We start from the raw sequence: 126,573 nt of genomic DNA, 5'->3' as shown, positions 1-126,573 counted from the left end.
AGATTACCCAGGTGTATCAGCGCTGCATGGCCCACAGGACAGGAACAAGAAGGAGAGAATGTTCTGAAGTTCTATCCTGTACTTACAGTGATGACTTTTGTAAACTCCTTTTACGGGGTATTAGAAGGAGAAGATTAGCACACGGGAAGCTCAAACCTAAAGTTCACATCCATATATGCCAGAGTCAGTCGATTCATCAAGAGCTGATTATCATCGGCCTTTTACATAAGAACATAAGAAATAGAAGCAGGAGTAGGCCATATGGCCCCTGGAGCCTGCTCCACCATTTAATACAATCATGGCTGAACTGATTATAGACTCAGGTCCACTTTCCTGCCCGCTCCCCATAACCCCTTATTGCTTAAGAAACTGCCTACCGCTGTCTTAAATTTATTGAATGTCCCAGCTTCCACAGTTCTCTGAGGCAGCGAATTCCACAGATTTACAACCCTGAGAGAAGAAATTTCTCCTCATCTCAGTTTTAAATGGGCGCCCCCTTATTCTAAGATTATGCTATCAGTGGAAACATCCTCTCTGCATCCACCTTGTCAAGCCCCCTCATAATCATAGACGTTTCGATAAGATCACCTCTCATTCTTCTGAATTCCAATGAGTATAGGCCCATTCTACTCAACCTTTCCTCGTAAGTCAACAACCTCATCTCCAGAATCAACCTAGTGAACCTTCTCTGAACTGCCTCCAAAGCAAGTATATCCTTTTGTAAATACGGAAACCAAGGCAGTATTCCAGGTGTGGCCTCACCAATACCCTGTAAAACTGTAGCAAGACTTCCCTGCTTTTATACTCCATCCCCTTTGCAATAAAGACCAAGATACCATCAGCCTTCCTGATCACTTGCTGTACCTGAATATTAAACTTTTGTGTTTCATGCACAAATACCCCCAGGTCCCGCTGTACTGCAGTACTTTGCAATTTTTCTCCATTTAAATAATAACTTGCTCTTTGATTTTTTTTGCCAAAGTGCATGACCTCACACTTTCCAACATTATACTCCATCTGCCAAATTTTTGCCCACTCACTTAGCCTGTCTGTGTCGTTTTGCAGGTATTTTGTGTCCTCCTCACACATTGCTTTTTAATCCCATCTTTGCATCGTCAGCAAACTTGGCTATGTTATACTCGGTCCTTTCTTCCAAGTTGTTAATATAGATTGTAAATAGTTGGGGTCCCAGCAGCACACCACTAGTTACTGATTGCCAACCCAAGAATGAACCATTTATCCCGACTCTCTGTTTTCTGTTAGCCAATCCTTTATCCATGCTCATCTATTAGCCCCAACCCTGTGAACTTTTTATCTTGCGCAGTAACCTTTTATGTGGCACCTTGTCAAATGCTTTCTGGAAGTCCAAATACATCACATCCATTGGTTCTCTTTTATCCACCATGTTCGTTACATTCTCAAAGAATTCCAGCAAATTTGTCAAACATGACTTCCCCTTCATAAATCCATGCTGACTCTGCCTGACCGAATTATGCTTTTCCAAATATTCTGCTACTGCTTCTTTAATAATGGACTCCCAATCATAGATGTTAGGCTAACTGGTCTAGTTTCCTGCTTTTTTCTGCCTCCTCTTTAAATAGGGGCGTTACATTTACCATTTTCCAATCTGCTGGGACCTCCCAGAATCCAGGGAATTTTGTGAAATTATAACCAATGTATCCACTACCCCTGCCGTTACTTCTCTTAAGACCATAGGACGCAAGCCATCAGGTCCGGGGGATTTACCCGCCTTTAGTCCTGTTATCTTACTTCTTAGTAATTGTGATCAGTTCCTCCCCCGCTATATTCCCTCGACTGTCCACTGTTGGAATATTGCTCGTGTCCTCTACCATAAAGACTAATACAAAATATTTGTTTAGAGTTTCTGCCATCTCCATGTTCCCCATTACTAATTCCCATTCTCGTCCTCTGAGGGATCAACATTTACTTTAGCCATCTTTTCCTTTTTATATACCTGTAGAAACTCTTGCTATCTGTTTTTATATTTTGTGCTAGTTTACTTTCATAGTCTATCTTCCCTCTCTTAATGATTTTTTAGTCATTCTTTGCTGGTTTTTAAAAGCTTCCCAATCTTCTGTCCTCCCACTTGTTTTGGCCACTTTGTATGCCCTTGTTTTTAATTGGATACCATCCTTTACTTCTTTAGTTAGCCACGGATGGCTATCTTTTCTTTTACAGCCTCAATGGAACTGGAACTGGATTGCAGTGGAACTTTCAGGAGAATATTAAAGTTGGGCACCACAGAAATTGTTACAATCTGAGCGTCACCATCAGGGCAACCTATTCCCGGGGCCATTCATTCATCGTGGGCCACCCTGACCTGCGAGAGGACAGCACCGCAGGTCGGGAGGATAAAAGATCAGCGAGGGTCCTGGAACACCGTGGGTCATCCCAACCTGCGAGAGGATATATTCTCATCCATTCCATGTACTGCTTTCATCTGCATAGTGCTACATGTAACATGATTCGTGATCGGTATTGAAATGTATCCTGGAATGTAATGTAAACCTGTTATTATCTGCTCCATGTAATACCCTTATTTGTACAGTACTACATGTAACGTGATTTATGGATTGTACTAAACTGTAGCTTGAAATGAAATGCACGCTAGTGCATCGTATGGAACTGCTATCAGCATCCAAATGAATTGTATGGAATTGCTGACCGCAAGGTATTGAACGATTTTCCAATGTATTGTGAAAATTTTATATGAATAAAGTATATTTTTGAAGAAAAAAAACCCACCACGGGTCAGGAGGATAAAAGGGCATACCACTGCAGCTTCCAGAGTGAACTACTACAAGTGTGCGACGGCTTTGAGGTGGGCGACTGGATGACATCATCAAAACCCAGGTCGCAGTTTGGAGCGTGGGCAGGAACATCGGCGGGGTGCAGGTACAGCGGAGAAGCGGGAAGGTCGGGGCGGATGAGCGGTGAGAGATTGTGGCAGAGGAACGGTGAGAGATCATGGTGGAGGTGTGGCAAATGTTTTTGTGGCGGAGGAACGGTGAGAAATCGTGGCGGAGGTGCGGTGAATGCGGGTACGGGGCCCAGAAGAGCAGAGAGCCCTGGGGCAGCACGGGCCTGCCCACACTGTGCGTGCACTCGGTCCTTGCAGCAGAGCAGGTCTCCTGCTGTCCTGGTTAACCCTTGCCGCTGGATAAAGGCCGAGCTCTGTCAATCCTGTGTGGTGGCTGGTGTGCGACGGTCACGACACGTTAAAACAATCCAGGCACAGGCATCTTCCACCCTTCAATTGGAGTTCAGGACTGGAATATCGGCTCCTTCATTGAAACATTTGCAAACCCATGTGGAAGCAAGTCATCCTGGTTCCAGGGACCGCCGATGATGATGAAGACCATTGTCGGGGAGGTTGCGGGTATTCCCGGGACTCCGTAGATATCGTGGGAGGCCGATTAGGTCGGTGACAATTGCAGATCCGCCCCGGAATAGACAAAACAACCTGTGACCCTCCTGTGAAGCGCCTGGGGACCTTTTACTGCTTTAAAGGCGCAATATAAAGACAAGTTGTTGTTGTTGTCCCGCCAATCCCTCTTTTTTTTCATAGGCAGTCCCTCGGAATCGATGAAGACTTGCTTCCACTCCTAAAATATGAGCTCTTTAGTGGTTGAACAGTCCAATACGAGAGCCACAGACCCTGTCACAGGTGGGACAGATATTCGTCGGAGGAAGGGGTGGATGGCACTGATTTACCACATGCTCCTTCCGCTGCCTGCGCCTGACCTCTTCACGCTCGCAGCGTTGAGATTCGAGAAGCTCAACGCCCTCCCGGATTCACTTCCTCCACTTAGGGTGGTCTTTGGCCGGGGTCTCCCAGGTGTCGGTGGGGATGTTGCACTTTATCAGGGAGGCTTTGAGGGTGTCCCTTGTAACATTTCCTCTGCCCACCTTTGGCTCGTTTGCCGTGACGGAGTTCCGAGTAGAGCACTTGCTTTGGGAGTCTCGTGTCTGGGGGCATGCGGACAATGTGGCCCACCAGCGGAGCTGGTCGAGTGTGGTCAGTGCTTCAATGTTGGCCTGGTCCAGGACGCTAACGTTGGTGCGTCTGTCCTCCCAGGGGATGTGTAGGATCTTGCGGAGACATCGTTGGTGGTATTTCTCCAGCGACTTGAGCTGTCTGCTGTACATGGCCCCTGTTTCTGAGCCATACAGGAGGGCGGGTATTACTACAGCCCTGTAGACCATGAGCTCGGTGGTAGGTTTGAGGGCCTGCTCTTCGAACAATCTTTTCCTCAGGTGGCCGAAGGCTGCAATGGGGGCGGTGTTGGATCTGGTGGTCAATGCCGGCCCTTGTTGATAAGAGGCTCCCGAGGTTTGGGGAATGGTCCCCGGCCGGTGTCCAGGGCCCACGCCGTGGACCTTGCTGACTGGGGGGCGGGGCGGGACGGGACAATGCTGTGCGGCCCGGCCCGGGGGGAACAGGCTGCTGGAGGACCTTTGCCTGACGGAGGTTTAGTGTAAGGCCCGAGCTCTGGGAGCTTCAGTAAATACGTCACAATGTCCTGAAGTCACCGCCCGTTAAACATTCAACATTCAGACCCTGCAGAGATACCTTTACGTCGAGCCCCCTCCTAGGTGGTGCGCTCTGGCGAGGTATTTCTTCCGCCAGCAGCTCGACCTCAATTATGACACGCAGCTCCTGTTTGTGAACTTGGGGGGTGCCAGGACCGCCCTCCTGGAGCTGCCTGTCTTTTACAGGGAACTCATCAGGGTCTGGAACAAAGTCTCCACCAAGCGCAGCTCTCCGCCGGCTGGAGTGGCGGCCGTCCTGCAGGAACCGCTGCTCGGGAATCCGTACCTCCACGGCCGAGGCTTTATGTGGCGGTCGGAAGAGAGGGCTGTGGCTGGTGAGGTGACCAGGGTCAGGGACCTGCTCGATGGCGGAGGAGCGGGCTGGATGGCGCCAGACACGCTGGCGCGGCGCCTAAATTCTGCCAACGTCCGCCACGCGGCCGATGCCATCGAGTCGCTAAAAACAGCTCTGGGCCCTGACTCCGTTAGGTGCATCGAGGAGGCTCAAGCACGTGGGGAGATCCCTTCCGAACTGACCCCCGTCCGGACGGAATTCCTCATCGGCGCCAAACCCCGGAACCTCCCTCGGGGACCGGCGCCTCACAACTTGAGCCGCCTCGGGGAAATCCCCTCCGTGCCTTTCAGTTCCGCGCGGAGGGGTTTCCTGTACGGGCTGCTCCTGCACACCCTCAACTTTGCCATCCTCGCCGGCCGTCCGGACACGCCATGGCGTACCATCTTGCCGTCCGGAGGAGGCGGGGGTCCCCGATGGAGGGCACTCTACGCAGGGGTCCTCCCACTATTCATCGGGGACTTGGCCTGGAGGGTGGTGCATGGAGCAGTGCCGTGCAACAAATTTTTAAGCCGGTTCACGGACTCCCAGGCCGCCTGCAATTTCTGCGGTCTGGAGGAGTCCGTGTTCCATGTTTTTATGGAGTGCACAAGGTTGCAGCCCCTGTTCCACTATTTGAAGGGGCTGCTCCTGAAATTCTGGCTGCACTTCAGTCCCACTCTCCTGATCTTTGGGCACCCTGTGCGGAGGGGAGCGGGTAGGTCCGAAGGCCTCCTCGTAGGACTGCTCCTGGGCACGGCCAAGGGTGCCATCAGCCGGTCCAGGCAGCGGGCGGTCGAGGGGGTCGTTCAACCTGACTGCCTGCCTCTCTTCCGCTCTTACATCCGGTCCAGGGTGTCCTTGGAGATGGAGCACGCGGTGTCCACCGGTACGCTCGCGGCCTTCCGCGAGAGGTGGGCACCGGAGGGACTGGAGTGCATCATCACGCCCGGCAACCAAATTTTAATTTGATTTTACGTTTTAAAGTTTAATTTGTTTTAATTGCCGGTGCTTTTAGTGTCCCCCTCTCCTTTTATAGGGGGCACTGGAAAAAGGAAAAATTTGATTTTAGTGCCCAAAAAAAAAACCACAAAAAAACCCCCCAAAAAAAAAAAAAAAAGGGCCTTGTAAATGTCTTGTGTGTGTCATCCAGGTCGGGTGGCACGGATACATGTTTTATGTTTTCGCAGGTAAACTCAAAAAGAGTTTTTTTTTCAACATTTAAACCCAACCGCCAAGCTCCGAGCGCAAGCCTCGCGAAAACCACATCAGCCTCCCGGCGGCGCTGATTGGCCAGGGGCGGGGCTCTCCGGGGGAAGGGGATTGGCCAGAGCACCTGTCACTCACAGTGAGGGAGGCGCGTTTCCGGGGCGGGGCTCTCATGATGGAAGGGGATTGGCCACAGTGCCTCTCACTCAGGGTGAGGGAGGCGGGCTTCCGGGGCGGGGTTCTCCCGGGAGAAGCGGATTGGCCGGAGCGCCTGTCACCCAGAGTGAGGGAGGCGGGTTTCCGGGGCGGGCCCGGGCCTCAGTGGGATTCGGAGCTCAGGCAGTGTGTTTGAGCTGGGCGCCAGTGACGCAGCGCTGGGTCCTTCTGTCGGTGAGTTGGAGCCGGTGGGAGCGGCTGAGGGCGGCCGTCCTGGTTTTATAATCCAGGGGGGTGGGGATGGGGAACGTGAGGGCCGGGGTATGGGTGGAGGATGGGAGGCGAGGGCTGGGGTAAGGGGGAGATGGCCGGGGTAAGGGGGGAGATGGGGAACGTGAGGGCCGGGGTATGGGTGGAGGATGGGAGGCGAGGGCTGGGGTAAGGGGGGCCGGGGGATGGGGAGGTGAGGGCCGGGGGATGGGGAGGTGAGGGCCGGGGTAAGGGGGGGATGGGAGGTGAGGGCCGGGGTAAGGGGGGTGAGGGCTGGGGTAAGGAGGGATCGGAGGCGAGGGCTGGGGTTAGGTGGGGGATGGGAGGTGAGGGCTGGGATTGAGGAGGAGAGGGGATGTGTTTGCTCCGGTGTGTACTACATATAATGTGTTGAATTTTGTTGTGGATTGTTAGAGGGGAAAGTCATTGAAATAGTGTTTGCAATGACAGGGTCTGCTGCCCAGTGAGTGAGCCACAGGCCTGGCTGCTGGGTACAGGATGTGCTGCAGAGGGGACAGATCTAATATTTAATCTATTGGAAGGTAATGCACCTAATTACATACCTGGCAAGTCTGTTATTTGGAGTGGGCACCATATAGCGGATCATTTTTAAATTAACAAACCTCAGCCGTGCCTTCAGCTGCCTGGGCCCTGAGCTCTGGATTCTCTCCCAAAGCCTCTCTGCCTCTCTACCCCTCTCCTTTAAAGCGCTCCTTAAAACCGACCTCTTTTAGCAGCTTTTGGTCACCTGTCTTAATATCTCCTCACGTGGCTCAGTGTTGACACCAATTTAAGGTGATTCGATAAAGAAGCGGGGTGAAATGAAACTTTTTTTTTAAACACAACGAGTTGTTGTGATCTGGAACTACTTTTGAAGTGTACTTGTGATTGTAAGGTAGGAAACGTGACCGTCAATCTGCACACAACAAGATCCCACAAACAGCGACCAAATAATATGTTTTTGTTGATGTTGGTTGAGAGATAAATATTGGCCAGGGCATTGTGGATAACTTCCCCTGCTCTTCAAAATAGTGCCATGAAATCTTTTACATCCACCTGAGGGGGTAGACGGGGGCTCAGTTTAAGAGTTCATCCGAAAGACGGCACCTCCGACAGTGCATTGCTCCCTCAGCACTGCATTGGTGTGTCAGCCTAGATTTTGTGAGCAAGGTTCTGGAGCAGGACTTAAACCCATAACCTTTGGAGTCTTAAAAAAACCCAAATTGGTAATACATAAAAATAGACAGGAGGAGTTGGGGACAAGTCTTGGTGCAATTATCTCCCTCCTGTCACACTATATGAAGGCACAGTTTTAAGAGGATGACTTCTTTACCCAGAGAGTGTTGAGAATGTAGAATTCGCTGCCGCATGCAGTTGTTGAGGCGAATAGCATAGATGCAATTAAGGGGAAACTAGGTTCTTTATTATTCTTTATTGTCATCCTTTATTATCAGGGTCCCACACCCCCCACCCACCTTAACATTCGAGACTGCTCCCCCGTTCAGTAAGATCATGGTTAATCTTCGGCCTTAACTCTACTTTCCCGCCCAATCCCCATATCCCTCGATTCCCCAAAAATCTATCGATCTCAGCCTTAGATATACTCAGAGACTCAGCATCCATAGCCTTTTGGGTTAGAGAATTCCAAAGATTCAAATCCCCCTCAGCGAAGAAATTCCTCCTCATCTCAGTCTTAAATGACTGACCACTTATCCTGAGACTATGTCCCCTAGTTCTAGACACTCCATACAGGGGAAATAACCTCTCAGCATCTACGCTGCCAGTCCCCCTCAGAATCTTGTGTTTCAATGAGAATACCTCTCTTTCTTCTTCACTCCAGAGAGTATGGGCCCAATGTACATTGGGAAGGGGGAGAGGAAGGGGGATGGGATGAGGACGGGGAATGGTGAGGCGGAGGAGGGATGGAAATAATCCCCATAATATAATGGAGAGTAATCTTAGTCATAGGTTAAAGACAATCTGTGTGCAGGATCTTCTGTTTTTGTGAGGAGGGCTGTCATCTATTGTAAGGTGTGTATGTGTGTGCTTAAATTAGACTTGTAGTGTGAAGAATCTGCTCATAGCCGGAGTATGGGTAAGAAATGATGGAGTCAGCAACGACAGGAAATGATGCTGTATCAGGACTTATCTCAGTCACACACTGTCGCTGACTTGTGTCTGACAGTTTCTAACAGAGGACATGTCATGTTGCAATAATGGGGTGTGTTAATCCCGTAGAAAGAAAGTCTATATCGTGTTTTTCACAAGCTCAGGACATCCCAAAGTGCTTGACAGCCAATGAAGTACTTTTGAAGCGTAGTCAGTGTTGTAAAGTAGGAAACGCAGCAGCCAATTTGTGCACAGCAAGATCCCACAAACAGCAATGTGACAATGACCAGCTCATCTGTTTTAGTGATGTTGGTTGAAGGATAAATATTGACCCAGGATGTTGGGGAGAACTCCCCTGCTCTCCTTCCCAGTAGGAAACTTGGTGTTGCCTGACTTTGCATTTTATTTAAATTTCAGGATATCTTGTGAGCTGGAGGAGGGCAGGAATCTTACTGTGAACCTAATGTTGTTGAAGTATAGAAAGCTCAGTGCTTCTGTTCGTAGTTCAGCTGATTCTGCATGTCTTAACTCAGTATGTCCCGGCTCAGTGTGATTGGGACAGTCATGCCACATACTCTGTGCTGATGCAAAGCAGTTTGAGATTGATGGCGAGGGGAGATGTGCAGAGTTACTCTGAAGATCAATAGTTTCCATTGACTGTGGGCCAGGAGAGAGTTTGACTCCACTCCAGCTTTGTATCAACTGCAACCATTATGAAGTGAGGTTAAAACAGTTGGTCCAGCTAAGAATTTATTTTAAAATTCACATTTAATCCTTCTAATTTTAACAGAGCCCGACTCTGCTGTCAGCACCTAGAATCATAGAAACACAAAGCACAGGAGGAAGCCATTCGCCCCATCGTGCCTGTGCTGGCTCTTTGAAAGAGCTGTCCCATTAGTCTCACTCCCCTGCTCTTGCCCCAGAGCCCTGTGAATGTCTCCTAGTCAACAATTTATCCAATTCTTGATTGAATCTGCTTCCACCACCCTTTCAGGCAGGGCACTCCAGATCACCATAACTCGCTGTGTAAAAATGTATCCCCTCATTTACCCCCTGAACTCACTGCCTCAGAGAGCTGTGGAAGCTGGGACATTGAATACATTTAAGACAGAAATAGACAGTTCCTTAAACGATAAAGGAATAAGGGGTTATGGGGAGCGGGCAGGGAGGTGGACCCGAGTCCATGATCAGATCAGCCATGATCATATTAAATGGTGGGGTAGGTTCAAGAGGCCATATCTCCTGCTCCTATTTCTTATGTTATACCAGACAAGAGTACATGTAAATATTATTCATATGGACTTCAAATAAGAAGATAAATGAGATGGAAGCATGTAATGTCTGATGCAGGACTTAATGCAATTATCAAATAATAATCACGACTATTGTAAAAGCAATCGACCAATCTATTCAATTCATTCGTAAGAAAAACTGATCTAAATAATTAACCTGTTAACCTGTGGGTTCTTTCATGGCATAAAACTGGAAAATTAATGCACAAGGTTATTCACAACTGATTTTACACAGGCTGTACGGCACAGAAACAGGCCTTTCGGCACAACTAGTCTGTGCTAGGGTTTATGCTCCACTTGCGCCTCCTCCTGTCTTTCCTCATCTAAATCTAACAACGTAACCCTCTGTTCCCTTCTCCCTCTTATGCTTGTCCTGATATTAATATCGCATTTCTGGTATCGTCCTTGTAAATCTTCTCTGCTCCCTCTCCAGTGCCTCTATATCCTTTTTATAATCTGCATGCAGTACTCTGCAAATATGGTCTAACCAAGGTTTGATACAGGTTCAGCATAACTGCCCTACTTTTCAATTCTGTCCCTCTAGAAATAAAGCCTAGTGCTTGGTTTGCTTTTTTTATGGCTTTGCTAACTTGTGGCACAACTTTTAGTGATTGGTGTATCTGCACTCCAAGATCCCTTTGTTCCTCTACCCCACCCAGACTTGCACCTTCCAAGTAATAAGTGACCTTCCTATTCTGTCTTGCAGCCAGCTTGCATCCCATTTTGCTACTTGTCCCCTGACTCTCTATTGTCTGACCTTATTCATTGGTCTATTATGGGGTACCTTATCGAAGCTCTTTCAAAAATCTAGATAAATTATACCGACTCCATTACCATTGTCTACTCTCTCTGTTTTGAAGTAGTAATATTTAATAAGTTTGGTCAAGCAGGGTTTTCCTTTCTTTGAAATCCATGCTGACTAGTCATTATTATACTTTTTGTTTCTAGACGTTCTATTTTCTCCTTTAGTAGGGATTCCATTATTTTTCCTACCACCGATGTTAAGCTGACTAGTCTGTGATTATCGAGACATGTTCTATTCTCCTCCTTAAATATAGGTACTCCGTTAGCTGTTCGCCAGTCCTCTGGCAATACACCTTTTTCTGAAGAATTATTAAATATGTGCAGTAATGCGTCTGATATCTCTTCCTTAGATTCTTTCAAATACGTGGATGCAGGGGTTTTATCCTGAGTTTGATTAGTTTATTTAATGTATCCCCTTTCTTTATTTTAAATGCACTTCTCATTACTCATGTCATGTCCACCTGTTCTATCTAAATGCCAAAGCGAAATAATGATTTAATATTTCTGCCATCTTGCTATTATTACTTGTGGCCTAGCCTGTCTATCCTTTAATGGCCCTATTCCGATCCAACCTTCCTTTTCCAGTACCTTCCTGTAAAATATTTGATTTTGTTTTATGTTCCTTGATAATTTCATTTCATATTTCCTCTTTGCCTTCCTAATTTTTTTTTTTTACTTCTCTCTTGACCCCCTTGTATTCTCCCTTATGCCCTACCCTGTTGTTTATCCACTTAATGTATGCTTCTTTCCTTACTCTCAATTGGTCAAATCACTTTCGATCACCTGATGCCCCAAATCCTTTCCACCATCGACAAGGTACAAGTCAGAAATGTGATGGAATACTCTCCATGTACCTGGATGAGTGCAGCTCCAGCACTACTCAAGATGCTCGACACCATTCAGGACAAAGCAGCCGCTTGATTGGCACCCCACCCACCACCTTCATCATTCACTCCCTTCACCACTTTCGCACTGGGAGAGAGGAACTATCACTAAAGTAGTAGTACTCGGTAAAATAATGGGACTAAAGGCAGACAAGTCCCTTGGACCTGATGGCTTGCAATGTGGGGTCCTAAAAGAAGTGGCTGCAGAGATAGTGGAGGCATTGGTTGTAATCTACCAAAATTCCCTGGATTCTGGGGAGGTCCCAACGGATTGGAAAACCACAAATGTAACTCCCTATTTAAAAAAGGAGGCAGACAAAAAGCAGGAAATATAGACCAGTTAGCCTAACATCTGTCGTTCGGAAAATGCTGGAGTCCATTATTAAGCAAGCAGTAGCAGGACATTTGGAAAAGCATAATTCAATCAAGCAGAGTCAGCATGGGTTTATGAAAGGGAAATCATGTTTGACAAATTTGCTGGTGTTCTTTGAGGATGTAACGAGCAGGATGGATAAGGGGGAACCAGTGTATTTGGATTTCCAGAAGGCATTTGATAATATGCCACATAAGAGGTTACTGCACAAGATAGAAGTTCCCGGGGTTATCATGGATTGAGGATTGGCTCATGAACAGAAAACAGAGAGTCGAAATAAATGGATCATTTTCCGGTTGGCAAATGGTAACTAGTGGGGTGCTGCAGGGATCGGTGCTGGGGCCTCAACTATTTACAATCTATGTTAATGACTTGGATGAAGGGACTGAATGTAATGTAGCCAATTTGCTGATGATTCAAAAAGGATGGGAGAGCAAATTGTGAGGAGGACACAAGAAATCTGCAAAGAGATATAGACAGGCTGAGTGAGTGGGCAAACATTTAGCAGGTGGAATACAATGTGGCACAATGTGAGGTTGTCCACTTTGGCAGAAAAAATAGAAAAGCACATTGCAATTTTTCTCCATTTAAATTGTAGAGTGCTGCAGTACAGAGGGACCTGGAGGTCCTTGTGCATGAAACGCAAAGTTAGTATGCAGGTACAGCAAGTGATCAGGAAGGCAAATGGAATGTTGGTCTTTATTGCAAGGGGGATAGAGTATAAAAGCAGAGAAGTCCTGCTACAACTGTACAGGGTATTGGTGAGGCCACACCTGGAATACTGCGTACAGTTTTGGGCTTCGTATTTAAGGATATACTTACATTGGAGGCTGTTCAGTGAAGGCTCACTAGGTTGATTCTGGAGATGAGCAGGTTGACTTATGAAGGTAGGTTGAGTAGGTTGGGCCTATACCCATTGGAGCTTAGAAGAATGAGAGGTGATCTTATTGAAACATATGATATGAAGGGGGCTTGACAAGGTGGATGCAGAGAGGATATTTCCATTCATAGGGGAAACTAAAATTAGGGGTCATAGTCTTAGAATAAGGGGCCGCCCATTTAAAACTGAGATCAGCAGGAATTTCTTCTGAGGGTTTTAAATCTGTGGAATTCTCCGTCCCAGAGAGCTGTGGAGACGGAGTCATTAAATAACATTAAGGCGGAGATAGACAGATTTTTGAGTGATAAGGGAGTAAAAGGTTATGGGGAGCGGGCAGGGAAGTGGAGCTGAGTCCATGATCAGATCAGCCATGATCTTATTGAATGGTGGAGCAGGCTCCAGGAGCCAGGTGGCTGACTCCTGCTCCTATTTCTTATTTTATGTTCTTAATTGGAGACCCTGTCCATTTTATTGATGTCTACATCAAAATGTGAGCCAGTGGGTTTTGAGCCCCAGAGCCTTGTGTCCACTAAGAGCAATAAAGGCCCCCAGCCTCCCCTGAACAAGGGACTGCACAAAGTCGTGCGCTGTAGCTCAAGTCCCGCCCCTCAGGCTCCCCGATTGTTGGTTGGAGAACACGCCGGCTCGCTGCTCCAGGCCGCTCCACTTGCTCCCCATTGGTCAGAAGCTCCCGTCAATCAGGCCGTTGTCGCGTGACACATGTCCTTCGAGCGCGCTCCGCCAAACTGGTGGAAACTGGTCTCGGGACCTGGATGTGCAGACTCTCGGGTTTGGATTTCCCTTTATTCTCTCCCCATCAAGAAGGAAAAAATGTTGGAGATGATGTAATGGGTTTGAATTTCAGCATGGGGAGTTGGGATAGTGTGTGTGACAGGGATTTACAGCTGTGGGGACACCAGAGAGGAATGTGTGTACCATAGAAACTAGAATTGACTGTTCTGAATTTCTATCCTGTCCTCAGTGATGACTTTTGTAAACTCCTTTTATAGGGGATTAGAAAGGGAAGATTTGTAGATGGGAAACTCACCAAACATCACCAAGATCTGACAGTCACTTGATCCACCGCAACATGAATATCATCGGTCTTTGAATGTGGAAAGAGAAATGTTTGTCTGTTGTCTGTGGGAAAAGCGTGAGACGATTAAAAGTGGCAGTAAGGAATGCAAAATTCCTAAGGCGCTTTACCCGCTGCCCGAAACACCAACAACAACCTCAAAAAACACACTCAGATTTGTCAAGTACAATTTCCCCTTCATAAATCCGTGTTGATTCTGCCCAGTCCTGTTATTACTTCCGAAGTGCCCTGTTACCACGTGCTTAATAATAGATTCCAGCATTTGCTCTACGACTGATTTCATGGCTACTGGTACGGCACGGCTTAGATACAGAGTAAATCTCACTCCATCCTGTCCCAAACAATACCAGGGTTGATACAGAGCAAATCTCAGTCTACAATATCCCAAATACTCCCAGGGCATGTACAGCATGGGTTAGATACAGAGTAAAGCTCCCTCTACACTGTCCCATCAAACACTCCCCGGGCAGGTACAGTACAGGTTAGACACAGTATATCTTCCTCTACCCTGCCTTAAATACTCCCAGGGCACGTACAACACGGGTCAGATACAGAGCAATCGCCACCCATGACTAGACCACAGCCACTGACTGCTTAACCAGAAGGCAATGCAGGTCAGCGAGCACAGGGGTGATGGGTGAGCTTGACTTGTTGCGAGTTAGGGCATGGGCAGCCGAGTTTTGGATCAACTCTAGTTTATGTCGGGTAGAATGTGGGAGGAGTGCGTTAGAATCGTCATGTCCAGAGATGACAAAGGCATGGATGAGGGCTTCAGCCGTGGCTGACCTGAGGCAAGAGTGTAGACGGGCGATGTTTCAGAGGTGAATTAAGCAATCTTAGTTATGCTGCGCATAGGATATGTGGTCAAAAACTAATTTTGGGGTTAAGTATGACACCAAGGTTGCGACTAGTCTGGTTGAGCATCAGACAGAAGTTGGGGAGAGGGATGGAGTCGGTGGCTCAGGAACGGAGCTTGTGACAATGACAATTACAAATATTAAAATATTTCACAGGCTATCACGTGCAAAATGTGTGAATGAGTTTTTAAAATGAAATCTGTTCCAAAAATGGGTTAACTGATACAGAAAGTAACGGATTTCAAATATTATGCAAGACAGTCCAATAAAGGGATGGTTCAAAAGATTTCAGCTGAGTTTACAGTGAGGCACTGCAGTTAAGTCCACTACAACTACAAGTCATGTACTCAAATGGAACAAGTTTGAGGTTTGATATGATAGAAGGCGAACTAGGTGAGAAGTGATATGTTAGAGTAAGAAAAAGCACTAAAATGGAACAGTCAGTAACAGAAAATCAACTACTCTCCTCTGATCACGGAGAAACATAGAAAATAGATGCAGGAGTAGTCCATTCGGTCCTTTTGAGCCTGCACCACCATTCAATAAGATCATGGATGATCATTCACCTCAGTACCCCTTTCCTGCTTTCTCTCCATACCCTTTGATCCCTTTAGCCGCAAGGGCCATATCTAACTCCCTCTTGATTATATCCAATGAACTGGCATCAACAACTCTCTGTGGCAAAGAATTCCACAGGTTAGCAACTCTCTGAATGAAGAAGTTTCTCCTCAGCTCAGTCCTAAGTGGCTTACCCCTTATCCTTAGATTATGTCCCCTGGGGTCCCAGGAATGAGCCTTGCAGCATCCCACGAGTCACTGCCTGCCATTCTGGAAAGGACCCATTAATCCTGAGTCTCTACTTCCTGTCTGACAATCAGTTCTCTATCCACGTCAGTACATTGCCCCCAATACCATGTGATTTAATTTTGCACACAAATGTCTTGTGTGGGACCTTGTCAAAAGCCTTTTGAAAGTCCAAATACACCACATTCACTGGTTCTCCCTTGTCCACTCTACTAGTTACAACCTCAAAAAATTCTAGAAGATTTCTCAAGCATGATTTCCCTTTCATAAATCCATGCTGACTTGGACCAATCCTGTCACTGCTTTCCAAATGCTCTATCTTTAATAATTGATTACAACATTTTCCCCACTACTGATGTCAGGCCAACCGGTCTATAATTCCCTGTTTTCTCTCTCCATTCTTTTTTTTTAAAGTGGTGTTACATTAGCTACCCTCCAGTCCATAGGAACTGATCCAGAGTCGATAGACTGTTGGAAAATGATCACCAATGCATCCACTATTTCTCGTGCACTTCCTTAATTACTCTGGTATGCAGACTATCAGGCCCCGGGGATTTATCGGCCTTCAATCCCATCAATTTCCCTAACACAATTGCCCACCTAATAAAGATTTCCTTCCGTTCCTCCTTCTCACAAGATCCTCTGTCAGCTGGTATTTCCAGAAGGTTATTTGTGTCTTCCTTCGTGAAGACAGAACCAAAGTGTTTGTTCAACTGGTCTGCCATTTCTTTGTTCCCCATTATAAATTCACCTGAATCTGACTGCAAGGGAACCTACGTTTGTCTTCACTAATCTTTTTCTGCTCACATATCTATAGAAGCTTTTGCAGTCAGTGTTTATGTTCCCAGGAAGCTTCCACTTATACTCTAGTTTCCCCCTCCTAATTTAACACTTTATCCTCCTCTGCTGAATTCTAAATTTCTCCCAGTCCTCAGGTTTGTTTTTTTTGGCAAATTTATATGCCTCTTCCTTGGATTTAACACAATCCTTAATTTCCCTTGTTAGCCACGGTTGAGCCACCTTCCCCGTTTTATTTTTACTGCAGACAGGGATGTACAATTGTTGAAGTTCATCCATATGATCGTTAAATGTTTGCCATTGCCTATCCACCGTCAATCCTTTAAGTATCATTCACCAGTCTATTCTAGCCAATTCACGTTTCATACCATCGAAGTTACCTTTTCTTAAGTTCAGGACCCTAGTCTCTGAATTAACTGTGTTACTCTCCATCTTGATAAAGAATTGCACCATATTATGGTCACTCTTCCCCAAGGGCCCTCGCACAACAAGATTGCTAATTAGTCCTTTCTCATTACACATCACCCAGTCGAGGATGGCCAGCCTTTAGTTCGTTCCTCAATATATTAGTCTAGAAAACTATCTGTAATACACTCCAGGAAATCCTCCTCCACCATATTGCTACCAGTTTGATTAGTCCAATCTATATGTAGATTAAAGTCGCCCATGATAACTGCTGTACCTTTATTGCACGCATCCCTAATTTCTTGTTTGATGCTGTCCCCGACCTCACTTCTACTGTTTGATAGTCTGTTCACAACTCCCACTTGCATTTTCTGCCCTTTGGTATTCCGCAGCTCCACCCATACAGATTCGACATCATCCAAACTAATGTCCTTCCTTACGATTGCGTTAATTTCCTCTTCTACCACCAACGCTACCCCACCTCCATTTCCTTTCTGTCTATCCTTCCTGAATGCTGAATATCCCTGGATGTTGAGTTCCCAGCTTTGGTCACCCTGGAGCCATGTCTCCGTGATGCCAATTATATCATATTTGTTAATTGCTGCCTTTGCAGTTAATTCGTCCACCTTATTATGAATACTCCTCGCATTGAGGCGCAGAGCCTTCAAGCTTGTATTTTTAACACACTTTGCCCCTTTAGAATTGTGCTGCAATGTGGCCTTTTTTGATTTTTGCCTTGGGTTTCTCTGTCCTCCACTTTTACTTTTCTTATTCTCTTTTGCTTCAAATATTCGACACAGTGTTTGAAACAACGCTGATTTATTCCATATTTATACACAATATTAATCCCTAGCTCATATATAGGGATTATTAAGATCATCAGAAACAAACAATAACTGCCAGAATGAACATGGTTCAGTGCCCAATGCAATCACAGTAAATCCTGCTCCAGCCACAAATTCAGGGTGGCAATGGCAGCGCTTTTGGCCAGCAAGGCAAAAAACAAAAAGGGCCACTGAATGTAAAGGGGCTGCAGGAGGGATCAAAACTAAAAATCATGGTTTAAAAACTAGTATTAAAACACTCTACCTAAATGCACGCAGCATTCAAAATAAAGTAAATGAGTTGATGGCACAAATCATTACAAATGGGTATGATTTGGTGGCCATTACAGAAACGTGGTTGCAGGGTGGCCAAGACTGGGAATTAAACAAACAGGGGTATCTGACGATTCGAAAAGATAGACAAGAAGGGAAAGGAGGTGGGGTAGCTCTGTTAATAAAGGATGATGTCAGGGCAGTTGTGAGAGACGATATTGGCTCCAATGAACAAAATGTTGAATCATTGTGGGTGGAGATTAGAGATAGTAAGGGGAAAAAGTCACTGGTGGGCGTAGTTTATAGGCCCCCAAATAATAACTTCACATTGGGGCGAGCAATAATCAAGGGAATAATGGAGGCATGTGAACAAGGAACAGCAGTAATCATGGGGGATTTTAACCTACATATCGATTGGTCAAATCAAATCGCACGGGGTAGCCTGGAGGAGGAACTCATAGAATGCATACGGGATTGTTTCTTAGAACAGTATGTTACAGAACCAACAAGGGAGCAAGCTATCTTAGATCTGGTCCTGTGTAATGAGACAGGAATAATAAACGATCTCCTAGTAAAAGATCCTCTCGGAATGAGTGATCACTGTATGGTTGAATTTGTATTACAGATTGAGGGTGAAGAAGTAGTGTCTCAAACGAGCGTACTATGCTTAAACAAAGGGGACTACAGTGGGATGAGGGCAGAGTTGGCTAAAGTAGACTGGAAACACAGACTAAACGGTGGCACAATTGGGGAACAGTGGAGGACTTTTAAGGAGCTCTTTCATAGTGCTCAACAAAATTATATTCCAGTGAAAAAGAAGGGTGGTAAGAGAAGGGATAACCAAGGAAATTAAGGAGAGTATCAAATTAAAAACCAATGTGTATAAGGTGGCCAAGATTAGTGGCAAAATAGAAGATTGGGAAAATTTTAAACGACAGCAAAGAATACTAAGAAAGCAATAAAGAAAGGAACGATAGATTATGAAGGTAAACTTGCGCAAAACATAAAAACGGATAGTAAAAGCTTTTACAGATATATAAAACGGAAAAGAGTGACTAAAGTTAATGTTGGTACCTTAGAAGATGAGAAGGGGGATTTAATAATGGGAAATGTGGAAATGGCTGAGACCTTAAACAGTTATTTTGCTTCGGTCTTCACAGTGGAAGACACAGAAACCATGCCAGAAATTGCTGGTCACGGGAATGTGGGAAGGGAGGACCTTGAGACTATCACTAGGGGGGTAGTGCTGGACAGGCTAATGGGACTCAAGGTAGACAAATCCCCTGGTCCTGATGAAATGCATCCCAGGGTATTAAAAGAAATGGTGGAAGTTATAGCAGATGCATTCGTTGTAATCTACCAAAATTCTCTGGACTCTGGGGAGGTACCAGCGGATTGGAAAGCAGCTAATGTAACGCCTCTGTTTTTAAAAAAAGGGGGCCGACAAAAGGCAGGTAACTATAGACCGGTTAGTTTAACATCTGCAGTGGGGAAAATGCTTGAAAGTATCATTAAGGAAGAAATAGCGGGACATCTAGATAGGAATAGTGCAATCAAGCAGACGCAGCATGGATTCATGAAGGGGAAATCATGTTTAACTAATTTACTGGAATTCTTTGAGGATATAATGAGCATGGTGGTAGAGGTGTACCGATGGATGTGGTGTATTTAGATTTTCAAAAGGCATTCGATAAGGTGCCACACAAAAGGTTACTGCAGAAGGTAAAGGTACGCGGAGTCAGTGGAAATGTTTTACCATGGATAAAGAATTGGCTGGCTAACAGAAAGCAGAGAGTCGGGATAAATGGGTCCTTTTCGGGTTGGAAGTCGGTGGTTAGTGGTGTGCCACAGGGATCGGTGCTGGGACCACAACTGTTTAAAATATACATAGATGACCTGGAAGAGGGGACAGTGTAGTGTAACAAAATTTGCAGATGACACAAAGATTAGTGGGAAAGCGGGTTGTGTGGAGGACAGAGAGGCTGCAAAGAGATTTAGATAGGTTAAGCAAATGGGCTAAGTTTTGGCAGATGGAATACAATGTCGGAAAGTGTGAGGTCATCCACCTTAGGAAAAAAAAACAGTAAAAGGGAATATTATTTGAATGGGGAGAAATTACAACATGCTGCGGTGCAGCGAGACCTGGGGGTCCTTGTGCATGAATCCCAAAAAGTTCATTTGCAGATGCAACAGGTAATCAGGAAGGCGAATGGAATGTTGGCCTTCATTGCGAGAGGGATGGAGTACAAAAACAGGGAGGTCCTGCTGCAACTGTATAGGGTATTGGTGAGGCCGCACCTGGAGTATTGCGTGCAGTTTTGGTCACATTACTTAAGGAAGGATATACTAGCTTTGGAGGGGGTGCAGAGACGATTCACTCGGCTGATTCTGGAGATGAGGGGGTTACCTTATGATGATAGATTGAGTAGACTGGGTCTTTACTCCTTGGAGTTCAGAAGGATGAGGGGTGATCTTATAGAAACATTTAAAATATTGAAAGGGATAGACAAGATAGAGGCAGAGAGATTGTTTCCACTAGTCGGGGAGACTAGAACTAGGGTGCACAGCCTCAAAATACGGGGGAGCCAATTTAAAACCGAGTTGAGAAGGAATTTCTTCTCCCAGAGGTTGTGAATCTGTGGAATTCTCTGCCCAAGGAAGCAGTTGAGGCTAGCTCATTGAATGTATTCAAGTCACAGATAGATAGATTTTTAACCAATTAGGGAATTAAGGGTATGGGGAGCGGGCGGGTAAGTGGAGCCGAGTCCACGGCCAGATCAGCCATGATCTTGTTGAATGGCGGAGTAGGCCCGAGGGGCGAAATGGCCTACTCCTGTTCCTAATTCTTATGTTCTTATGTTATGTTCTTATGCCCCGTGGGGAGAATGAGCTGCATCCAGACTGCAGGGAGGTCAGTGCGCAGGCGCGGATCCAGGCTGGGGTTTGGCGCATGCGCGGTTCATGTAATGGCGGAAGAGACACGTTTCGCATTGGCTGCTCAGAATTGTCATTTTCAGCGGGTTGGAGGGGAGCAATGGACCAGCGGGGAGCCGGGGAGGCTTCATAAACAACCGGTGCCCATCGCCAGCCCGGAATAATAACCGCAATATCGGCGGTTGCATCTTCGGGGCTTTCTGCCGCTCACAGGCCCAGGCTAACGGCGGCCATCTTAGTAGAGGAAGGCAGGTTCAGCGCTCCACCATCTTGCTTCAGTGAGTAGCACAGCACGTGTGTTGCCATCTTGGTGTAGGAACAAAGTGAATGATGTCAGTGTCTGTTTCCAACCGGGTCCTGGTGGGGAAAGGAATGGCTCAGATATTTTATTCTCAGTCTCCACACCTCGGATTTCTCACCATCTCCCCTAAAGGCGATGCTCAGTTCTGAGCTTACGGTTTATGTTTACACAATTATATAAGAACATAAGAAATAGGAGCAGGAGTAGGTCATTTTGCCCTTCGAGGCTACTTTGCCATTCAATAAGATTATGGCTGGCCTGATCATAGACTCAGCTCCACTTCCCTGCCCGCTCTCCATAACCCTTTACTCCCTTATCACTCAAAAATCTGTCTATCTCCACCTTAAATTATTCAATGACCCAGCCTTCACAGCTCTCTGGGGCAGAGAATTCCACAGATTTACAACTCCCTGAGAGAAGAAATTCCTCCTCATCTGAGTTTTAAATGGGCGGCCCCTTATTTTAAGGTGATGTCCTCTAGTTTTAGTTTCCCCTATGAGTGGAAATATCCTCTCTGCATCCACCTTGTCGAGCCCTCTCATTATCATTAAGTTTCAATAAGATCACCTCTCATTCTTCTGAACTCCAATGTGTATAGGCCCAACCTACTCAACCTATCTTCATAAGTCAACCCCCTCATCTGAATCAATCTCTGAAATGCCTCCAATGCAAGTATATCCTTCCTTAAATACGGAGATCAAAACTGTACACAGCACTCCAGGTGTGGCCTCACCAGTACCCTGTACAGTTGTAGCAAGACTTCCCTGTTTTTGTACTCTATCCCCCTTGCAATAAAGGCCAACATTCCATTTGCCTTCCTGATTACTTGCTGTACCTGCATACAAACTTTTTGTGTTTTCATGCACAAGGACCCCCAGGTCTCTCTCTAATGTAGCTCTTTTCAATTTTTCTCCATTTAAATTATAATTTGCTTTTCTATTATTTCTGCCAAAGTGGATAACCTTACATTTTCCCACATAATACTCCATCTGCCAAACGTTTGGCCACTCACTTAACCTGTCTATATTCCTTTGTGTCCTCACAATTTTTGTATCAACAGCAAACTTGGCCCCTTCATCCAAGTCATTAATATAGATTGTAAATAGTTGAGGACCCAGCACCGATTCCTACGCCACTCCACTAGTCATGTTTGCCAACTGGAAAATGACCCATTTATCCCGACTCTCTGTTTTCTGTTTCGTCAATCCTCTATCCATGCTAATATATTACCCCCAACCCTGTGAGCTTTTATCTTGTGCAGTAACCTCTTCTGTGGCACCTTATCGAATGCCTTCTGGAAATCCTAACACACCACATCCACTGCTTCCCCCTTATCCACCCTGCTCATTACATCCTCAAAGAACTCCAGCAAATTTGTCAAACATGATTTCCCTTTCATAAAACCATGCTGAATCTGCTTGATTGAATCATGCTTTTCCAAATGTCCTGCTACTGCTTCCTTAATAATGGACTGCAGCATTTCCCAATGAGAGATGTTAGGTTAACTGGTATATAGTGTCCTGCTTTTTGTCTGCCTCCTTTTTCAAATAGGGGTGTTACATTTGCGATTTTCCAACCTGTTGGGACTGCCCTAGAATCCAGGAAATTTTGGTAGATTAAACATAGAAACATAGAAATTAGATGCAGGAGCAGGCCATTCGGCCCTTCGAGCCTGCACCGACATTCAATAAGATCATGGCTGATCATTGAATCTCAGTATCCCTTTCCTGCTTTCTTTCCATACCCCTTGATCCCTTTGGCCGTAAGGGCCATATCTAACTCCCTGTTGAATATATCTTACGAACTAGCCTCAACAACTTTCTGCAGTAGAGAATTCCACAGGTTAACCACTCTCTGAGTGAAGAAGTTTCTCCTCATCTCGGTCCGAAATGGCTTACCCCATATTCTTAGACTGTGAGCCCTGGTTCTGGAACTCCCCAGGAACATTCTTCCTGCCTCTAACCTGTCCAATCCCGTCAGAATTTTATATGTTTCTCTGAGATGCCCTCTCATTCTTCTAAACTCCAGTGAATAAAGCCCCAGTTGATCCAGTCTCTCCTCATATGTCAGTCCTGCCATCCAGGGAATCAATCTGGTGAACCTTCGTTGTGCTCCCTCAATAGCAAGAACGTCCTTCCCCAGATTAGGAAACCTAAACTGAACACAATATTCCAGGTGTGGCCTTACCAAGGCTCTGTACAACTGCAATAAGACCTCCCTGCTCCGATACTCAAATCCTCTAGCTATGAAGGCCAACATTCCATTTTCCTTCTTCACCGCCTGCTGTACCTGCATGGCAAACTTCAATGACTGATGTACCATGACATAAGAACATAAGAATTAGGAACAGGAGTAGGCCATCTAGCCCCTCGAGCCTGCTCCGCCATTCAATAAGATCATGGCTGATCTGGTCGTGGACTCAGCTCCACTTACCCGCCCTCTCCCCGTAACCCTTAATTCCCTTATTGCTTAAAAATCTATCTATCTTTGACTTGAAAACATTCAATGAGCCAGCCTCAACTGCTCCCTTGGGCAGATAATTCCACAGATTCACAACCCTCTGGGAGAAGAAATTCTTTCTCAACTCGGTTTTAAATTGGCTCCTCCTTATTCTGAGGCTGTGCCCCCTAGTTCTCGTCTCCCCCACCAATGGAAACAACCTCTCTGCCTCTATCTTGTCTATCCCTTTCATGATTTTAAATGTTTCTATAAGATCACCCCTCATCCTTCTGAACTCCAAGGAGTAAAGACCCAGTCTACTCAATCTATCGTCATAAGGTAACCCCCTCATTTCTCGAATCAGCCTAGTGAATCATCTCTGTACCCCTTCCAAAGCTAGTATATCCTTCCTTAAGTAACGTGACCAAAACTGCATGCAGTACTCCAGGTGCGGCCTCACCAATACATTATACAGTTGCAGCAACACCTCCCTGCTTTTGTACTCCATCCCTTTCGCAATGAAGGCCAACATTCCATTTGCCTTCCTGATTACCTGCTGCACCTGCAAACTAACCTTTTGGGATTTTCAGGGGGCACGGTTTAATGTTTTTTGTTTACTCCTAAAAGAGTTTCATGCACAAGGACCCCCAGGTCCCTCTGCACCACAGCATGTTGTAATTTCTCCCCATTCAAATAATATTCCCTTTTATTGTTTTTTTTTCCCCAAGGTGGAAGACCTCACACTTTCCGACATTGTATTCCATCTGCCAAACCTTAGCCCATTCGCTTAACCTATCTAAATCTCCTTGCAGCCTCTTTGTGTCCTCTACACAACCCGCTTTCCCACTAATCTTAGTGTCATCTGCAAATTTTGTTGCACTACACTCTGTCCCCTCCTCCAGGTCATCTATGTATATTGTAAACAGTTGTGGTCCCAGCACTGATCCCTGTGGCACACCACTAACCACTGATTTCCAACCGGAAAAGGACCCATTTATCCCGACTCTCTGCTTTCTGTTCGCCAGCCAATTCTCTATCCATGCTAATACATTTCCTCTGACTCCGCGTACCTTTATCTTTTGCTGTAACCTTTTGTGTGGCACCTTATCGAATGCCTTTTGGAAATCTAAATACACCATATACATCGGTACACCTCTATCCACCATGCTCGTTATATCCTCAAAGAATTCCAGTAAGTTAGTTAAACATGACTTCCCTTTCATGAATCCATGCTGCGTCTGTTTGATTGCACTATTCCTATCCAGATGTCCCGCTATTTCTTCCTTAATGATAGCTTCAAGCATTTTCCCCACTACAGATGTTAAACTAACCGGTCTATAGTTACCTGCCTTTTGCCTGCCCCCTTTTTTAAACAGAGGCGTTACATTAGCTGCTCTCCAATCCGCTGCTCTCCAACACCCAGGTCTCGTTGCACCTCCCCTTTTTCTAATCTGTCACCATTCACATAATAATCTGTTTTTGCCACCAAAGTGGATAACCTCACATTTATCCACATCATACTGCATCTGCCATGCACTTTCCCATTCACCTAACCTGTCCAAGTCACCCTGCAGCCTCTTAGCATCGTCCTCACAGCTCACACCGCCACCCAGCTTAGTGTCAAATGCAAACTTGGAGATATTACATTCAATTCCTTCATCTAAATCATTGATGTATATTGTAAATAGCTGGGGTCCCAGCACTGAACCCTGCGGCACCCCACTGGTCATTGCCTGCCATTCTGAAAAGGACCTGTTTATTTCAACCAATGCATCCACTATCTCTGCAGCCACTTCCCTTAAGACCTTAGGATGCAAGCCATCTGGTCCAGGGGACTTGTCCGCCTTTAATGCCATTATTTTATCTAGTACTACGTCATTAGTAATAGTGATTGTATTACATTCCTCCCTACTATAGCCCCTTGATTATCCACTATTGGGATGTTTTTAGTGTCTTCTACCATGAACGACTCTTAGTATCTGTTTTTATATTTTGTGCTAGTTTACTTTCATAATCTCTCTTCCCTCTCAATCATTTTTTAGTTGTTCTCTGCTGGCTTTTAAACATTTCATAAATCTCTGGCCTCCCATTAGTCTTGGCCACATTGTATGCCTTTGTTTTCAATTTGATACCCTCCCTTATTTCCTTCGTTAGCCACGGATGGTTATCCCTTCTCTCACAGTCTTTCCTTCTCATTGGGATATATTTTTGTTGCAGGTTATGAAATATCTCCTTAAATGTCTGCCACTGTTCATTAACCGTCCCATTCTTTAGTCTATTTTTCCAGTTCACTTTAGCCAACTCTGCCCTCATACCATTGTAGTCTCCTTTATTTAAGCTCAGGACCCTGGTTTGAGAACCAACTTTCTCACCCTCCAACTGAATTTGAAATTCAACCTGTTAGCGCGACCGAAATCCTGGAAGAATCACTCGTCACTCTGGGTTGGTTCCAAACATCACAACGGTCTTTATTACACCGGCGGGGAGAAAGCTCTGGGTTACTTCAGGCACTACTCTCCGCCGAACAAAGAAATTCATCGATATTTATATGTTTTACAACAGTTAATTACAATTACTCAGCCCATGTCGGCTGGACACAATCCTATCATAACGATTATAGATTACAAATCGGTTTCTTTGGGCCCCTAGGAGCTTACTCATGGCCTTGTGATATTCTCCAGACTCCCTTATCTCTACTGTCCTTGAGTTCTGCCTGCGCCTAATCTTCTTATCTTAACACAGTTACAGGAATTCCTTTGTTCAGTATTCTGCTAGGACATTGTCTGGGGTTTGCTGATGAGAGACATTCTGCTGAACTCGCCCTTTTCAGTGTTCCTGTACACGGAACTGCAGTGTCATCAGCTACCCAGAAATTTAGTCAAGCTGGTTAGCTGAATTCCCCTAGTGCTTTGCGGAATCCCTGGCAGCTATTTTATATCTGGCTGCCATTTTACACATACATACATACATACATATATTCAGCAGGTGCCTTTGCCTTTGAAAGCGCCCTACAACAAACCATATTATGGTCACTCATTCCTCTTTTACTACGAGATCATTTATTAATCCTGCCACATTAAACAGTACTAGATCTAAGATAGCCTGATCCCTAGTTGGTTCCGCAATGTACTGTTCAAGGAAACTATCCCGGATACACTCTATGAACACCTCCTCAAGACAACCCTGGCCAATTTGCTTTGTCCAATCAACATGAAGTTTAAAATCACCCAAAATTATTGCCGTTCCTTCATTGCAAGCCTCCATTATTTCTTGATTGATACTCCGTCCAACAGTGCAGCTACTGTTCGGGGGCGTATAGATTACGGCCACCAGCGACTTTTTCCCTTTATTATTCCTTATCTCCACCCAAACTGATTCAATATCTTGATCCTCTGAGCATATATCTTTTCTCACGAACGCACTGATCCCATCCTTTATTAACAGAACTACCCCACCTCCTTTTCCTTTCTGTCTGTCCTTCCGAATTGTCAAATACCCCTGAATATTGTGTTCCCAGTCCTGGTCACCTTGCAACCATGTCTTTGTAACGGCTATCAAATCATACCCATTTGTATCTATTTGTGCCGTCAATTCATCTATTTTGTTACGAATGTTATGTGCATTTAAACAGCTTTTAAATTTGTTTTTTTACCCTTTTTTCCTGCTTTTTTCCTCTGTCCTTCAAACTTACTTTCTACATTTTTGCTTTCTAATTCCAGCTTTACTACCCTCCTGACTGAATCTATTTTCAGGTTCCCATCCCCCTGCCAAGCTGGTTTAATCCCTCCCCAACAGCACTAGCAACTGCCCCTGCGAGGATATTGGTCCCGGCTCTGTTGAGGTGCAACCCATCCGGTTTGTACATGTCCCACCTCCCCCAGCAGCGATCCCAATGCGTCAGGAATCTAAAGCCCTCCCTCCTGCACCATCTCTCCAGTCACAGTCATCTCTGCTCTATCCTCCTATTTCTGTACTCACTAGCTCGTGGCACCGGGAGTAATTTTACATATTACCCTAGATCATGTCACTGTTTATAATTACACTAGACCCTGTCTCTGTTTATATTACACTAGACCCTGTCTCTCTTTATATTACACTAGACCCTGTCCCTGTTTATATTACACTAGACCCTGTCCCTGTTTATATTACACTAGACCCTGTCCCTGTTTATATTACACTAGACCCTGTCCCTGTTTATATTACACTAGACCCTGTCCCTGTTTATATTACACTAGACCCTGTCCCTGTTTATATTACACTAGACCCTGTCCCTGTTTAGATTACACTAGACCCTGTCCCTGTTTAGATTACCTTAGACAGTATCGCTGTTGATAAATAGAAGTATAGAGTACAAAAGTGTGGATATTATGATGAACCTGTGCAAAGCACTAGTTCGGCCACAACTGGAGTATTATACCCAATTATGAGCAACACACTTTGTGAATAATGTGAAGGCCTTAGAGAGGGTGCAGAAAAGATTTATGAGAATGATTCCAGGGATGAGGGACTTCAGTTACCTGGACAGACTGAAGAAGCTGGGGTTGCAAGGGGGTTAGAGTATAAAAGCAGAGAAGTCCTGCTACAACTGTACAGGGTATTGATGAGGACATAACTGGAGTACTGCGTTGAGTTTTGGTCTCCGTATTTAATTAAGGAAGGATATACTTTCATTGGAGGCTATTCAGAGAAGGTTCACTAGGTTGATTCCCGAGATGAGGGGGTTGACTTCTGAAGAATGGTTGAGTAGTTTGGGCCTGTACATATTGGAGTTCAGAAGAATGAGAGGTGATCTTATTGAAACATAAAAGATACTGAGGGGGCTTGACAAGGTGGATGCAGAGAGGATGTTTCCACTCATGGGGGAATCTAGAACTAGGGGGCATAGTTTCAGAATAAGGGGTTGCCCATTTAAAACTGAGATGAGGGGGAATTTCTTCTCGAGTGTTGTAAATCTGTGGAATTCTCTGCCCGAGAGAGCTGTGGAGGGCTGTGTCATTGAATATACTTAAGGCGGAGATAGACAGATTTTTGAGCGATATGGGAGTGAAGGGTTATGTGGAGTGGGCAGGGAAGTGGAGCCGAGTCCATGATCAGATCAGCCATGATCTTATTGAATGGTCGAGGACCAGAGGACACAGATTTAAGGTAATGGGCAAAAGAACCAAAGGCGACACAAGAACAACCGTTTTGCGTAGCGAGTGGTTAATATCTGTAATGCACGGCCTGAAAGGGTGGTGGAGGCAGACTCAATCACGGTTTTCAAAAAGGAGTTGGATAAGTGCCTGAAAGAAAAACAGTTGCAGGGCTGTGAGGTAAGGGCGGGGGAGTGGGACTAGCTGAGGTGCTCTTGCAGAGAGCTGGCATTGGCTCGACAGGCCGAATGGTCTACTTCCATGCTGTAACCATTCTCTGATTCTATGGTTCTAACTCTATCAGCATAAGCCTCTTCCCTTCTCCCTCATATGCTGATCTTAAGTGCATCAATACTGGAAACACAGAGCGACCAATCCAGAGCTGCTCTGTATCAGGGTGGGCACTGGAAGTCGCTCCCTGGCCTCCTGTGTGGGTCTGTTTGTTGCATCAGTTTGAATTGGAGTGGTAGGGGCTGGGGGGCAGGAGGTGGGGGGGGAGAAGCTGCTGGGTTTAACCCCAGTACCTCTGAGCCCAGTCGGGCCCAACAATTTCCGATGAGAGACTGTCGATGACGGTGGATTCTAGGGGAGATTAGGTTGTGAAACAGACACCATCCGCACAATGTAAAAGAGTATTGGTTTAGGAACAAGTATTTCTGTAGAGGCTTTCAATGTACAGATTTGTTTTAATCTATTCTTGGGATGTGGGTGTCGCTAGTAAGGCCAGAATATATTTCTAATTTCCATTTGCCCCTTGACAAGGTGATGGTGGGCCTTCTTCTCGAACCGCTGCAGTCCGTGTGGTGACGGTCCTCCCACAATGCTGTTAGGTGAGGAGTTCCAGGACTTTCACCCAGTGACGATGTAGGAACAGTGATATATGCCCAAGTCAGGATGTTGGGAGACTTGGAGGGGAAATTGGAGGTGAAGGATTTCCCAAGCACCTGGTGCCTTGGTCCATCTAGGTGGGAGAGGTTGTGGGTTTGCGAGGTTCTGTTAAAGTTTTGGTCGACTTGCAAATGTATAAAGTCCCTCCCTTTCACCCCGCCCACCTCTCCCTCCTCCCATAGAGGTCAGAGTCTTGTGTTGGCCCATACCGGGTGGTGGGTTCCCGTTCCTGAAAGACATTAGTGACTAGTTGGGTTATTACCACAATCCGACAGCTGTCATGGTCACTTTTTTTCTGCTGACGGCCGCACAAATAACCAAGTTCATTTAGCTCAATTTCACAACCTTCCTTTGTGTTTTTGTGGCTTTTCTCTCACCTAACCTTTTTCCTGTTTGAAATTCACTTTACAAGGTATTAAACAGGGAGGATTTGTCGACCGGAGGCTCAAACCAAACATCACATTAAGATCTGACGGTCACTCGAATCATCGGGATCTGAATATCATCGGCCTTTGACCATGGAAGCAAAAAGCACTGTTCACAGCGGGGAGAAACAGTTCACGCGCTCTGTGTGTGGACAAGGCTTCAGCCGATCATCCAACCTGGAGAGACACAAGTGCAGTCACACTGGGGAGAAACTGTGTAAATGTGGGGATTTTGGGAAACGTTTCAAATACCCATCCCAGCTGGAAACACATCGGCAAGGTCACACTGGGGAGAGGCCATTCACCTGCTCCGATTGTGGGAAGAGATTCACTCAGTCATCCACCCTGCTGATACACCAGCGAGTTCACACTGGGGAGAGGCCGTTCACCTGCTCCGATTGTGGGAAGGGATTCACTCAGTTATCCAACCTGCTGATACACCAGCGAGTTCACACTGGGGAGAGGCCGTTCACTTGCTCTGAATGTGGGAAGGGATTCACTCTGTCATCCACCCTGCTGAGGCACCAGCGAGTTCACACTGGGGAGAGGCCATTCACCTGCTCTGAGTGTGGGAAGGGATTCACTCAGTCATCCACCCTGCTGGAACACAAGCAAGTTCACACTGGGGAGAGGCCATTCACCTGCTCCGATTGTGGGAAGGGATTCACTCAGTCATCCGACCTGCTGATACACCAGCGAGTTCACACTGGGGAGAGGCCATTCACCTGCTCTGAATGTGGGAAGGGATTCACTCGGTCATCCAGCCTGCTGAGGCACCAGCGAATTCACGCTGGGGAGAGGCCGTTCACCTGCTCTGAATGTGGGAAGGGATTCAGTCAGTCATCCACCCTGCTGATACACCAGCGAGTTCACACTGGGGAGAGGCCATTCACCTGCTCTGAGTGTGGGAAGGGATTCACTCAGTCATCCACCCTGCTGAGGCACCAGCGAGTTCACACTGGGGAGAGGCCGTTCACCTGCTCAGAGTGTGGGAAGGGATTCACTCGGTCATCCCACCTGCTGACACACCGACGAGTTCACAAGTGACTGCAGGATTTGTCCTCTGCTGTTATTGCTGCTATTAATCACATCCTGGACTGAATCGTGTTTATTCTGACAGTTGGGGTTTGTTTCCGCTGATGTTAATAACTCTATGACTGGGCTGGACTTTAATATTTGGGATACAGACAAATAAATTAGTGTTACTTTCAATACATTCATGTGGATTTTTGTCTTTCCCACCCGAGTGTTTAGCATCACCTGGTTGGAGCTCAGAGAGGACAATCTGGGGGGAGGATTGTATGGGGAGAGAACTTCCTCCTGGACATAGTCCTTCAGGGTCACACTGAGAGGGGCAAACGGCACTTTGGTCTTTCTCGTCTCTCTTCACTGACAGCAAAGTCACCGTGCGGGTTAATCTTGACTGTGTAAGGTGCATAGAAACATAGAAAATAGGTGCAGGGGTAGGCCATTCGGCCCTTCGAGCCTGCACCACCATTCAATAAGATCATGGCTGATCATTCACCTCAGTACCCCTTTCCTGCTGTCTCTCCATACCCCTTGATCCCTTTAGCCGTCAAGAACATCTAACTCCCTCTTGAATATATCCAATCCATTGGCATCAACAACTCTCTGCTGCAGGGAATTCCACAGGTTAACAACACTCTGGGGAAGAAGTTTATCCTCATCACAGTCCTAAATGACCTTCCCCTTATCCTAAAACTGTCCCCTGGTTCTGAACTTCCCCAACATCGGGAACATTCTTCCTGCAGCTAACCTGTCCAGTCCCGTCAGAATTTTATATGTTTCTATGAGATCCCCTCTCATTCTTCTAAACTCCAGTGAATATAGGCTCAGTCAATCCAGTCTCTCCTCATATGTCAGTCCTGCCATCCCCTGAATCAATCTGGTGAACCTTCGCTGCACTCCCTCAACAGCAAGAATGTCCTTCCTCAGATTAGGAGACCAAAATGGAACACAATATTCCAGGTGAGGCCTCGCCAAGGCCCTGTACAACTTCATTAAGACCTCTCTGCTCCTATACTCAAATTCCCTAGCTGTGAAGGCCAACATGGGTACTTTTCAGAATGGCAGGCACTGACTAGTGGGGTACTGCAAGGTTCTGTGCTGGGGCCCCAGCTGTTTATATTGTACATTAATGATTTAGACGAGGGGATTAAATGTAGTATCTCCAAATTTGCGGATGACACTAAGTTGGGTGGCACTGTGAGCTGCGAGGAGCATGCTATGAGTCTGCAGAGTGACATGGATAGGTTACGTGAGTGGGCAAATGCATGGCAGATGAAGTACAATGTGCATAAATGTGAGGTTATCCACTTTGGTGGTAAAAACAGAGAGACAGACTATTATCTGAATGGTGACAGATTAGGAAATGGGGAGGTGCAACGAGACCTGGGTGTCATGGTACATCAGTCATTGAAGGTTGGCATGCAGGTACAGCAAGCAGTTAAGAAAGCAAATGGCATGTTGGCCTTCATAGCGAGGGGATTTGAGTACAGGGGCAGGGAGGTGTTGCTACAGTTGTACAGGGCCTTGGTGAGGCCACACCTGGAGTATTGTGTACAGTTTTGGTCTCCTAACTTGAGGAAGGACATTCTTGCTATTGAGGGAGTGCAGTGAAGATTCACCAGACTGATTACCGGGATGGTGGGACTGACCTATCAAGAAAGACTGGATCAACTGGGCTTGTATTCACTGGAGTTCAGAAGAATGAGAGGGGACCTCATAGAAACGTTTAAAATTCTGACAGGTTTAGACAGGTTAGATGCAGGAAGAATGTTCCCGATGTTGGGGAAGTCCAGAACCAGGGGTCACAGTCTTAAGGATAAGGGGTAAGCCATTTAGGACTCAGATGAGGAGAAACTTCTTCACCCAGAGAGTGGTGAACCTGTGGAATTCTCTGCCACAGATAGTTGTTGAGGCCAATTCACTAAATATATTCAAAAAGTAGTTAGATATAGTCCTTACTACTAGGGGGATCAAAGGGTATGGCGAGAAAGCAGGAATGGGGTACTGAAGTTACATGTTCAGCCATGAACTCATTGAATGGCGGTGCAGGCTCGAATGGCCTCTCCTGCACCTATTTTCTGTGTTTCCCCTCTCCCTTCCCCCCTGGGACACTCTCCCTCGGCCCCCTCTCCCCCCCGGGACACACTCCCTCGGCCCCCCCTCCCCCCGGAACACTCTCCCTCAGCCGCCGATCAATTACCGCAATTTTGTATTGCCTTCACCAACCGTCAACATCCGGGGATCTGGGACATGCGCAGAGCGCGCTCAGTGAGTCGATGTGATGCGTCGCTGCTATTGGGTGAAAGCAGCTGATTGACAGAGCGCCCCGCCAATCGTGGCGCGCCACAGCTCCAGGAGCGCCCGGCCCATTCACACAGCCGGAGGCGCTCCCAGTCACGTGGCTTCTGATTTGAATCCTGGGCGAGTCAACTGTTCCAGTGCCTGTGACGTCCGTAACCCAGCAACGCGAGCTGTGTGACGTCGGTAACCTGGCATCAGGAGCGGGCTGTGTGTGTGATATGTCTGTGTACGGGCTATGTGTGTGATATATGTCTGTGTACGTGCTGCGTGTGTGATATGTCTGTGTACAGGCTGTGTGTGATATATGTCTGTGTACAGTTTGTGTGTGTGTGATATATGTCTGTACGGGCCGTGTGTGTGATATATGTCTGAACGGGCTGCGTGTGTGATATACGTCTGTGTACGGGCTGTGTGTGTGTCTGATATATGTCTGTACAGGCTGTGTGTGTGTTTGGGGGATGTCTACCTGTGTGTGTGTGATTATATGTCCGTGCTTATGTGTGTGTCTGTTTGTACGCATGTGGCTATATTTGGCTCTTTGTTTGTATCTGTGTTCCCCCTGCCCCTTTATCTGGATTTTTCTAAATACTATTCAGTACCAATGTGTCTGGGCCAATCACCTCCCCAGAAAGTGCTGAATTGTCACTTTAATCTGGTGCATTCTGATTAATTTGATTCCTTTCTTCATTTGTTCTTCAGATGTGGGCGGCGCTCTCGAGGCCAGCATTTATTGCCCATCCCTAATTGCCCCCGAGAAGGTGAGAGTAAGCTGCCTTCTTGAACTGCTGCAGTCCGTGTGGTGAAGGTGCTCCCACAGTGCTGTTAGGGAGGGAGTTCTAGGATTGTGACCCAGCGACTATGAAGGAACGGCCGATATATTTCCAAGTCAGGATGGTGAGTAACTTGGAGGGGAACTTGCAGGTGATGGTGTTTCCATGCACTTGCTGCCCTTGGCCTTCTCGATGGTAGAGGTCGCGGGTCTGGGATGTGCTGCCAAAGAAGCCTTGGTGAGTTGCTGCAGTGCATCTTGTAGATGGTACACACTGCAGCCACGGTATGCCGGTGGTGGAGGGAGTGAATGTTGAAGGTGGTGGATGCAGGGCCAATCAAGTGGGCTGCTTTGTCCTTAAAAAAGGAGGCAGACAAAAAGCAGGAAACTATAGACCAATTAGCCTAACATCTGTCATTAGGAAAATGCTGGAGTCCGTTATTAAGGAAACAGTAGCAGGACATTTGGAGAAGCATAATACAATCAAGCAGAGTCAGCATGGTTTTATGAAAGGGAACTCTCATTTCACAAATTTGCTGGAGTTCTTTGAGGATGTAACGAGCAGGGTGGATAAGGGGGAACCAGTGGATGTGGTGTATTTGGATTTCTAGAAGGCATTTGACAAGGTGCCACATAACAGGTTACTGCACAAGAAAAATTCATGGGTTTGGGGGTAATATGTTCGCATGGATAGAGGATTGGCTAACTAACAGAAAACAGAGTGGCGGGATAAATGGGTCATTTTCTGTTTGGCAATCCATGACTAGTGGGGTGGCGCAGGGTTCGGTGCTGGGGCCTCAACTATTTGCAATCTATATTAATGACTTGGATGAGAGGACCGAGTGTAATGTCGCCATGTTTCTTGATGATACAAAGATGGGTGGGAAAGTAAATTGTGAGGAGGACACAAACAATCTACAAAGGGATATGGACAGACTAAGTGAGTGGGCAAAAATTTGGCAGATGGAGTATAATGTGGGAAAATGTGAGGTTATCCATTTTGGCAGAAAAAATAGAAAAGCAAATTATAAATTAAATGGAGAAGAATTGCAAAGATCTGCAGTACAGAGGGACTTGGGGGTCCTGGTGCATGAAACACAAAAAGTTAGTATGCAGGTGCAGCAAGCGATCAGGAAGGCAAATGGAATGTTGGCCTTTATTGCAAGGGGGATAAAGCAGAGAAGTGTTGCTACAGCTATACAAGATATTGGTGAGGCCACACCTGGAATACTGCGTGCAGTTTTGGTTTCCATATTTACGAAAATATATACATGCTTTTCAGGCAGTTCAGAGAAGGTTCACTAGGTTGATTCTGGGGATGAGGGGGTTGACCTGAGGAAAGGTTGAGTAGGTTGGGGCTCTACTCATTGGAGTTCAGAAGAATGAGAAGTGATCTTATTGAAATGTACAAGATTATGAGGGGGCTTGACAAGATGGATGCAGAGAGGATGTTTCCACTGATGGGGGAGACCAGAACTAGAGGGATGATCTTAGAATAAGGGGCCGCCCATTTAAAACAGAGATGTGGAAGAATTTCTTCTCTGAGGGTTGTAAATCTGTGGAATTTGCTGCCTCAGAGAACTGTGAAAGCTGGGACATTGAATAAATTTAAAGACAGAAATAGACAGTTTCTTGAGCGATAAGGGGATAAGGAGTTATGGGGAGTGGGCGGGGAAGTGGAGCTGAGTCCATGATCAGATCAGCCATGATCTTATTGAATGGCGGAGCAGGCTCGAGGGGCCATATGGCCTACTCCTGTTTCTATTTATGTTCTTATGAAACATATAAGATAATGAGGGGGCTCAACAAGGTGCATACAGAAAGGATATTTCTACTCATAGGGGAAACTAAAACTGGGGGACATAGTCTCAGAATAAGGGGCTGCCCATTTAAAACTGTGATGAGGGGGAATTTCTTCTGAGGGTTGTAAATCTGTGGAATTCTCTGCCCCAGCGAGCTGTGGAGACTGGGTCATTGAATATATTTAAGGCGGAGATAGACAGATTTTTGAGTGGTAAGGGAGTAAAGGGTTATGGGGAGCGGACAGGGAAGTGGAACTGAGACCATGATCAGATCTGCCATGATTGTGTTAAATGGAGAAGCAGGCTCGATGGGCCAAATGGCCCAATCCTGCTCCTATTTCTGATATTCTTATGGATAGAGGGAGGGCTAACTAACAGAAGACAGAGAGTCAGGATAAATGGTTCATTCTCCGGTTGTCAAACAGTAACTAGTGCGGTGCCGCAGGGATCGGTGCTCGGAACCTGAACTATTGGGACCAAGTGTAATGTAGCTCAGTTTCCTGATGATACAAAGATGGATGGGAATGCAAGTTGTGAGGAGGACACAACGAATCTGCAGAGGGATATTGACAGGCTAAGAGAGTGGGCAAAAATGTTGTAGATGGTGTATAATGTGGGAAAGTGTGAGGTTATCCACTTTGGCAAGAAAAAGAAAAACAAATTATTATTTAAATGGTGCGGTATTACAAAATGCTGCAGTACAGAGGGACCAGGGGGTCCTTGTGCGTAGGAACAGAAGACATAAGAGCAAAAGTAGGCCATACGGCCCCGCGAGCCTGCTCCGCCATTTTGTATGATCATGGTTTATCCGATCAGTTCAGAGAAGCTTCACTGGTTTGATTCCTGAGGTGAAGGGATTGACTTATGAAGAAAGGTTGAGCAGGTTGGGCCTATACTCATTGGAGTTTAGAAGAATCCGAGGTGATCGTATTGAAACATATAAGATACTGAGGGGGTTCGAGAAGGTAGATGCAGAGAGGATGTTTCCTCTCATGGGGAAATCTAGAACGAGGGGACATAGTTTAAGAATAAGGGGTCGCCGATTTAGAACAGAGATGAGGAGAAATTTCTTTTCTCAGAGGGTCATAAATTTTTGGAATTCTCAACCCCAGATATCCAGATTTTTGAGCGATAATGAAGTGAAGGTTTATGGGGAGTGGGCTGGGAAGTGGAGCTGTGCCCAAGATCAGATCAGCCATGATCATATTAAATGGCAGAGCAGTCTCGAGTGGACAGTGGCCTACTCCTCCTATTTCTTATGATTTTTAAAGGGTGAAGTATGGATGCAAACGCAATCAGCATTATTTTTTTGTCTGACCCTCTTCCTGTTGATTAATTGGTGAAATATCCCAAATATTAAACTTCAGCCCAGTTATAGGGGTAATCAATATCAACAGAAAAAAAGCCCAACTATCAGAATGGACATGATTCAGTCTGGGACAACCGCAGAATCTAAACCCTGCAGTCACTTGTGAACTCGTTGGTGTTTCAGCAGGTTGGATAACTCAGTGAATCCCTTCCCACACGGAGCAGGTGAACGGCCTCTCCCCAGTGTGAACTCGCTGGCGTCTCAGCAGCTGGGATGACACAGTGAATCCCTTCCCACACATGGAGCAGATGAACGGCCTCTCCCCAGTGTGAACTCGCTGGTGTGTCAGCAGCTGGGATGACACGGTGAATCCCTTCCCACACTCAGAGCAGGTGAACGGTCTCTCCTCAGTATGACTGTCGATGAACTTCCAGCTCAGATGGGTAATTGAATCCCCTCCCACAGTCCGCACATTCCCATGGGTTCTCCATGGTGTGGGTGTCCTTGTTTCTCTCCATGTTGGACGATTAGTTGAATCCTGGTCCACACACACAACACGTGTATGGTTTCTCCCCGCTGTCAATGATGTGATGTTTTTTCAGGCTGTGTAACTGGTTAAAGCTCTTTCCACAGACAGTACAGTGGAACACTCTCACTTGTGTGTGTGTCTCGGTGCTTTTCCAGTCACACTGATGTTTGAAATCTGTTCCCACAGGCAGAACAAACAAACATTTCTCCTTCCACATTCAAAGGCCGATGATATTCAGGTCCTGAGGAATCGAGTGATTCCGTCAGATCTTGATGTGATGTTTGGTTTGAATTCCCCGTCTGCAAATCCTCCCCTCTTGATACCCTGGAAAAGCAGTTTACAAAATCATTACTGCAAGTACAGGACAGAAATTCAGAACAGACAATTGTAGATTGTATGGAACATTCTTTCCTCTCTTGTTCCTCCAAAGCAGTAAATCCCCGCCCCATACACTCTTCCCCATCCCTGTCCTGAAATTCAAACACATCGCACGTCTGAAGGCAGCTTGTCCTACACTCCCAATTATCATCTCCAACTCTGGCTGGGTTCAGTTCCACACTCACTGGTTCCCCTCCCCTGAAAGTGCTGACTGTGGCTGGGTTCAGTTCTGCACTCACTGGTTCCCCTCCCACTCCAATCGAAGGTGCTGACTCTAGCTGGGTTCAGTTCTACACTCACTGGTTCACCTCCCTCTCCCTCCCCTGAATGTGCTGAGTCTGGCTGGGTTCAGTTCTACACTCGCTCGTCCGGTGAAAAGGGATAGATATTGTTTTGTCACTCATTGTACAATGGGACAGTTTTAAATTGCTTGATTAGGATAGACTAGTCACTTTATCTGTCACTTTCTGGTACTGTGTGTCAGTGTGTGATTGACAGGTGTGTACAGGACAGATGCTGTCACTCTCTGGTACTGTGTGTCAGTGTGTGATTGACAGGTGTGTATAGGACAGATACTGCCACTCACTCTCTGGTCCTGTGTGTCAGTGTGTGATTGACAGGTGTGTATAGGATAGACATTGCCACTCACTCTCTGGTATTATGTGTCAGTGTAGGATTGACAGGTGTGTCTTGGAAATACCTGCCACTCACTTGCTGGTCATACATATCAGTTTGGGAATTTTTGTTGACTATAGGATAGATATCTACCTGTCACTCTCTGTTCCAAAAATAATGTATCTGTTACTTTCTGATAAAGTATGTCAGTGTGGGATTGAGGGAGAATATCGGAAATATACTGTCACTGTCACTCTCTGGTACTGTGTGTCATTTAAGGATTGACTGCTGAATATAGATCAGACACTGTACCTTTCATTCTCTGATATAGCTATCAGTATGCGATATATTTGTTAGCATAGGATAGATATTGCATCTCTCAATCTCTGGTACATTGAGGCAGAGCTGGATTGCCAGGTGAGTTTATTTTAAATAGATATTGCCCCTGTTATTTTCTCATTCTATGTGACAGATTCTGATTGCAGGGTGAGTGTAGGATGTACACTGCCACTTTCAATCTCTAGTGCAGTGTCAGTGTGGGACTGACTGATGATTATAGGATAGATACTGACACTTTCACTCTCTGAACCATTGACAGGTAAATATAGAATGAATATTGTGGGTGCTGGTATGGGAGTGTGGATTTGACTCTGCATCTGTGCCATCTCTGGTATGTGAATGAGGGTTTTACTCTGTCAGTTTCTGATAGGAGAGTGTGGGTTTTATCCTGTACCTGTCAATTTCTGGTAATTGCCTGTGGGTTTCATTCTGTATCTTTCCATTCCTGGTGTGTGTGTGTGTGTTCTGTGCTGTACCTGTCCATCTCTGTTATGTGAATGTGAGGTCTGCTCCATACCCGTCATTCTCCAGTATGTTGGTATTGTTTTACTGTGTACCACCAATTCCTGATTGAAAGTAAAACGAATACTCTAACTGTCAATTTTTGTTATGGAGGTGAGTGTTTACACTGAATCTGTCGGTCTCTGGTAAATGAGTCTGAGTTTCACTCTGTATCTATCTGTCTCTGGTATGCGAGTGTGTCTCCATTTCTATAATGGGAGTCTGGGTTTAATTCTGTATCTGTCAATTTCTGACGTGATTGTGGGCCTTACTCTATAACTGCCAGTTTCTGCTTAATTGAGAGTGGGCTTTCCTTTGTACCTGTCAGTTTCTGTTATGGAAGAGAGGTCTTTACCCTGTACCTGTCAATTACTGGTAAGTGAGTATGGGCATTTCACTATCTGTCAATTTATGTTATGGGAATATGGATTTTAATATGTCAGGCTCTGATATGAGAGTGTGGGTTTTATATTGTATCTCTAAGTCTCTGATATGCGAGTGTGTGTATTATTCTGTACCGGATAGGTTTTGGTGTGTGTGTGGGGGTTTAAGCTGTGCCTCTAAGTTTCTGGTATGTTAGTCCGCATTTAATTTTATCTATTACTCCACGTGGTTTTATGTTTTACACAGTACCTGTCAGTTTCAGGTATGTGAGTGTGGGGTATAATCTGTACCTGACCGGTTCTGGCAAGTGAATGTGGGTGTTTGATGTACCTGTCAGTGTGATCTGTTTCAATGGTGAAACAGCCTCTGATTCTACTGCTCCACGTGGCTGTAAGATTCACAATGTAACTCTGCCACTTCGGATCAATGTGGGACTGACAGCTCCTGCTGCCTGTGACAATAGGATTGAGACCAGTTCTGTGTCTCTGTGGTTTGTGAGTGATGATCTACTTACTTTGTGTGCGAAGGAGCTGTCTGCACTGTTCCTTGTGTTCTGGGTAGAGGAGGAAAGATCACATTTGTTCTGGCTGGTTGAAGAATTTTGCTCTGAGAATAATAAGCCGAGAACATTATTAGTTCTAAGATATGGATGCAGGGGAGAATATGATTTATCTGAGGGAGTGTGTACCTCTCGATCACCAGCAACATGGTTCTGGAGAACTCAGCTCACTGAAAGAATATAACCCATCTTTAAAACATCTTCTCCCACACTCCTCTCCTGGTGCCTGCAATAGATGCACTTTGTGAAACTCCCCACATCCTCACTGTCCAAGAACAACAGACACAGTGAGATTGGAACTGAATCAGGAACATTCACTGCTGATTTCGGGAAAGAAAGCAGCAATGATTTGAAAGCGCAAAGTGGTTTACTTTCTCTCTTACCTTACACTGTCCACACACAGCCCGAGAATGGCTTCTCCCTTCCCCCACCCACTCCATGTTCCGGAACGTTGCTCCACTCTGCCTTTTACACACAGCCCCCGATGGAACTATACCAGGAACGTTCACTACTGGTTTGGAGAGAGAAAGGACCAATGATTGTAAACAGCAGATTCTGCCCATTCTGTCTCCCTTACCCTGGACACACGCTGTCCACACACAGCCCAAGAATGGCCTCTCCCTTCCCCCACTTACACCATGCACTGAGACTGGTTCTTGCTCCATGCTGCCCCTTACACACAACCCCCGACTCCCCCTGAACTCTCCCCGGACCCAGTGCCGATCTCTGAGCCCATCTGTGAACACGATCCCTGAGCGCTGCGCTGCTGTAAGGAGGCTGCTGCTCGCTGCCTTACTCCGGGGCCGCAACGTCTCTGTTCCCAGCTGTTTTAAACCATTTTCTTCTGCTCACTGAGTGAATGGCGATCACAGGCAGGGCTGGGGGAGGGGAGGGAGCATGCGCTCTTCTGCTCACTGGAAAACAAGACGGGACGGAGCTGAACCGCGCATGCATGGGAGAGCTATAGTGATAGAGGATTCGATTGTAAGGGGAATAGATAGGCATTTCTGCGGCAGCAACCGAGACTCCAGGATGGTATGTTGCCTCCCTGGTGCAAGGGTCAAGGATGTCTCGGAGCGGGTGCAGGACATTCTGAAAAAGAAGGGTGAACAGCCGGTTGTCGTGGTGCATATAGGTACCAACGATATACGTAAAAAATGGATGAGATCCTACGAAACGAATTTAGAGAGATAGGAGCTAAATTAAAAAACAGGACCTCAAAAGTAGTAATCTCAGGATTGCTACCAGTGCCACGTGCTAGTCAGAGTAGGAATCGCAGGATAGCTCAGATGAATATGTGGCTTGAGGAGAGGTGTAGAAGGGAGGGATTCAAATTCCTGGACATTGGAACCGGTTCTGGGGGAGTGGGACCAGTACAAACTGGACCGTCTGCACCTGGGCAGCACCGGAACCAATGTCCTCGGGGGAGTGTTTGCTAGTGCTGTTGGGGAAGTGTTAAACTAATATGGCAGGAGAATGGGAAACTTTGCAGGGAGACAGAGGGAAATAAAATGGAGGCAGAAGCAAAAGATAGAAAGAGGAAAAGTAAAAGTGGAGGACAGAGAAACGCAAGGCAAAAAACAAAGCACCACATTTCAGCGAAATTCTAAAGGGGTAAAGTGTGTTTAAAAAGTCAAGCCTGAAGGCTCTGTGCCTCAATGCGAGGAGTATTCGGAATAAGGTGGATGAATTAACTGCATAGATAGCAGTTAACGGATATGATGTAATTGGCATCATGGAGACATGGCTCCAGGGTGACCAAGGCGGGGAACTCAACATCCAGCGGTATTCAACAATTAGGAAGGATAGAAGGAAAGGAAATGGAGGTGGGGTGGCGTTACTGGTTAAAGAGGAAATTAATGCAACAGGAAGGAGGGACATTAGCTTGGATCATGTGGAATCGGTATGGGTGGAGCTGTGGAACACCAAAGGGCAGAAAACGCCAGCGGTAGTTGAGTACAGAGCACCCTATAGTAGTAGTGAGGTTGGGGAAAGCATCAAACAACAAATAAGGGATGTGTGCAATAAAGGTACAGCAGTTATCATGGGCGACTTTAATCTACATATTGATTGGGCTCACCAAACTAGTAGCAATGAGGTGGAGGAGGATTTCCTGGAGTGTATTAGGGATGGTTTTTTCCACCAATATGTCGAGGAACCAACTCGAGAGCTGGCCATCCTAGACTGGGTAATATGTAATGAGAAGGGACTAATTGCCAATCTTGTTGTGCGAGGCCCCTTGGGGAAGAGTGACCATAATATGGTAGAATTCTTTATTAAGATGGAGAGTGACAGTTAATTCAAAAACTAGAGTCCTGAACTTAAGGAAAGGTAACTTCGACGGTATGAGGCATGAATTGGCGAGAATAGACTGGTAAATGATACTTAAAGGGTTGACGGTGGATAGGCAATGGCAAACATTTAAAGATCACATGGATGAACTTCAACAATTGTACATCCCTGTCTGGAGTAAAAATAATACAGGGAAGGTGGCTCAACCGTGGCTAACAAAGGAAATTAAGGATCGTTGTTAAATCCAAGGAAGAGGCATATAAATTGGCCAGAAAAAGCAGCAAACCTGAGGACTGGGAGAAATTTAGAATTCAGCAGAGGAGGACTAAGGGTTCAATTTAGAGGGGGGAAATAGAGTATGAGAGGAAGCTTGCCGGGAACATTAAAACTGACTGCAAAAGCTTCTATAGATATGAGAAGAGAAAAAGATTTATGAAGACAAACATAGGTCCCTTGCAGTCGGATTCAGGTGAATTTATAATGGGCAACAAAGAAATGACAGACCGATTGAACAAATACTTTCGTTCTGTCTTCACGAAGGAAGACACAAATAACCTTCTGGATGTACGAGGGGACCGAGGGTGTAGTAAGAAGGAGGACCTGAAGGATATCCTTATTAGACGGGAAATTGTGTTAGGGAAATTGATGGGATTGAAGGCTGATTAATCCCCGGGGTCCTGATAGTCTATATCCCAGTGTACTTAAGGAAGTGGCCCTAGAAATAGTGGATGCATTGGTGATCATTTTCCAACAGTCTATCGAATCTGGATCAGTTCCCATGGACTGGAGGGTAGCTAATGTAACACCAATTTTTTAAAAAGGAGGGAGAGAGAAAACAAGCAATTATAGACTGGTTACCCTGACATCAGTAGTCGTGAAAATGTTGGAATCAATCAATAAGGATGAAATAGCAGCGCATTGTTAAAGCAGTGACTTGGATTTATGAAAGGGAAATCATGCTTGACGAATCTTCTGGAATTTTTTGAGGATGTAACTAGCAGAGCGGACAAGGAGAACCAGTGGATGTGGTGTATTTGGACTTTCAAAAGGCTTTTGACAAGGTCCCACATTAGAGATTGGTGTGCAAAATCAAAGCACATGGTGTTAGGGGTAATGTACTGATGTGGATAGAGAACTGGTTGGCAGACAGGAAGCAGAGAGTCAGGATAAACGAGTCCTTTTCAGAATGGCAGGCAGTGACTAGTGGAGTGCCACAGGCTCAGTGCTGGGACCCCAGCTCTTTACAATATACATTAATGATTTAGATAAAGGAATTGAGTGTGATATCTCCAAGTTTGCAGATGACACTAAACGGTGCAGGTGTGAGCTGTGAGGAGGACGCTAAGAGACTGCAGGGTGACTTGGACAGGTTAGGTGAGTGGGCAAATGCATGGCAAATGCAGTATAATGTGGAAAAATGTGAGGTTATCCACTTTGGGGGAAAAACACGAAGGCAGAATATGATCTGAATGGCGGCAGATTAGGAAAAGGGGAGGTGCAATGATACCTGGGTGTCATGGTTCATCAGTCATTGAAAGTTGGAATGCTGGTACAGCAGACGGTGAAGAAAGCAAATGGTATGTTGGCCTTCATAGCTAGGGGATTTGAGTATAGGAGCAGGGAGGTCTTACTGCAGTTGTACAGGGCCTTGGTGAGACCACACCTGGAATATTGTGTTCAGTTTTGGTCTCCTAATCTGAGGAAGGACATTCTTGCTATTTAAGGAGCGCAGCGAAGGTTCACCAGACCGATTCCAGGAATGGCTGGACTGACATATGGGGAGAGACTGGATCAACTGGGCTTTTATACATGAGTTTAGAAGGATGAGAGGGGAATTTCATGGAAACGTATAAGATTCTGACGAGACTGGACAGGTTAGATGCGGAAAGAATATTCCCGATGTTGGGAAAGTCCAGAATCAGGGGACACAGTCTTAGGATAAGGGGTAGGCTATTTAGAACTGAGATGAGGAGAAATTTCTTCACTGAGAGTTGTTAACCTGTGGAATTCCCTGCCGCAGAGAGTTGTTGATGACAGTTCATTGGATATATTCAAGAGGGAGTTCGATATGGTCCTTACGGCTAAAGGGATCAAGGGGTATGGAGGGAAAGCAGGAAAGGGTAATGAGGGAATGATCAGCCATGATCTTATTGAATGGTGGTGCAGGCTCGAAGGGCCAAATGGACTCCTCCTACACCTATTTTCTATGTTTCTATGTCTATGTTTCTATGTGCAGTTCTCTGCACTAATTCAAAGTACACTTTTCCCAATTTACTTTTATCAGAATCTGAGCAAAGGAACAGGGCCTGCTGGGGGGGCGTGGTGGGGGGGAAGGACAGATAATTATTAAAGCTGTGAGCCTTTTCCCTTGGAGATGCTCAATTTGGATTCATTCCGTGCAGGGTGTTTCTCTCCACGAGTGTGTCTTCACAAAGCAATCCTGCAGTAACATTGGAGGGATGAGGGAGTAGGAGTGTTTGTTGGGACCGTGCAGGAGTTAATATCTGACAGCAACAGTCCGAGATCAGTTTAATTAGAGTAAAACACTCGGTCACTGAGAGTAATACCGAAGTGGATAATCAAGCAGCTATAGGGAGGGAGGAGCTTAATGCAATCATTATCCCTAATGAAGTAGTACTCGGTAAAATAAGGGGACTAAAGGCAGACAAGTCACCTGGACCTGATGGCTTACATCCTAAGGTCTTAAGAGAAGTGGCTGCAGAGATAGTAGATGCATTGGTTGTAATCTACCAAAATTCTCTGGATTCTGGGGCGGTCCCAGCAGATTGGAAATCCGCAAATGTACCGCCTCTAGTTAAAAAAGGAGGCAGACAAAAAGCAAGAAACTATACACCAGTTTACTAACATCTGTCCTTGGGAAAATGCTGGAGTCCATTATTGAGGAAGCAGTAGTGGGACATTTCGAAAAGCATGATTCAATCAAGCAGAGTCAGCATGGGTTTATGAAAAGGAAATCATGTTGGACAAATTTGCTGGAGATCTTTGAGGATGTAATGAGCAGGGTGGATAAGGGTAAACTAGTGGATGTGGTGTATTTGGAATTCTGAAGGCATTTGATAAGTTGCCTCATAAGAGGTTACTGCACAAGATAAAAGCTCACCGGGTTGGGGGCTGTATATTAGCATGGATAGAGGGTTGGTTAACTAGCAGAAAGCAGAGAGTCGGGATAAATGGGTCATTTTTCGGTTGGCAAATGGTAACTACTGGGGTGCCGCTGGGATTGGTTCTGGGTGCTCAACTATTACAATCTATATTAATGACTTGGATGAAAGGACCAAGTTTAACGTAGCCAAGTTTGCTGATGATACAAAGATGGATGGGAAAGCAAATTGTGAGCACACAAAAAATCTGCAAAGGGATACAGGCAGGCTAAATGAGTGGGCAAAAACTTGGCAGATGTAGTATAATGTGAGGAAATTTGAGGTTATCCACTTTGGCATAAATAATTGGGAAAACAAATTATAATTTAAATGGAGAAAAATTGCCAAGTGCCACAGTACAAAGAGACCTGGGGTCCTTGTGCATAAAACACAAAAATTTAGTATGCAGGTAGAGCAAGGAATCAGGAAGTATAAAAGCAGAAATGTAAGCTACAACTGTACAGGGTATTGGTGAGGCCACACCTGGAGTACTGCGTGTAATTTTAGTCTCCGTATTTAAGGAAGCATATACTTGCATTGGAGGCTATTCAGGGGTTGATTCTGTCGATGAGGGGGTTGTCTTATGAGGATAGGTTGAGAATTTGGACCTATACAAATTGGAGATCAGAAGAATGAGAGGTGATCTTATCAAAACATAAAAGATAACGAGGGGGCTCAACAAGGTGGAAGCAGAGAGGATGTTTTCACGCATAGGGAAATTAAAACTAGGGGATATAGTCTCAGAATAAGGGTCAGCCCAGTTAAACTGAGACGAGGAGAAATTTCTTCACTCAGAGCGTTGTCAATCTATGCAATTCTCTATCAGAGAGCTATGGAGGCTGGGGCATTGAATATATTTAAGGCAGAGATAGACAAATTTTTGAGTGATAAGGGAATAAAGGGTTATGGGAAGTGGAGCTGAGTCCATGATCAGATCAGCCATGATCTTATTGAATGGGGGAGCAGGCTTCAGGGGCCAAATGGCCTTCTCTTTCTTATGTTCTTATGCGATGATAACCCCGGGACTGTTCACGGGGATTCCAACCCTGGGACTGTACATGGGGATTCTAACATTGGGAGTGAACAGCTCTGAGGCTTTCCTGTTGCAATTGTCTGGGACGTAAACCATAAGCTTCGCACTGAGCAGCGCCTTTAGCAGAGATGGTGAGATATCCGAGGTGTTGAGTGAGAATACAATAACTAAGTTGTTGCTTTACCCACGAGGACTGGTTGGAAACAAACACTGACGCACCTCACGTTGCACCGGCACCAAGATGGTCGTGCATGCGCTTTGCTGCTCACTGAATCAAGATGGCGGAGCGCTGACCTTGCCTTCCTGTACAAAGATGGCTGCCGTTATCCTGGGCCTGTGACCGGGAGAAAGCCCGGCAGCTGCAATCCTCGATATTCCGGTTATTATTCCGGGCTTCCGGCGGGGCACCAATTGTTTATGAAGCCTTCCCGGCTACCGCTGGTCCATTACTCACCTCCGCTCCGCTGAAAATGGGCCCTTTTGCGCAGCACCGTGTCTACTCCGCCATCAAACGTACAGCACATGCCCCAAACATAGCCATGTCCCGCGTCTGCGCACTGGGCCCCTATTGTCTGGGTTCGGCACATTCTCCATTGCATGGAATGCTGGGTAAATGCACCACCATTGAAAGGCCACGTTAGTGAATTTGACGAGGATTTACTGTGATTGAAACGCTGCATTAGAGGGAGCAGCGTGCGGCGGCCCGGTCCCGGCCTGCAAGACCATCAGCAGGCAGGGGCCATCAGAGGGAGCAGCGTGCGGTGGCATACCTCTGCAGGAGGGCGGCGGCTGCGAAGTCAGGTCGCTCATTGCAGTGCCAGCAGGAGGTGCGAAGGAGCAAGAGTTTTTAGAAGGTAGTGACCGGGTCCCAGGAAAGGCTCTGGGGCCCAAAAGAGGCGAGGACCCAGGGGCAGCATGGGCCAGCCCACATTGCTAAATGTGTACGCGCTCGGTCCGTGCAGCAGAGCTGTTCTCCAGTCATCTTGGGTAATCCTTGCCACAGGACCAAGACCTAGCTCTGTCAAGTCCGTGTGCTGGCTGGTGTGCAACGGCCACCACATGTCAAAAAAATCCAAGCACAGACATCTTCCACCCTCCAAGATGTATATTGTGATCTGCAATATTAGGTCCTTCATTGAAACACCAGTGAACTCATTTCTTTTTGGCGTGGAAGCAATTCATCCTTCTTTCGAGGGATGATGACTCTAATTGCATTGAGCAATGAACCATGTTCATTCTGGCAGTTAGACTTTGTTTCTGCTGCTCTTAGTAACCCCTATACCTGAGCTGGGGTTTAATGTTCTGTATAAATATTGAATAAATCAGCTTGTTTCAAACACCGTGTTGTAGGGCGCTTTCAAAGGCAAAGACACCTGAATATATGTATGTATGTATGTGTAAAATGGTAGCCAGATATAAAATGGCTGTCAGGGATTCCGCAAAGCACCAAGAGAATTCAGCTAACTCGCATAACTACATTCCTGAGTAGCTGATGACACTGCAGTTCCTTGTACAGGAAACACTGGAAAGGGCGAGCTTAGCAGAATGTCTCTAATCAACAAACCCCAGACACAAGTCCTAGCAAAATACTGAACAAAGGAATTCATGTAACTGGGTTAAGATAAGAAGGACAGCAGAGATAACGGGGTCTGGAGAACATCACGAGGCCATGAGCAAGCCCCAGCTAAACATGAGATGATCACGCCGTTCCCTGGTGCCTGGGGGCCAATTCCATTGGCCCAGAGGAATCGATTTATAATCTATAATCATTATGATTCGATTGTGTCCAGCCGACATGGGCTGAGTAATTGTAATGAAGTGTTGTAAAACATAAATATCGATGAATTTCTTTGTTCGCCAGACAGTAGTGCCTGGATTAACCCAGAGACTTTCTCCCCGCCAGCGCAATAAAAACCGTTTTGATGTTCGAACTGACTCAGAGTGACGAGTGATTCTTCCAGGATTTCATTTTCGCTAACAGTGGCATAGCCGGCAGGATTTTGAAGTCACTGGACGCCCTTGGAAAAACTGGGTGAGTATAGATTTTTAAAAATATAATAAAGGTTTATAATAAAGGGTGCTGAAGGTGGACGCCGGTTGATCGACATGAGGAGACGGTCTAGTATCCCAAACGCCTAGCCTGAGCCTGAATTAAGAGGACTTGGTCCCACGTGATGGCCAGGGTTGAATGGGCAGAGGGAATACACTTAGACCGTAGGATCGTGATACAGAGCGACATTGCCTGGACCCAGTAGTGTAATTTGAAACATAACCTGGGGACCAGGCGGTGCACAGCGCCCAACGAATATCAAATCTGTCAACAGGGTCGGACCAATAGGCAAAACGGTGGTAGGTAGTTTAAGAGACGTAGAGTGCTATCGGGAATTGCTTAAAGTGTTTAAGAATTGTACTTTGACCCTGTTTTAAGAAAGACATTGTAACAGACTTGTGACCCAACAGATAGCTAGGATATGGTCTACTTCAAGTAGCGCTAGGTAGAAAGTGGACCTCTGAGAGCAGATTCCTAATGGTTCTAATCCGACCCAGGAATGGCCAGTGAACAAACAAAACTCGAGTGGGGGCTAGAAGGGTCCCTTACCTGACACCTGGCGGAGAAACAGAAGAAAGTAATAGAAAAGATGACTAAATCAGGTTAGAAACCCCATGACCCACCGGCTGACCAGCGGGAGTGGTGGACGAGGAAAGGAAGAAAAGGCCTGGGACTTGATCCTTCGAGCCCACGTAAAATTAACAGAAAAAGTAAATGAATACATAAGAAATAAAAGGGAGCAAGCGGCTGTTCTGTCCGGACAAACAGTCCTGCCAGCTCTAACAAAGGGTCCAAACGCGCCACCTAGTGAGAATGATATTGACTGGGGATCCTTCGAGGAAGAGGCATATAATTATGCCCAAGAAGAAGGGGATGCGCTACCACCCCCATACACCCCAATAAACCCAGTCAAAGCGGCTCCCATAAAGGTGGAGTACATACCCGGAACCCCAGCAGTACACGCTTCCAAAAATGTGAACGGAGGGGTTCCCTCCAGAGCCGCGCAAATCAGAATGACATACACATCCGGGGATACAATGCAGTTACTAGATAAGCTACCACTCTTAACCCCGCTGGCACAGCAAGGTAGTCTTCTGGCAGAAGCTCAAGGAGATGCAAATTTGCCACCAGCTCCACAACCGAGATATTGCAGGACTAGTCAGAATCAAAATTCCCGAGAAACATTGGGTGCGATTAGATGTGGAGCATCGGTAGGGTACCTGGTATAGGAACATGGCCACCAGCTAACAGAAACAAGATGGTAAATTGCAACATCTTAAAGCGGATGTGACAGAAGTTTTAGGAGAGGTCCCCATAAATTGGAACTCGATAGTAGGGGTGACACAAAGGAAGGACGAAGGGGCGCAAGAATATGGGACTAGAAAATTTGAGGCTTTCATCGCGCATCGCAGCGTGCCAAACCCAAACCGACAGAACCAGCCCTTTATGCAATTATATAAAGACGGATGAAGTCCCGCTCACCAGACAATATTAAAAACAGGATTGGTAGCATTCAATAACTTTGATGATTTAGAGAATTGGGCCACTGCGGTAGATAATCAACAAATGTCCAAAGTGGCAGCCACCATGAAAGCGACCGAAGCATGCTTTAACTGTAATAAACCAAGCCACCGCTGCGCCGAGTGCAGAGCCCCAAAGCGCAACAGCCGCAAGAAGTGCAAGAACTGTGACCGGATAGGCAATGAGATGAAGTACTGTTGGGCAAAGTGAGGTGGAGGACAAGAAAGAAAGGGGCCACAATCGGGACAGAGAAAGGAACAAAATACCAACGAGAAAACCATGGATGACAGCACACTAGGAAACCAGCAGCTGTTAGATATTATACAGCAGCTGACCCGACATTCGATAAGGTGCCACACAAAAGGTTACTGCAGAAGATAAAGGTACGCAGAGTCAGAGGAAATGTATTAGCATGGATAGAGAATTGGCTGGCGAACAGAAAGCAGAGAGTTGGGATAAATGGGTCCTTTTTGGGTTGGAAATTGGTGGTTAGTGGTGTGCCACAGGGATTGGTGCTGGGACCACAACTGTTAACAATATACCTGGAAGAGGGGACAGAGTGTCGTGTAACAAAATTTGCAGATGACACTAAGATTAGTTGGAAAGCGGGTTGTGCAGAGGACACAGAGAGGATACAAAGAGATTTGGATAGATTAAGCGAATGGGCGAAGGTTTGGCAGATGGAATACGTCGGAAAGTGTGAGGTCATGCACCTTGGGGGAAAAAAACAGTAAAAGGGAATATTATTTGAATGGGGAGAAATTACAACATGCTGCGGTGCAGAGGGACCTGGAGGTCCTTGTGCATGAATCCGAAAAAGTTAGTTTGCAGGTGCAGCAGGTAATCAGGAAGGCGAATGGAATGTTGGCCTTCATTGCGAGAGGGATGGAGTACAAAAGCAGGGAGGTCCTGCTGCAACTGTATAGGGTATTGGTAAGGCCGCACCTGGAGTACTGCGTGCAGTTTTGGTCACCTTAAGGAATGATATACTGGCTTTGGAGGGGGTACAGAGACGATTCACTAGGCTGATTCCGGAGATGAGGGGGTTACCTTATGATAGATTGAGTAGACTGGGTCTTTACTCGTTGGAGTTCAGAAGATGAGGGGTGATATAGAAACATTTAAAATAATGAAAGGGATAGACAAGATGGAGGCAGAGAGGTTGTTTCCACTTGTAGGGGAGACTAGAACTAGGGGGCACAGCCACAAAATACAGGGGAGCCAATTTAAAACCGAGTTGAGAAGGAATTTCTTCTCCCAGAGGTTGTGAATCTGTGGAATTCTCTGCCCAAGGAAGCAGTTGAGGCTAGCTCATTGAATGTATTCAAGTCACAGATAGATAGATTTTTAATTAATAAGGGAATTAAGGGTTACGGGGAGAGGGTGGGTAAGTGGAGCTGAGTCCACGGCCAGATCAGCCATGGTCTTATTGAATGGCGGAGCAGGCTCGAGGGGCTAGATGGCCTAGTCCTGTTCCTAATTCTTATGTTCTTATGTAACAGACGAAGCCTCAATGAATCGCATCGGCCCCCGCCCAAGGACCCGATCCCCGCATGTAGATAAATGCATTGTTAGGGGGCCGACAATGCGACATATTAATAGATACTGGGATCGGTGTCCCTGACCAACCTCGATCTGCCGACCACCCGACTATCCAGTACAATCCAGGGAGTGGGGGGAAACAGAACTATTGCGTACCAGAGCGAAACACAATTATTAGAAGTGGACGATATAATACTACCGGCCCAGTTCTGGGTATGCCCAGAGGCTACTATACGAGGGATGGACTTACTCAACGAACTCGGTACAATAATTTAGACAGTGAGAGAGTGGCACAAAGATAAAATCACTGGATAATGGGCCCCAGTGTGAAACGTAGCCACAATAGGTAATGCGGGTGGCCTAGCTAGAGATTGGTCCGAAGATGGGATGTTAGGGTCACTGTGTCAGACCATCCCAGGGGTCTGGGCAAAAAGCAAACAGGACTACGGTCTCATTAATATCACACCAGAGAAAATCATGGGGCCAATGCACCCTCCCTACAAACAATACCCTGTCAAACCCGAACCCCTGCGGGCCACTGAGGAAAATAAGAGAAGCCCTGGTGGAACCCGATGTGGCTGGGTAAAAAGCCTGATGAGAGCTATCGACTAACTAGATTATACGGCTCTGAATAAGGTAACACACAAGGAACACCCCATTGTAGCCAGCCCAGCTATGCTTTTTAACGGTCTAAGTCCGGAGCACAAGATTTTCACAGTTTTAAATATAGCCAATGGATTTTGGTTGCATATACTATGATCTCGACGGGGACTTCTACAGCGCCGTAGTAACTGAAGAGAAAGGGGGAGTGATGAGATCAGTAGCCTATTACTCGACACAGGAGTCCCCGGTAGTAAAGGGACACCATCGATGTGTAGCTGCCCTCGACCGTGCTGCCTGAGCTGCGAGAATATGTGAACCAGTGACAATGTCAGGACAGCTAGTTTTACACACCAAACACACCATAGTGCAATTGTTGAACACTGGGAGATTAAAAACTATCTCCGATATATGTGGAACGGTTTGACCATGTCTGGTAATTTTAAGGCAGGAGCTGTCAGCATACTAACCTTTAATTTTTCATTTGCTTCTTCCTGCTCCGTTTTCCATTTCCCGTCGGGCCACATAGGAGGCGGTGTTACTACCCAAAGACCAGTCCATACGGATAATTAGGGGCATAGAATTTAACCCAGCCAAGGAAAGAATGACCGAGGGCGCGACCCACCAGTGTCAGACAGAAATAGACCAGGAGATTGAAGGAGAAATAGCCGATGAACCCCTGACCGACCCCGATCTAATGCTTTACGTGGATGGATCCCGCTGGTATATTGATGGACAGTTCCGTACTGGATGCGCCGTGGTAGACCAAGATGGTACCACCCTCCTACGGGGAGGATTGGAAGGAATGGTATCCACTCAAGTGGCGGAACTCGTGGCCCTGACAGAAACTCTGAAATTAACAGAAGGAAAGCGTGTAAATGTCTATACCAACAGCCGATACGCGTTTGGGGTATATGACAGCGTGGAGTAGGCGAGGATATGTAACTTCAGGAGGGGGACACATTGAACATGAGAACATAGTACGGGAACTTGTGGAAGCGATTAAACAACCCAGCATGGCAGCCGCGATCAAAATCAAGGCACACCGGAGGGTCGAAAGTAGGCAACGGCAGCGGAATTATGCTAGCGGATCAAGCAGCCCGGAGCGCAGCAGAAGAGGCTGAGCCCCAGAAAATACGAGTAGCCACGGTAGGACCGGACCAGGAGAATTAAACAACCGAAAGGTGCAGGAAGCGAGCAACCCAGAGGAGCGATCCCGATGGGAACACCAAGGGGCAATTATTGAGGAAGACGGAGAGTAGAGGAAGGGTTAGCAGGTAGTCGCCACACCGTCTATCCAGACTGAACTACTCAGACTGCACCATGAGTTGGACCACACCGGGAGGGAGGGGATGTTGAACTGCCTACTCAAAGACTGGTGGTGGACCGGGATAGGGTGAGACGTGGCGAAGCATTGCCAGCGTTGCAATAATCTGCACACAGCATAACCCAGGGAAGCCCATAAAGGTTAAGATGGCGCATCAGCCGTGCCCCAAAGGTCCGTGGGAAAACCTACAGATTGCTTTCACCGGACCTCTACCCAACAGTCGGGGAAAGCGCTACTGCCTGGTAATCATTGATCATGGGTCGAAGCTTTTCCCACCCAGGATTGCGGGGCATCCACCGTGGCACGTATTCTCGTTTTCGACATAATCCCACGATGGGGCGTACCCCTCCAAATCGACTCAGATCAAGGCACCCACTTCATGGGCCAGGTCATGAAGTGGGCGTGCGGTTTATTAGGAATACAACAACGATTCCATATCCCATATCACCCTCAGAGCTCAAGGATGGTAGACCGAAAGAACCGCACCCTCAAGACTGCAATTGCAAAGGCCATAACTGAGACAGGGAAGGGATGGGTGGATGTCCTATCTGCATATTAATGAGCCACCCCCAATTGAACCACCAGTTTAACCCCATTCGAGCTAATGACAGGAGCTCCCTGAAGATATCATAGTGGGTGGGGAGGACATGGAACCCTTATGAGACCGGATTAAACAATATATAAAACAATTAGATTCACAGCTGAAAGAATTACGACAAGAGATGAGGGATCAGCAAGCCATACGGGACCTAGGGACCCAAGACCAGGGGAAGGCTGACCCACGCCTCCCACAGATAGGGGACAAGTATCTAGTACGAGTCACTCCTTGAACAAGCAGGATTTGTCCCAAAATGAATCGGACCCTACGACATCATTTTGAATAGCGATACATGCGCATGCATCGAAATGAAAGGAAAGGGCCGGTGGAAACATTGGTCCCAATTTTTAAAAATATACCAAAGGTAGTACCTATCGATGAGACCGCCTGGTATGCCGCAAAGTATCAGGAGTGCTTAAACAGACTAAATGATGGGATGTTTGGAGGAGTAATGGTGGCATTGATGTTGATTGGAGTTTGGATAATATTGAACTGGGTCATGGAGCGGGCTCAAGCACGGCAGGCTCAAATGCGGAACCCACAACAGCCAAATAGGGACATAAAGTGATAGAGATGATACGAATATAATGAATATGGATAACATAACATATGGATCCCACAGAGTGACCGCGACTCAAGTATACCAGAACTTAATACCTGGTGACAACCTGGCTGTCTGTTTGAAATTTGCAGATGAAACTCATCGAGATGGGACTGCAGCGACTGCTTCAACTCATGATATTGGGAACTTGAGGCCCACACAAGCACTGGATGATACCGACGGATTACAGCACATGCAGGAAGCAAGCGACTAGATGAACTATGGGATTTTGTTTAATTTAACTGATGGAATATGCATCGCAGCAGCCAAGGACTGGAGCAAGGACAGGACTTAATTTAACGCATGGCTGCAAGTACACCCGAATAAGGATGAAGTATGCATGCAATGCTCCAGGGGTACAAGGGGCAGCTGCATTGGGTGAAGGGAGGCCAGTGGGCCCGATAAATGTACCTTTGGAATACTTTCTGTGTCCCCTGCCAAGCCCCAGCCTACAGTTATCTACAGGAGGGGGGGGCGGGGTGGGGGGAGTGTATGGATTTTATGAGGAGGTAGAGGCAGCTGCCGTATCTTTGTATGTATGCTTTTCACTTTCCCCATAAGAACCTCCGCACAGCTGGAAACCTTGCCATGCCCCACAACTACTAAGGGACCGGAAAATGGGATTGGACAGTTCAACGAAGGAGATCTATTGTATGATGATGTTCAACATGAAATTGTGCCTGGTTCTGATCAATTTCTCAGGCATACGAACGCCGGCAAGGAATATGTATGGAATATTGAGTAAAGTTGTAATGCAGCAGGCTGCTGATGCCATGGGTGCCAGTAGATTCCGAGGACAGGAGCCAGTTCATAGGACTAAGAGGGGAATAGTTAGTGATGCTGCTACCCCTTTTAACACCAGAACCTCTATAGTGAACTCGTTGGATATACAAGGGCTAAACGAAAAGGTGGAGCAACTTAAAAGGGTGATGAAAGAACCATTAGAACGGGCAGAGCAGAATCAGGAAGATCAAGCCAAACTAGGAAGAGAGGGTGCAGAAATCCAACTGGATAGAATTTCTGTTCTAGAAGCTCATGCCAAAACAATTAATAGCCTTATCAACAGAGAGAAGGAAGATGCTGGAAAGCTTAGACAGAGACAACTCTGCCACGCTTATGGCTTATGATGGTGGGACAGAGACGACATAACCTCGATCAGATCCAAAGGAAGGAGGTACCAGACTGGATAGACAGCTCACATCTGGCTCAATTGGCCAATCGAAAGGGGACACTGGATAACTACTTTGAAGGGACTAACCAAAGTATACCCAGTGATCCCAGACTGACAAATGGGCAAAGCTGCCGGAGTGAGACTGGTCCTGATGATCCCCATAGTCACACAAGACTCGGGGCCGTTTCCCCTTTATCAGCTGGAAAATATCGGGATCATATAAGAAAACACCTCCCAACAGTACGATCTGACCACAACCTCTGCTGTCTGCAGAAACAACACACTCGAAGGGCTCTCCTTAACGGGATGCAAGCAAAGGGGTGACATCACGGTGTGCCCTCACCTGGTGGGACAAGGAGAACTAGACAAGTGCGGGTTCAATCAAACCGATGGATGCATATTAGAAATAGTACCTGCCCACACACATTTTGCCAGAGCAGGCTACAGAGGCAAGGGGAAGAACTGTGTCTCTACCACGCTCTTATGAGTACAAAGCCTACAGTGCCAGATCTCACAGCCAAACTTTTGCTTTATGCCTCTACAGCCCATTACTGTAGAACAAGGCCGCATTATCCAGATTAGACGCCGAGGTACTGAAATCATTAACGTCACCGATCAGCTCCACGACCAGCTACAGGATTATGACGAGCCAGAGAAGGCCCCTATTCCTTATTTAGCTGAGGTACGAAGGGAACTAAGACTCAGTGTGCCAGTCTGTCAAGCTTTAAAACCAATGACAGACAAAGATTGAAATACTGGAAAAGGATACCGATATAGAGTTACAAAATCAGAGTTGGTAGAGGAAGGTCTGGGACTGGGGATAAATGTAAACCTCCACCCCTGGAGTTGAATAATATCGCACGTACTGGTCGGGGTACAGCTGGTCTTAGCTCTTGCATGGGGTATTATGGCCTGTCGATCCTGCAGGCATTATGCACGATGAAGGAGAATCAGAATCAGAGCTCAAGAAAATAAGGAGACCAGCCTAGCAGAGAGACAGGGGGATTTGAAATATAGCAATTTGATATAAGCAACCGGAACTCCTGAAACCATGTGACTGGCCAGCACGTTGAGACAGGGAGTACCGGGTGGTGCATAAAGACATAAATGGGGTAACAAATTATAGCAAATGTTGTCGGTTAAAGGGGATGAGGATTAGTCCCCTATCGAAAGGGGGGATTGTTGTAGGGCGCTTCCAAAGGCAAAGGCACCTGCAGAATATATGTATGTATGTATGTATGTACAAAATGGCTGCCAGATATAAATTGGCTGCCAAAGATTCTGCAAAGCATTAGGGGAATTCAGCTAACCAGCTTGACTACATTTTGAGGTAGCTGATGACACTGCAGTTCCTTACACAGGAACACTGAAAAGGACGTGCTCAGCTCAATGCCTCAAATCAGCAACCCCAGACAAAATGTCCTAGTAGAATACTGAACAAAGAAATTCCTGTCACTGCATAAGGATAAGGAAGTTAGGCGCAAACAGAACCCAAGGACAATAGAGATAAGGGAGTCTGGCAAACATCACGAGGCCATGAATAAGCCCTTAGCTAAACATAAGATGATCACACAGTCTCCTGGTGCCTGGGGGCCAATTCCATTAGCCCAAAGAAACCGATTTGTAAACTATAATCATTATGATTAGATTGTGTCCAGCCGACATGTGCTGAGTAATTGTAATGCACTGCTGTAAAGCATATACATATCGACAGATTTCTCTGTTCAGCGGAGAGTAGTGCCTGGAGTAACCCAGAGGCTTTGTCCCCACCAGCATAAATAAATCGTTTTGATGTTTGGAACCGACCCGAGTGACAAGTGATACTTCCAGAAACCATTCGCACTAACAGTCCCGTTGGAGAATAAGCCACACCCTGAAGTTTCACAGGAATGGTTCACTGGTTCCACCCATACCAAGGTCACTAACAGTAATGTTAGAGTAGGGACACTACCGGTAATGTTAGATTAGGGTCACCACCAGTAACGTTAGAGTAGAGTCACCACCAGTACTGTTAAGTAGGGTCACCACTAGTAATTTTAGAGTAGGGTCAACACCAGTAATGTTAGAGTAGCTTCACCACCAGCGATGTTACAGTAGGTCACCATCAGTAATGTTAGAATCACAACCAGTAATTTTAGAGTAGCGTCATCTCGAGTAATAGTATAGGGGCACAACGGTAATGTTAAATCCCATTCATAATCACAATACAGAACAATTGGAATTATATATAGCTTTCACTGAAGTAATATGAGGTGCAAGAATCTGATGCAGAATCCAGGAGGGAACTTCCCTTGAGCATAACCTCCCTCTGGGTTTATTTTCCGTTCATTGATTTAATGGACTGAGTTTCATTGACGGAGTTGTACAATTTCCCCAAAGGCCTCCGGCCGCGCTGCAGTGGAAAATCTACCCTTGTTTGTTAAGTGACTGGAACAAACGCCAATTATTGTATAACCTGATTTTCTCAGCGGGGCACCGATTATCCTATAAAGGGCGAGCGTTAACGGATCTCAGAGGAACTACAGTCAGAACAGTGAAGCTGGACAGCAGTCAGATATTCTTCCAAAAATGGTACGGCCAATAATTCTTCAGTTTAGGGACATTTACTATCCTTTCCTCGCAGCATTCGGTGTTCCCGGTAAGTCACTATATCCTGTTACCTAACAGCTTTTGTCAACGTCACTGTTAATGATTGTATTACAGATTCCGAGAATTTCTTCACTGCCGTCATTGATGCACTGGGAGAAGTCGGTGAATATCAGAGGGAATCCTCCCAGTCCGCGCAGCCCCGAGGCGCTGTTCTGGTTGCTGGCCGTGGGTGCCAGGTGCTCAACTTTGGTCCATATACTGAGGGAGGGCGAGGCTGATGCCCCGGCCGCTCTAACAGTACATAGTTCACTACAGTTTAGTATAATCATCACATATGTGCCTTTATTCGCTGTCTCCATTAAGCTGATAATCACTTGTACTGCAGCCAGCACCACCCAACAGGGGACCGTGAAAGATATTTGGAGCAATAATTGCCGCTCAGGGGACTGCTCCCCTCCCATCCGCTGCCAAGAATCTTCGCGGCTCCACCAGCTCCTGCTCTGTGAACGAACAGCTCCCTCCGGGCGATTAGAAACAGAAAAAGCGCAGAACTTTGACCCAAACTTAATGTTTGCCTCAGCTGGATGCGTTATTTGAACTGATATATTTCTGGTAATTGTTTGGAAATTATATTTAATACAGCTGACACTCGATGCCACTCCCGGGATCCACTTCGCCAATTAAAGCGATGAAATTCAATGTAAAATCCCATCGAATATTCTTTCCGGCAGTTTCTTATAAAACTGGCTCCTTGCATCACTCAGTACCAGCCTCATGGTGGGGTGGTTTAAGCGCTCCGCACTGCATTGAAATGTGTTTGGATGTATGTAAGGGAATCCGCTTCTTTATTCTCTCTCGAATATGAACAAGTTACAGAACCATCCAAGGATCCGCTTTTAGGGGCTTTTATCTGTAACTGTACCATCCCTGTGAGGTACTGCAGCTTGGCCTGAACCGTAAAGTTAGATTGTGCATCGAGCCTCAAACTGGTGTCAGCGGCGGTGGCGATTGGAATAACAATCGGGAGAGATGTATGACGGGTGGCTGATCCAATGTCGCCCAGATTCAAAGTTGGCCTTTGACCTTGCCCCAGCCCTTGATCCATCTGTGCCTGGTTGTCTTGGTGGTGGGGTCGCTCTCCGTTACAATTTCCCTTATTGATTCCGAGTGACCCTTGGCCACAAAAAACGACAACAGCTGACTGAAGTAAAAATATAAAATGCTGGAAATCTCAGCGGGCCAGGCAGCATCTGTGGAGAGAGAAACGGAGTTAACTTGTCAGATCACTGACCCTTCGTCAGAACAGGCACTAGTTCGAAAAGTAACAGATTTTTAAGGAAGTGCTGGGGCCCTGACAATGGGAGTAGTGGTTAGGAGGAAAGTACAAAATGGAAGGTTATATGATAGGAGGAAGGCAGAATGGATGTCAGAGACAAAGGGGATGATGGGCTGAATTGCGATGGTAATAGCACAAGTTAGGAAACAAAAGGTGAGTCTAGATGGGGTGTGAATGGCGGACTAATTGCCAGCTACCATGGAAAACAGAGGGAAACAAAATAAAAATAAAGGAGGGAGAAAGGTTTTGTAAAAAAAAAAGTGAGGAAAGGGAGCAAAATGTGGGGAGAGGTTATGGTCTTAAATTGTTGAACTCGATGTTGAGCCAGAAGGCTGCAAATTGCCTAAACGAAAGATGATGTGCAGTTCCTCGCGATTGCCTTGAGCTTCATTGGAACAGTGTAGGAGGCCGAAGACGGAGAGGTCAGAATAGGAGTGGAGCGGAGAATTAAAGTGACGGGCGACCGGATGCTCGGGGTCACCCTTGCGAAATGAAATGAGGTGTTTCGCAGAGCGGTCACCCAATCTGCGTTTGGTCTCTCCAATGTAGAGGAGAACATTGGACTGAAGTGTGCTGGACTCTGGGTTTTCAGTCCATTGATATTGAGTGTAGAATGATGTACTACTTTTGCACAAAATGTCATCACCATTCGACTTTGTAAAAATGTAATAGGAAGACATCTTAACTTCTCCCTAAAATACCTGTAAGTTCCTGGTACTGATTATTTACAATCTAAATTAACGACTTGGAAGAAAGGACCGATTTTAAGGTAGCCAAGTTTGCTGGCAATACAAAAATGGAAGGAAAAGCAATTGTGTGAGGCAAACACAAACAATCTGCAAAAGGACATAGACAAGCTAAGTGAGTGGGCAAAAATTTGACAGATGGAGTACAATGTTGGAAAGTGTGAGGTCATGCACTTTGGCAGAAAAAAATCAAATAGCAATATATTATTTAACTGGAGAAAAATTGCAAGGAGCTGCAGCGGAGCCTGGTTTGGGGTGGGGGGGGGGGTACTTGTGCATGAAACATAAAAGGATAGTATGCAGGTACAACAAGTGATCAGGAAGGCCAATGGTATCTTGGCATTTCTTGCAGTATAAAAGCAGGGAAGTCTTACTAGAGCTATATAAGGTATTTGTGAGGCTACACCTGGAATACTGCTTGCAGTTTTGGTTTCCATGTTTACGAAAGGATATACTTGCTTTGGAGGCAGTTTGGACAAGGTTCACTAGGTTGATTCCGGGGATGAGGGGGGTTGACTTATGAGGAAAGGTTGAGTAGGCTGGACCTCTACTCATTGGAATTCAGAAGAATGAGAGGTGATCTGATCGAAACGTATAAGATTATGAGGGGGCTTGAGAAGTTGGATGCAGAGAGGATGTTTCCACTGATGGGGGAGATGAGAACTAGAGGGCACGATCGTAGAACTTAAAATAGAGATGAGGAGAAATTTCTTCTCTCAGAGATTGTAAATCTGTGGAATTCGCTGCCTCAGAGAGCTGTGGAAACTGGGACCTTGAATAAATTTAAAGAGAAATAGACAATTTCTTAAATGATAAGGGGATAAGGGGTTATTGGGAGCGGAGGGAAAAGTGGAGCTGAGTCCATGATCAGATCAGCCATGATCTTATAGAGTGGCGGAGCTGGGGGCTGCATGGTCTACTCCTGCTCAGGTTTCTTATGTTCTTATGACCTCCTGTCCCTCTCTCTTACAGCGAACCTACTGACAGTAGTGATCCTCTCCCGAGGAAACTGCGGCCTTTCCAAATGTATCTCTGTCTAGATGATGGCCATGGCAACAGCAGATCTACTGGTCATGATCTTCAATGTAATAGTGTATCACATTTGTACATATTACTTTCCACATTCCTTCCTATCCTACACTGCCATTTGTAAGTTTATTATTTACATGAATTCTACCAGCCTGAATATGTCGGTGTGGTTTGCAGTCTTGTTCACAGTTGACCGATTTGTAACTGTATGTTGTCAAAAGTTTAAAACAAAGTATTGCAGAGTGAGAACAGCAGCCGCGGTTATAACAACGCTCTCTGTCCTGATGTATATCCAGAGCCTCCCATTTTGGTTTGCTTATAAATTTGAACGAATAATTAACAATATTCATTGGGGTTGTCTCCCCAGAAGTGACTTTTTTACTTCGCCTGCAGGCGTGGATTCTCATGGATGATAAGTGTATTAATGACAATGTTTCCGTTTGCTCTGATATTACTGTTTAATTGCTTGACAGTCAGACGTATTTTAGTGGCCAGTCGAGCCCGCAGGGGACTCCGGGGTCACAGCAGTGAGAATCAGATCCCGAGATGGAGAACCGAAAGAAATCTATTATTTTACTATTCAGCATATCGGGCAGTGTCATAGCGTTGTGGCTGACACCATTCGTTAGTTTTTTAACTACCGGACTGACAAACACCGCGCATTACCGAGGTGATTATAAAGCTCCTGTGTACATCGCCATTGAAACCGGATATATGCTTATGTATTTGAGTTCATGTACAAGCACGTATATCTATGCAGCTACTCAAACTAAATTCAGGGAAGAGCTGAAGAAGGCGGTGAAATCTCCTTGGACATTGATTCTGATATTGGTTACAAAATAAAGAATGCAACCAAAGTATCCTCTCTTAAATAGAGCTAAATTACAGCCAATGTTCCTGGTTAGAATGGGCGCCTTTCTGTTAGAACTAAAATGGTTTGTTTTTGTAATGAGCAGGTATCAGAAAACATTTCTCCCACTTTGTGCCGTACGTGTGATGCCTGCTGCTTTCCCCGGCTGAACATCATCGATTCCCGCTGAAACAGCTTTCATCCCGTTCAAGTTTCAAATAAATTTCGTATAAATGCAAGTTGATGTGTTAGACTAATTGATAATGTTGTTTGCTGTGACTAGTCAAAAGCTCCGTTACCAATTATAAGAAGATTCACAAATGGCACAGATTATCAAAGTCATAAAAACACAAACCAAGCACTGGGGTTCATTTCTATGGGGATAGAATGGAAAATAGAGAAGTTATGTTGAACTGCATGGAAACGGGGTTAGACCATATTTGGAGTACTGAGCATAGTAGTGCTCTCGATCTTATAAAACGGGTATACAAGTACACTAGAAGCTGCAAAAATGACTGATGGAGATAGTAGGAATTTGACTCCTCAATGTGACCTTAGACATTTTTGTACACAGATATTTGCTAAATTTCTCCACTGGTCATCACAATGTTGAAATGTTCGAAGAGAGGAATTAACCATTCGACCCAACCAGTCCTAGGCGGCGTTTACCTAACACTCTTTTAAAAAAAAATCAATCACTTTATCAGCTCTGTCTCAACATCCATTCAACCTACATTTCTTTATCGATCTTCTCAATTTAATCTTTAATAATTGACAGATTTTCTGACTGTTAATGCCACTACGCTACAACTCTTCCTATAAAGAGGGTTATCCTACTATCGGTTATCAATTGCTTACATTTATTCTTATATCTATGGCATTTCTTTATAGATTCCACAACTAGTGGAAGCAGCCTGCTTGTGCCTGCCCTGTCCCATCCCTTCTAAAAGCAACTCACCTGCGTACTACGGGACAAATTATATTAGCCTGGTATCAACGCACAATCTATTCAAAGTTAGAAAAGTGTAGCTAAAATTGTTAATTTAGACCTTCCTTTTGAAGATGGTTGTGTTCTTGCTTGTCCTGAACAGTGAGAAGAAAGTATTTGATAGCTTGATCACCCCAAAAAATGAGGACATTCAAGGGGAGAATCCAATCAAACATGCCCAGACCCCGGATCCATTGATAGGTCGCCAAAAAGGGCAGCTTTGGCTTGTATGTGATATTTGGTGCTGCCTGATCTTAAGACATTGGGGGAAAATTCCGGTCGGAGGCTTCCTTCCCGAATCAAATCTACAAAACTACCTGTCTGTCCTCGAGATACATTGGATTCTGGTCTGAGGCCTTCATTCACTGGTTACGCAGATATGACTTTCACGTACACACGTCTGTTGCAATGACGTGGGCCTGGACCACCAATCACTACCTAGAATTCTGATCGATTAACATGGGAACTCTCTATGTACGAGTTCTCATTACCATCAATAAGAATAACCCCGAAAATAAGAACACAGCACACACAAAAATGTAAAAAAAAAACAAATCAAATACTTAACATTAATTGAAATTAAATGTAATTAAATGTTTTAGAACAAATTATAATTTTTATTTTCTAATGTGTATTAATAGGGTTAAAATAAACTTACCTTAACGGACCGGGTTTTTAACATAAAAATACATGATTAAATTACATTATCTACGCACCTGCTTTTAGCAGACGTTAAAGTTTGAAGGAGATTCGCTGGGCATGATTTGGGCAAATAGCCGAATCTCTGCCACGTGGACATCGTTCTGCCGGGGATGCCTTCCATCCGTCTAGAGAAATTTTGACAGATCAAAAAAGCCGGTTTTCGGCGCATGTGAATTACACCCTGAAATCCGGCGTTTGCAATGCCTCTCCATGTCCGTGCACACTTCGCATGGAATCAGCAAGACCGTAATTATCGGCCAATTGCTATATGTTGCAGAAATAATATGTGGTTCATGAAGCAACCAGCATGTGATATGCATGAAGAATATGTCCTGAGGAATGGTTCCAAAACATGGTCAGTCACGCTGACAACATCACTGCATGAAATGGTTAATGTGGCTCCAGTGAGTGAAAACGTGTAAAACCAAACGGTGGAGATCTGTGTAAATGTCGAGATAGATATATGATAATGATGAGATGTTGTTTCGTGATAGCCTTAAGTATTCTAATGTCAGCAGTTGAGGCACAGTAAGGAAAGGATTAATGAGACTGTCCTCAACTGTGATACTGCATTGGTTTCTCTTTATATTGCAATAATGTCAATCTTTAGCCTTTGCTCGTTATGTAGGAAAGTATAAATCACTCTAAAGTACTATTTGGCTGATGGGTCAAGGCTGACTGCAGGATGAAGGACTACAAAATTAATTAAAGACATGTCACTGTTTACAGATTCATAAATCTCAGAGAAAGTTAATCATTTGAGAAAGCGTGGGATGGTGTTGGTCTGCAAGGGAAAACATCTTGGCACACATCATCATTTTAAGAGACATCAATGATACGTAAACAAAACAAGACTCATAATTCAAGGTTTTACTTGGTAGGATTGCAATTATATTGATCAAGAGTGAAACTATCGATAACCTAACGAGCTAAGAGTATAAAGAAACTAAAGAAATGAAGGACCGTATCCGATTAAAACAAGGGCATAAAAAGCGGCAAAACTAGTGGAAATGCCTCTGCTTTCTCTTCCCCAGATTTTTGTAAAATGCCTGGATGCAACCCATCAGGTTCTGGGTGTGTTATCCCCTTTGGGTTTGATTAGTTTATTTAATATAAACTAATTGGAGAACAGAAGATTGGGAAGTTTTTAAAAACAAGCAAAGAATGACTATAAATGATTAAGAAAAGGAAGATGGATTATGAAAGTAAACTTGCACAAAATATAAAAATAGATAGCAAGAGTTTCTATAAGTATATAAAAAGAAAACGAGTAGCTCAAGTAAATGCTGATCCCTTAGAGGACGAGACCGGGGAATTAGTATTGGGGAACATGGAGATGGCAAAAACTCTAAACAAGTATTTTGTAGCAGTTTTACGGTGAGGACATTATCAATATTCCAACAGTGGATAATCAAGGAGCGATAGAGCGGTGGGGGCGGCGGGGGGGGGGGGGGGGATGCTGGTGGGAAGGCTCTTAACACTATCACAATCACTAAGGAGGTGGTACTAAGTAAGATAATGGAACTAAAGGCAGATAAATCCCCTGGATTTGATAGCTTGCATTCTAGGGTCTTAAGATAAGTAGTGGCAGGGATTGTGGATGCATTGGTTGTAATTTACCAAAATTCCCTGGATTCTGGGGAGGTCCCAGCAGATTGGAAAACTGAAAATGTGACGCCCCTATTCAAAAAAGGAGGCAGACAAAAAGCTTGAAACTATAGACCAGTTAGTTTAACATCTGTGGTTGGGAAAATGTTGGAGTCCATTATTAAAGAAGCAGCAACAACACATTTGGAAAAGTAAAATTCGGTCGCGCAGAGTCAGCATGGATTTATGAAAGGGAAGTCATGTTTGACAAATTTGCTGGAATTCTTTGAGGCTATAAGGAACAGGATAGATAAAGCGGAACCAGTGGATGTGGTGTATTTGGAATTTCAGAAGGCATTTGACAAGGTGTCACTCAAAAGGTTACTGAACAAGATAAAAGTTCACGGTGTTGGGGTTAATATATTAGCGGGGATAGAAGATTGGCTAACTAGCAGAAAACAGAGAGACGGGATAAATGATTCATTCTCTGGTTGGCATTCAGTACCGAGTGGGGTGCCGCAGGTATCAGTGCTGGGACACCCAACTATTTACAATCTATATTAACGACTTTGAAGAAGAGAATGAGTGTAACTTAGCCAAGTTTGCTGACGATACAAAGATGGGAGTAAAAGCAATGTACGAGGAGGACATAAAAAAGCTGCAAATGTATATAGACAGGCTAAGTGAGTGGGAAAATATTTGACAGATGGAGCATAATGTTGGAAAGTGTGAGGTCATGCAGTTTTGCAGAAAAAAATCAAGGAGCAAGTTGTTATTTAAATGGAGAATGATTGCAAAGTGCTGCAGTACAGCGAGACCTGGGGATACTTGGGCATGAAACACAAAAGGATAGGATGCAGGTATATCAAGTGATCAGGAAGGCCAATGGTATCTTGGTCTTTATTGCAAAGGGGATGGAGTATAAAAGCAGGGAAACCTTGTTACAGCTGTACAGGTTATTGGTGAGGTCACATCTGGAATACTGCGTGCAGTTTTGGTTTCCATATTTACGAAAGGATATACTTGCTGCGGAGGGAGTTCAGAGAGGTTGATCCCGGGGATGAGGTGGTTGAGTTATGAGGAAAGGTTGAGTAGGTTGGGACTCTACTCATTGGAATTCAGAAGAATGAGAGGTTATCTTATCGAATCGTATGAAATTATGAGGGGGCTTGACAAGGTGGATGCAGATCGGACGTTCCCACTCGTGGGGGAGACTATAATTAGAGGACATGATCTTAGAACAAAGGGCCGCCTATTTAGAACTGAGATAAGGAGAAATTTCTTCTCTCAGATGGTTATGAATCTAAGGAATTCGCTGCCTCAGAGAGCCGTGGAAGCTGAGACATTGAATAAATTTAAGACAGAAATAGACAGTTTCTTAACCGATAAGGGAATAAGGGGTTATGGGGAGCAGGCAGAGAACTGGAGCTGAGTCCATGATCAGATCAGCCATGATCTTATTAAATGGCTGAGCAGGCTCGAGGGGCCTTATGGCCTACTCCTGTTCCTATTTCTTATGTTCTTATAATACTTGTTAGGCCAATGGTGAAAAAAAACTCGTTTAGCAAGAAAACTATTGTGATTGATAACAGATATGTAAATTAATTATCTTTATATTGCGTTGAATTTTAACGATTATATAATTATGTAATACAGAATTGTGTCGTAGGGGAAGTGAGAGCAATTTGAAGAAAATAGCTGTTTTAATGAGTATTAGACATTTTAAAAGCCTAAGATACTCAGCTCAGAACGGTGACACATTTGAGTCATCAAGCAACCATCATCAATGTCGATGCAATATGCAACTTTTAACGTGATTTAAGTATTATTGCATGTACTGTCTGCTCAACATACCTATACCACCTCACTTCAGTGTTGAAGAACCTTATTGAAAAGCTCCCTCTAACAATAGCCTTAGTAATTTAAATGTCAATGGGCTTCATTTATTAATTGTGATTAAGTGGACAATTTACCCGTCGCACTTTAACATTCCACTTGATCCTGAGATTATTCAAAAGCCAAACTCCTCATGTTTGCAGGCCCAGTGTATCCCAGGCTCTGCCAGTCCAGCTGGCATCCAGCTCCTGGGGAAACTGCTAGTGCATTGCCGTCAGTTTTTTGCAATAGGTACATTCTCATTGAACGTGCAACAATATTTAAATCCAACTGGCAACAAGCAGAGGTTTTAATTCCGTCATGCAGCGATGCATCTGCATGCAGCTGCCATCATGAGAAGCCGAGGTGCAATTGATCATATCACCAATATGTACAGGTAAACAGAAATCAAAGCTTTCCATTACATTATCGTGTCACACTCCATCCCATATATTCAACGCCCCTGATTCTAATTAAACATTTGCCTTGTTGCCTTGACTTTCTCTATTTCTAATGAATGAGTTAATGTGTAACCCAGACAGTCCCGTTTCCTCTATTTATTATTAAACAATAAAAATCTTCCCATGTCCTCTATTTCTAAATAAATGCTGTATCTGCCACATCATTTTCTGATTGGTAATGAACCTAAATTCCCCTCTTTGTTTACATTTAAACATTTACTGCCTTCCACTAACTTTTCCCATTGTCTAATTCTAATGAAACACTCACTGTGTTCCCCTTACTGCCCAAGTCCGCTGGTTCTAATTAAACAATCACCGTGTTGCCCTTACTGCCCCCACGCTTTATTTCTAACTAAACACTCACTGTGTTTCCCTTACTGACACCATTCCCTATTTCTAATTAAACACTCACTGTGATCCCCTTCCTGCCCCAATCTCTATTTCTAATTAAACACTCACTGTGATCCCCTTACTGCCCCATTTTCTTTTTCTAATTAAACACTTACTGTGTTCCCCTTACTGTCCCCATTCTCTATTTCTAATTAAACACTCACCGTTATCCCCTTACTGCCCCCATTCTCTATTTCTAATTAAAAACTCGCTGTGTTCTCCTTATTGCATCCCAATCTCTATTTCTAATTAACCACTCACTGTGTTCCCCTTACTTCCCCCATTCTATATTTCTAATTAAACACTCTCTGTGTTCCCCTTACTTCCCCCACTCTCTTTTTCTAATTAAACACACTGTGTTCCCCTTATTGCCCCCATTCGCTATTTCGAATTAAGCACTCACTGTGTTCCCCTCACTGCCGCACTCTCTTTTTCGAATTAAACACTCACAGTGTTTCCTTTACTGCACCCACTCACTATTTTTAATTAAACACTCACTATGTTCCCCTTACTGCCCCCAATCTCTCTTTCCAATTAAACACTCACCGTGTTCCCCTTACTGCCCCCATTCTCTATTTCTAATTTAAAACTCGCTGTGTTCTCCTTATTGCGCCCAATCTCTATTTCTAATTAACCACTCACTGTGTTCCCCTTACTTCCCCCATTCTCTATTTCTAATTAAACACTCACTGTGTTCCCCTTACTGTCCCCACGCTCTCATTCTAATTAAACAGTCACTGTGTTACCCTTACTGCCCCACCCTCTATTTCTAATTAAACAGTCACCGTGTTCCCCTTACTGCCCCCATTCTCTATTTCTAATTAAAAACTCGCTGTGTTCTCCTTATTGCGCCCACTCTCTATTTCTAATTAACCACTCACTGTGTTCCCCTTACTTCCCCCATTCCCTATTTCTAATTAAACACTCATTGTTTTCCCCTTACTGTCCCCACGCTCTCATTCTAATTAAACAGTCACTGTGTTCCCCTTACTGCCCCAATTCTCTATTTCTAATTTAAACTCACTGTGTTCTCCTTATTGCTCCCATTCTCTATTTCTAATTAACCACTCACTGTGTTCCCTTTGCTGCCCCCACCCTGTATTTCTAATTAAACACTCACTGTGTTCCCCTTACTGTCCCCATTCTCTATTTCTAATTAAACACTCACTGTGTTCCCCTTGCTGCCCCCACTCTGTGGGCCCAAGTTGCCACATGATTTTTAGGAGCAACTGGTGGAGAACGGACTATCTTAGAAATCGCAATTCTCCAGATATTTTTTTCTGCAGTTCTAGTCAGGTAGAACAGTTCGACTTTGGAACATAATTTTTTCTTCAAAAGGGGGCGTGTCCGGCCACTGACGCCTGATTTGAAAGTTTCCACAGTGAAAACGTACTCCAAACTAAAGTAGAATGGAGCAAGTGAAGATTTTTGTAGAACTGAAAAAACCTGTTCTACACATTAAAAAATAAGGCGCAGGTTACAAATTAGGTGTCCAGACCGAGGTGGGCGGGGGGGGGGGGGGGGGGGGGGAAGGGAAGTCATTAAATTCTATAATAAATCCTTATTTATACTTATACAAATATTATATAAATCAATCCAACCTGAATAAAAATTTATAAGCAAAGAAAAGATTAAATAAACCATCTTCCTACCTGTGTGAAAGTGCTTCAGCCAGGGAGAATTCTGCAGCCGTTCGCGCCGCTGAGCGGGGGGGGGGGGGGGGGGGGGGGGAGAAAGCCGTTCGTGCCGCTGAGCGGGTGGCGGGGGGAGAAAGCCTTTCATGCTGCTGAGCAGGGTGGGGGGGGGGTTGGAGAAAGCCGTTCGTGCCGCTGAGCGGGAGGGGGGGGGAACGAGAAAGCGGTTTGTTGCCGCGGAGGGGAGGGGAGGGAGGGGAAGGAGACAGCGGCATGTTGCCGTGGAGGGGAGGGGAAGGAGACAGCGGCTTGTTGCCGTGGAAGGAGGGGAAGGAGACAACGGCTTGTTGTTGCGCAGGGGAGGGGAGGGAGGGTAAGGAGACAGCGGCTTGTTGCTGGGGAGAGAGGGGAGGGAGGGGAAGGAGACAGCGGCTTGTTGCTGGGGAGAGAGGGGAGGGAGGGGAAGGAGACAGCGGCTTGTTGCTGGGGAGAGAGGGGAGGGAGGGGAAGGAGACAGCGGCTTGTTGCTGCGCAGGGGAGGGGAGGGAGGGGAAGGAGACAGTGGCTTGTTGCTGGGGAGAGAGGGGAGGGAGGGGAAGGAGACAGCGGCTTGTTGCTGGGGAGAGAGGGGAGGGAGGGGAAGGAGACAGCGGCTTGTTGCTGCGCAGGGGAGGGGAGGGAGGGGAAGGAGACAGCGGCTTATTGCTGGGGAGAGAGGGGAGGGAGGGGAAGGAGACAGCGGCTTGTTGCTGGGGAGAGAGGGGAGGGAGGGGAAGGAGACAGCGGCTTGTTGCTGCGCAGGGGAGGGGAGGGAGGGGAAGGAGACAGCGGCTTGTTGCTGGGGAGAGAGGGGAGGGAGGGGAAGGAGACAGCGGCTTGTTGCTGGGGAGAGAGGGGAGGGAGGGGAAGGAGACAGCGGCTTGTTGCTGGGGAGAGAGGGGAGGGAGGGGAAGGAGACAGCGGCTTGTTGCTGGGGAGAGAGGGGAGGGAGGGGAAGGAGACAGCGGCTTGTTGCCGTGGAGAGAGCGGAGGGAGGGGAAGGAGACAGCGGCTTGTTGCCGTGCAGGGGAGGGGAGGGTGGGGAAGGAGAGAGCCGTTTGTTGCTGCGGAGGGGAGGGAGACAGTGAGACAGTGAGAAGGGTAGCCTCAGTGCTGATATGCTGATGGCAATGTGATTTTATTAAAACATTTTCAAAAATTAAACAGCGACAAAGAACTACAAAAATGGCCGAGTGCCAATGTTTTTTTCACACTGAGCATGCGCGAAAACTCCAACGCGCACACGAAGCGTTGCCGGCTGGAAAAAAACTAATTTAAATAGTACCCGCCCCCTCCCACTTACAAAATCGGCACGAGTGTAGGCTGCGCCCCCCTGGGCTCTGCGCCAAACAGACAAGAAGCTGCAAAGCGCTCGAGAATAGCGCGTTTTTTTTCTGGCGCCGTTTTAGGCCCGAAAAACGGGCGCCCAGCTCGGAGGGGCGCCCGTTTTTTATCCTGTGGAAACTTGGGCCCTCTATTTCTAATTAAACACTCACTGTGTGACCCTTACTGCCCCCACTCTCTCTTTCTAATTAAACACTCACCGTGTTGCCCTTACTGCCCCCATTCTCTATTTCTAATTAAAAACTCGCTGTGTTCTCCTTATTGCCCCCACTCTCTATTTCTAATTAACCACTCACTGTGTTCCCCTTACTGCCCCCATTCTCTATTTTTAATTAAACACTCACTGTGTTCCCCTTACTGTCCCCACGCTCTCATTCTAATTAAACAGTGACTCTGTTACCCTTACTGCCCCACCCTCTATTTCTAATTAAACAGTCACTGTGTTCCCCTTACTGCCCCCATTCTCTATTTCTAATTAAAAACTCACTGTGTTCTCCTTATTGCCCCCACTCTCTATTTCTAATTAACCACTCACTGTGTTCCCTTTACTGCCCCCACCCTCTATTTCTAATTAAACACTCACTGTGTTCCCCTTACTGTCCCCATTCTCTATTTCTAATTAAACAGTCACTGTGTTCCCCTTACTGTCCCCATTCTCTATATCGAATTAAACACTCACTGTGTTCCCCTTACTGTCCCCACCCTCTATTTCTAATTAAACACTCACAGTGTTCCCATTACTGTCCCCATTCTCTATATCTAATTAAACACTCACTGTGTTCCCCTTACTGCCCCCACCCTCTATTTCTAATTAAACACTCACTGTGTTCCCCTTACTGTCCCCATTCTCTATATCGAATTAAACACTCACTGTGTTCCCCTTACTGTCCCCACCCTCTATTTCTAATTAAACACTCACAGTGTTCCCATTACTGTCCCCATTCTCTATATCTAATTAAACACTCACTGTGTTCCCCTTACTGCCCCCACCCTCTATTTCTAATTAAACACTCACTGTGTTCCCCTTACTGTCCCCATTCTCTATTTCTAATTAAACACTCACTGTGTTCCCCTTACGGCCCCCACCCTCTATTTCTAATTAAACACTCACAGTGTTCCCATTACTGTCCCCATTCTCTATATCTAATTAAACACTCACTGTGTTTCCCTTACTGCCCCCACCCTCTATTTCTAATTAAACACTCACTGTGTTTCCCTTACTGTCCCCATTCTCTATTTCTAATTAAACAGTCACTGTGTTCCCCTTAATGCCTCCACTCTCTACTTCTAATTAAATACTCACTGTGTTCTCCTTACTGCCCCCATTCTCTATTTCTAATGAAACACTCACTGTATTCCCCTTACTGCCCCCACCCTCTATTTCTAATTAAACACTCACTGTGTTTCCCTTACTGTCCCCATTCTCTATTTCTAATTAAACAGTCACTGTGTTCCCCTTACTGCCTCCACTCTCTACTTCTAATTAAATACTCACTGTGTTCTCCTTACTGCCCCCATTCTCTATTTCTAATGAAACACTCACTGTATTCCCCTTACTGCCTCCACTCTCTACTTCTAATTAAATACTCACTGTGTTCCCCTTACTGCCCCCATTCTCTATTTCCAATGAAACACTCACTGTATTCCACTTACTGCCCCCACGCTCTATTTCTAATTAAACTCTGACTGACAGGGGGCGGGGCAGTTGGCGTGGGGCGGGACAATGGGCGGGACAGTGGAATCCAGGAAATATTCAAAAGTTCGTCTGTTGGAAAAAAGGCGACTTCACCCAGGGGTGTGTTTTTAGCACGCTAACAAGATGGGATAAGAACCGGCAGCATTTCCCCCTTGTTTAGCTCAGCTCAGCTCATGCTCATGTCATGTCTTTTGATAATAAAAGATTTGATATATATATAAATATATATAAAAGCTTTTTCAATACTGTTACTGCTGCTGCTGCTAGGCAAGCAGGCAATGCTTGAGGCGGGCCCCTGTGGATTGCACCCAGCCGGCCAACTATTCCACAGGGCTCCCTTCTGGATTGCGTATGAGTGTGTTGGCGGGTGCAGTGTGCTGCAGGCTTGCCTGTTGGACAGTGGCTTTGTCAGCAGGAGCCAACAGTGGGATCCTCCTATAGTGCACTCTGGAAAAATAAAACAGTACGCATCTTCGAAACAAGGCGACTTCACGCAAGTATTTTATTTAGGCAGCCTAACAAGATGCGACAGTATCCGGCAGCGTATTTCCCATCTTTAGGTCAGCTCAGCTCATGCTCATGTCATGTCATGTCTTTTAATAATCAAAGATTAAAAGTCTTTTTCAATGCTGCTGCTGCTAGGGAAGCAGGCAATGCTTGAGGCGGGCCCCGATGGAATGCAGCCAGCTATTCCACAGGGCACCCTTCTGTGCGGGACTTTGGCGGGACAATGGGAGGGACAAGGGGCGGGACAGTGGGCGGGGCAAGGGGCAGGGCAGTGGGCGGGTCAGGGGCGGACCAAGGGAAGGGGCATCCGGCGGGACAGCGGGCGGGGCAGTAGGCGGGACAATGTGCAGGAAACAGGACGCGACAGGAGGGGGAAAGGGGAGTGGCATTGGACGGGGCAGTGAGCGGGTAAAGTGGCGTGGTAGTGGGTGGGACAAAGGACGGGGCAAGGGGCTTGGCAGTGGGCGGGGCAAGGGACGGTTCAAGGGGCTGGGCAGTGGACGGGACAAGGGGCGTGGCAATGAACAGGACAAGGGCCGGAACATTGGGCGGAGCAGTGGGCGGGACAAGGGACGAGACAAGGTTTGGGACAAGGGGCGTGGCAGTGGACGCGGCAAGGAGCGGGGCAGTGGTCTGGACAGTGGGCGGAGCAGTGGGCGGGCTAGTGGCGTTGCAGTGGTCGGGGCAAGGGGTGTGGCAATGGGCGGGACAAAGGGCGTCGCAGTGGGCGGGGCAAGGGACGGGGCAATGGGCGGGAGAGTGGGCGGGACAAGGGGTGGGGCAGTGGGCCGGACAGTGGATGGGATAAGGGGCGTGGCTGTGGGCGGGACAAGTTGCGGCACAAGGGATGTGGCAGTGGGTGGGGCAGTGGGCGGGAGAAGGGGTGGGCGGTACAAGGGTTGTGGCAGTGGGCGGGGCAAGGGACGGGGCAAGAGATGTTGCTTTGGGTGGGACAAGGGGCGTGGCATGGGGCGGGAGAGTGGTCTGCGCAAGTGGCGGTGCAAGGGGCGTGGCAGTGGTCGGGAAAGTGTTCATGGCAAGTCGCGGGGCAGTGTGCGGGATATTGGGCGGTCCAGGGGGCGGAGCACTGGGCGGGACAGTGCGCGGGACTCAGGGCAGAAAAGTGGGCGGAAGAATGGGCGGAAAATTTGGCAGGACAAGGGGCGGGCCAAGGGGCGGGACCAGGGGTGGGACAGTGCGCGGGACGAGGAGCGGGGAAAGTGGCGGGGCAGTGGGTGGGACAAGGGGGGGGGGGCACACAGCTGGAATGTTGGCGGGAAAGTGGGCATGGGGCGGCACAGGGGACGGGACAGTGTGCGGGACAAGGGGCGGGGCAATGGGCGTGGCATTGGGCGGGACAACGGACATGGCAGTGGGCGAGGCGAGGTTGGAGCAGTAGGCGAGGCAATGTTTGGGACAAGGGGCATGCCAGTTGGCGGGACATTGAGCGTAACAAGGGGCGGGGCAGTGGGTGGGACAAGTGGCAGAAAGTGGGCGGGGCAGTCAGCGGGGCAGGGTGCAGAGCAGTGGATGTGCCAAGGGGCTGGTCAGTGGGAGAGGCAGTGGGCGGGACGGTGGACGGGACAAAGGGCGGGATAGTTGGCGGGACAAGGGGCGGGAGAAGCGACGGGCAGTGGGCGGGACAAGTGGCATGGCAGTGGGCGGGACAAAGGGTGGAGCATTGGGCGGGACAAGGGGTGTTACATTACGCGGCTCAAGGTGCGGGGCAAGGGGGTCAGTGGGCGGGAGAAGCGGCGGGACAAGGGGAGACATTGGGCGAGGCAAGTGACGGTATAGTTTATGGGACAGTGGGTGGTACAAGGGGAGTGGCAGTGGGCGGGACATGGGTCGTGTCTGTGGGCGGGACAAGGACCACAACAGTGGGCGTGGCAGTGGGCGGACAAGCGGCGGAGCAGTGGGCCGGACATTGGGCGAGGCAGTGGGCGGGATAAGGGGCGTGGCAGTGGGCTAGATAAGGGGCGGGACAATGGGCGTGGAAGTCGGTGGGACAATAGGCGTGGCAGTGGGCAGGACAAGGGAATTCCTGTGACTGTGTCAGGATATGGTGGTTAGGTGCAAGTAGAACCCAATGACAGTAGAGATATGGGTGTCTGGAAAACGTCACGAGGCCATGAGTAAGGCCCTAGCTAAACATAAGATCATCACGCTGTCTCTTGGTGCCTGGGGACCAATTCCATTGGCCCAAAGGAACCGATTTGTAATCGAAAAGCATTATGATTGGATTGTGTCCAATCGACATGGGCTGAGTAATTGCAATGAACAGTTGTAAAACATATACATGTCGACAGATTTCTCTGTTCGGCAGAGAATAGTGCCTGGAATAACCGAGAGGCTTTGACGGTTTTGACGTTTGGAATGGACCCGAGTGACCAGTGATTCTTCCAGAAAACATTTGCGCAAACAGTCCCATTGGAGGATAAGCCACATCCTGAAGTTTCACAGGAATGGTTCACTGGTTCCACCCATACCAAGGGCACCACTAGGATGATTAGAGTATGGTCACCACCAGTAACGTTAGAGTAGGGACAGCACTAATAATGTTAAAGAATTGCCAATACCAATATTGTTGGAGTTGGATCACGACAAGTAGTTTGGGTTGGGTGATATCCATCCTATAATACGGCGACCAGAACTGCACGCAGTACCCCAGCTGTGGCCTGACTAAAGTATTATACAATTTAAGCATAACCCCTGCTCTTATATTCTAAGCCTTGGCCAATAAAGGCAAGCATTTCATATCGCTTCTTAACCACCTTATCCACCTGGCCTGCTACTATCAGGAATCTGTGGACAAGCACTCCAAGATCCCTGTGTTCGTCTATGTTATTAAGTGGCCTACCGCTTAATGAGTATACCTCTTCCTTGTTAGTCCTTCCAAAGTGCATCACCTCACACTTCTCTGAATTAAATTCCATTTGTCAATGTCTTCCCACCTGACCATTAGATTGATATCCTCCTGTAGCCCATGACTTTCCTCTTCATTATCAACCACACTGCCAATTTTAGTATCGTCTGCAAACTTCTCAATCATACTCCCTATAGCCAAATCTAAATCGTTGATATATACCACAAAAATCAAGGGACCCAGTATTGAGCCCTGCGGAATCCCATTGGAAACTTCCTTCCAGTCACACAAATATCCATCAATTCATTCCCTTTGCTTCTGAGCTCATACCTCCTACCTTCCTACATTAGAGATGGTGCATAGGAGAATTACTAGGATGCTTCCTGGAAAGAGAATCTTAGTTTGGATAGGCTGGGTTTGTTCTCATTGGAACCTCATTGAGGTGTACAAAATATTGAAGCGCCTGGACATAGTGGATATTAAGGGTCTATTTTCTTTGATGGAGGGGTCTATTACGAGGGGGCATAGATCCAAGGTGGTTGGTTGGAAGGTTTACAGGGGATTTGAGAGTGGGACTTCATTACACAGAAGGAAGTGGGGATCTGGAACTCGCTGCCTGGAAGAGTGATGGATGCAGCAACCCTCACCACTTTTAAGAGATGGATGGATAGGCACTTAAAGTGCCGTAACCTGCAGGATTACAAACCTAGAGCTGGTAATTGGGATTAGACTGGATGACCTTTTGATGGACTGCGCAGATTTAAAGGTAAGTGCTGCAGGGAGTAGAATACGGCCAGGTTGATCTCTTGAACTATTTTCGATCATCTGAGAGGAATTTTACGAGATTTCTTTCTCCCTAAATTGACCTGGCATTTTATCTGTTTTTTCCTCTCCCAGGAGATCACATGGCTCTCGTTGGGGCGGAGTGTAGAATGTTTCAATATAAGAGGTGTCGCAGTTGTGTGAGGCGGACTGGTTGGGCTGTGCGCTTTTTGCCTTTCCATCGTTCTTCATAGGTTTATATGTAACCTTTAGGGCTGCTGACCAAATGCCGTGCAGCTCTTTGTCGGCCGGCATGGACAGATTCAGCCGACATGGCCTCCTTCTGCGCTGCAAATTTCCATGTTTCTATGTGACTACCTTTCATGTTAAAGTAAGATCAGCACCCGTAATGCTAACACCAAAATGATAGAGTTGAGTCACCATTAGTAATGTTAGAGTAGAGTCACCACCAATAATGTTAAAGTAGTATCAGCTCCAGTCATGGCGTTGGGTCACTACCAATAAAGTTAGTTTAGGGACAAAGCCAGTCATGTTAGTTTAGATTAACCAGCAACCAGCAATACTTTAGAGTAGAGAAACGACAAGGAATGTTAGACTAGCGTCACCACCAGTATGGTGGAGCAGGGTCAACACGAGTAATGTTAGTGTAGGGACACCAAAAGTAAGTTTGGAATAGGGTCATCAGCAGTAATGTAATAATTGTCTCAAAACCAGTAATAATAGAGTAGGGTCACCAGCAGCAATGTTAGAGTAGGACCATAATCAGTAATGTTAGCGTAGGGTCACCACCAGTAATGTTATATTTAGTTCACCTCCAGTAATGTTGGGGTAGATTCAAAACCAGTAATGGTATATTTGGTTCACCACAACTAATGTTGGAGTAGATTCAACACCAGTAATGTCAGAGTAGGTCCTATTAATCGGTATCCTGGTATGCATGGAGCTTGACACGGGGGCCGGCCAGTCACTCATGAGCTTTCAACAATTCTAAAAGCTACTGCCACTCAAAGCCAGCAGACCCAAACTAGAACGCATTGAGACTCAATTCCGGACGTACACCAAAGAAATCATTCCAGTGCTAGGCAGTGCAATGTTGGCTTTCACACACAATGGATCAGAGAACCGGTTGCCGCTCGGGATTGTCCCGGGCAATGGTCCCGCACTGTTGGGGAGGAGTTGTTTAGCTCAGATGAACTGGAAATGGGGGGATGTGCACGCAGTGTCATCTGTGAAGCGAAGTTCATGCTCACAGCTCCTACAGCAATTTGAGTCGCTATTCCAACCTGGCGTCGGATTGTTCAAAGGTACCAAAGTAGTGATTCGCATCACCCCGGACGCCAGACAAGTGCATCACAAATCCAGAGCTGTGCCGTATGGGAAGCGGGAGAAAATTCAAAGCGAATTGGACCATTTGCTGAAAGAGAGTATCATCTCACCCATTGAATTCAGTGACTGGGCGAGCCCCATTGTTCCCGTGCTAAAAGCGGATGGCTCGGTCAGGATCTGTGGCGACTACAAGGCCACTATCAACCGGGTATCCCTACAAGACCAATACCTGCTTCCAAGAGTGGAGGATCTTTTTGCCACGCTAGCAGGCGGCAAGCTGTTCACCAAGTTGGAATTCACTTCAGCCTACATAACCCAAGAACTGGCCGACGAATCCAAACGACTGACCACAATCACCACACACAAGGGACTGTTGGTTTACAACAGGTGCCCATTTGGCATTCGATCAGCGGTCGCGATCTTTCAAAGAAACATGGAAAGCCTGCTCAAATCCATTCCTGGAACGATCGTATTCCAGGACGATATCTTCATCACGGGTCGGGACACTGAGGAACACCTCTACAACCTGGGAGAGGTGCTACGCCGACTGGACCGGGTAGGCCTACGACCCAAGTAACCTAAGTGTGTGTTTTTGACTCCGGAAGTCGAGTTTCTGGGCAGGAGGTTTGCTGCAGACCGGATTCGGCCGACCGAAACCAAAATAGAGGTGATTCGACGAGCGCCCAGGCCCTGCAACACATTGGAGTTGCGTTCATTTCTGGGATTCTTGAACTATTTCGGGAACTTTCTGCCGAACGTAAGCTGATTGTTGGAGCCGCTGCACGTGCTCCTACATAAGGGGTGCGATTGGTTTTGGGGGAACTGTCAAGAACGGGCTTTCAATCAGGCGCGTAACCTACTCTGTTCTAATAAGTTGTTGACCCTGTACAAACCCTGTAAGAAATTGGTTCTGACATGTGATGCATCGTCCTATGGAGTTGGGTGCGTGTTGCAGCAGTGCAATGCTAAGGGGCAACTCCAACCTGTGGCTTATGCCTCCAGGTCGTGCTCTCAAGCAGAACGTGGATATGGGATGGTTCAGAAGGAAGCACTCGCATGTGTCTATGGGGTGAAAATGATGCACCAGTACCTTTTTGCCAGGAGTTCGAATTAGAAACGAACCACAAGCCGTTAACATCCCTGTTGTCAGACAGCAAGGCTGTCAATGCCAATGCGTCAGCTCACATACAGCGATGGGCTCTCACGCTGGCTGCATATGGCTACACCATCCGGCACCGACCTGGCACTGCAAATTGTGCTGGCGCGCTCAGCAGGCTTCCACTGGCCAGCACAGAGGGAGAAGCGGAGCAAAGCGGTGAGATGGTCATGGCCATTGGTGCCTTTGTCAGTGCAGGCTCCCCCATCACAACCCGCCAGATCAAAATCTGGACCAACAGAGTTCCCCTCCTATCTTTGATTCAGAAATGTGTACTGATTGGGGATTGGGCGCCCGCACACGGAGCATGCCCTGAGGAGGTCAGACCATTACATAGGCGGATGGATGAGCTCTCCATCCAAGTCGACTGCCGACTATGGGGCAGCTGGGTACTCATGCCCCAGAGGGGCAGGGCAGCTTTCATCAGGGAACTCCACAGCGAGCACCCAGGCATCGTGCTGATGAACGCCATTGCCCGGTCACACGTTTGGTGGCCGGGAATTGATTCAGACCTGGAACACTGTGTTCGCAAGTGCACGACGTGTGCTCAGCTGGGAAATGGCCCCAGGGAGGCCCCGCTCAGCCCATGGCCCTGGCCCACCAGGCTATGGTCACGTATTCATGTTGACTACGTGGGCCCGTTCATGGGGACAATGTTTCTTATCGTGGTTGATACGTACTCGAAATGGATCGATTGCATCATTTTGAATTCGTGCATGACATCAATCACTGTGGAGAGTCTACATGCAGTCTTTGTGACCCAAGGTTTGCCGGACATCCTCGTTAGCGATAATGGCCCATGTTTCATCAGCTATGAATTCTGGTAGTTCATGTCGGGTAATGGCATCAACCATGTCAGGACAGCACCGTTCAAGCCGGCCTCCAATGGCCAGGTGGAACGTGTAGTCCAAATCATAAAACAGGGCATGTTCAGGATTCAAGGTCCCTCCCTTCAATGCCGCCTATCGAGCATCCTGCTGGACTTTAGGTCCCGACTGCACTCTCCTCATGGGAGTCCCACAGGCGGAGTGCCTTATGAAACGTGCACTCAAAACTCGGCTGTCCCTCATTCATCCTGTCTTGTCCGACATTGTTGAGGGCAAGCGCCAGTCCCAAAATGAGTACCATGACCGTAATTCAAGGGGGAGATGTATAGAAATTGGTGATCCCGTATTTATTCTCAATCACGCTTTGGGGCCCAAATAGCTTGAAGGTACTATAATAGACAAAGAATAGGAATAGGGTCATCATGGTTAAACTTAAGAATGGACACATATGCCGCAAGCATCTGGACCAAGTAAAAAAAAGGTTCAGCATGGACACTGAGGAACCTGAGGAAGATCATGAGATGGTATTCACACCACCGCCAGTGAATGAGCAACAAGAACATTCAGCAGCATGCACAGTCCCTGCAATCAGCCCGGACAGGCCGGAATCACCACAGGGGACAGACAAGCAGGCCAAGGCTCAACAGCCAGAGCCCAAACTGTGGCGCTCCACGAGGGAGCGCAGACCACGTGAAAGACTTAACCTGTGATCCCAATAAGACGTTGGGGGAGAGGGGATGTCATATATGTAACCTTCATGTAACAACACTGCAATATTGTTTATACTTGAGAAATGCACACCTTGACTACAGGGGGTGAACTTGTGGGTAGCCAATGTAACCCCACTTTTTAAAAAAGGAGGGAGAGAGAAAGCAGGGAATTATAGACCGGTCAGCCTGACCTCAGTAGTGGGTAAAATGATGGAATCAATTATTAAGGATGTCATAGCAGCGCATTTGGAAAATGGTGACATGATAGGTCCAAGTCAGCATTGATTTGTGAAAGGGAGATCATGCTTGACAAACCTTCTGGAATTTTTTGAGGATGTTTCCAATAAAGTGGACAAAGGAGTACCAGTTGATGTGGTATATGTGGACTTTCAGAATGCTTTCGACAAGGTCCCACACAGGAGATTAATGTGCAAAGTTAAAGCACATGGGATTGGGGGTAGTGTGCTGACGTGGATTGAGAACTGGTTGTCAGACAGGAAGCAAAGAGTAGGAGTAAATGGGTACTTTTCGGAATGGCAGGCAGTGACTAGTGGGGTACCGCAGGGTTCTGTGCTGGGGCCCCAGCTGTTTACATTGTACATTAATGATTTAGGCGAGGGGATTAAATGTAGTATCTCCAAATTTGCGGATGACACTAAGTTGGGTGGCAGTGTGAGCTGCGAGGAGGATGCTATGAGGCTGCAGAGTGACTTGGATAGGTTAGGTGAGTGGGCAAATGCGTGGCAGATGAAGTATAATATGGATAAATGTGAGGTTATCCACTTTGGTGGTAAAAACAGAGAGACAGACTATTATCTGAATGGTGACAGATTAGGAAAAGGGAAGGTGCAACGAGACCTGGGTGTCATGGTACATCAGTCATTGAAGGTTGGCATGCAGGTACAGCAGGCGGTTAAGAAAGCAAATGGCATGTTGGCCTTCATAGCGAGGGGATTTGAGTACAGTGGCATGGAGGTGTTGCTACAGTTGTACAGGGTCTTGGTGAGGCCACACCTGGAGTATTGTGTACAGTTTTGGTCTCCTAACTTGAGGAAGGACATTCTTGCTATTGAGGGAGTGCAGCGAAGATTCACCAGACTGATTCCCGGGATGGTGGGACTGACCTATCAAGAAAGACTGGATCAACTAGGCTTGTATTCACTGGAGTTCAGAAGAGTGAGAGGGGACCTCATAGAAACGTTTAAAATTCTGACGGGTTTGGACAGGTTGGATGCAGGAAGAATGTTCCCAATGTTGGGGAACTCCAGAACCAGGGGTCACAGTCTAAGGATAAGGGGTAAGCCATTTAGGACCGAGATAAGGAGAAACTTCTTCACCCAGAGAGTGGTGAACCTGTGGAATTCTCTACCACAGAAAGTAGTTGAGGCCAATTCACTAGATATATTCAAAAGGGAGTTAGATGAAGTCCTTACTACTCGGGGGATCAAGGGGTATGGCGTGAAAGCAGGAAGCGGGTACTGAAGTTTCATGTTCAGCCATGAACTCATTGAATGGCGGTGCAGGCTAGAAGGGCTGAATGGCCTGCTCCTGCACCTATTTTCTATGTTTCTATGTTTCTATACTCCTCATCAGGTCATCCAGGTATATAAAAATGGAGGTCCCATACAGGATCATCTCTTCTTGGTCCTGTGAATAAAGGTGCAGGTCACATTTGTGGTATTGTGTAAGGACTTTACAAAGACATCTTAACTTCTCGCTACCTGTAAGATTTACCTGAGTTCCCTGGTATGACTATTTACAATCTATATTAACAACTTGGAAGAAAGGACTATTGTAATGTAGCTAAGTTTGCTGGCAATACAAAGATGGGAGGAAAAGCAATTGTGTTAGGAGAACACAAAAAAATCTGCAAAAAGACATAGACAGGCTAAGTGAGTCGGCAAATATTTGACAGATGGAGTATAATGTTGGAAAGTGTGAGGTAATGCACTTTGGCAGAAAAAAATCAAAGAGCAATTTATTTTTTAAATGGAGAAAGATTGCAAGGAGCTGCAGTACAGCGGGACCTAGGGGTACTTGTGCATGAAACATGCAAGTAAAACAATTGATCAGAAAGGCCAATGGTATCTTGGCCTTTCTTGCAAAGTGGATGCAGTATAAAAGCAGGGAAGTCTTACAGCTATATAAGGTATTTGTGAGGCCACACCTGGAATACTGCTTGCAGTTTTGGTTTCCATATTTACGAAAGGATATACTTGCTTTGGAGGCAGTTCGGACAAGGTTCACTAGGTTCATTCCGGGGATGAGGGGGGTTGACTTATGAGGAAAGGTTGAGTAGGCTGGTCTTCTGCTCATTGGAATTCAGAAGAATGATAGCTGATCTTATCGAAACGTATAAGATTATGAAGGGGTTTGACAAGGTGGATGCAGAGAGGATATTTCCACTGATGGGGGAGACTAGACCGAGAGGGCACGATTTTAGAATAAGGGGCCGCTCATTTAAAACAAAAATGAGGTGAAATTTCTTCTCTCAGAGGTTATAAATCTGTGGAATTCGCTGCCTCAGAGAGCTATGGAAGCTGGGACTTTGAATAAATTTAAAGAGAAATAGATAGTTTCTTAAACGATATGGGGATAAGCGGTTATGGGGAGCAGGCGGGGAAGTGGAGATGAGTCCATGATCAGATCAGCCATGATCTTATTGAGTGGCGGAGCAGGCTCGAGGGGCCGTATGGTCTACTCCTGCTCCTGCTTCTTATGTTCTTATGTTCTTATGTTCTTATGACCTCCTGTCCCGCTCTCTTATATCGAACCTACTGACAATCGTGATCCTCTCCCGAGGAAACTGCGGCCTTTCCAAATGTATCTCAGTCTACATCGTGGCCATGGCAACAGCAGATCTACTGGTCATTATCTTCAATGTAAAAGTTTATCACATTTGTACATATCACTTTCCACATTCCTTCCTGTCCTACACTGCCGTTTGTAAGTTTATTATTTACACCAATTCTACCAGCCTGAATATGTCGGTGTGGTTTACAATCTTGTTTACAGTTGACCGATTTGTAGCTATATGTTGCCAAAAGTTGAAAACCAAGTCTTGCAGAGTGAGAATGGCAGCCGCAGTTATAACAACGGTCTCTGTCCTGATCTATTTCCAGAGCCTTCCATTTTAGTTTGCTTATAAATTTGAATGAATAATTGACATTGGTGTTGTCGCCCCAGAATTGACTTTTTTACTTCGCCTGCAGGCCATGGATTTCATTTGCTCTGATATTACTGTTTAATTGCTTGATAGTCAGACGTATTGTGGTGGCCAGTAGAACCCGCACGGGACTCCGGGGTCACAGCAGTGAGAATCAGAGTAATCCCGAGATGGAGAACCGAAGGAAATCTATTATTTTACTATTCAGTGTATCGGATAGTTTTATGGTGTGGCTAACAGCTATGGTTAGTTCTTTAACTACGAACTGAGGAACACCGCGCATTACCGAGGTGATTATAAAGCTCCTGCATACATCGCCACAGAAACCGGATATATGCTCATGTATTTGAATTCATGTACAAACACGTGTATCTATGCAGCTACTCAAACTAAATTCAGGGAAGAGCTGAAGAAGGTGGTGAAATCTCCTTGGACATTGATTCTGATATTGGTTAAAAAATAAAGAATGGAACCAAAGTATCCTGTCCTAACTACAGCTAAATTACAGCCTGTGTTCCTGTTTAGAATGGCCACCTTTCTATTCGGACGGAAATGGTTATTTTTGTGATAATGAACAGGTATCAGAAAACATTTCTCCCACTTTGTGCCGTACGTGTGATGCCTGCTGCTTTCCCCGGCTGAACATTGTCAATTCCCGCTGAAACAGCGTTGATCTCGTTCAAGATTCAAAGAGATTTCGTATAAATGCAAGTTGATGTTTGAGACTAATTGATAAGATGTTGTTTGCTGTGACTAGTCAAAAGCTGCGTTATCAGCTATAACAAGATTCACAAATGGCACAGATTAACAAAGCCATAAAAAAGCAAACCAAGCACTTTGGTTCATTTCTGTGGGGATAGAATGGAAACAGAGAAATTATGTTGAAAAGAATGGAAACGTGGTTGGACCATAATTGGAGTTCTGAGCATAGCAGTGGTCTCCATCTTATAAAAAGGGTACACAAGCACTCTACAAGGTGAAAATCGACTGATGGAGACAGTAGGAACTTTGCTCCTCAATGTGGCCGTAGACATCTTTGTACACAGATATTTGCTAAACATCTCAACTGGTCATCACAATGTGGAAATGTTCGAAGAGAGGAATTAACCATTCGACCCAACCAGTCCTAGTCGGCGTTTACCCAACAACCTAAAAAATATTTTCAATCACTTTATCGGCTCTGGCTCAACATCCATTCAACCTACATTTCTTTATCGACCTTCTCAATTTAATCTTGGATATTGACATATTTTCTGACTCTGTTAATGTCACTACGCCACAACTCTCCCTGTAAAGAGAGTGCTCCTACTATCAATTGCTTACATTTATTCCTTAATCTATGGATTTTCTTTATATATTCCACAACCAGTGGAAGCAGCCTGCTTGTACCTGCCCTGTCCCATCCCTTTTTAAAGCAACTCACCTGCGTACTACGGGACAAATTATATCAGCCTGGTATCAACGCACAATCTATTCAAAGTTAGAAAAGTGTAGCTAAAATTGTTAATTGATACCTTCCTTTTTGAGATGGTTGTGTTCTTGCCTATGCTGAACAGTGAGAAGAAAGTATTTGATAGATTGATCACCAAAAAAAAATCAGGACATTCAAGGGGAGATTCAAGTCAAACACGCCCAGACCACAGATCCTTTGATAGGTCGCCAAAAAGGTCAGCTTTGGCTTGTATGAGATATTTGGTGCTGCCTGATCTTAAGATATTGGGGGAAAAATTGCAGTCTGAGGCTTCCTTCGGACGAACACATCCGACCTGAAACAAATCTACAAAACTACCTGTCTGTCCCCGAGATACGTTGGATTCCAGTCTGCGGCTTTCATTCACCATGTACGCAGATATGACTTTCACGTACAGACGTCTATGCTGCAATGACGTGGGTCTGGACCACCAATCACTAGCTAGTATTCTCATTGATAAACATGGGAACTCCCCTTGTACGAGTTCCCATTACCATCAATGAGAATAACCCCTAAAATAAGAAATATAGCAAGTTTTTTTTAAACAAATATTTTTTGATTTTTTTAACGTGTTTCAATAGGGTTAAAATAAACTTACCTTAATGGTGTTTAATACAAAAATGAATGGTTAAATTACTTTACCTATGTTTTAAAAGTCTTACACTGGTAAAAGTAAGCTGTGCGCGTGCTTTTACCAGACGCAAAAGGTTGAAGGAGATTCGCTGGGCATGAGTGGGGCAAATAGCCCAATCTCTGCCGCGTGGACATCGTTCACCCAGGGATGCTTCTATCTGTGTAGAGAAACTTTGACAGATCTGAAAAGTCGGTTTTCGGCGCATGTGCATTGCACCCGTAAATTCGGCTTTTGCGAGACCTCTCTACGTCCGTGCACACTTCGCATGGACTCGGCGAACCTGTAATTATCAGCCTATTGATGTATGTGCAGAAATATTGTGTCGTCCATGAAGCAACCAGAATGTGATATGCATGAAGAATATGTCCTGAGGAACAGTTCCAAAACACGGTCAGTCACGCTGACAACATCACTGCATGAAATTGTTAATATGGGTCTAGAGCGTGAGAACATGTGTAAAACCAAAGGGTGGAGATCTGCATAAATGTCGAGATAGATCTATAATAATGATGAGATGTTGTTTCGTGATAGCCTTAAGTATTCTAATGTCAACAGAATAGGCAAAGTAAGGAAATAATTAATCAGACTGCCCTGAACTGTGATAATGTTATATTGTATTGGTTTCTCTTTATATTGCTGTAATGTCAATCTTTAGCCTTTGCATGTTAAGTAGGGAAGTATAAATCACTCAAATTTACCACTTGGCTGATGGGTCAAGGCTGACTGCAGGATAAAGGACTAAGTGATTTAATTAAATACATGTCACTGTTTACAGATTCATAAATCTCAGAGAAAGTTAATCATTTGAGAAAGTGTGGGATGGTGTTGGTCTGCAGGGGAAAACATCTTGGCAGACATCATCATTTTAACAGTCATCAATGATACATAAACAAAACAAGACCCATCGTTCAAGGTTTTACTAGGTAGGATTGCAATTATATTGATCAAGAGTGAATCTTGCGATAACCTAATAAGCTAAGATTATAAAGAAATTAAAGAAATAAAGGACCGTATCCGATTAAAACAAGGGCATAAAAAGCGGCAAAACTAGTGGAAATGCCTCTGCTTTCTCTTCCTCAGATTTTTGTAAAATACGTGGATGCAACCCATCAGGTTCTGGGTGTGTTATCCCCTTTGGGTTTGATTAGTTTATTTAATATATCCTCTTTTTATTTTAAATGTACTTATGTCATTACTAATCTTATTATCCAATGTCCTGTCCACTTGTTCTATCTGCCTAGTAATTACTGAAGCAAAATAATTATTTAATATTTCCTCCATCTCGCTATTGTTACCTATGGTATTATCTGGACTATTACTACCACTTTATAGTCCTAAACCCATCCCAATATTCCTTTTTTATTGAACTGCCTGTACATTTTGATTTATGTTCCTTGAAAATTTCATTTCATAGTTCCCCTTTGCAACCCTAATTGTTTTTATATCTTCTCTCCTAATCTTTTCATATTCTCCCTCATCATGCACTCCCCTGCTCTCAACTTGGGTGAGAGTCGGGCCGTGTGCACAATGTGCTGCTCATTGGGTGGGAGAAAGGGGCTATGTGCACAATGTGCTTCTCATTGGGGGAGAGAACCGGGCCGTGTGCTCAATGTGCTGCTCATTGGGTAGGAGAGAGAACCGGGCCGTGTGCTCAATGTGCTGCTCATTGGGTGGGAGAGAGAACCGGGCCGTGTGCACTATGTGCTGCTCATTGGGTGGGAGAGAGAACCGGGCCGTGTGCTCAATGTGCTGCTCATTGGGTGGGAGAGAGAACCGGGCCGTGTGCATAATATGCTGCTGATTGGGTGGGAGAGAGAATCGGGCCGTGTGCACAATGTGCTGCTCATTGGGAGAGAGATCCGGGCCGTGTGCACAATGTGCTGCTGATTGGGTGGGAAAGAGAATCGGGCCGTGTGCACAATGTGCTGCTCATTGGGAGAGAGAATCGGGCCGTGTACTCAATGTGCTGCTCATTGGGTGAGAGATCCGGGCCGTGTGCTCAATGTGCTGCTCATTGGGTGGGAGAGAGAGCCGGGCCGTGTGCTCAATGTGCTGCTCATTGGGAGAGAGAATCGGGCCGTGTGCTCAATGTGTGGGAGAATCGGGCCGTGTGCACAATGTGCTGCTCATTGGGAGAGAGATCCGGGCTGTGTGCACAATGTGCTGCTCATTGGGAGAGAGAACCGGGCCGTGTGCACAATGTGCTGCTCATTGGGAGAGAGATCCGGGCTGTGTGCTCAATGTGCTGCTCATTGGGAGAGAGAATAGGGCCGTGTGCACAATGTGCTGCTCGTTGGGAGAGAGAATCGGGCCGTGTACTCAATGTGCTGCTCATTGGGTGAGAGATCCGGGCCGTGTGCTCAATGTGCTGCTCATTGGGTGGGAGAGAGAGCCGGGCCGTGTGCTCAATGTGCTGCTCATTGGGAGAGAGAATCGGGCCGTGTGCTCAATGTGTGGGAGAATCGGGCCGTGTGCACAATGTGCTGCTCATTGGGAGAGAGAATCGGGCCTTGTGCACAATGTGCTGCTCATTGGGAGAGAGAACCGGGCCGTGTGCACAATGTGCTGCTCATTGGGAGAGAGATCCGGGCTGTGTGCTCAATGTGCTGCTCATTGGGAGAGAGAATCGGGCCGTGTGCACAATGTGCTGCTCGTTGGGAGAGAGAATCGGGCCGTGTGCACAATGTGCTGCTCATTAGGTGGGAGAGAGAATCGGGCCGTGTGCACAATGGGGTAAGGATGGCACGTTTTGTATCCCAAAACTCACTGGTTAATGGTCACGGATACAAATGTTTTCTTTAAATGCCGATTTCTTTAAAACTGAATTAATGTTCTTAAAATGCCATCTGAACTCGTGTTCTCTGGGTTATTAGCCCGGCTCTGGGTTATTATCCAGTAACATAACCACTACACTACCCTAACCTGATAGATGGATTTTACTCCATCAAATTGTCATTTATCTCAGAGCAAAGTGCGGGCTATGGGTGCTAATTGGGTGCCGGGTTTGTCTTCGTTACAGCAGTGACTGCACTTCCAAAGTATGTAAATTTTGAGATCAAATGCAAGTATTTTTCTTTCTCCGATTACCTGTACCTTCATATATGATTTACTAATCGCTGTATGGTGATTAACTTGACATTTCTGCTTGACGATATTTACATTAAACCATACAGTCTGGTCCCTCGGCCCCTCGCTCTGTCAGCCTGTGGCCCAGGTGATACCTGACACCGGGCTAGCCTTGTGTGCTTGTTGTTCCAAATTGCTCATTACTGATCACAATAGATTATGGATTCACATCCCTTGATCGTTGATGCCTGATGAATACAGTGAAAATGCATTATTTATTATACGAGAGTGAGCAGAGCAGGACACAGACTACATACAGTGGGGAATGTAAATTAAAACAGATAATATAATATGCAGCTGGTCCTTCAGTATCTGGAAAACACTTTAATTGGAAAACAATCACATAATAAGAAACTTTATTCAAAACATTACCCAAGCTTCTCTCCGTTTAAATGCGACCGACCCTGCTCTGTATTTAGACCACAGTCAGTGTGGAGGCCGAGGTTGGTTTGTATTGCATGGCCCTACATGGGTCCTGTCCATTTACTGCATTGTAGCTTCAACTAGCTCATTGAGCTTTCACAGTTTGTTAATCTCTGAGTGGGTGGGGGAATTTCTCATTTGATCTCTACTTGACATTCGCCCTTCCCCGTGTGTAGACACAACTGTTTAGAAATTCACCGTCAGTCTGCAAATAACAGGAACAGCATTGGAACTGACCCTGCATTAAATAAACTCCTTCAGCAAATGTCGTTTACTTATATTGGCAAGGCAGAAAAAGATTGATATGATCCTATTCCGCAATGCACCATCCTCAGGAACCGACCAATGGGATATACCCCCTGCCTCACCAATCATCCCAGCTGAACCGACACAGGTTACAATTCTCAGCAGGGTCACTGCGCACTGACACTGAGTGGTGCCCTGGTTAATGTTACCCCCAAACCCAGGAAGACAATTGCAATTGTCAGTGAACCACTGCAGCCCAGACTGAGCCCCACCTTGGGCCCTTCCTGTCTGTGCATTTCCCCAGTGCCCATTTAGCCACGAATATCCTGCAGAAGCAGCGCTGTGTGGCGTAGCGGCGGAGTCACGTGATCCTGGGGCTGGGCCTCTGATGTCACAACGGGAGATGTGTTCGGGAGAGTCCGTGAGTTCGGGAGTCCGTGAGATCGGGAGGCCAAGAAACCGAAGAGCAGGAAGGCCGGAGGTATGCGAGAAATTCACTTCTGATGATGATCTCACGGCCCTTCGTCCAGTCAGGTAAGTATTTGGCTGTTTGAATGGTAAGTATCTCTCGTTCTCTTTTGATTTTTAATTTGATTTTAATTAGAAAAGACTAATTAGAGAGATGGCAGGGAAGATCTGTCCCGTGGAGTGCACATCATGCGACATGTGGGAAGTCGTGGATGCTTCACTTGGCCTAAACGACAAAGTGTGCAGGAGGTGCCTCCAGCTTCAACTACTCGAGCTCTGCGATTCGGACGTTGAGCGGCGGCAGGAGTCAATACTGTGCATCCGCGAGGCTGAGAGCTACGTGGACAGCACAGTTCAGGTGGTGGCCACACCGCACCTTAAACGCATGCAGGCAGAGGGAAAGTGGTGAGCACCAGATGAAGTAAGAATGCTAGGCAGATAGCAAAGGAGTCCCCCCATGAGTCCATCTCGGTTTCAAACCGATATTCACTTCTGAACATCGGTGAGGGCGATGGTGCCTCTCTGGAGTGCAGCCAGAACCAATTCCAAGGCACCACGGATGGCTCAGCTGCACAGGGGGAGAGCGAGGAAGAATAAAAGAGCTCTCGTGATAGGTGATTCTATAGTTGGGGGAACAGAGATGCGACTGCAAACGTGACTCCAACATGGTATGAAGCCTCCCTGGTGTCAGGGTCAAGGATGTCACAGAGCGGACGCATAGCATTCTAGGGAGAGAGATTACACAGCTACACGTCATGGTCCATATCGGGACGAAAGACAAAGGTAGAAAGAGGGATGAGCTCTTACAGGCAGAATTTAAGGAGTTAGGAAGAAAATTAAAGGGCAGGACCTCAAAGGTAGTAATCTCTGGGTTACTACCAGTGCCATGTGTTAATGAGTAGAAGAATAGAAGGATAGAAAGGATGAACGCGTGGCTGGAGAGTTGGTGCAGGAGGGAGGGCTTTAAATTCTCGAGGCATTGGGACCACTTCTGGGGGAGATAGGACCTGTAAAAACGGACCGGTTGCACCTCAACAGCGCCGGGACCAATATCCTCGTGGGGAGTTTTACCTGTGCTGTTGGGGAGAGGTTAAATATGCTTGGAAGGAGGATGGGAACCTGAGAACAAATTCAATAGGGAAGGACCTAAAACAGAAATTGGATAGCAAGAATTTAGAAATCGAATCTGTAAGTCAGAGGAAACAACGGTTAGTAAGTAGTAATCAAGGAGGTCTTCCAGTGTTAAATGGCATACTTTTTTAATGCAATGACTATAGCGAATAAGGCGGATGAGCTAAGAGCGCAGGTAGAACTTGGGAATATGACATTATAGCCATTACAGAGACATGGCAGAAAGAGGGGCAGGTTTGTCAGATCAATATTCCTGGTTACAGGATTTTTAGACGAGAGAGAGCGGGGTAAAAAGGAGGGGGGAGTCACGGTATTGATTAAAGAAACTATTACAGCAGTGAGGAGAGATGATATGTTAGAGGGATCATCAAATGAGGCCATATGGGTCGAATTGAGAAATAAAAAAGGGGCGATCCACTGCTGGGCTTGTATTATAGACCCCCAAACATTAGGAGCGAGAGAGAGGAGCAAATAAGTAGGCAAATTGATGTGAAATCCGAAAACTATAGGGTAGTAATAGTAGATAATTTTAACTATTCTAATATTGATTGGGACAAATATAGTGTGAAGGGTATAGAGGGTGTGGAATTCTTGAAATGCTTTCAAGAGAACTTTTTTAGTCCATTTATAACAAGCCCAACGTGAGAGGGGGAGGTTTTTGGATTTCGTTTTGGGGAATGAAGCTGGGCAGTATGAAGGGCGATTAGTGGGAGAGCACTTGGATGCCAGTGACCATAATTCATTCAGATTCAAGTTAATTGTGGATAAGGACAAGGATAGGCCTGCATTAAAAATCCCAAATTGGGGAAAAGCTTACTTTGCTAAGTTGAGGAGTGATTTGACCACAGTGGACTGGAAACAGTTACTTGTGGGTAAATCAGTGTCGAACAGTGAGAGGCATTCAAGGAGGAGATCTGGAAGGGTCAGTAAAACATGTGCCCTTAAAGAAAAAGGGTGGGGATAACAATTCCAAAGCCCGCGGGGTGTCTAGGGATAAAAAAAAGGGACGCTTATGCCATATACCAACGCCTAAATACTATAGAATCTTTGGCGAAATATAGAATGTTAAGAGATAAAATTAGAAAAAGGATATTAGAAATGCTAAGAGAGAGCAGGAAACATTCTTGACAAGTAAAATTAAGAAAAACCGAAAGATGTTCGATAAATATATTAAGAGCAAGAGGGAAACTAAAGAAAGAGTAGGGCCTATTAGAGACCATGACCATCTTTGTGTAGAGGTGGAAGATGTTGATATGGTTCTTAATGAATACTTTGTGATTGTTCTCACAAGGGAAAGGGCAATGCAGACACTGCTATCGAGGAGGAGTGTGAAATTCAGGATGAAATAAACTTAATGAGAGAGGAGGTATTAAGTGGTTTTGTAGCTATGCAAGTAGAATATCCCCAGGCCCGGGTGAAATGCATCCCAGGCTGTTGATCGCAGTAAAAGAGGAAATAGCAGAGGACTTCACCATCATTTTCCAATCCTCTTTGGATTTCAGCATAGTGCCAGAGGACTGGAGGACTGCTAATTTGGTACGCTTGTTTATGAATGGAGTAAGGGGAGGCTGAGTAATTACAGGCCTGTCAGCCGACCTCAGTGGTGGGCAAAGTGTTGGAAAAATTCCTGAAAGACAGGATAAATTTACATTTGGACTGGCAAGGATTAATTAGGGACAGTCAGCACGGATTTGTTAAGGGAAGGTCGTGTTTGACTAACCTGATTGATTTTTTTGAGGAGGTAACCAAGAGGGTCGATGAGGGTAGTGTGTACGATGTAGTGTATATGCATCTTAGCAAAGCTTTTGATAAGATCCCACATGGCAGACTGGTCACGAATGTTAAAACCCAAGGGATCCAGGGCAAAGTAGCTAGTTGGATCCAAAATTGGCTTAGAGGTAGGGTGCAAAGTGTAATGGTTGAAGGATGTTTTTTGACTGGAAGGATGTTTCGAGTGGGGTTCCGCAGTGCTCAATTCCGGGTCCCTTGGTTTTTGTTTTATATATCCATTATTTAGATTTGAATATTGGGAGTAGTATTTGGAAGTTTGCAGATGACACTAAAACCGGCTGTGTGGTTGATAATCAAAAGGAAAGTCATGGACTGCAGGCGGATATCCATCTATTGGTTAAGTACGCAGATCAGAGGCAAATGGAATTTAATTCAGAGAAGTGTGAGGTAATGGGAGGGCTATTAACGAAAGGGTATACACATTAAGCGATAGGCTATTTAATAATATAGATGAGCAAAGGGATCTTGGAGTGCTTATCCACAGATACCTGAAAGTAGCAGGCCAGGTGGATAAAGTGGTTAAGAAAGCATACGGAATGCTTTCCTTTATTGGGCGAGGCATAGAATACAAGAGCAGGGAGGTTATGCTTAAATTGTATAATATTGTAGTTAGTACAGCTGGAGAATTGCATGCAGTTCTGGTCAGCGCATTATAGGAAGGTTGCGATTGCACTAGAGTGGGTGCAGAGGAGATTTACTTTGATGCTGCCTGGAATGGAGAATCTTAGCTATGAGGACAGATTGTATAAGCTGGCTTTGTTCTCATTGGAACAGAGGAGGTTGAGAGGCGATCTCATTGACGTGTAAAACATTTTGAGACGCCTGGACACAGTGGATCGCAAGGGCCTATTTCCATTGGTGGAGGGGTCAATTACGAGGGGGCATAGTTTTAAAGTGTTTGGTGGAAGGTTCAGAGGCGATTTGAGGGGGGGGGGCATCTTCATGAAGAGTGTTGTAGGGGTCTGGAACTCATTGCCTGCAAGTGTGATGGATGCAGAAACCCTCACCACATTTAAAGGCTAGTTGGATGGGCACTTAAAGTGCCGTAACTAACAGGGTTACGAACCTAGAGCTGGTAATTGGGATTAGACTGGATAACCCCTTGTTGGCCTGCGCCATTCGATTGTAAGTACCGCAGATAATCGAATACGACCAGGATGATTACCTGGACTAGTTTAGAAAACGTGGATGGGTCGGAGAGGAATATTCCCACATTCCTTTTCCCAATTGGCCTGAGCTTTAAGTGTTTTTTGTATCTCCTAGGAGATCACATGGCTCAGGTTGGGGTGGAGTGTGGAATGTTTCAGTGTAAGGGATGTCGCAGTTGTGCGGGTCAGACTGGTTGGGCTGGGTGCTCCTTACCTTTCCGCCATTGTTCATTGTTTATAGGTTTATATTTAATCTTCAGGGCTGCTGACCGAGGGCCATGCAGCTCTTTGTTGGGCGGCGTAGGCACGATGGGATGAAATGCCCTCCTTCTACACTGTAAATTTCTATGTTTCTATGATGCGCCCTCAGCTTGAGCGGGAAACCCTTAAAGGGGCCGTTAGGATTTAAACCCGGAGCACAGGTGATTAAAGGGGAGGGACAGAGAATCGGCCCAAATGGTCACAGAATGAGAGCAGTGATGGTCACCAATTGTAATGTTCAAACTAACACACTCAGTCTGGGTCTGGATTCCCACATGTATCTCCTTCCATCTGAACTGAACTGATTCTTCCGGAGCCTGAAATAAATTAAAGATTAAAAAGGAAATAAACAGATTGAACAACAGTGCAAAAACAGGGAGACTGGGGTTAATATTTCAATAATAATTACAGATACATATCACCCATAAGAGTGACTGAATCACATTTATATTTTATTTAGTACATTTAACATTAACACAAACACTCACCGGATCTGCTCCAGACACCTGCAGGTCAGTATGAGGCGGCAGAGAGCGGGGACAGATCGGTCTGTGAAGGAGTTTGATCCCAGGTTCAGAACCGTCAATGAGCGGTTTGTACTGAGAGCGGAGACGACATCCTCGGTACAAGAATCTGTGAGACCGACATCAAACAGCCTGGGATCAGAGAGATAAATAACAGGAATCAGAGTAAATTACCAGTGTTTTTTTAATAACACGATTACTGATACTAATAATAATGTACAGTGTTTATTATTAACACTATTACTGATACTAATAATAATGTTCAGTGTTGTTTATTAACACTGCCACTGATACTAATAATAATGTACAGTGTCAGACATCCAGTTATTATAAACACAATCTCACACAGTCTGGTACTTACTGCAGTTCCTGTATTTTACAGTCCGGGTTCCTCAGAGCCGCAGACAGCAATTTCACTCCTGAATCTCCCAGTTTATTACTACTCAATTTCAGAACCGTCAGTGAGCGGTTTGTATTGAGAGCGGAGGCGAGATCCTCGGCACAAGAATCTGTGAGACCGACAGCACGCAGCCTGTGGATGACAGAGAGAAATAACAGGAATCAGAGTAAATCCCCAGTGTTTAAGAACATAAGAACAGAAGAAATAGGAACAGGAGTAAGCCATACGGCCTCTCGAGTCTGCTCCACCATTCAATAAGACCATGGCTGATCTGATCTTGGAATCAGCTCCATGTCCCCGCTCGCTCCCCATAACCTGATATCCCCTTATCATTTAAGAACCTCTCTATTTCTGTCTTAATTTTATTCAATGTCCCAGCTTCCACAGCTCTCTGAGGCAGCTAATTCCACAGATTAACAACCCTCAGAGAATACATTTCTCCTCAACTCTGTTTTAAATGGGCGACCCCTTATTCTAAGATCGTGCCCTCTAGTTATAGTCTCCCTCATCAGAGGAAACATCCTCTCTGCATCCACCTTGTGGAGCCCCCTCATAATCTTATACGTTTCGATAAGATCACCTCTCATTCTTCTGAATTCCAGTGAGTAGAGGCCCAACCTACTCAACCTTCCCTCATAAGTCAACCCGCTCATCCCCGGAATCAACCGAGTGAACCTTCTCTGAATTGCTTCCAAACCAAGTATATCCGTTCGTAAATATGGAAATCAAAACTGCACGCAGTATTGCAGGTGTGGCCTCACCAATACCTTATACAGCTGTAGCAAGACGTCCCTGCTTTTATACTCCAACCCCTTCGCAATAAAGACCGAGATACCACTGGCCTTCCTGATCACTTGCTGTGCCTCCATACACTGTCACTGATACTAATAATGCTGTGTTTTTTGAATAACACTATTACTGATACTAATAATAATTTTCAGTGTATATTAATAACACTATTACTGATACTAATAATGTTCAGTGTTTATTAATAGCACTATTATTGATACTAATAATAATATACAGTGTCAGACAACCAGTTACTATAAACACAATCTCACACAGGCTGGTACTTGCCACAATTCCTGTATTTTACAGTCCTGGTTCCTCAGAGCCGCAGACAGTAGTTTCCCTCCTGAATCCCCCAGGTTATTTCTCCCCAGTCGAAACACAGAGAGAGAGGGAGAGAGAGATAGAGAAACAAACTGAACCAAACCACGGATCTGATATATTCTTTTCTCTCGGATATTACAGCAATCACTGAAAGTACGTCAAGAAATTAATAGCTGGTTTTCCTTGTCACTTACAATGCATCTCACTCTGTCCCAAATCCCATCTATTCAGGGACTGTCAGTAAATGAGTTTATTAAATAAAGTGCTGCCTGTGTGAAGCCTTTAAATATCCCTCAGTCTGGTCCCATTCCATGATGGTCAGAACTACCTGCCGAGAGCTCAGTGACTGGACCCGTCATGTTTCCCGAAAATTGTCTCAGTTCTGCTGCTCCTTAAATCCCGGATTTTGTGGGAATAAGGCGATTTTCCCAGAATTACATGATGAAGTGGCGATTCCCTGTATTTACACTCTGTGCATTATATTAACCTGTATATTATCTCGCGGTGGGGGGAGGGGGGGAGGTGCAGGTGTGGGGAGTTGCGGGCTTATATAGTGAAACAGCACAAACTGCTGCGGTAAAATCCGTCCACAGGACTTTTTGTAAGGGGCGTTTATTCTCTGCCGTTACACGGTTTAAATGTCCCCACTCCTAGTTTATAGGCGAGGGGGGTCTCTCAATGTATTCCTCATTAAACTGGCTCAAAGTATTCAAAAAGGACGTAGATGTACTCCTTACTACTAGGGGGATCAAGGGGTATGGCGAGAAAGCAGGAATGGGGTACTGAAGTTGCATGTTCAGCCATGAACTCATTGAATGGCGGTGCAGGCTCGAAGGGCCGAATGGCCTACTCCTGCACCTATTTTCTATGTTTCTATGTAACATTTATTCCAGGTGTAACTGGCCCGACAGTTTTGGGGGAAGTTTCGGAAGTTCCCTCCCCGAGCGGAGCCTCTCACACAGGGGGCAGATTGTGGGGAATTCCAGGCTTCACTGCCCCCAGTTTATCCAGGAGCCGCCCGCTGTGTGCGAGACCCCACCGCTGCCCGCTGTGTGTCTGTACTCTCGGGCTAACACCCCACAATACGTTAGATTGAAAACTTTTTACCGGCATGTTTAAGATCCTGAAATTTATTCTTGCCTTAATTTTCAGGCCTGTGAATAATTGTAAACATTCACAGCTGAAAGAATTCCCGATTCCCCAATATTGCCAATCCAGGAAACTTCCGCCTCGATAAGACACACCCTGCACGGTGTTGGAGTAAATATCTAACGGTTAGTGATTGAAACTGGGGTTGTGTCCTGTTTCCATTGGAAATGAGTGAATTAGAAAACATTTCAAATTAATTTAATCTTAACTGCTGGATTATCTTTTATGTTTACATTGTGCTGTCCAGCCTTATTACACATGATTTATTGTAGCTAAAGTTTCTGACTCACTTCTGTATTTGCTGATTGTAAAATCCCTACTAGTTCACAAGTATCCGTTCCAGATTCTCCAGTCCTTAAGGAATTACTAACCGATCCTCTTACTGATCATTTGTGTGTTGAATCTGCTTCTCTCTCGTTTAACTGAACTGCTTGTTTCCCTTAATTACAGACCAACAACGCAATCCGTGACTGTCCTACAATTCACCCAACAGTTAGCGACAAATAAACAGTTACCTCAACATTTGATATTTGTGCAGTGCGGGTGCCAGCCGCTGGAGTCCTTCACACTGAATGGAGCAGATTTGTAGATTGAGATGTTTTATTGTATCGCAGAGTCCAATGATATGAGACAGAACTGCACAGTCAATCGGGGTCAGTGCCAATCCACTAAATGTAATTGTTTCCACCGATCCCAATGTAGTCCGAGCCAGTCCATTATTCTGAGACTCAAACAGATAGTGCAATGTGTTCAGGAGGTTCCTTTTACCAGTTTCACTCTCTGTGTTTACAATCTGTTCTTCAACATTCTCCTTCATCCAGTCAATCACTCGGCAGGTGGTCTGATGAAGAAATTTACCCAGAAACTCCTCCAGGGGCCGAGCTGCCCGCGGGGAGGAGAGACCAGCAGCGAAATGGAGAAATAGCTCAAATCGCCCATCTTGCTTGCTGTGGGCTTCACGGAGGAATTTCAGGATGTCCCCGGGATCTGGAGTCAGGAATTGTGCGAGTGCCGCTACAAACTCTTGGATGGTGAGGTGCGGGAATGTGTACACCACGCTCTGGGCAGAATCAACCTTCTTCAAAACTTCCATCATGAACCCAGACAGGAACTGGCAAGGTTGCAGATTGTACTTGATCAAATCTTCATTTCTAAACACAATCTTCTTCATGGAGACTCCTGTGAAGGCCATCTCACCGAGCTTCAGTAACACATCTCTGGGGCTTTCAATCTTTCGGCCATGGTTTTTCAGAATGTTATAAATATAGTATGAAAAAAGTTGGGTGATAGTCTTGGGAACCCGCTGCTGTTTCCTGTTTGCCTGTGTAAAGAAGGGGCCCAGTGACAGACCGAGGATCCAGCAGTAGGAAGGGTTGTAGCACATGGTGTACAGGATCCCATTCTCCTCCACGTGTTTGATAACAGCTGCTGCCACCGTCTGATCTTCAAAACACTTGTTGAAATATTCCTTCCATTCTTCACCAACAAATCCCAGGATTTCAGCCCAGACTCTGATCTCAGCCTTTTCCAATAAATGTAATGCAGTGGGGCGGCTGGTCACCAGTACTGAACATCCTGTGAGCAGCTTGTGCTGGATTAAACTGTACACGATATCAGACACTTCACACCAGTTTTCGGGATCTGTGCACCGGTGCTGAGGTTCTGTATTTCGACGATTATCAGCAAAATCGATTGTGTCCTTGAATTTATCCAATCCATCGAATATAAAGAGCAATCCCTCTGGGTTCTTCCAAAGCTCTCTCAGAATATTCCCAAAGGAAGGATATTTATCCAGTATCAGATTCCTCAGGTTTATTCTATCGTTAATAGCATTCAAATCCCGGAATTTAAAACTGAAAACAAATTGGAAATGTGGGTATATTTTCCCCGTAGCCCAGTTATGAACAATCTTTTGTACCATTGTTGTTTTTCCAATCCCCGCGACTCCGCTCACTGCTGCTGAACTCCCAGAATTGGATGTGTTCTGGTAAAAGGTGATCTGGAACAATATATCAGTTCGTATTTTTTCTAGTTCTTTCCGGAGATGTTTCTCTCTCCACCCTTCATGATCTCGGCCTCTTGCCAGCAGTTCATGTTCTACAAGTGCCCGATCTTGAACAGTAGAAATGACCGTTAGCTCAGCGAATCGATCAACCAGTTGGAAAACTTTAACTTTCTCCTTTATTAGGATAGTGTTCACTCTCAGTGTTTCAGTTTGTGCTCGGAGTGTTTCCTTGTGTTTCTGTTGAACATCTTCAAATCGAACGGACAGGACGTCGTTTCAATGTTAGTTATATTGAGAAAGAAAGCTCCGATATACTATTCGGCTTTTCAGTAAAGTATAACACGATCTATTTCGAAATGTTCATCGAGGACAGTTACAGAAGCAAAACCAACACTTAATGAGAATCTTCAGAGCGAAGTTTCATATCTCCATTAATATTTACTTCACATGGCGAGTTGTGTGAGGGTCAAATGTTTCCTCTGATGGTGAATAATATCTGCCCACAATGCACTGCAGATAACTCATTACAAATCCACATGTCATGCTGGTTATATGGCTGCAGTGGTTATAATGGATCAATGATCGAATCCCGTCTCCACACACCCAGCAGGGATGAAGTTTCGTACAAATAGCAAATAGGGAATTGGGCAACACTGAGAGAGGGTCAGGCTAACAGTGTACTGCTGTTCCCCAATCGTTTGATCAGGCCCTGGAAGGGCTCTCAGGGAATTCTATGCAACTCCATTCAGTATGTCACAGGGAGAATGCTCCTGTCATTGTGAACTTTGAAATGGATCAATAACAACAACTTGAATTGATTTCACTCTTTGCTGTAGTAAAAACGTTCCAAGTGTCTTAACAGGAACGTAATCAGAAAAACATAAAACACCAAATCAAAATAAAGAGAGATTGAAAGGAGGTTACAGCGATATGGAGGGTTGTAAGAACTGATGGAGGCTACAGAGATAGTGAGGGATGTAGGGACTGGAGGAGGTTACAGAGGTAGGGAGGGATGTAGGGATGGAGGAATTTACATAGATAGTGAGGGTTGTAGAGCTGGAGGAGGTTACAGAGATAGGATGTATTTTACAGGCTGGAGGTAGTTACAGAAATAGGAAGGGGCGAAGTCATGGAGCAATTTGAAAATAAGGAATGATAATTTCAAAATCAAGACTTTGCTGGACCGGGAGCCAAAGTAGGTCCGCGCGTGCATGCATGATCTGTGAATGGGGCTTTGTGCGAGCTTCGATATGTGCAGCACAGGGGGCGATGGGAGGATGGGGCTTGAGGCGAGTTGGGACACGGTACTGCACAGGGTGTGATGGGTGATGGGGGCTTGATGCGAGTTAGGACAGGGCGCAGCACAGAGGGTGATGGGTGAACTGGAGTTGATGCGAGTAAGGACTCGGTGCAGCAAAAGGGTGATGGGTGAACGGGGCTTGATGTGAGTTCCAATAGGCACAGCAGAGTTTTGGTTAAGGTGAAATTTATAGAGGATGGAATTTGGTGGTTGGCGAGCCATAGAGTGTTAGACTAATTGAGGCTGGGTAGATGAGGATTTTATCACTAGATGGGCTGAGGCAGGGGGCAGACGGTGTTACCGAGGTGGAAGTAGGTGGTATTGTTGATAGAGAGGATATAGGAACGAAAGACCATCTGAGGATCTAACCGTATGCATTGGTTGAAAACAATCTGGTTCAGACTCAAACGTTTGCCAGGGAGAGGGATGGAGATGATGGCTGGGAACGGAGTTTGTGACCGCAAGCAATAATAATGACTTTGGTCTGCGCACTAGATAGGAGGGGATCTTTGCTCAACCACTGCTGGATGTCGGATAAGCTGCGTTTCAAATCCCCGTGACAGTGGAAAGGCTGAGATAGATGGTGGTGAGGCAGAGCTTGTGTTCTAGTCACTACAACCTGACATTATGTTTTCGGATCATGTCGCCAAGGGGCAGCAGGTAGGTGCGAGAAAGGAGGCGGCAATGTATAGATCCTTGGGGAATACCAGAGCAGGAGCGAGTAGAGAAGCCAGTGCAGTAGATTTGACATTTTGGTATGATTGGATGAATAGGAATGGAATGGGTTTAAGAAAGATGATTAAGAACATAAGAAATAGCAGTAGGGATAGGTCATTTGGCCCCTTGAGCCTGTTGCGCCATTATAATATCATGGCTGATCTGATCTTGGCCTCAAGTCCACTTTCCGCCCAAACCCCAGGAAGTTAAGTTGAGGAGAGATCGAGGAAATTGGGTTAGTTTCCTTTTGCTGAAGAGACTTCAGAGTCCTGAAATAGAAGTAATTCCGATTTTTAATGCAATGAACAACATTCCTGCAGGAACCAGTTTCACTGAGAAGGAATCGGGTACTAACATAAATGCCATAGGAGAGAAGGAGTCATATACAACTAGGTTCAATTATTTCACTCAAAGGACAATAGAATCGGGGATCAAGTTATCAGGGAAGGTCGTTTTAAACAGTATAAATGGGACAGTTAGATATGTTTCTGTTGACAAACTGAGCAGGTGATATCCTCACTGTTACAGAGAATGGCTTGTTTGGATCAAGGAGGATTTCAAAGCAGTAATTCTGTTTCAGAAAGTGCGAACAGTGTTTGAGTAGTGTTGCAGATACAGCCTGCATGGCCTACAATTTGATCGTGCCTGACAACAGGCGCGCAGTGAAGAGACTGTGCACTGAACATGTCTCTTACCGTAGACTCAGGCAGCAGTTATTAACTGTGCGGATTGTACTGAGCCAGTGGTGCAGTTAGGGCTACCCCTGCTATTCACTGGCTAAGTGCCTGTGTTTTCTTTAGGTGGGGCTAGGTGTTAGATATCGGGCCTCCCGGAGGCCACTTAAAGATAAAATGCATGTTGTAAAGGTTCTCTGCGGGTACATGCTACAAGGAGACAATTGTGAATTGGTTAATGGCTGCTGGAGCTAACGATCGTGTCGGTAGATTCAAAAACCTTGCGCTCGAGGCCCTGGTAGAGGCGGCGGACATGCTCCGCCCCCTAGTGGCAAGAAACCCTCCTGTCATCAACTCCATCGACAGTGGGAAGAGGTGGATGAGCAAGTCAGCAATTATAGAATCAGACAAATTTACAGTACAGATGGCAAATGGAATGTTGGCCTTTATTACAAGGGGGAGAGTATAAGATCAGAGAAGTCCTACTACAACTGTACAGGGTGTTGGTGAGGCCACACCTGGAGTATTGCATGCAGTTTTGGTCTCCATATTTAATGAAGGATATCCTTGCATTGGGGGCTGTTCAGAGAAGGTTCACTAGGTTGATTCCGGAGATGAAGGGTTGACTTATAAAGGAAGGTTGAGTAGCTTGGGCCTATATGTATTGAAGTTCAAAAGAATGAGAGGTGATCTTATTGAAACAAATAAGATAATGAGGGGGCTCAACAAGGTGGATGCAGAGCGGATATTTTCACTCATAGGGGAAACTAAAACTAGGGGCTATAGTCTCAGTTTAAGGGGCCACCTATTTAGAACTGAAATGAGTGGAAACTTCTTCTCTCAGAAGGTTGTAAATCTGTGGAATTCTCTGCCACAGAGAGCTGTGGAGGCTGGGTCATTCGATATATTTAAAGTGGAGATAGACAGATTTTTGAGCGATAGGCAGTAAAGTGTTATGGGGAGCAGGCAGGGAAGTGGAGCTGAGTCCATGATCAGCTCAGTCATGATCTTATTAAATGGCGGAGAAGGCTCGAGGGGCCGTATGGCTCCTATTTCTTATGTTCCTATCAACTTCGTATAATCATTCTACCAATTACCTTAAGTCAACGCCACATGGTTGTTGACCTCTCTGTTAAGGGAAATAGGTCCCACCTATCCAGTCTATTGAGGTCCTTTATAATTTTATATACCTGCCTCATAATTTTAGCAGTGTTGGAAGCTTAGTTCCCAGGACATGACTGCAGTTCCATAACGCCCTCATTGGAATTGTCAATTTAGTTATCATAGTCTCTGCATCATCTCCAGCCTCACTACACTCATAACACTCCCTACCCACTTCTCTTCACCCCTTACAATCACTGCACCATACTTCACTATATTCCCCACAGATCACTCACTCCAAATCTGACGGCTTACATGCTGCAGAACAGCTATTCCTCCATGATAACCACATGTTCAAACACCTCACAGAAACAAGCATTTCAACCGAAACCTTCTGTACCAGTGTTTGCACATGAGCCTCCTCCCACCATACTATCTCACCCTATCTGCATAACTTTCCACTCATTTCTCCATCATGTACATGTACATGTTTCCGTAATGTTGGGGAAATGCTGCCTAAATACACGCTGTGGGCATAGCCTTCTGCGGAGTGCCTCCCCCGATCCCTCTTGTGTCAGCTGCTTCTGTTGTCTGCTGTATTGCATGCTGCTCCCTCTCCTCCTCCAGTCCCAAAGGCTGTCCCATGACACCACTGCTGTATTCCTCGCTGCTCCCTCTCCTCCTCCAGTCCCAAAAGCTGTCCCATGACACCACACCTGACTACAGCTAAGCTGTCCAAACGGCAGCCAGCAACAGTGCAAGATCAGTAACATTGAATTGTGTTTGCTCTCTTTAGACAAAGCAAACTTTGCAGAATGATAAAACACAACAAGGAAGGCCCAGAGGTTAACCAGCTACCAGAAACTACAAGCCAGTTACGAAACTGTAAATTCCCCATGATCCCTTTCAGTAGCGCTGGTGAAGGTTCCTTCCTCACGGGTTGTGCCCAGTGTTGCTGGGCGATCCATCACCTGGAGTGAGACGTTGCGGTATACCCAAAGCGGGAAAGGGTCCCGCACGAAGCTAATTTAAATAACATTCACTCTTACATCATGCTGCCATGGGCGCCCGACACCACAGTGAAACCCGATCCAATATTACAGGCGGCGCTCTTCAGGCTGGAAATGTGCGTACAATTCCTGCCCGCCATATTGGCCGCAGGAGGCCGATAAGCGGCCGGAAAACCGGCAGTACGCGATGGAATAGCTGGGCCGATGGTGAAGTACTACGCTCATTGGTACATCATCTAGGTGAATCATCCAGTGAAGCCGCAATACATTCATTGTGTCTGTTGATTAATCACTGCATTAGACCAACTGACCAATGGAGTTTAAAGTTTATCCCGGTCAGTGACGCTCACTGGCTGCAAAGGCCAGTCACAGGAACAGCTGAATATACTGCTGGGGCAATGACAACATCTGCATATTTACAGATAATCTCAAACCCGGTGTAAATTGTAAGCACATCCGACACATTTTAATATCACATCTCAGTATCACACAAGTGAAAATGAATTCAATTATGTTTGCATATTTGTTGAACTTTTCATCCCTAAATTCAAGAAATCGCTAAAGCAATAGTCAAAGTTAAAGCTTCTGATATTCAGCAACGAAATAAAAATCTGTCTGAAATTTTCACCCCGTCACCTACCTTTCAGCTGACTTGGAACTTCGGAGAAACAGTCTGTGGCTTTCATGTCATCAAATCGAAAGAAACCTGTTTAAATAAATTAGTTTCCATCAGAGCAAAACTCTGCAGAACGTTATTAAAATTTATAATTTAGATGTGAGGTTGAATTCAGTGTGTGATTTTACAGTACCGTGTTCCTGTACTTCTTTCAGTATTTTGTCCAGCTTTGGTACTCCATGGCGCATATTCACAAAGGATTCCCACATCACCCTTCGGGCCCCAGCGCCTTTGCCCATCACCATCTTCAGGAGAAGTTTGGAACTGTCCGCCCGTTTTCCCTTCTCCACGAGCTCAGTGATTTTCTGTCAAGAATAATAATAAATATATTGATGAGCGGAGTGAAAGAACAGCAGTGAAAGTTAATGGGGACAGTTTGTCATCTTATTGTGCTTGGCGAGAGGATAGGCTGGGTGGGGCTGGAAGAGGAAATAATGTGGTGTTGGTTTACCCCTGGTAACACAGCCTGCCCGCTTTCAGTCCCGTACACTCTCACATTCCCTCCCCCTCTCCCCACCCCCGGTAACACAGCCTGCCCGCTTTCAGTCCCGTACATTCTCACATTCCCTCCACCTCTCCCCACCCCCGGTAACACAGCCTGCCCGCTTTCAGTCCCGTACACGTTCACATTCCCTCCCCCTCTCCCCACCCCTGGTAACACAGCCTGCCCGCTTTCAGTTCCGTACACGTTCACATTTCCTCCACGTCTCCCCACCCCCGGTAACACAGCCTGCCCGCTTTCAGTCCCGTACATTCTCGCACTGCCCCCTCCCCCGGTAACACAGTCTGTCCGCTTTCAGTCCCGCACATTCTCACATTCCCTCCCCCTCTCCCCACTCCCGGTAACACAGCCTACCCGCTTTCAGTCCCGTACATTCTCACACTGCTCCCTCCCCCGGTAACACAGTCTGCCCGCTTTCAGTCCCGTACATTCTCGCACTGTCCCCTCCCCCGGTAACACAGTCTGTCCGCTTTTAGTCCCGTACATTCTCACATTCCCTCCCCCTCTCCCCACTCCCGGTAACACAGCCTGCCCGCTTTCAGTCCCGTACATTCTCACGCTGCCGCCACCCCGGGTAACACAGCCTGCCTGCTTTCAGTTCCGTACATTCTCACACTGCCGCCACCCCGGGTAACACAGCCTGCCTGCTTTCAGTCCCGTACATTCTCACACTGCCCTCTCCCCCGGTAACACAACCTGCCTGCTTAACTTCGATTCACAATAGGATTAATTTCCCCCCCAAATTCACGCAGTTTACTCAATTTGATGCTGGATCGGGCTTTTGCTGTGCACACAAGAATTTTACTGCTTCTCAGGAAGTGCAGATATATTCTGAGGTCACTGAAATATCAATGATTCGTGCAGTGATTTACTGAAGCGGCGGGATAAATCGCTTTTCCATGGGAATATATGTTGTCATTTTACCTCGAACTTTGCTCCTTCTAGAATTATGCACACCCCATCCCACCAGGGACCATATTTCACGTATTTAATCTCCACACCTCAATCGCACCAATTTCAGCTGTCTCTTACCTTTTCAAATGCTGTCAAGGGAAATCCCAAATAACTGTTCTTTGACATCTCCAGTAATTAACTGTGGATGGCTTACTACCTCCAATATTGATTTGTTTAATTGACTACGTGGTTCGAAAATATACAGTTCCATTCAAACCTCGCATTATTGTTTGAGAGATTTTTGGAGGATCAGAACCTAGCATTCTTGGACTCAATGAGGTCAAGGGGAAGATAGGGGTGGGCGAGGGGTGGCCGTGGGGTGGAGAAAAGGCGGCAGTAGACTGGGGGAAGGGTGGCGAGGAGCGGCAGTAAACTGAGGGAAGGTGGCAGTGGGTTGAAGGAGGGTTGTCAGGGGGTGCGACAGGGGTGGTGATCGGAGAGGGTTGGCAGTGTAGTGGCAGTAGACTGGGGTAGGAGTGGCAGTAGGCTGGGGAATGATGTCAGTAGGCTGGAGGAGCGTGGCAGTGGGATGGTGGAGGTGGCAGTGGGGTGGGGGAGGGGTGGTAGTGGGGTGGGGGAGGGGTGGCAGTGGAGTGGGGGAGTGGTGGCAGTGGAGTGGGGGAGGGGTGGCAGTGGGCTGGGGAAGGGTTGGCAGTGGACTGGGGAAGGGGTGGCAGTGGGCTGGGGGAGGGGTGGCAGTGGGGTGGGAAAGTGGTGGCAGTAGGCTGGGGAAGGTGTGGCAGTAGGCTGGTGAAGGGGTGACATTGGAGTTGGGAAGGGGTGCCAGTGGGGTGGGGAAACGGTGGCAGTGGGCTGGGGGAGGGGTAGCAGTGGGGTGGGGAAGGGGTGACAGTAGGCTGGGGAAGGGGTGACATTGGAGTTGGGAAGGGGTGCCAGTGGGGTGGGGAAGCGGTGGCAGTGGGGTGGGGAAGGGGTGGCAGTAGGCTGGGGAAGGGGTGGCAGTAGGCTGGGGAAGGGGTGACATTGGGTTGGGGAAGCGGTGGCACTGGGCTGGGGAGGGGTGGCAGTGGGGTGGGGAAGGGGTGGCAGTGGGCTGGGGAAGGGGTGGCAGTGGACTGGGGAAGTTGTGGCATTGGGCTGGGGAAGGGATGGCAATGGGGTTGGGAAGGGGTGGCAGTGGGGTGGGGAAGGGGTGACAGAGGGGTGGGGAAGTGGTGACAGTAGGCTGGGGAAGGGGTGACATTGGGTTTGGGAAGGGGTGCCAGTGGAGTGGGGAAGCGGTGGCTGTGGGGTGGGGAAGGGGGGCCAGTGGGGAAGCGGTGGCAGTGGGCTGGAGGTGGCAGCGTGTGGCAGTGGGTTGAGGAAGGGGTGGCAGTGGGCTGGGGGAGGGCAGGCAGTGGGCTGGCAGTTTGTGGTAGTGGGCTGAGGAAGGGATGGTAATGGGCTGGGGGAGGGAGGCAGTGGGCTGGGGAAAGGGTGGCAGTAGACTGGGGGAACACAAAGTAAGAAATCGGACTGGATGAAAATAGGTAAGGGGAGTCACTTAACGTATAGGCAGCACTCAAAGGATAAAAGTCACCCTGTCCGGATGAAATGCATCCTCAGTTGCTGAGGTCAGTAAGGGTGGAAATTGTCGCTGTTCTAGGCGCAATCTTTCAAAACTCCTTCGCCATGTGAGTGGTGCCAAAGCAATGGAGAGTTGCAAATGTTACACCTCTGTTCAAAAAAGGGAAGAGGTGTAAATCCAGCCATTGCACATCAGTCGGCCTAATGTCGGTGGTGGGGGAACTTTTAGACAATAATGCATACAAAATCGTCACTTGGAAAGACATGGATTAATAAATTACAGCCAGCCCCAGGAATGAGGGTCTTCAGTTGCATAGAAGTGTCTGTTTGGCACCCCTGGTCTAGATGTTTAAATAGGGAGTGTGTCAGTGACGCTTTGGTATCCCGTGCTGAGATCATGTCTGGATCGGTTAGTATTCAGACCCCAAGGAAAGTTGAAAATATTTTCCTCGGAACAACGGTGACCCAATAAGTGTTTCAAAGATGATGAGAGCTTTTGATTGAGACGGTAGAGAAAAAAAAAACATTCCCTCTTGAGAGTAGTTCAGTCATAGATTTACAATCATTGAAAAAGATCTGGAGGGAGGAAAATTGTTTTCAGTCAGTGTTGTCAGGATTAGGAATCATCTACCTGAAAAGATGGTGGAAGCTGATTCCATAAATCATTTTAAAAGGAAGTTGGACAAGTACTGGAGCATGTGCATCTTATTCGGTGAAGGACAAGTTGTAATTTGAAACTAATTATGACTGCACTTTCAAAGAGTCAGCAGACACGACGGTCGAATAGCCTCCGTCTGTAATGTACATTTCTATGATTTTACGAAGTACAACCCTTTAATTTGCGTGAACATCCAGAGGATCATCATACAGCCAAGCAGAAGGAAGACTGTAAAAGAAGGGACAACCATCCGTGGCTAACTAAGGAAATAAGGGATAGTATCAAATTGAAATCAAGAGCCAAGACTAGTTGGAGGCCAGAGGATTGGGAAGTTTTTTTAAGCCAGCAAATAATGACTAAAAAATGATAAAGAGAGGAAAAAAAGATTATGAAAGTAAACTAGCACGAAATATAAAAACAGATAGAGTTTCTACAGGTACATAAAAAAGAAAAGAGTGGCTAAAATAAATGTTGGTCCCCTAGAGGATGAGACTGGGGAATTAATAATGGAGAACAGGGAAATGGTAGAGACGTTGAACAAATATTTGGTATCGGTCTTTACGGTAGAAGACACTAAGAACATTCCAATAGTGGGTAATCAAGGGGCTATAGGGAGGGAGGAAGTTAATACAATCACTATAACTAATGAAGTAGTACTTGGTAAAATAATTGGACTAAAGGCGGAAAAGTCCCCTGGACCTGATGGCTTGCATTCTAGGGTCTTAAAAGACATGGCTGCAGAGATAGTGAATGCATTGATTGTAAACTACCAAAACTGCCCAGAATCTGGGGCGGTCCCAGCGGATTGGAAAAGTACAACTGTAACGCCCCTTTTTAAAAAAGGAGGCAGACAAAAAGGAGGAAACTATAGACCAGATGGCCTAACATCTGTCATTGGGAAAATGCTGGAGTTCATTATTAAGGAAGCAGTAACGGGACATTTGGAAAAGCATGATTCCATCAAGCAGAATCAGCATGGTTTTATGAATGGGAAATCATGTTTGTCAAATTTGCTGGAGTTCTTTGAGGATGTAACGAGCAGAGTGGATAAGGGGTTACCAGTGGATGTGTTGCATTTGGATTTCCAGAAGGCATTCGATAAGCTGCCCCATAAGAGGTTACTGCACAAGATAAAAGCCCACGGGTTTGGGGGTAATATGTTAGCATGGATAGAGGATTGGCTAACTAACAGAAAACAGAGTGTCAGGAAAAATAGGTCATTTTCTGATTGGCAAACAGTGAATAGTGCTGTGCCGCAGCGATCGGTGCTGGATCCTCCACTGGTTGCAATCTATATTGATGACTTGGATGAAGATACTGAGTGTAATGTTGCCAAGTTTGCTGATGATACAAAGATGGGTGGGAAAGAAAATTGTGAGGAGTACAAAAATAATCTGCAAAGGGATATAGATAGGCTAAGTGTGTGGGCAAATATTTGGCAGATGGAGTATAATGAGGGAAAATGTGAGGTTATCCACTTTGGCAGAAATAATAAAAAAACAAATTATAATTTAAATAAAGAAAAATGCAAAATACTGCAGTACAGAGGGACCTGGGGGTCATTGTGCATGAAACACAAAAAGTTAATATGCAAGTACAACAAGTAATCAGGAAGGCAAATAGAGTGTTGGTCTTCATTGCAAGGGAGAGAGTGTAAAAAAGCAGAGAGGTTTCTGCTACAACTGTACAGGGTATTGGTAAGGCCACACCTGGAGTACTGCGTACAGTTTTGGTCTCCGTATTTAAGGAAGGATATACTTGCTTTGGAGGCTGTTCAGCGAAGGTTCACTAGGTTGATACTGGAGATGAGGGGGTTGACTTATGAAGATAGGTGGAGTCGTGTGTGGGCCTGTACACATTTGAGTTCAGAAGAATGAGAGGTGATCCTTTTGAAACATATAAGTTAAAGAGTCGGCTCGACCAGGTGGATGCAAAGATGGTATTTCCACTCATAGGGGAAATTAAAACTTGGGGACACAGTCTCAGAATAAGGAGCCACCCATTTAAAACTGAGATAAGGAGAAATGTCTTCTCTCAGAGAGTTGTAAATCTCTGGAATTCTGTGCCCAAGAGAGCTGTGGAGGCTGGGTCATTGAATATAGTTAAGGCGGAGATAGACAGATTTTTGAGCAATAAGGTAGTACAGGGTTATGGGGTGAGTGCAGGGAAGTGGAGCTGAGTCCATGATCAGATCAGCCATGATCTTATTGAATGCCAGAGCAGGCTCGAGGGGCCAAATGGCCGATTCCTGCTCCTATTTCTTATGCTCTTATGTTAACCAACAAGTTGATTTAGTTCAGGTATCTGAATCAACATAAGTTGGATTATTCTATTGGGTTGATCCAACAATCCCCACAGGATGTTTTGGGTTGTTTGGGCTGTTTGGCTCAAATACTTGTTAACTGGCTTAGCAGTTTCTAAAAAAGTATATTTCCTTCACCACGCAGAGGATCAATCCTCATCTCACAGTTCCTCGATTTGACTTCATTGGTTTGTAGCTCACTCAACTCAGGAACTTCCCAATTGTTTCTCGCCTCTCTTTCCCAGTGCTACTAAAATTCCTGGTTCCCTTTGCCTTTAGCCCATGACGGGCTATATCGGACACGTTACCCTGTCCTTTCTTTGTGCAGAGACTGGTGGATCTGCTGGGTATTTTCACATTTGTGTTATTGTTTCCGATTTACAACATTAGCAGATTAATCCTCTTTCCTATTGTGCTGTTTCTCTTCTGTAACATTCTCTGATTCTAAGCGTTGATATCCTACCAGTACAGTGATTTTTAAGCAATCCAAACTCACTCTGTGTCCCTCCCACTCACCCGATATTCTTGACCACTAAAATGCCACTTGTATGTTAACAACGAGCTGACTCCATCCACCCCTCCTTCCATCGCCTGTTCCAGTCTGTTCCGGTAGAATTTTGTCAACTCGAACAGCTGGGAATCATTGTAGTTTGTCAACAATTCTCTGATAGTCGAGTTCGGATTTGCGAACACAAATGGAGAAAACGAATTACATTATCGCCATTCTATCCAGGCGGCTACATTTGCTCTTATACTAAATGGCTGAAACCTCCTGTGAGCCATGTTATCAAACATCTTCTGAAAATCCAGATACACCCCATGTGCAACATTCAATCGATATACATAGTCAATTCTGTAAAATGTGTGTAAATTTCTCAAACACGACTTGTCTACAGCTAATCCTTTCCAGCCTCCCTTCATCATCCCCTAAACCTCAACATTCACTAATCAACCTTACATTATGGATTGAGCTACACTTTCCACTCAGACCGCTAGGGCCCAAAAAATGAGCACTGTTCCAGCCTTGGCGATGTGTCAGCCTTCATGATCGCTCGAACATTGCCCATTTTTGGGATCGCGACTTTCGACTCAGCGATAACCCAGCGATGTGAAATGCTGAGCTGCCTTAGCAACGGCCTTCTACGCATGCAGTTTCTTTTTGGCAAGCAGGTTTTCCCGCGATTCGGGAGGTCAGGGGCCATCCACACATGCGCAGAAGATAAGGGGAGAGAGATAGAGAGAGGAGAGAGAGAGAAAGGCTGTGGCGAGGAGTTCGAGAGACAGGGAAAAAAATTAGCAGAAGTACCATGAAAATATTAAAATATGTCCGACCACGTGTCTGCTGAGAGTGTGCAGGTGGTGGAGGGAAGGAAGAAGGCCAAGCCCTTTTCTGCTGAAGCAAGTGAGGTCCTCGTCAATGAGGTGCACTCTCGGTGGGCCCAATTAACCCGGGTGGGCGTGGGAAACCTATACCCCGGGCCTACCGCAAACTGTGGAGTGAGATCGCCAACATGGTCTCCGCGACGTCAAACAAGGCGAGGTGATTGGACGAGTGCCATAAGCGCTGGAACAGCCTGGTTGCTTCAGCAAAAATAAATATAGATTTTACATTATAATGATGTAAACTTAATTATAATTATAAATATCCAGGATTGAAATTAAGCTTATTATTCTTTCATATATATTATATATATTACCTGCTAAGATCTGGATATGGCTATGAATCTGTGCCCTTTTTAAGTCTCTCTGGCTGCTTTCACTTATACAATGAGCCAGCATGGACTGGAGGAGAGCTGCACTTGCTCACTGTCTGCCCTGGGACACTTTGGGACATTAGCTCCTGTCACTGCCAAGGTCAATGGAGATTGTATTCGAGAGAGATGTTTTTGTCAAACATTAGCTCCTGTTCCTAGTTCTTATCTTCTTATTCAGTCTGTTTTAATGCTCATCCTCATTTGTTCTTTCTAAAAAATAATTAAGTGACTTTATCGCTCGTTCAAAATCTCTGTCCATTTTTCCTGGAAAAACCTTTGCACTATTTCATAAATTTGCTGGTACTGCTTACCCAGTAGTATTCATTATACTCCCTGCTCTCAGATCCGGATTTTCCCAAGCTCCACTCTTATCAGTTGATACTATTCCCACTGCCCTATCCACCTTTCTTGTAAAAATATTGCTGTTGGCCTGTTCAGATCGCGCCCGTCCCTTCCCTTCTCCTTGAACTCACTCGAGCGGCCCAAGCATGGGAAACTTTCCCCCTGCCCTAGCCCTGCAGTCCCACATTAACCTGCCCCAGCCCGCTAGTCCCACATTAACCTGCCCCAGACCTGCAGTCCCACACTGACCTGCCCCAGCCCTGTAGTCCCACATTAACCTGTCCCAGACCTGCAGTCCCACACTGACCTGTCCCAGCCCTGTAGTCCCACATTAACCTGCCCCAGACCTGAAGTCCCAGACTGACCTGCCCCAGCCCTGTAGTCCCACATTAACCTGCCCCAGACCTGCAGTCCCACACTGATCTGCCCCAGCCCTGTAGTCCCATACTGGCCTGCCCCAGACCTGTAGTCCCACATTGACCTGCTCCCTCAGCAGTGCAGTGCAAAACAATCCTGAGATCACCACCTTGATGCCTTTGTTTTCGATCTACTGCCTAACTTTTAATACCTCAATATAGCTCTCAAACAAGGGCGGCGCACTAGAACCATCTATCTTCAACTGTTTCATCAATGACCTTCACTCCATTACAAGGTCAGAAGTGATAATTGCAGTGTGTTCGGTTCAATTCGCAGTGCACAGACAATCAAGCAATCCATTCCCGCATTCAACATGACCTGGATGACATTCAGTTTTTGTCTGATAAGTGGCAAATAACAGCCGCACCACACAAGTGTCAAGCAATGATCATCACCAACAGAGAGCATAGCCACCTCCGCACGACAGAGAATGACATTAGCATCGCCATGTTCCCAACAGCAACCGAAAATTTAACTTGTCTCGCCATATAAGTGCCATATCTACAGCTGTAGGTCAGAAGATGGGTAGTCTGCAGCGAATGGCTCAACTCCTGGCTCCCAATATCCTTTCCGCCATCTACCATTTGTCTGGACGAGAGCAGTTGTAACAACACTCAAGAATATTGACACCATGCAGCATCAGTTCTTAAACAATAAGGGGTTAACGAGTTATGTGGAGCGGGCAAGGAAGTGGATCCTAGTCCATGGTCAGATCAGCCATGATTTTATTGCATGTCGCAGCAGGTTTGAGGGGCCGTATGGCCTACTCCTGCTCCTATGTCTTATGTTCATATGTTCTTATGTTCAAACATGCTTATGAAAAGCACGCTATTCATTGGGTTAAACATTCACTCCCTCCACCATTGGCCTACCGGACGTTACATTCTGCTTGATCAGCACCCCATCCATTGGGTTAAACATTCACTCCCTCAACCACTGGCGTACTGGATGTTATATTGTGCTTGATAAGCAGCCCATCCATTGGGTTAAACATTCACTCCCTCCACCACTGGCGTACTGGACGTTATATTGTGCTTGATAAGCAGCCGATCCATTGGGTTAATCATTCATTCCCTCCACCAGTGGCATACCGGCCGCTACATTGTGTTGTCTACATGATGCACTCTAGTAAATTGCCAAAGAAGCGGCGACAGCACAATGCAAACTCACGACATTCACCACCTTGAAGGATGAGGTCAGCAGGTGCAAAGGAACACCATTACATCCAAGTTCCCCTTAAAATGATACACCATTCTAACTTGTACATATATCGCCCGCCTTCTTTATCACTGGTTCAAAACCTTAGAACTACCTATCTAACAGCATCGAAAGAGTACTTTCACCATATGAACTGTCACGATTCAAGAAGATGACACACCACCAACTATTCAAGGGAAACAAGGTATGGGTAATAAATGCTGCCTTGCAAGTGACGCCAATGTATCGAAAATGATTTTATAAAATGTATTTCTAGTTGAGTTGATGGTTTTGAACTGGACTATTTTCTGCTCTCCTTGCCTCCTAGAAAACGGTCACAGCCGTTCTAAGATGTTATTCCATCTGTCACCAGAATAAACCTATTCCCCTAACTATAGAATAAGGCACCTCTATTGTACTCGTCATTTGGGTAACCTGCTCTCAAACTCAGGTCCCCTGCACTCGGTGTGGCCTCCTGCTCCCTGGTGTCACAGCTTTGCTCAGGAGGCCCCGCCTGTCATTCACTGACTCTATCTACCTTACAGTCCCGAATACCATGTATCTACTGGACAGTTCCAGTACTCAGCGGTTCTTTGCACCTATGACTGTGGTGTCCCTCTAGATGGTCACACTCCCCCCTCTTTATACTCAGCCACTGCCCTATTGCATGAGGTGATCTCATTAAAACATACTATTAAGGGGTATGACAGGGTAGATGATGGGAAGAGGCTGGCGTGTACAGAACTAGGGTGTCGGCCATTAAGAACTGAGACGAGGAGAAATATCTTCTCCCAGAGGGTGGTGAATCTTTGGAATTATCTACCCCAGGCGGCTGTGGAAGCTCAGTCGTTGAGGTTATTCAAAACAGAGATCGATAGATTTTTTGATATTAAGGTTATCTAATGATATGGGGATAGTGTGGGAATGTGGAGTTAGGGCAGATGATCAGCCATGACCATATTGAGTGGCAGAGCAGGTTCTAAGGGTCGAATAGCATCCTCCTATTTCTTATGTTATGTTCCCTCTACCGGTGAGAGCTCAGTTTCTTGCTCGAGATCTGGATCCTTTTTCAAGAGAGATTATATTTAAAGGATTTTGTGAACGCACCATTGTCCATTCTCATTCTTGTTGAAGACGTAGGATCTTCTCCCCTGTTTGGACCTTCAGCCATGGTGGTTTCAAGTGTTTCCAGATTCTGATGCGCTGTAATAAATATATTAATAGGAGGGTTAAGCAGAAATATTACAATGAAAAGGAGAACACTGCCTTGTAAAACATGATATCCAGCCCCTCCTCCCCATCAATACAGCAGCTGTTAGCTCTGGGATCGAGCTTTACCCGAGTGTTACGGTCAATCTCCACATCAGGTGTGACACAGACAGCTGCGCAGGGAAATACAGTGAGTCCCGCTGATCTCCACAACCCAGTTCCAAATGGACTCCCGTCGGTCTGGACTCCGCACTGGGAACGCCCATTGCTGACACAGTGCAGGACAAAATTAACCTTATTGCTGAGTTAGAGCATATTGTGCAGGTGAATATGGCGAGGGTGATCATTGATGAATTGCATTATATTTCACTCGGTTTTACACTGTCAGTTGGTATTATATTATTTTCTTTGCAGATTTGTGTTTAATATTTTTGATTTGTTAAGCCTTGATGTTAAATTAAGGTAATTTCTGAATACACTATCAACCACATACACTATATAGAGCTGGGTTTGATTCCACTTGCGTCGATGGACAGTGAAATTGTCCGTGTGGGCATGGAGTTGTGACCTGGTTGGTGTTTCTATTTTAATATATTTACCATATGGCCTGGATTTTCGGGTTTCTCCGTTTCTGTTCGAAAACGTAAGTGAAAATTACCGTTTTCACTGTGTTACCGATTTAAGGCCTAACCTTCGGCACTTGGGGTCTGCACCAAGGGCGCATCGCAAAGGAAGGCGTTGCACTAGTAATTTGGGCACAAAAAGGCGATCCTCACCAACTTTATTGCTGCGATGGGGGAAATTTTTTTAAGCATTCCAAAAACATTACCAAGACACTTTCCTAACAAATCGCTGCAAAAACAGCCCCCGAATAAACTTTCACTTACCTTTTGTTAAGGTTTTCCAACTTACCACTGCTGGCAGGGCTGCACCAACAGGTTTTACCGGGAGGTATTCTGGGCGTGGTGTATGGTTCACATCAGTGCCAAAATTCGGACTGTAATGCAATCCGAGTCATTATACGTCCGGCACATCTCTCCCTGGCAATGCTTCGAAGTGGCGCCGCAAACAAGGAATTGAGAATTGCGACCGGGCTTAGCGACTGGGTTTTTGCCATAGAACGTCAAAATGCCGTGAAAACCGGGTCGCAATCCATACGAAAATCCAACCCATATATTTCATCGTGTCAGCACCTGACTAATGAGCACTGTAGGAGGTGAGGACATTTACCGCTGTTCCACTAATATTAACATTAATGCATAATGCGCTCACCTGGTTCCATTCTTTTCTATCTAATCGCAGCCAGACCATCTCCTGCAATGCCTTCTCTTCCACTCCCGTATTGTTAGCTCTGGTGTCCCCCAAGCATCTTTACGTGGGCCCCTCTTATTTCTCATGTATATGCTGCCACTTGGCGATATCATCCGAAAACACAGTGTCAATTTCCACATGTACGCAGACAACACCCAGCTCTACCTCTCCACCGCTACTTCCAACCGCTGCATGGCATCTAAATTGTCAGATTGCCTGTCCGACATCCAGTACTAGATGGGCAGAAATGTTCTCCAATTTCAAATTGGGAAGACGAAGCCGTTTTCTTTGCTTCCCACCACAAACTGCGTTCCCTAACCACTGACTCCATCCCTCTGCCTAGCATTAATCTGAGGATGAAAAAAACTGTTCTTAACTTGGCGTCATATTTGATCCTGAAATAAACTTCCGACACATATGCGCGGCATAATTAAAACCGTCTATTTCCATCTCTGTAACATTGCACGCCTCCACCCGTGCTTCAGCTCTTATGCAGCTGAAACACTCCTCCATGCCTTTGTTATCCCTCGATTTCAATGCTCCAACTCAATCTGGGCTGGCCACCTACATTCTACACTACGTAATCTTGAGGCCATCCAAAGGTCAGGAGCAGAGCCATGGCTGATTTCCCTCTCCCTAACCTACGGTTAACTGGGCAGTGATTAGTGTAGGAATCCTGGTAGATGGACAGTGATCAAGAACAGGAACCCTGGCTGATTTTCCCTCTCTCTAACCCAGTGATCACTGGACAGTGATCAGGAGCAGGAACCTTGGCTGAATTTCCCTCTCTCCAAACGAGGAGTCACTGGACAGTGATCAGGAGCTGGAACATTTGCTGATTTACCCCTCACTCTCAACCAAGCGTCATGGGCATTGATCAGATGCAGCAACCCTGTCAGATTTCCGCGCTCTCTAACCCAGGGGTCAGTGGGCAGTGATCGAGCAATAAACCTGGCAGATTTCCTCTCTCTTTAACCGAGGCTTCATTGGACAGTGATCAGCAGTAGGATTGCTGGCTGAGTTCGCCTCGCTCTCTAACCGAGGGGTCACGGGGCAATTATCAGGAGCACGAACCCGGGCTGATTTCCCTTCTCTTTCAAACCCAATGTCACTGGACAATGAACAGAATCAGGAACCATGGCTAATTTCCCCTCTCTCTAACCCAGGGGTCAATAGGCAGTGATCAGGAGCAGGAACCCTCGCTGATTTCTCCTCTCTCTAAACCAGCGGTTACTGAGCAGTTCATAGGATCAGGAGCCCTGCCTGAGTTCGCCTCTCTCTCTAACACAGGGATCACTGGGCGGTGATCAGCAACAGGAACCTTGGCTGATTTCCACTATCCCTCTAACCCATGGATCACCGGGAAGTGATCAGTAGCAGGAAAAACTGCTGATTTCCCCCTCCCACTCGAACCCAGGGGTCACTGGCAGTGATCAGGAGCAGGTAACCGGGTTGCTTTTGTATCGGTAATGGTAGAAGACACTAAAAACATCCCAAAGATGGATATTCAAGGGGCTATAGAGAGGGAGGAACTTTAAACAATCACTGTCAGTAAAGAGGAAGTTCTCTGTAAAATAATGGGACCATAGGTGGTAAGTGCCCTGGACCTGATGGCTTGCATCCTAGGGTCTTAAAAGAAGTGGCTGCAGAGATAGTGGATGCATTGGTTGTAATCTATCATAAGTTCCTGGATTCTGGGTAGGTCCCAGCGGATTGGAAAACCGTAAATATTTAAATAAGGGAGACAGAAAACAGAAAATTGTAGACCAGTTGGCCTAACATCTGTCATTGGGAAAATGCTGGTCTCCATTTTTAAAGAAGCTGTCGCAGGACGTCTGGAAAATCATAATGCAATCAAGCAGAATTAGCATGGTTTTATGAAAGGGAAATTATGCTTGACAAATTTGCTGGAGTTTTTTGAGGATGTAAACAGCAGGGTGGATAAGGGGGAACCAGAGGATGTGGTGTATTTGAACGCTGCACAAGATGAAAGTTCACGGGATTGTGGGTTATATATTAGCATGGATAGAGGATTGGCTAACTAACAGAAAACAGTAAGTTGGGATAAATTAGTCATTTTGCATTTGGCACACAGTAACTAGTGGGGTGTCGCAATGAGCGGTGCTGGGGCCTCAATTATTTGCAATCGATATTAATGATTTGGCTGAATGGACCGAGTGCAATGTAGCCAAGTTTGCTGATGATACAAAGATGTGTGGGAATGCCAGTTGTGAAGAGGATACACAAATCTGCAAAGAGATATGGACAGGCTAATTAAGTGGGTAAACAATTGGCAAATGGAGTATAATGTGAAAAAATGTGCGGTTATGCACATTGGTAGAAAAAATAATAAAGCAAATTATTACATTTATATCCCGGACCGTCCCCTGTATTGTACCTGGGTCAGCACATTCCCCGGGATTTATACCCCGGACTGACCCCTGTACTGTGACCCGGTTCAGCGCATTTCACAGGGATTATATTCCGGACCGTCCCCTGTACTGTGACCCGGGTCAGCACATTCCCTGGGCTTTATATCCCATACCCTGCACTGTGACCTGGTTCAGTACATTCCCCGGGGTTTATATCCGGGATCGTCCCCGGTACTGAGACCTGGGTCAGCACATTCCCTGGGTTTATATCCCGGATCCTGTACTGTGAACCGGATCAGCACATCCCCTGGGGTTATGGCGAGAAAGCAGGAAGGGGGTACTGAAGTTTCATGTTCAGCCATGAACTCATTGAATGGCGGTGCAGGCTAGAAGGGCTGAATGGCCTGCTCCTGCACCTATTTTCTATGTTTCTATGTCTATAAACGGGACTCTCGCATGCACTATGACCCAGCTCAGTACATTCCCCCGGGTTTATATCCCGGACACTGTATTGTGAACAGGATTAGAACATTCCCTGGGTTTATATCCGGGACCATCCTCTGTATTGGGCCTGTGTCAGCACATTCCCAGGGTTTATACCCCGGATCCTATTCTGTGACCCGGGTCAGTACATTCCCTGGGTTTATATCCGGGACTGTCCCCTGTACTGTGACCCGGGTCAGTACATTCCCATGGGTTTATATTCCAGACCCTGCACTGTGACCCGAGTCAGTACATTCCCTGGGATTTATATCCCGGAATCTGTACTGTGACCCGAGTCAGTACATTCCCCGGGGTTTATATAGTAGACCATGCAATGTGACCCGGGTCAGTACATTTCCCAGTGTTTATATCCAGGACCCGTACTGTCACCCGGGTCAGTACATTCCCCGGTTTATTTCCCGGAGCTGAACTGTTACCCGCTTCATCACATTCCCCCGCGGTTTATATCTTGGACCGTCCCCTGCACTGTGACCCGGGTCAGCACATTCCCCGGGCTTTATGTCCCGGATGCTGGACTGTGACCCGAATCAGCACATTCCCCGTGGTTTATATCCGGGAACTTGTACTGTGACCTGGGTCAGCGCATTCCCCGGGGTTTATATCCCGGTCAGTACATTCCCTGGCATTTATATCCAAGACCCTGTACTGTGACCTGGGAATGTACATTCCCCGGGGTTTATATCCCGGGTCAGCATATTTCCCGGGCTATATATCCCGGAGCCCACAACTGTGACCCGCATCAAAACATTCCACGGGGTTTATATCCGGAACCCTGTACTGTGACCTGGGTCAGCACATTCCCCAGGGTTTATATCCCGGACCGTCCCCTGTACTGTGACCCAGGTCAGCACACTCCCCGGGGTTTATATCCCATACCAGCCCCGGTTACATTTCCCAGCCCCTCCCTTTGTGATTTCAAACCTTAGACTGGGACTTCCGCATGTTCCTACCTGTGGGCGAGCAGGCAGTCACCAATTACTCGCGGAGACCCAGCCCGGAGTGTTGCCATTCCCAGCCCCTGTCTATGGGAGACAAACTCTGGGGCTGAGCAGCCGATCGGTCAGGCCGTTTGCTGAATGGAGCCGAGTTCCCTCAGTGTCAGAGCGTGGCTCCTGTAACCCGGGCAACCATCCTGTGTCTGCCCGTCACTCACACCCCAGCCCCGCCCCTGTAACCTGAGTAACCGTCCAGTGACTGCCTGTCAATCAAACCTCGGCGGCGCCCCTGTAACACGGGCAACCGGCCAGTGTCTGCTTGTCACTTACACCCCGGCCCCGCCACAGTAACCCGGGCAACCGTCCAGTGTCTGCCTGTCACTTACACCCCGGCCCCGTCCCGTAACCCGGCAACCATCCAGTGTCTGCCTGTCACTCACACCCCGGCCCCGCCCCTGTAACCCGGCAGCCATCATCTGTCTGCCTGTCACTCACATCCCTGCCCCGCCCCTTTAACCGGGGCAACCGTCCAGTGTCTGCCGGTCACTCACACCCCGATCTGCAGGGTAGTGTCCCCCTTTTGGGGAGCGGGAGGCCCCTGGGGAGAGAAGAAGCGAGCGGCCATTAACCGGCTTCTCTTTGGGTCTGAAAGCTGATTGATCCGCTGCCCCCACCCCCCGCCCAGTACCGGACTTCCCTCTGCCCGGACGCTCACCCACAGTATCGCTGCCGCCGGACCAGCGCTCTGACCCGGGAGACCCGCCGCCCGTCACTCACTCACGTCACCGAGCAGCAACATTTTTAAGGCAACCTGCGTACCACCAGGGGACCCGGGATAGGATTCAACATGCGCGCTGAGGCCACAAGCTCATGGTCTACAGGGCTGTAGTAATACCCGCCCTCCTGTATGGCTCAGAGACATGGACCACGTACAGCAAACACCTCAAGTCACTGGATAAATACCACCAACAGTGTCTCCGCAAGATCCTGCACATCCCCTGGGAGGTCAGACGCACCAATTTTAACGTCCTCAATTGGGCCAACATCCCCAGCATCAAAGCACTGACCACACTCGACCAGCGCCGCTGGGCAGGCTACATGTTCTGCATGCCTGACACAAAACTCCCAAAGCAAGTGCTCTACTTGGAACTCCTTCACGACAAATGAGCCAAATGTGGGCAGAGGAAACGTTACAGGGAAACCCTCAAAGCCTCCCTGATAAAGTGCAACATTCGCACCGACACCTGGGAGCCCCTGGCCAAAGACAACCCAAAGTGGATGAAGAGCACCTGGGAGGGCACTGAGCACCTCGAATCTAGTTGCCGAGAGCATGCAGAGACAAAGCACAGGCAGTGGAAGGAGCGTGCGGCAAACCAGACTCGCCCGCTCCCTATCCTTTCCTTCAACGACTGCCTGTCCCACCTGTGACAGACACTGTGATTCCCGTATTGCACTGTTCAGCCACCTAAGGATTCATGTTTAGAGTGAAAGCAAGTCATCCTCGAATCTGAGGGACTGCCTATGATGATGATGAGGCCACAGAGGCATTCGCTGCATGATCTAATGACGCTGATTGCGTCCCCCGCTTCTATTGAATGCAGCCGGGAGATTGACAGCCACTCCCACCAATCGGAGTTGCGCCCCCACCACTCAGCCCGCCCCATGTTCCTGACCTCCCCAAGACAGCGCAGGGTCATATGGCTTCTGGTTTGAACCGGCGCGGCATTTAAACCGCTGTGAGCGTGCCTGGACATAACCCCGACCAAACGGCATATGTCAGGTTGTTTATTGAGAGTTGGATGTGAAATGCATGTGAATATCTAGTACAGTACTACAAGAGGCCGCGAGGTCGGGAGGTGCGTCGCTGAGTCGGGAGTCCGTGAGTCAGAGAGGCCTACAAAAGACCGCGAGGTCGGGAGGTGCATCGCTGTGTCGGGGGTCCGTGAGTCAGAGAGGCCTACAAAAGGCGGAGCTTGTGCAGCTGCAGGGAGAAAGCAAAAAAGAAGTAGAAATAAATAGAAAGGTGACGTCACAGTCAAGGGGGTAAGTGATTGGCTGGTGACTGGTAAGAAGTTTTTCTTTTTTCTCTTCTATATCAGTAAGTAACTTGTAGCATTGTTGGTGCCAATTTAAGTTAAACTAAGGGTTAAGTCATGGCAGGAGAGCTCCGCCGCATGTTATGCTCTTCCTGTACTATGTGGGAAATCAGGGACGCCTCTCGTGTCCCTGACGACTAAGTGTGCGGGGAGTGTATCCGCCTTCAGCTCCTGACGGACCGCGTTGCGGAATTGGATTTGAAGGTGGATTCACTCTGGAGCATCCACGATGCTGCGAATGACGTGATTAGCATGGTTAGTGAGTTGGTCTTACCGCAGGTCAAGGGTCCACAGCCAGATAGGGAATGGAAGGCCAACAGGAAGAGCAGTGCAAGGAAGGTAGTGCAGGGATCCCCTGCGGTCATCCCCCTGCAAAACAGATACACCACTTTGAATACTGTTGAGGGGGATGACCCATTAGGGGGAGCAGCAGCAGCCAAGTTCATGGCACCGATTCTGGCTCTGCTGCACAGGAGGGCAGGAAAAAGAGTGGGAGAGCGATAATGATAGGGGATTCAATTGTAAGGGGAATAGATAGGCGTTTCTGCGGCCGCAACTGAGACTCCAGGATGGTATGTTGCCTCCCTGGTGCAAGGGTCAAGGATGTCTCGGAGCGGGTGCAGGACATTCTGAAAAGGGAGGGTGAACAGCCAGTTGTCATGGTGCACATTGGTACCAACGATTGGGTAAAAAACGGGATGAGGTCCTACGAGACGAATTTAAGGAGCTAGGAGCTAAATTTAAAAGTAAAACCTCAAAAGTAGTAAACTCGGGATTGCTAACAGTGCCATGTGCTAGTCAGAGTAGGAAACGCAGGATAGCTAAGATGAATATGTGGCTTGAGCAGTGGTGCAGCAGGGAGGGATTCAAATTCTTGGGGCATTGGAACCGGTTCTGGGGGAGGTGGGACCAGTACAAACCGGACGGTCTGCACCAAGGCAGTACCGGAACCAATGAAAGGAGGAGTGATTGCTAGTGCTGTTGGGGAGGAGTTAAACTAATATGGCAGGGGGATGGAAACCAATGCAAGGAGATAGAGGGAAACAAAATGGAGACAGAAGCAAAAGACAGAAAGGAGATTAGTAAAAGTGGAGGGCAGAGAAACCCAAGGCAAAACAAAAAAAAGGGCCACTTTGCAGCAAAATGCTAAAGGGTCTAAGTGCGTTAAAAAGGCAAGTCTGAAGGCTCTGTGCCTCAATGCGAGGAGTATTCGGAATAAGGTGGACGAATTAACTGTGCAGATAGCAGTTAACGGATACGATATGGTTCACATCACGGAGACATGGCTCCAGTTTGACCAAGGCTGGGAACTCAACATCCAAGGGTATTCAACATTTAGGAAGGATAGACAGAAAGGAAAAGGAGGCGGGGTGGCGTTGCTGGTTCATGAGGAAATTAATGCAATTGTAAGGAAAGACATTAGCTTGGATGATGTGGAATCGGTATGGGTGGAGCTACGGAACACCAAGGGGCAGCAAACGCCAGTGGGAGTTGTGTACAGACCTCCAAACAGTAGTAATGATGTTGGGAGGGCATCAAACAGGAAATTAGGGGTGCATGCAATAAAGGTGCAGCAGTTATCATGGGTGACTTTAATATGCATATAGATTGGGCTAACCAAACTGGAAACAATACGGTGGAGGAGCATTTCCTGGAGTGCATAAGGGATGGTTTTCTAGACCAATATGTCGAGGAACCAACTAGGGGGGAGGCCATCTTAGACTGGGTGTTGTGTAATGAGAGAGGATTAATTAGCAATCTCGTTGTGCGAGGCACCTTGCGGAAGAGTGACCATAATATGGTGGAATTCTACATTAGGATGGAGAATGAAACAGTTAATTCAGAGACCATGGTCCAGAACTTAAAGAAGGGTAACTTAGAAGGTATGAGGCGTGAATTGGCTAGGATAGATTAGCGAATGATACTTAAGGGGTTGACAGTGGATGGGCAATGGCAAACATTTAGAGACCGAATGGATGAACTACAACAATTGTACATCCCTTTCTGGTGCAAAAATAAAAAAGGGAAGGTGGCTCAACCGTGGCTATCAAGGGAAATCAGGGATAGTA

At 46.2% G+C, this 126,573-nt stretch overlaps 2 protein-coding genes across 11 annotated transcripts; one reads left to right on the top strand and one right to left on the bottom strand.

Annotated features, from left to right (window-relative positions):
- The first annotated feature begins 6,391 nt into the window (after positions 1 to 6,391).
- On the top strand, positions 6,392 to 63,238 carry LOC139273383 (zinc finger protein 551-like). Of its 10 annotated transcripts, none has more exons than XM_070890230.1 (7): positions 6,392 to 6,484; positions 30,026 to 31,163; positions 34,068 to 34,262; positions 48,943 to 49,071; positions 55,371 to 59,087; positions 62,093 to 62,269; positions 63,106 to 63,238. In XM_070890230.1, the coding sequence occupies exon 2, from the start codon at positions 30,132 to 30,134 to the stop codon at positions 31,083 to 31,085; it is 954 nt and encodes a 317-aa protein (XP_070746331.1). In that variant the 5' UTR covers positions 6,392 to 6,484; positions 30,026 to 30,131; the 3' UTR covers positions 31,086 to 31,163; positions 34,068 to 34,262; positions 48,943 to 49,071; positions 55,371 to 59,087; positions 62,093 to 62,269; positions 63,106 to 63,238. The 10 variants fall into 10 exon arrangements, 8 of the variants coding, with proteins under 8 accessions (XP_070746331.1, XP_070746330.1, XP_070746327.1 ...); XM_070890229.1 differs by adding an exon at positions 6,971 to 7,062 and having other exon boundaries at positions 62,093 to 63,238; XM_070890226.1 differs by having other exon boundaries at positions 58,918 to 59,087; positions 62,093 to 63,238.
- Positions 63,239 to 99,386: 36,148 nt separating this feature from the next.
- Positions 99,387 to 106,720, bottom strand: LOC139272788 (NACHT, LRR and PYD domains-containing protein 3-like). The gene is made up of 3 exons (XM_070888900.1): positions 106,558 to 106,720; positions 106,389 to 106,454; positions 99,387 to 101,194 (listed from the first exon to the last, which is right to left on the bottom strand). The coding sequence occupies exons 1-3, from the start codon at positions 106,667 to 106,669 to the stop codon at positions 99,453 to 99,455; spliced, it is 1,920 nt and encodes a 639-aa protein (XP_070745001.1). The 5' UTR covers positions 106,670 to 106,720; the 3' UTR covers positions 99,387 to 99,452.
- Positions 106,721 to 126,573: the final 19,853 nt, after the last annotated feature.

The sequence above is a fragment of the Pristiophorus japonicus genome, chromosome 9, assembly GCF_044704955.1.
Source record: "Pristiophorus japonicus isolate sPriJap1 chromosome 9, sPriJap1.hap1, whole genome shotgun sequence".
In the NCBI taxonomy this organism is placed as follows: Eukaryota; Metazoa; Chordata; class Chondrichthyes; family Pristiophoridae; genus Pristiophorus; species Pristiophorus japonicus.
This window is presented reverse-complemented; position numbering and strand designations above follow the sequence as displayed.

Excerpts from the sequence above, each read along its gene's own strand:
- LOC139273383 (XM_070890227.1), top strand. The coding sequence starts at position 30,132 with ATGGAAGCAAAAAGCACTGTTCACAGCGGGGAGAAACAGTTCACGCGC.
- LOC139272788 (XM_070888900.1), bottom strand. The coding sequence starts at position 106,669 with ATGGTGATGGGCAAAGGCGCTGGGGCCCGAAGGGTGATGTGGGAATCC. Across the intron at positions 106,455-106,557 it reads GAAAGAAGTACAGGAACACG|GTTTCTTTCGATTTGATGAC; the intron begins GTACTGTAAAAT and ends TTATTTAAACAG. Across the intron at positions 101,195-106,388 it reads AGTTCCAAGTCAGCTGAAAG|ATGTTCAACAGAAACACAAG; the intron begins GTAGGTGACGGG and ends TTCGATTTGAAG.